The 144,179-nt window shown below is 39.1% G+C and overlaps 5 protein-coding genes across 12 annotated transcripts; 2 read left to right on the forward strand and 3 right to left on the reverse strand.

Annotated features, from left to right (window-relative positions):
* Window positions 1-27,678: 27,678 nt before the first annotated feature.
* LOC125102966 (butyrophilin-like protein 1) lies at window positions 27,679-36,627 on the reverse strand. Of its 4 annotated transcripts, none has more exons than XM_047734656.1 (10): window positions 36,387-36,626; window positions 35,746-35,881; window positions 33,325-33,675; window positions 32,460-32,741; window positions 32,119-32,319; window positions 31,576-31,596; window positions 31,460-31,486; window positions 31,252-31,278; window positions 29,164-29,190; window positions 27,679-28,498 (listed from the first exon to the last, which is right to left on the reverse strand). In XM_047734656.1, the coding sequence occupies exons 2-10, from the start codon at window positions 35,825-35,827 to the stop codon at window positions 27,975-27,977; spliced, it is 1,542 nt and encodes a 513-aa protein (XP_047590612.1). In that variant the 5' UTR covers window positions 35,828-35,881; window positions 36,387-36,626; the 3' UTR covers window positions 27,679-27,974. The 4 variants fall into 4 exon arrangements, with proteins under 4 accessions (XP_047590612.1, XP_047590611.1, XP_047590613.1 ...); XM_047734655.1 differs by having other exon boundaries at window positions 36,358-36,626; XM_047734657.1 differs by having other exon boundaries at window positions 36,471-36,617.
* Window positions 36,628-47,770: 11,143 nt separating this feature from the next.
* LOC125102965 (butyrophilin subfamily 1 member A1-like) lies at window positions 47,771-63,372 on the forward strand. Of its 3 annotated transcripts, none has more exons than XM_047734651.1 (10): window positions 47,771-48,051; window positions 48,968-49,096; window positions 49,654-50,001; window positions 58,801-59,082; window positions 59,200-59,367; window positions 59,705-59,725; window positions 59,803-59,847; window positions 60,664-60,690; window positions 60,900-60,926; window positions 62,379-63,372. In XM_047734651.1, the coding sequence occupies exons 2-10, from the start codon at window positions 49,018-49,020 to the stop codon at window positions 63,032-63,034; spliced, it is 1,653 nt and encodes a 550-aa protein (XP_047590607.1). In that variant the 5' UTR covers window positions 47,771-48,051; window positions 48,968-49,017; the 3' UTR covers window positions 63,035-63,372. The 3 variants fall into 3 exon arrangements, with proteins under 3 accessions (XP_047590607.1, XP_047590608.1, XP_047590609.1); XM_047734652.1 differs by having other exon boundaries at window positions 59,821-59,847; XM_047734653.1 differs by lacking the exon at window positions 59,705-59,725.
* Window positions 63,373-70,221: 6,849 nt separating this feature from the next.
* On the reverse strand, window positions 70,222-93,435 carry BTNL2 (butyrophilin like 2). Of its 3 annotated transcripts, XM_047734641.1 has the most exons (9): window positions 92,795-93,428; window positions 87,073-87,156; window positions 84,996-85,343; window positions 83,119-83,400; window positions 81,702-81,722; window positions 73,998-74,345; window positions 72,691-72,972; window positions 71,915-72,010; window positions 70,222-71,323 (listed from the first exon to the last, which is right to left on the reverse strand). In XM_047734641.1, the coding sequence occupies exons 2-9, from the start codon at window positions 87,149-87,151 to the stop codon at window positions 71,121-71,123; spliced, it is 1,659 nt and encodes a 552-aa protein (XP_047590597.1). In that variant the 5' UTR covers window positions 87,152-87,156; window positions 92,795-93,428; the 3' UTR covers window positions 70,222-71,120. The 3 variants fall into 3 exon arrangements, with proteins under 3 accessions (XP_047590597.1, XP_047590598.1, XP_047590599.1); XM_047734642.1 differs by lacking the exon at window positions 81,702-81,722 and having other exon boundaries at window positions 92,795-93,435; XM_047734643.1 differs by lacking the exon at window positions 87,073-87,156 and having other exon boundaries at window positions 92,795-93,427.
* LOC125102959 (protein SET-like) lies at window positions 88,573-90,385 on the reverse strand (the record flags this gene model as incomplete). The annotated part of the gene is made up of 1 exon (XM_047734644.1): window positions 88,573-90,385. A coding segment is annotated over one exon (915 nt), but the record flags the coding sequence as incomplete, so codon positions are not given.
* Window positions 93,436-116,271: 22,836 nt separating the features above from the next.
* LOC125103158 (HLA class II histocompatibility antigen, DR alpha chain) lies at window positions 116,272-124,209 on the forward strand. The gene is made up of 5 exons (XM_047735004.1): window positions 116,272-116,438; window positions 121,687-121,932; window positions 122,395-122,676; window positions 122,983-123,147; window positions 123,787-124,209. The coding sequence occupies exons 1-4, from the start codon at window positions 116,357-116,359 to the stop codon at window positions 123,135-123,137; spliced, it is 765 nt and encodes a 254-aa protein (XP_047590960.1). The 5' UTR covers window positions 116,272-116,356; the 3' UTR covers window positions 123,138-123,147; window positions 123,787-124,209.
* The last annotated feature ends 19,970 nt before the right edge of the window (window positions 124,210-144,179 follow it).

The following is a 144,179-nucleotide window of genomic DNA, read 5'->3' on the forward strand; positions in this document are numbered from 1 at the left end:
TGATAACCAACCTCCACAATGGCTCCCCATGTCTCTCAACCCACAGTAATCACACTCTTGTACAGTCCTCTCCCACATTTTATCAGAGTTGGTCTGGACATCACTATGATCAACTGAAACAGCAGAAGTGAAGGTATATCACTTCCAAGAACAGGCTATGGAAGACATTACAGCTCTGAACCCTTTCTTTCATTGCTTCCTCAGCTGCATGTCTTGAATATAATAGGTGGTTCCATGGAAATGTACATATGATGAGGAACTGAGGCCTGCAGTCAACAGTCATGTGAATGAACTCTCTTGCAAGTAGATCCACCAGCCCCTGTCAAGCCTTCAGATGACTACAGCTTTAGCCAAAAGCGTAACTGCAATCTTATGACAACCACAAGTCAAACTACCCAGTTAAACTGCTCCCCACTTCCTGACCTGAGAAATACTATGCAATTTGTTGTCCTAAGCTACTAAGTTTTGGGGTAATTTGTTCTATAGTAGTATAATTCACTGGGATGCTGTTGTAATCGCTGCAGATTAGTTACTCATTTACCACCATGGTCCAAGAAATACATTCAGGTCTCCAGAATTCATTCAGCAGTTTTTATTTAAATATAACAGCTTTTCATTTAATATTTCACTTTCTTTTGGGCTGATTACATTACATATTTGAAGATGCAGAATAACCTGCCTTGACCCTCAAAATTAGTTCCCATCTCCTCTGTTACAAGAATCTGGCTGCTGTTTCCAAAATACTGCTCATCGTGGCATTATCCTAGCTTGAAGTTTAATTGATACATCATAGACATTTACTCTATTATAGAGAACTAGTAATTTCCATGTGAAATTTTGCCCCCACAAATGCCAATTTTACTTCTTCTACCCAACGGCCCGAGAGCATAAGTCAATAATGGGGAAGAATTGAGAAGAAGAAACTGGGGATACCAAGTTCTTATAGGACTATTAAGTATTTCTGCCAAGTATCATTTATCCTGGTTACAAATGCCTTGGGCTTAGGTGCAGGATAATTTTGGACAGCACAATCATGTAAAGTGGCAATCAGAAGTATGGAAAATGTTTTAAGTCTCTTGAAAATACCTAAAAGAAAAAGGGAACTTTCTCTCTTTTCCCTCAAGGTCTCTTCTTAAACTATTGATGGGGAGAGAAAACTTGCCTGAAAGGAAGATCCTCACCAGTGTTATTTTGCAAGAACATTCACCCAAAGTCTAAAGCAGAGCTTATCTATGCTACTTCCCTCAGTCTTTCTTAGGCAGCGACAACTGGAGTTTTATCTTCTTCAGACTTTCTCAGCTGTCCAGCTTTATGGAAAGAAGCTTTATTTTCTCCCTCTTCCCCAGTCATATGGAAAGACTATGAATAATCCTAACAGAGGAAGTCCCTATTATATCCTATTATTCTTGAATTAGTATAATTCATAGCATCTCTTAACTGCTATGGATGAACGAAAAAGCAGGCAGAGGCAATGTGGTTGGGAAAAGAACTAAAGATTTCTTTTATATCATGATTATCAAAAGTACAAGATTAATCTCAAAGTCTGCTTAATAAAAATACAAAAAATTAAAAATTTTTAGTCAGCCAATAAGCCATATACCAATTCTCATTGTCCTTGCTTAGAAACATATATTCTAAGAGGCACAGCACAATAAAGACTGGTATCAAAGTTCATTTGGCTACTCAACTGGTTTGAAATATTAACCCACTTCTTGATCAGCAGGGCTCAAGTCCAACTTCCTGCTAGGTTTACCTAAACGACTTTATAAAAAAAGTACCATTATCAAGGTCCCACCTCACACTAATCAAGTAGAAATTTCTTGGAAGTGGGGGAGAAGAAGAGAAGGTAGGGTTATGAATCAGTAATTTAAAAGATATTTTCAAGTGATTATACTGTGCACCAAGGACTAAAATCCACAGGCCTAGGCTGACATCTCTATGTCTCCTATTCCTTATCTAGTAGCTCAGGCTGAGCCTTAAAGGCAGAGTGAGGTGGAAGGGAGTGTATTGCTCAAGGACCCTCTTACCTCACCCACCACAATGGAAAAGAAGGAAATATTTGAACTCCGTTCTTTTCACTCACAGTTTCACCCACAATTAACTGAATGGCTTTTTATCAATATCACTATCTTCAAGAGTGTAAAGATACTGAGTTGCCTCATAAATCTTTTGGATGTTAATAAAAATCATAAGGGTAATTAAAGTGTAACTGGCCTTGGGGTAAAGCTATGGTAGAATCCTTTGGTTCTATCTTGAATATGTTATTTCATTTTCTTTATCTTTTAAACACTCTGACTTCAAATAATATATTACACAAGAGTGATCTTTGAAATGAAATTGCAAGAATAAGAGATTGGTTTGGAAGAAATTGAAGGTCATTACTCTGTAATTACACCAAATAAAACTTATAGCCATCTTATAAACATAGAGAAGCCAGCTCAGATTTCCTTACGATGTGGAAAACAAGGGCAAAAGAAATATAGAAAAAGTTAAACTTTTTAATAACTTACAGCCAGCCCATTGACAAGTACTTGGGACAGGCAGGGTGATCTTCCTCCAAGAACCCAACTGCCTTAATGTTAATACTTTCCTAGAGGGAAAAAGAAAACTTTAGCTTGAAATTAGCCTGACCTCTAGGAAACTTTGCTTCCAAATTCCTTAGAGACTTATACTATGCCTAACCCCCTCCCAACTTGAAAGTGTATAATCAGCCACTCTTCACAACCACAGTGCAGCTCTTTCTGGCCATGGTTTCCATTCCTGTGCTTTAATAAAACCACTCTTTCTGCACCAAAGACATCTCAAGAATTCTTTCTTGACTGTTTGCTCCTGAACCCCAACTTTTACATCATTTATATCTGCTATATTAACTAGGTCTATTTAATATTTTTTCTGAGTTGTTCATAGATAAATCAGAGAATTGTGAGTTTTACCTATCATTCTAGCTTGTAAATTTATAAATTAATTGTAGGTAATCTTCCGGTCAGAACCCTCATTGTTTCTAACTTTGAATATTCTGTCAAGGTCAGTATACTAGGAGTATCTAGTTTTTTGTTTTTTTTTTTTTTTATAAACATATATTTTTATCCCCAGGGGTACAGGTCTGCGAATTGCCAGGTTTACACACTTCACAGCACTCACCATAGCACATACCCTCCCCAATATCCATAACCCCACCCCCCCTCTCCCAACCCCCCTCCCCCCACCAACCCTCAGTTTGTTTTGTGAGATTAAGAGTCACTTATGGTTTCTCTCCCTCCCAATCCCATCTTGTTTCATTTATTCTTCTCCTACCCCCTCAACCCCCCATGTTGCATCTCCTCTCCCTCATATCAGGGAGATCATATGATAGTTGTCTTTCTCCGATTGACTTATTTCGCTAAGCATGATACCCTCTAGTTCCATCCACGTCGTCGCAAATGGCAAGATTTCATTTCTTTTGATGGCTGCATAGTAGGAGTATCTAGTTTTTCATTTCAACTTATAATCTTTAGAAAAATCTTCTTATGATTTCAGATCTATTGATAACCATTTAAATTTCATCTCTACATACAAATTGTGGGATTTTAAAGACTGTGTTCTAAAATATAGGCTGCTGAACATTTTAGACAACCTTTTGGTGTCTATGAGATCACAAAGGCATTTCTAGTAAAGAAGGAGAAAGGAAGAAGAAGAAGAAGAGAAAAAGAAGAAATTCTATCTCCAGCCAGGCTGCTAGTGTCTTAGATGATGTAGGAAAGATGATGTTAAGGTCTGAAGCCTATGGCCAAGAAAGAATTCTTGAGATGTCTTTGGTAGAAATAGGTGGTTTTATTAAAGCATGGGGACAGGATCCATGGGCAGAAAGCGCTGCACCAGGGTCATGAGAAATGGCCCATTATATACATTCAAATTGGGAGGTGGTTAGGGATAGCTTAAGTCTCTAAGGAATTTTGGAAGCAAGGTTTCCAGGACCTTGAGCAGCCTAGCTATTGTTGGGAAAGTTCATTTATTACCATCTAATAAATCCTTAGTCATGAGACCCTTCAGATGTATGTCCTTGGGCCATATCTTTGGGATGTGATTGTCAATATGTATCTTGGGGTGTTTAGAGATAAAGGAAGTCTCCAAAGGAATTTTTATACATTAAAGTAGACTTACAGGATCCTTGGGGGTTAGGGGGAGGCAGTCAGGCTAGGATTGCTTTTTGCCCTTAGCAAAGTATTAATATTGAGGTAGATGAGACCCGAGAGGAATGTCACTCAGCCTGTTTCAAAGACTTGTCAGTGGGCTCTAGGTAGTAAGGAAATTTAATACTTTTTCTTCTGCCTTTGTTTCCCTTATCATTAGGTACCATTTTTAATCTTTAAAATAAATGGCTTGATTTTTATCCTTTGTGGGTTTTCCAAAATTATAATTTATAATTTGTAAGTTATTATAAATTATAATAAGAGGTTAACTTCTGCTGTTTTTTGTTTTGTTTTTAGTAGTCCACAATGAATGCTTGAGTTATGGGAGGGAGCAGTGCATAGATGGTCATAAAAGAAGTACCCTCAATAAAGAGGACTGCAATATAAGGAGATTTACATGGCAATGGACAAAAAAATATTTATCTTTTCTGAATCCTGACATTTAGAATTACTAGTGTCAGGACAGCTGCATACTCCATGTTTTAAACACTTTCTCTGTAGTGGTTAGTGAACTCTAGAGCTGAGCTAGTTAGCTTTTGAAGTCTAGATTTACCATTTTACAGTTTATACATTTTAAGTCTTGCTTTCATCACCTAGAAAATGGGAATGATATAAAATTTACAAGGTATTATAAGGATCTAATAAGATGCTTTACATGAAATTTAGTATAATGTAAATTGGGCACTATGAAAACACTTACTATTAGTTTTAATTTTGATTAGTAATCTCAAAGGAAACTGGTGTTAACCAGAAGGCCAGGCCCAAGATGGAGTCACTTGTCCCTAGGACAGCAGACCAAGACTTAATTGCAGTTTCAACTTGCCAGGAGTGAAATTTTAACCCAATCCATCTGTAATTTTCTCATCAGTACCAAGGTAATTTATAACAAAGACTCTCCATTTCCCAAAGGAAGATGAAGTAATTCACCTAGTAAGACCGCCAGCACTTATCCCTCTGAAGCAGGACCATGCCTGAAACAATTCCTTCTTTTCTTGTGCCTCTTCAGCATATTTCTTCCATTGATGTTTAACTATGACAAACTACTAACACAGTTTTGTAAGCAGTTGTCTGAGAACATATATAACTGCCATTTTTATAACTTTATAATCTGACACCATGGTCCACTAAAAAAGCCCTAGGATTAATTTATGGGCAACTAAATTATCTTTGGTTTTATCTTTGGTTCCTCCCTAACTTTATTATTAGTACAAAGGTTTTCAATTTTATAACTATGAATCCTTGGTTCACTTGTTTAGCTCTGAGTAAATGAATTAATGATTAACTTCATAAATCAACCAAGACATTCACACCAAAATATATATATATATATTTTATATATATATATAATATTAATATTAATTAATAATTTAATAATTAATTAATTATTAATAATTAATTAATAATTAATAATAATAATAAATTAATAATAAAATATATATATTATATATATATATATATATATTGCACAGTTAACTGTTGCTGGAGCAGAAGGTTAGGTGAAGACAAAGCATAAGCTGACACCCTGCAGCATTCTCCCACATTCCTAGGTGGGAAATGTGTGACATTCTTCCAGGAAGCTCCCAACTGTCTTAATGTTAATGCCATGCTAGAGGGAAAAACAACCTTAACTTGACAATGACAAGGGCTTGGTATCCTGTGACTCTTTAACATATGAAAATCCTTTTGAAAAATCTCTCTTTTCCTTACCTCCCTCTACTCCCAAGTATATAGTCAACCATCCCTCACAAGGGGTGAGCTTGGCAACAGCTCACCCAAGGCAGCAGCTCTTTCTGCCCACCTGTCTGGACCCTGTGCTTTAATAAAACCACCATTTTGCACCAAAGACATTTCAAGAATTCTGTCTTGGTCATCAGCTCCAGACCTCACCCCACTGCATGTCACCTATATTCCAAAACCTCATCATTACCATTTCTTTCTCTTAAACTGGCAAAAATGCTGTTCAAAGCAGTACATACTACATGATTCTAGAAATCTGACAACACAAACAGTATTTCAGGAATGAATGTGATTTTCACGAATAAATCTAGATGCAGAGATTGTAGTTTTAAAAAATCAAGAGGAAAGTGAAATATTGTACCCTAAAACTAACATAACACTGTATAGTGACTATACTGGAACAAAAATTTAGATAAATAAATAAATAAATAAATAAATAAGTGGTGGAATGCCCTTGCATATGGGATATGGGACACAGAATTGACTTCAGAGAATCTAGATTTATATGACATCACTGACAGCATTTGCTATAAGCAATGGAATAGGTTGCCTGAAAAAAGGAAAAGGAAAAGAAAATCCTTGTAGTTACCAAAAATAATTTCACACATATTAATTATTCAACAATAATAAATAATATCAGTATGTTAGAAATTTGTATTTTAAAATGATGAAAAATCTAATTGATGAATAAAAAATGAATTCAGTGTCTTCTGTGACAAAAACGAAATGCCTTCCAGAAATGGCATGATGATAGTGTTACAGGATTTTTTTCTCTGTCAGTGCCAGTGGTTCTTGATATCACCACATGGAAGAATGAAGAGGTAGACCAGAGGGGTGGGCAGCAAAGCAAGTTGTATTGAGTGATGGCAAAGTGATAGCACAAAGCTCCCAAGAAGGGAAGGGACCGGAAAAGGTTGCCACTGGAATTTCTAAGTCTAAAGGTATTTATGGGCTTGTTGGCAGATGTTTTAATCTGATTAACCCTTCCTGCACCTGTCATCCAATCAGGCTTTTGTCACATCGGAAAGAGTGGAGGGCTCCTTCCAGGGCAGTGTAAAATCCGTTAAGGGTGGTTTCCTCTTGTGGAGGGGTCGGGGTGGGAGGGGACAGCTTCTCCCTGCTTGCCTGCCTTCCAATTATCCTTCATCAACAGGACCACATTCTTGGCTCTGCCATACTTCAAATTGACTTCAAATTGAGGTAGATCCATCTTTAGGATGATCCGGAAGCAAATATCTTAAAATATTTAAGCACAACAAAAGATACAAAGCTTTCCATCTTGGCAGTCCAGAGATTCCCTCTAAATGGATCAACTTGGATAACATACATCTTGCCAAAACAATTATTGCAGCTGAAGAGATTTTATATATGAACTGGCTCAACCTTAATCATCTATTTAACTCAAAGTCTGGGGTTTGGAGACTTGCTCAAAATTCAAGTACAAAAAACATGAAGATATGGCTTCTCAAAAGAATTTTGGGGTTCTCAGTGAAGAGGAAAATTATCCAGAGGAGCCCCAGACCAGCCGGCCCCAGAAGATGGAAAATTACCAGTACTGTTATGCCCCAATAATGGGTCCGTGATTAAAGGAGCGAGACTGATACAAAGCGAAGGTCAAGCAAAGCTTTATTTCATGCCAAGCATCAAGAATCTAACCGAACATTCGGGGCCGCACCTCTTACAAGCGAGGGCTACCCTTCTCTGTTTCACAGTCTAGCTTTTAAGGGCAAAGGCCATGCGGTTGGGCCTGGCCACGCACAGGTGGCCAATGAGACTGTAACACACACAGGAAACTCCACAGTGATGCTAGGTGACCAATTGAGTTACAATTTACCCTGGTAGACATTTGAACCAGCCTATTACACCTTGATTGGGATTGGAGCCCAAAAGGCTCCCAAAGGGCGGGGCCCGTACTCCTAGGTAACCAAGGAGACACTATGCATCCCCCCCAAGGATTGGATGTCTCCACCTGGCCTGACCCACCTTTGTATCTGGGCTTTGTTACCTGAAGCTGGTTTCCTGGACTTATCTCCAAGTAAATCCCCTGGGGGAAGGGGAGCAGGGACAGTTTCTAAATATGTCCTTACAATACTAAAAGATAACCAGAATCCCCTCTGGGAGCAAGAGATAACCAGTCATTTCTGCTTCTCTAGACAGGCTTCCTGCCATGAGCTTCCTGCACTGCCGTCACTGCTGTTCCCACCTAAAGCAACACTGCCCCCCATCCCCCAGTCAGCTGACTACCAGCAGTCAGCACAACCCTTGGAACCTGACCCCCTGCACTGCCTTATAAGAGCTCTGTAACCCCGCTACCCAGTGATGAAGTTGTAGAATACAGGTAAGGTTTGGTGGGGTGAGGTCTGGAGCCGATGACCAAGAAAGAATTCTTGAGACATCTTTGGTGCAAAATGGTGGTTTATTAAAACACAGGGACAGGACCCATGGGCAGGAAGAGCTGCTGCCCTGGGTTGTGAGGGATGGCAGGTTATGTACCATCGGGGTGGGGGAAGTAAGGAAAAGGGAGGTTTCAATAGAAATTTCATATGCTAAAGAGGACCTACAAGATACCTGATACCAGAGGCCTTGCCATTGCCAATGTCATTTTGCCCTCTAGCTAGGTATTAACATTAAGATGGATGGGAGATTCCTAAAGAATGTCACATATGACCAACCCAGGAGTAGGGGTGGGGGTGGAGGTTGCAAGGTGTCAGCCTTTTGCTTTGTCCTCAGAGCAGTCTCCCCTGAATTCAGCTGCCTCTGTCTTTGTAACTCCCCGACACATTCCCCAACTCACCAGTGTTGATCCGAGTAGGTAGGGACAACTCTATGCCCCTGTTCAGCAGGAAGATGTTACAGAAGCAGAGACCTTCCACCTTCAACAACCTTAAAGATTTAAGGGTCAAAATTGTTCAAGGGGGAATGATGAGGGAACAGAAGACTGGCTGAGGACAAAACAAAGCTGACACCTTGCAACCTCCCTTCCACCCCCACTCCTGGGTGGGACATATGTGACATTCTTTAGGAATATCCCAGCTATCTTAATAGCTTGCTAAAAAGGGCAGAATGACCTTGGTGATGGCAAAGCCTCTGGTATCCCATATCTTGTAGGTCCTCTTTAGCATATGAAAGTTCTATTGAAACCTCCCTTTTCCTTATTTCCCCCACCCCATGGTATATAACCTGCCAGGCCTCACAACCCAGGGCAGCAGCTCTTTCTGCCCACAGGTCCTGTCCCCATGCTTTAATAAACCACCATTTTGCACCAAAGATGTCTCAAGAATTCTTTTTTTTTTATATGTGATAAAGTTTAATAGTTAAAAACCTTTGTATATACATGTACGAACAGAAAAAAAAATCACAAAAATCTTAATAATCATTACCTATAGGTGGTGAACTGAAAAATGTTTATTTTTAAATTATTTTTGTTGTTGCATTTTTATTTTAATTTATTTAATTTTTAACTTTTTATTTGTTTATTAACATATAATGTATTATTAGCCCCAGTGGTACAGGTCTGTGAATCGTCAAGTTTACACACTTCACAGCACTCACCATAGCACATACCTTCCCCAGTGTCCATAACCCAACCACCCTCTCCCTAACCCCCTCCCCACAGCAACCCTCAGTTTGTTTTGTAAGATTAAGAGCCTCTTATGGTTTGTCACTCTCCCAATCCCATCTTGTTTCATTTATTCTTTTCCTACCCCCTGAGCCCCCACATTGTCTCTCAACTTCCTCACATCAGGGAGATCATATGATAATTGTCTTTCTCAGATTGACTTATTTTGCTATGCATAAAACCCTCTAGTTCCATCTATGTCATTGCAAATAGCAAGATTTCATTTATTTTGATGGCTGCATAGTATTCCATTGTATATAGATGTAAGGGCCTATTTAGCCAGAGCGATTCCATCTTGGATTAAACAGTCATTTTGTTGTTTATGCAGTAAAACTTAAACTGTCCCTGCCCCCTTCCCCCAGGGGACTTACTTAAAAACAAGTCCCAAAAACCAGTCCCAGGTAACAAAGCCCAAATACAAGGGTGGGTCAGGCCAGGTGGAGACATCCAATCAGTCAGGGGGCGCATACTGTTACCTTTGTAACCCTAGTTACCAAGGAGTATGGGCCCCATCCTTTGGGCACCTTTTGGGTGCCAATTCTGACCAAGGTGACAGGCTAGTTCAAATATCTACTAGGGTAAATTGTAATTCAGTTGGTCACTTATGTGTGACCTTGCATGACTGTGCAGCTTTCTCTGTGTGTTACAATTTCATTGGCCACTTGTGTGTGGCCAGGTCCAACCACATGGCCTTTGCCCTTAAAATCTAGTCTGTAAAGCAGAGAGGGGTCGCCCTCTCTGTAAGAGGCATGGCCCCGAATGTTTGGTTTGATTCTTGATCCTTGGCACAAAATAAAGCTTTGCTTGACCTTCGCTTTGTATCAGTCTCGGTCCTTTAATCACGGGCCCATTATTGGGGGACCTTTCAATATATACCACTTCTTCTTTATTCATTCATTTGCTGATGGACATCAAGGTTCTTTCCATAGTTTGGCTATTGTGGACATTGTTGCTATAAACATTGGGTGCACGTTCCCCTTCAGATCACTACATTTGTATCTTTAGGGCAAATACCTAGTAGTGCAATTGCTGGGTCATAGGGTAGCTTAATTTTCAACTTTTTGAGGAAACTCCATGTTGTTTTCCAGCTTGCATTGCCACCAACAGTGTAGGATGGTTCCCCTTTCTCCGCATCCTCACCAACATCTGTCATTTCCTGACTTGTTAGTTTTAGCCATTCTGACTGGTGTGAGGTGATATCTCATTGTGGTTTTGATTTGTATTTCCCTGATGCCGAGTGATGTGGAGCACTTTTTCATGTGTCTGTTGGCCATCTGGATGTCTTCTTTGCAGAAATGCCTGTTCATGTCTTCTGCCCATTTCTTGATTGGATTATTTGTTCTTTGGGTGTTGAGTTTGCTAAGTTCTTTATAGATTTTGGATACTAACCCTTTATCTGATATGTCATTTGCAAATATCTTCTCCCATTCTGTCAGTTGTCTTTCGGTTTTATTGACTATATCCTTTGCTGTGCAAAAACTTTTGTTTTTTATGAAGTCCCAATAGTACATTTTTACCCTTGCTTCCCTTGCTTTTGGCGATGTTCCTAGGAAGATATTGCTACAGCTGAGGTCGAAGAGGTTGCTGCCTGTGTTCTCCTCAAGGATTTTGATGGATTCCTTTCTCACATTGAGGTCCTTCATCCATTTGAGTCTATTTTTGTGTGTGGTGTCAGGAAATGGTCCAGTTTCATTCTTCTGCATGTGGCTGTCCAATTTTTCCCAACTGCATTTGTTGAAGAGACTTTTTTTTTTTTTCCATTGGACATTCTTTCCTGCTTTGTTGAAGATTAGTTGACCATAGAGTTGAGGGTCTATTTCTGGGCTTTCTATTCTGTTCCATTGATCTATGTGTCTGTTTTCGTGCCAGTAGCATACTGTCTTGATGATGACAGCTTTGTAATAGAGCTTGAAGTCTGGAATTCTGATGCCACCAACTTTGGCTTTCTTTTTCAATATTCCTCTGGCTATTTGAGGTCTTTCCTGGTTCCATATAAATTTTAGGATTATTTGTTCCATTTCCTTGAGAGAAATGGATGGTATTTTGATAGGGATTGCAGTAAACGTGTAGATTGCTTTAGGTAGCATAGACATTTTCACAATATTTGTTCTTCCAATCCATGAGCATGGAATATTTTTCCATTTCTTTGTGTCTTCCTCAGTTTCTTTCATAAGTACCACACCTAAAACTCTTTTTCTGAAGATTTCCCTTCAGAAACCTTCTACAACTTTCCTTCGCAAACAACCATCTCATTTAGTAGGACAAAATTACCTTCTTTTACCTTCAACAAAATGCACTCCCATTCCTTATCTTTTTACATATCTCCTACTTTTCCACAGAGCTGTTTCCCTTATTTCCATCAGTCTTAGTTACAGAATTTTGTATTCTTAGAAACACCTTAATCTCTGGTCATTTAAGTATTAACCAATTGTGAACTATTACAACAGAATTCTTTTTTTTTTTAAAGATTTTATTTGTTTATTTGACAGAGAGATCACAAGTAGACAGAGAGGCAGGCAAAGAGAGAGAGAGAGAGAGAGAAGCAGGCTCCCCGCCGAGCAGAGAGCCTGATGCGGGACTCGATCCCAGGACCCTGAGATCATGACCTGAGCTGAAGGCAGCGGCTTAACCCACTGAGCCACCCAGGCGCCCACAACAGAATTCTTTAGATGGCAAATTTATGAAACAGTTAAGCACAAAACATGTTTACCAACAGATTTAAATATTATTTTCTTTGCTGTAAGAAGTCAAAAGTACAAACCTGTATCTAATAATTAATGACTTAACATTTTATCCTATTTTGAAAGACCTAGATTTCCAACAAATTTAATTCCATTTATCATCCAAGCAAAAATTTATGAACTTTCAGTTTACCAAAGAGTTTGAGAACTATATTAACAATTACCCATGAAAACTTTGAGACAATTAACCATCAGTTTAGTCATCTTTTTGCTAACAAATTGCAACAGAGGTAACACAAGGTTGACTTTCAGTAGACCTTGGTAGAATAAAAGTTTCACATTACTGCTGTAACTTCAAAGACATGTCTATCTTAATTAAACCAACAAAATTAACTTAGTTTAAATACTGACTTATGTTCCACGTGGGTCCACCTGATTTTCAGTGTTTACCTGAGACAGAGGTGGGGAAATCTGGAGTCGGGGGGGGGTGTTAGGTCCAGGGGGTGCTCTTCTTGCTCCTTGACAGTGAAGAGAGAAGGAGCCTCGGTGCATGGTCCAGAGGCCAGTAATGTAGGCCACACCCACATTGGTGCAGAAATAGGAGAAGAGGGAGACAGAAGAACAAAGTGCTGCCAGAAGGCAGGGAAAGGACTCCCCATTTTAGAGTTCATCAGCTCCAACAGAGGAGCAGACACCATGCTTTCCCACCAACAAATGGGGAGGGCTCAGGCAGTATACATCGGGCCAGAGGAGACAGGGAATTTCCCCGAAACAAAGGGAGTTTTGGTAGCTGCTTGGGAATATTCATTTAAGTCTCCATCCCGAGTTAGACTAACCCCAGTTTGCTCCAGTTATAGCCATTAACACGGGAATTGAGTATGGGAGAAGCCTACACATCTATTAGGAGGAACAGAGCGAGATAAAAGTCAGAGTCCCCTTTGCTAGGGATGGCCTGTGTATCCTCCAGCACCCTGGGTTTACTAGAAGAAGGCTTATTTATGTAATTATTATCTAATATGTCAGGATGGAGTTTACTAGCTAACTCATTCAGGCAAACACATTCTCAAAAGGCCCTTAGGTCGGGGTCCTGGTGTGGAACAATGAAGGCCTAGGTATGAGCAATGAAGGTATCCTAGGTCCATTTGCCCTGTTTCCTTCAGAGGAGATCTTACTGATAGATCTCACTGAGGCCGTGCAGTCCTTTCTTAAGTTTTGCAATCCAAATTATTTCCAGTGGGTTAAAAGGCACCCCAAGGTAGAGCCCTTGGGAACTGAAGAAGCCTACTGAGGCCATGCTCCCAGAAAAGTAAAGAAGGTCCATTACTAACTAAATCCCCTCTGATGCCTGGGTGGCATCCCATGCAGGATGTGTCAGAGGCTCCTGTGTGTCAAAAGCAACCAGAGGCGTCCCTCAAGACATTGCTATTGATCACATTCCTGCCTTCCCCAGGAAGGCATTCCTGCCATAAATGGCCCTGAAGGGGTGCCAGCGTCCCTCCTCTTACCCATCTCATCCTAGGTGCTGATGGGTGCCTGGTGAATTAACCAATATAGTGCCCTGCCAAGCCATTGTCTGTCCTGAAGATTGCATACAGTTTGCCATTTTGACCCATGGAAAATACAAGTTTTACAAGGGTAAATTACCCAATTTTATAGCTTTAAGTAGTTAAGGGAGACACTGACAAGAAACAGTAAAGACTGAAATCCATCATGGTCTATGTGACATTCCAACACATGTGGTCCTTAAAGCCAACTTCCCTAGGAAACAGTCCCAAGTTGCATTTTAATTCAATTCGGTACTGGTTTCAGCCAGCTCCCAGTGGAGTTCCTGCAGCCAGAAGTGGCTAGACCAAGAATGTGGAGAGGATCACATTATATCAATCAGGAGAAAACCTTTCACAGGAGTCTTAAGATTGGCAGCTGTCCTGGTGACTCAGATGGCTGTGTCATGCCCAAGACAGACAACTTTGTGTAAGAACAGGAATAAAGAGAGGGCATCAAGTTTCTGGGTCTTATTACCATTCTGGCCAGAGTACTGACTTCCAGGCAAAAGGCAAAAGTTCTCCTCCCTGTAGAGTAGCCACAGGCTAGAGGATTACAGCCTGAGCAATTGACATGCAAGTGTTCCAATAAGACCATACTCCTTGAAAAGCCCTTGAAATGAGACTAAAGGAAGAGGAGAGAAAGTACTCACCAATTTTGCACCAAAGCTCAGAGTTCAAATGTAAAGACTCACAGCCCCACGTTTGGGCACCAAATGATGAAGTTCTAGAATATAGGTGAGGTTCAGTGGGGTGAGGTCTGGAGTCAATGACCAAGAAAGAATTCCTGAGAAATCTTTGGTGAAAAATGGTGGTTTATTAAAGCACTGAGACAGGACCCATGGGCTGCTCTCAAGAATTATTTCTTGGCCATCAGCTCCGGATCTCACCCCACCAAACCTCACCTATATTCTAAAAATTCATCACCCAGGGTCCAGAATTTTGAGTGTGAGCTTGCCTGGGTCCAATGGTGTAAAATAAATCTGAGTTCTCCTACTTCTCTGAGTGTCGCTTGGTTTCTCACTGGTCTGATTTTTATTTTCCTCAGCATTAGGAGAAAAAATGGGAGAGAATGCTTGGTGTGCAAATACAACACATATTTATTCTAAGATATAGGAGTAGAAAATGCCAATTATGGAATGTCATTTACATTTTCCACATCACTGACTCACCATGACCCCTGGTTCCCAGGCATAAGTGACTTATTGAGGACACCTAAATCCTTGTCTTTGTTTTAAGAAGTTCCAGGATGCCTGAAAAGACATGTAAACCAGACCATAATTCATAATAAAAACGTTGAGCCCCAAGCAAAGGTGAGACTCTCTCTTCTTTCCTTTCTGAATCTTCCAGACACTCTGTATCTGCTCTATTCAATAAACTCTGCTCTCATTTTCTCTCAGTTCATATCTGATTCCTATCCTGTGCAAAGTCAAGGACACTTTTAGCCAGTTCTGCAGGAACCCCCTTTGGGTTCTTGTGATGTAGTCTTGGAATATAGGTGAGGTTGGGAACCAACAGCCAAGAAAGAATTCTTGAGACATCTTTGGTGCAAAAAGGTGATGTGATTTTATTAAAGAATGGTGAAAGGGCCTATGGGCAGAAGAACCTGCACTGGGGTTGTGAGGAGCAACTGATTATATACTGTGGTGTTGGGGAAGTTAAGGAAAAAGGGAGGTGTCCAAAAGGATTTTCATATGCTAAAGAAGAGCCTCAGGATACTGAAGGCCTTGCTATTATCAAGCTAAGTATGTTTTTCCCTCCAGAAAATCATTCACATTAAGATAGTTGTAAGTTTCCTGGAGGAATGTCACACATACCCCATCCAGGAGTGGGGAAAGAGGGGGAGATTGCACGGTATCAGTTTTTGCTGTCTTTATCTAGCTTTCTGCTCCCTCATCTCTTGGAGCCATTCTGTCTGCATCACTTCTGTCACAGATGGTTGTACTACCTATCTCTTTTCTCTTTTCCTTTTTCCTAGGCAAATATTAGAGCATCTTCTAGCACTCTGCTTTCAAATGCCTACTTTAAGATTTGTTATTAATAGCACCAAACTTAGGGCCCCTGGGTGGCTCAGTCAGTTAAACATCTGATTCTTAACTTTGGCTCAGGCCATGATCTCAAGGTCATCAGATCAAGCCTTGCATTGGGCTCTGCTCTGAGTGTGGAGTCTGCTTAAGATTCTCTCCCTCCCTCTCCATCTGCCCCTCCCCCAAATTTCTCTCTCTCTCAAATAAATAATTTTTTTTAAAAAGTATGAAATTTTTCCAGCATCAGTTTCCTTCCATTTTTCCAGGAATATATACTAATTATTATTGTGTATGTTTTACACATACACAGAGCATTTACTACTTATAGAAGACCTGTTTTATAGTGTTATATAACAATATTCAACCAAGTAAATTTGAAGATCTAATTAGCTCTATTAAACAATTCATGAATCAGGCAGCACCCTATCTAGCAACTAAAGAGGTGCTGTAAGGGGTTATACAAAATGTAAGATTTTTATAGAAGGAGCATATGATCAAGAAAGTTAATAGCAAAAGAAAAGGAGTATTCAGGAGAGGCCGCTTTCTAGGGCAAACAGCACAATTTATTTTAAATTATTGTGGGGGCACCTGGGTGGCTCAGGTAGTGTCTGACTTTTGATTTCTTCTCAGAATAAAGAGAAAAGCCTGGCATTGGACTCTGAGCTGAGCATGGAGCCTGCTTAAGATGCTCTCTCTCCCTCTCTCCCTCCCCACCACTTGTGTGCTATTTCTTTTCCTAACATAATTAATTAATTAGCTAATTAATTAATTGCATAACATATCCTCACATGACTACTGTAGTTGATTTTTTAACTAGTGCTTCTCAACAGCTTAAGACATGCTGGAAATAATTCCCTTACCGTTTCTTGATTTAGATATTGTTTTCAGAATCTTTTTTTATATACTCAGCCTGGTCTCAGACTTACTTGCAGTATAGTCTACAAACATGAGAAAGCAGCATCTATAAAAATATTATTAGCTTCAAACAGAATTGCTGGGAATTATATATATATATGTATGTATATATACATATATATATATTTAAGATTTTTTAAAATAATTAATTAAGAAAGAAAGAGAGAGAATGCAGGTAAGGGGAGGGGCAAAGGGAGAGAGAAAGCCAGATTTCAAGGAGACTCCAAGCTGACCACAGAGCCCAAAGCATGGCTCCATCTCAGATCATGACCTGAGCTGAAATAAGAGTTGAACGCTTAATGTGTTGACTGAGACACCCAGGCACCCTGTGAATTATACATTTTATCAGACTATTCACTCCTTCTGACTTTCCTCCACATATTCAGCCTGCAACCCACTCAATGTATTGGTCCAGTCCTTTTAAATAATTAACTAATTAATTAATTAATTTTTAAAAGTAATTTCTATACCCAACTTGGGGATCAAACTCATGACTCCAAGATCAAGAGTCCCGTGTTCTACTGACTGAAACAGCCAGATACCCTATATTTGTCCAGTCCTAACTCAGTTATACTAGTTACACTTTTTCTTCTTTATTGGTAAGGATATTAATATTGATATTATTGTACACACAAGTCTTTTCCCCTTTGTAAAATGATTATGCAAAAGTTGCTTTTTTTTTTCCAGGTTCAGTATTATAACTGCTGGGTCCCCTGAAGGAGACTATTCCTAATAACATAACAAATGGTGTATCTGTTCTTATACTTCAGCAGTCACTTAAGATCATGAGTTAATGTTTGTATATTATGTCTTTCTCCATCCTTTTAATTTTGACCTATTTGTGTTTTTTATTTTAAATATTTCTCTAGTGGGCAGCGTATATCTTGCTATTTTTTTTCTTAATCAACCCAATAACCTTCCTTTGCAATTGATATCATTGCTGATACAGTTCAAGTCTATCAACTGTTTATTTTCTATTTGTGCTACCTATACTATATTAACTTTTTCTTCTTTTTCTGTTTTAATTAGTTGATTACTTTTTAAGGATTCATTTTATTTCCTTTTTTGGCTTAGTAGCTATAATTTTGTTGTTATATTAGTGGTTGTTCACAGTTTATAGCGTTCACATTTATCTTACATTATTCTAACCTCAACTGCTCTTATATTACTTCATGTCCGTTAGGAGACTTACAGCAATGTATTTTCATGTGTTCCCTCCTGATCTTTGTTCTGTTGTTGTCATACATTACATTTTTTCTTCTGTTGTAAATCCCATGCTTCATTGTTACCATTTTTTTTTAAGGAGTGTCTTATTTTTTTAAATTTTTAAACAATAAAAAGAAATCATTCTATAATTACCTAGACAGATACAATTTCCAGTTCTTTTATTCCTTTGTATAGATACAAATTTACATTGGTTACCATTTTCCTTCTGACTTTGGGCCTTTTTTTTTTTATTTATTTTCAGCATAACAGTATTCATTGTTTTGGGACACACCCAGTGCTCCATGCAATCCATGCCCTCTCTAATACCCACCACCTGGTTCCCCCAACCTCCCACACCACCGCCCCGCCCCTTCAAACCCCTTAGATTGTTTTTCAGAGTCCATAGTCTCTCATGGATCACCTCCCCTTCCAACTTCCCCCAACTCCCTTCTCCTCTCTAACACCCCCTGTCCTCCATGCTATTTGTTTAGCTTCACAAATAAGTGAAACCATATGATAATTGACTCTCTCTGGTTGACTTATTTCACTCAGCATAATCTCTTCCAGTCCCATCCATGTTGCTACAAAAGTTGGGTATTCATCCTTTCTGATGGAGGCATAATACTCCATACTGTATATGGACCACATCTTCCTTATCCATTCGTCCATTGAAGGGCATCTTGGTTCTTTCCATAGTTTGGTGACTGTGGCCATTGCTGTTATGAACATTGGGGTACAGATGGCCCTTCTTTTCACTACATCTGTATCTTTGGGGTAAATACCCAGTAGTGCAATTGCAGGGTCATAGGGAATCTCTATTTTTAATTTCTTGAGGAATATCCACACTCTGCTCCAAAGTGGCTGCACCAACTTGCATTCCCACCAACAGTGTAAGAGGGTTCCCCTTTCTCCACATCCCCTCTAACACATGTTGTTTCCTGTCTTGCTAATTTTGGCCATTCTAACTGGTGTAAGGTGATATCTCAATGTGGTTTTAATTTGAATCTCCTTGATGGCTAGTGATGATGAACATTTTTTCATGTGTCTGCTAGCTATTTGTATGTCTTCATTGGAGAAGAGTCTGTTCATATCTTCTGCCCATTTTTTGATATGATTATCTGTTTCGTGTGTGTTGAGTTTGAGGATTCTTTTTAGATCCTGGATTTCAACCTTTTGTCTGTACTGTCATTTGCAACTATCTTCTCCCATTTCATGGGTTGCCTCTTTGTTTTCTTGACTGTTTCTTTTGCTGTGCAGAAGCTTTTGATTTTAATGAAGTCCCAAAAGTTTATTTTGGCTTTTGTTTCCTTTGCCTTTGGAGACATATCTTGAAAGAAGTTGCTGTGGCTGATATTGAAGAGGTTACTGCCTATGTTCTCTTCTAGAATTCTGATGGATTCCTGTCTCACGTTGAGGTCTTTTATCCATTTTGGGTTTATCTTTGTGTACAGTGTAAGACAATGGTTGAGTTTCATTCTTCTACATAAAGCTGTCCAGTTTTCCCAGCACCATTTATTGAAGAGACTTTCTTTTTTCCACTGTATATTTTTTCCTGTTTTGTCAAAGATTAACTGACCATAGAGTTGAGGGTCCATATCTGGGCTCTCTACTCTGTTCCACTGGTCTATGTGTCTGTTTTTATGCCAGTACCATGCTGTCTTGGTGATCACAGCTTTGTAGTAAAGCTTGAAATCAGGTAATGTGATGCCCCCAGTTTTATTTTTGTTTTTCAACATTTCCTTAGCGATTCGGGGTCTCTTCTGGTTCCATACAAATTTTTGGATTATTTGCTCCAGCTCTTTGAAAAATACCGGTGGAATTTTGATCGGAATGGCATTAAAGGTGTAGATTGCTCTAGGCAGTATAGACATTTTAACAATGTTTATTCTTCCAATTAAAGAGCATGGAATAGTCTTCCATCTTTTTGGGTCTTCTTCAACTTTTTTCATGAGTGTTCTGTAGTTCCTCGAGTAAAGATCCTTTACCTCTTTGGTTAGGTTTATTCCCAGGTGTCTTATGGTTCTTGGTCTATAGTAAATGGAATCGATTCTGTAATTTCCCTTTCTGTAATTTCATTGTTAGTGTATAAGAAAGCTACTGATTTCTGTACATTGACTTTGTATCCAGCCACGTTGCTGAATTGTTATATGAGTTCTAGTAGTTTGGGGGTGGAGTCTTTTGGGTTTTGCATATAAAGAGAATCATGTCATCTGCGAAGAGAGAGAGTTTGACTTCTTCATTTCCAATTTGGATGCCTTTTATTTCTCTTTGTTGTCTGATTGCTTTTGCTAGGACTTCTAATACTATGTTGAACAAGAGTGGTGAGAATGGGCATCCTTGTCGTGTTCCTGATCTCAACAGGAAGACTGCAAGCTTTTTCCCATTGAGGATGATATTTGCTGTAGGTCTTTCATAGATAGATTTTATGAAGTTCAGGAATGTTCCCTCTATCCCTATACTTTGAAGCATTTTAATCAGGAATGGATGCTGGATTTTGTCAAATGCTTTTTCTGCATCAATTGAGAGGTCCTTGTGGTTCTTCTCTCTTTTCTTATTGATTTGTTGTATCACATTGATTGATTTGTGAATGTTGAACCATCCTTGTAGCCCAGGAATGAATCCCACCTGGTCATGGTGGATAATCTTTTTAATGTGCTGTTGGATCCTGTTTGCTAGGATCTTCTTGAGAATCTTAGCATCCATATTCATCAATGATATTGGTCTGAAATTCTCCTTTTTGATAGGGTCTTTGCCTGCTTTGGGGATTAGGGTAATGCTGGCTTCATAGAAGGAGTCTGGAAGTTTTCCTTCTGCTTCGATTTTCTGAAACAGCTTCAGGAGAATAGGTGTTATTTCTTCTTTGAAAGTTTGGTAGAATTCCCCAGGGAATCCATCAGGTCCTGGGCTCTTGTTTTTTGGGAGATTTTTGATCACTGCTTCAATCTCGTTACTAGATATAGGTCTATTCAGGTTGTCAATTTCTTCCTGGTTCAATTTTGGGAGTTTATAGTTTTCCAGGAATGCATCCATTTCATCTAGGTTGCTTAGCTTATTGTCATATAACTGCTGATAATAACTTCTGATGATCGTTTCTACTTCCTTGGTGTTAGTTGTGATCTCTCCCTTTTCATTCATGATTTTATTAATTTAGGCTTTCTCTCTTTTCCTTTGGATTAGTGTGGCCAGTGGTTTATCAATCTTATTGATTCTTTCAAAAAACCAGCTTCTATGGAGCACTGGGTGTCGTACAAAAACAATGAATACTGTTATGCTGAAAATAAATTTTAAAAAATGATAAAAAAAAAAAACCAGCTTCTAGTTTCATTGATACATTCTACTGTATCTCTGGTTTCTACCTCATTGATCTCAGCTCTAATCTTGATTATTTCCCTTCTTATGTGTGGAGTTGCTTTGATTTGTTGTTGATTCTCCTGTTCTTTAAGGTGTAGAGACAGCTGGTGTATTCTGGATTTTTCTATTTTTTTGAGGAAGGCTTGGGTGACTAGGTGTTCCCCCCTTAGGGCCACCTTTGCTGTATCCCATAGGTGTTGGACCGAAGTGTCTTCATTCTCATTGGTTTCCCTGAATTGTTTCAGTTCTTCTTTGATCTGCTGATTGATCCAAGCATTCTTTGATGAGGCAGGGCCAGTGAGGCTCTTTTTTTATTTTTTAAAGATTTTATTTATTTATTTGACAGAAATCACAAGTAGGCAGAGAGGCAGGCAGAGAGAGTGAGGGAAGCAGGCTCCCTGCTGAGCAGAGAGCCCGATTCGGGGCTCGATCCCAGAACCCTGGGATCATGACCTGAGCCGAAGGCAGAGGCTTAACCCACTGAGCCACCCAGGTGCCCCTGATCCAAGCATTCTTAAGCAAGGTGGTCTTTAGCTTCCAGGTGTTTGAGTTCCTTCTGAACTTTTCTTTGTGATTGAGCTCCAGTTTCAAAGCATTGTGATCTGAGGATGTGCATGGAATAATCTCAGTCTTTTGGTATCAGTTGAGTCCTGATTTGTGACCTAGTATGTGGTCTATTCTGGAGAAGGTTCCATGTGCACTTGAGAAGAATGAGTATTCTGTTGTTTTAGGGTGGAATGTTATGTATATATCTATGAGGTCCATCTGATCCAATGTGTCATTCAATGCTCTTGTTTCTTTATTGATTTTCTGCTTCAATGATCTGTCTATTTCTGAGAGAGGCATGTTAAGATCTCCTACTATCAATGTATTCATATCAATATGATTCTATCTTGATTAACAGTTTTCTTATGTAATTGGCTTCTCCCATATTGGGGGCATGGATATTTACAATTGTTAGATCATCTTGGTGGATAGTCCCTTTAGGAATTACATAGTGTCATTCTGTATCTCTGACTACAGTCTTTAGTTTAATATCTAATTTATCTGATATGAGAATCACTACCCTGACCTTCTTTTGAGACCCATTGGCATGAAAGATGCTTCTCCATCCCTTCACTTTCAGTCTGGGTGTATCTTTAGGTTCAAAATGGGTCTCTTGTAGACAACATATGGATGGGTCCTGTCGTTTTATCCAATCTGCAACCCTGTGTCATTTTATGGGCGCATTTAGGCCATTCACATTAAGAGTGATTATTGATAGATATGTTTTTATTGACATCGTGTTACCTTTAAGGTCTTTCTTTCTGTAGATTGTCTCTATATTTCTCTTCAATGCTATTCTTAGGATTTTTCCTCTTTTATAGAACCCCCCTTAATATTTCCTGCAGTGTCGGCTTGGTGGTTGCCTAGTGTTTTAAGCCTTGCCGGTCTTGGAAACTCTTTATCTCTCCATCCATTTTGAATGTCAGTCTTGCTGGATAAAGTATTCTTGGCTGCATGTTCTTCTCATTTAGTGCCCTCGATATATCTTGCCAGCCCTTTCTGGCTTGCCAGGTCTCTGTGGACAGGTCTGACGTTATTCTGATGGGCTTTCCTCTGTAAGTAAGGAGCCTCTTTGTCCTAGCAGCTTTCAAGAGATTATATCTACAGTTATGATTCCTCAATTTGACTATCAGGTGCCTTGATGTTTTTTTGGAATCTATAATCTTGGATGGAGACCATTCGGCCTCTAGCACATGAACACTGGTTCCATTCATGAGACTGGGAAAATTTTCATGAAGAGCTTGTTCCACTATATCATCTAGACTTCTTTCTTTCTCCTCCCCTTCAGGGATGCCAATAATTCTGATGTTGGAAAGTTTCATGGCATCATTTATTTCCCTGATTCTGTTTTCGTGGTTTCTAAGCTGTTTGTTCCAGGCTTCCTCCTGATCCTTTCTCTCTGTTTGTCCTCCAGATCACTAATTCTATCTTCTATCCCAGTTACCCTAGCTTTGAGAGAATTTAGATTAGATTGGAACTCATTGAGAGCATTGTGAACCTCATCCCTGGTAGCTTTTAGCTCTGCCCTAACATTGTGAACATCATGTCTGGTCGCTTTCAGTTTGGCCCTAATCAATTCTGTTTGGTCATCCATGGCTTTCTCCAACCTAGCTATTGCCTGGATAATTGTTAGCCTGAATTCTCTTTCCGACATATTGTCTATGTTGATAGCCGTTAGCTCTGTTGCAGAAGGTCCATCCTCTGTATTTTTTTTCTGTTGGGCATTCCTCCTCCTAGTCATTTTGGTGAGAGATGGCTAATCAGATGTAGCTGGATGTATCGACTGTGGTGCAGTCAAGGTGCACCCTGGAACACTTCTGAGCAATCAGGATTCCCCACCCAAACAAGAGAAAAAATAAAAGAAAAAGAAAAAAAAAAGGAGAGAGAGAGAGACAGGAAAGAAAGGGAAGATAAAAGAGAAGGTTCAGCCCAAATGAGCCCCAAGGTAAGATTTATGAAGTATACAAACAAAAACAGACAAACAAAAAGACTGATAAAAGTATATGACAAGAGAAAAAAAAAAAAAAATATATATATATATATATATATATATATATATATATTTGATGAGGAAGAACCTCATCAAAAAGAACCCCAAGTGTAAGATTTATATACTATCAGGACAAACACAAAAACACAGAAACACTGGTGGAAGAAAAAGTTGGGAGAGTGGTTATAAATTCTCAGTGTGGGAGAGGAAGGTTGTTTTGATTCTTCCTGGATGTATCTTGATATCTTTGTTAAAGGACTCAACTTTCCTAAGATAAAGGGGGGTTAAAAATTGGTTTACCTATAGGGGTAGTATTAATTGGGGAAAGGGGATTACTTTGAAGTTTAACTGTATATGAATATTAGAAAATAAAAATAAAAAAGGAATAAACTAGACTAAACTAAACTAAAATTTAAAAAAAAGAAATTTAAAAAATAGAAATGCAAAAGAAAAACACAGGTGTATGTATCAAAAAGTTCAAGTTAGAAGGTTATTATTGAATTTGATGTAGTAGACAGCTCACTGTGATGGTAAATAGGTTAAAAAATTATCTATATAAAAAAATGAGACAGGGGCGCCTGGGTGGCTCAGCGGGTTGGGCCGCTGCCTTCAGCTCAGGTCATGGTCTCAGGGTCCTGGGATCGAGCCCCGCGTCAGGCTCTCTGCTCGGTGGGGAGCCTGCTTCTTCCTCTCTCTCTGCCTGTCTCTCTACCTACTTGTGATCTCTCTCTGTCAAATAAATAAATAAAATCTTTAAAAAAAAATGAGACAGAATAGTGGGAACAAATTAAAAATAAAAGTTGTCCTATGAAGTAGTGGCGGTTGTTCTCTTGTAGTCTTTTTTTTTTTTTTTTCCTTTCCTGGTTGGTTTTCTGGGGGAGGGGCCTGCCACGTGGGTTTTCAGTCAATGATGTTCTCTGAGCTAAGTCCCCCCCCAACCCCGAGGAAACTGGTTTTTTCAGGCTTTTGTTCTCTGGAGGTTTTTATGTTTGTTCACTTTTTTTTTTTTCTCTCCCCTTGACTGCTTTTGATGGTTTTGTAGGTTTAGAGGAAAGCAAACTGCACCCTGACCTCCCTCTCAGAGAGAAGCCTCAGTCTGCTCTTCTGTGGGTGTTGCAAAACCCATATGAATTCCCCCTTGGCTGCTGGCAGAGCAGGTTCCGAGTCGCGGTCCCTGGGGCATCTTCTGCCCTGTAGAGATCCAGACAAGTATAATTCTGATCTCAGGCTGATTTCATGGGTGATCGGAGTTCTTTGGTAGGTAATCAGCTCACTTTAGGGTACAGGTTGAAAAGGCGCCTCCTCCTACTTCCCCGCCATCTTGTATCCCCCCTCCCTTTTTTTTTTTTTTTTCCATTTCTTAAAGTGTGGGTCTCCTGGTGATGATTTTTGTTTTGCTTTGTTTTTTGTTTTTGTTTTTTTCTGCTTTTTTGTAGATGAAAATATCTTTATTTCACATTTGCTTTTGAAAATTTTTCACTGGGTATTAAATCTATTCTGGTATATTTATTCCAGTATTTTAGGTGTTCTTCCACTGTTTTCTCACTTGCACTGTTTACAGTGAGAAATATTCTGTCATCTTTATCTTTGTTCTTCAGTAGATATTTTAATTTTTTATTCTGGCTTCTTTAAACCTCTGGTTTTAAGTAATTTGATTTTCATGTGCTATGTGTTTTCTTAATTTTTGCACTTTGAATTCATTGAACTTTGCTATAGAATGAATATCTGTGTGCTGTTGAAATACATATGTTGAAACCTGATCTCCAAAGTGATGGTATTTGTTGTTTCTACATTGGGGAAATAATTAAAGACATTAGGGCAAGCCCTTATCAATGGAAGCAGTGCCCTTATAAAGGAGACCACACAGAACTCCATCACCCCTTCAGTCATGTGAAGACACAGTGCAAAAACAACTATCTACAAACCAGGAAACTAGCTCTCACTAGACATCGAAACTGAAGGCACCTTGATCTTAGACTTCTCAGCCTCCAGAATCATGAGAAATAAATTTATGTAGTTTATATACCACTAAATCTATGGTATTTTTAGAGCAATGCAAACAGACTAGGACAGCTTTTTTGATCTGGAGCTTATAATGATCAAATTTAGAGTATATTTTTGGTTCTTATTTTGTGAAAAAAAAATTTTTTTCTGTTCACCTTGCTCTTCTTTTCAAGGACTTCAATTGCCTTTCTACTGGGCTCTTTAAAGATTTCTCATAACTCACTAATACTTGATATTTTTAAAATACTTTTCTTTTTCTGTGTGTTTTATTTTGGATAGTTTCCATTTCTATGTCTTCAGGTTCACTGATCATTTATTTCTGAAATGGTTAATCTGCTGCTAACCATATCCAAGGCAATTTTTATCTAACACATTTTCATTTCCATGTAAAGAAGTTCAATTTGGGTCTTTTTTTTAAAAGTCTAGTGAACTTGGGGCTCCTGGGTGGCTCAGTGGGTTAAAGCCTCTGCCTTCAGCTCGGATCATGGTCCTGGGGTCCTGGGATCGGTCCCGCATCAGACCCCGCATCAGGCCCTCTACTCCGCAGGGAGCCTGCTTCCTCCACTCTCTCTGCCTGCCTCTTTGCCTACCTGTTATCTGTCTCTCTGTCAAATAATGAAATAAAATCTTAAAAAAAAAAGTTTAGTGAACTTTAGGAATATCTGGAATATAGTTACAACTTTTGCTTTAATACCCTTGTGTGTTAAATCTAACACCTGTATCAGTTCCATGTTAATTTCAATGTATTGATTTTTTGTTTATTATGGGAGTTGGATTTTCCTGCTTCTTTCCAAGCCTGATAATTTTTTATTAGATGTCAGACACTGTTCATTTTATCTGGTTGAGCTATGCTCTGGCATGAAGTTAGAAACTTGTAAATAATTTGATCTTGCGTTTAAGATTTGCTCATCAATATTGGATCAGTTTTTAGCCTAGGGCTCATTATTCCCTGCTGTTGGGGCAAGATTCTTCTGGGTATTCTATCCCATATCCACAGAATTTACCAGGTTTTTCAGTCTAGCTCATAGGAACACACTCTCTTCTTATCCCTGTTTAAACACTAAACACTAAGTACTGTCTTCTGTAGTCATCTCATTTGAATATAACAGATAGGTTTGATTAGAAGCAGAAGAAGGGCCTTTCCTTACCTCTGCTGGTAGATATAATTCCCTAAAATATAAAGTAGCCATTTCCCTTATTAATATCTTAAGCAAAGAAATAAAATGTCTCTTTCTTTTTTTAATTAGATAAATACCTCAAAATGCTCTTACCTTTTGGTTTTCCCAGACCTTATCATGTTAACATCATCACATTTGTTAGAATTGGATTCTGACTGATACTTCTTATTTTCTTTCCTTAAATTATACTTGCATTTAAGATATGGATTAGCATGTATTAAATTATAATTTATTTATTTTAAAACGTTTATTTATTTGTCAGAGAGAGAGAAAGAGAGCACAAGCTGGGGGAGCAGCAGATAGAGGAAGAAGCAGGCTCCCTGCTGAGTAAGGAGCTATGTAGGACAGGATCCCAGGACCCTGGAGTCATGACCTGAGTCAAAGACAGACATTTAACCAACTGAGCCACCCACGTGTCCCTCAAGCTACAATTTAACTTTTCTTCCTCAACATTAGAAAATAGCACTATTTTGTTGCTTTTATTTAGCGTTGCTATGAGAGAGGTGAAGAGGCTTATCTATTTTTTATTCCTCTGAATACTGCTTTAGCAGTGCCACTCAAAAGTGTTGGTCACAGACCAGTGAACTATATTAACTGTTTCTTACAGGTTCTTTATGAGACAAATACAGAACTAGAGTATTACAAACATTTTAGAGCAAATTGACAGAGTAATTTTAAGCATATTGAATCTAACAATAAGCTTATTACAGCTTGTAATTGTATCCATTTTTTTTAATTGACTTCATTTTTCCAGTAATTTATCCTGGAAAATTATCAGTCTGTGATATATTAGATATAAAACAAGAAACAGCATTTATAACAATAACAATTACAAACAAAAAATTTCGTCTCTGCAATTAAGAAACAGTGCTGGTCATGGGAACTCATGGAGCCTCAAGTCAAGAGGCCTCATAATCAGTGAACTTGAGGTCACACATCAGAACTGGCATTTGGGGATTTATAGAGAATAGGCTATTGTCTTCACTGTGTAAGTTCTTCCTCTAAGTCACTTAATATTGCTCATATGGGGAATGCTCCATGGATTTAATGTTGAAGTAAGGATAGAGTGATCCAGTGAAGCTTTCCTGGGTAAAGGAGAAGATGTGGGTACCTTGAGTCATGTCATAGAAAGAAATGTCTTTGTCTTCATAATCCAAAAAAATCACAATCTTTTGTGGATACTTTTCTATCTTGAGATCTTCTTTCAGGGAAATGTCTTGAGGGCCACAGATGAGAGCCCTGCATTTACATCCTTTCTTTTCTAAGACTCTGAATTTCTTTTTTTGTAGATCTGTGGATAATCCACTCTTGCCTGTGAGCTTCTCATAAATGCCTAGAGTCCACTCATCAGTGTCCTTAATATCCACTTCCCAGTAATGTCTTCCTGAGGTGAAGTCTTGCTGATTTAGTGTGATAAGGTTGCAGTCTCCTCTCTTATCACTAAGAGATAGATCCTGTGTTTCCTCTCTGAAGTTCTCTTTGCTCTCTGGGTCACAATTATTCTGATGGATTTCTTGATTTATCGTCACATTGGCTGTGGGGAAAGAAAAAGGAAGGGAAGGGCCAATATTACATATTTTAGAAGGCTGTTGTGCAGGTGAAACCTTAGAGAAACAGGATCAAATAGTGAAAGAACACTTGTGCTCTGGATGTGTGTGTGTGCTGGGGAAGATGGAGTTATGAGGTGCTCTCACCATGGGTTCAATGCTGCTTATCTCACCTTATCTTACCTATGCTATTATCAGTGTCTTGGCAGAATGCAGGAGTGAGCTGTGACTTGCAGTGTTTACTTGACAATAGTGTTCTTTCTTAATTATCTACAAATTAGAACTATGTTCTTTAATTAGTAATGGGCTCTATGTCAGCTGACCTCTTTACAAAGAGCAGCTAAGTTACTCTCATCATTTTGAGTACTTTTTACTCAGTTGGGGATTTCCTTCATAACCAAGTGGACCTCCCTCCCCCCCACCATAGGTGAGAAACCATGCCAATATATGAAGGTGTAAATACAACCAGAGTACCTAATCCTAGCAATAATTCTCAGTCCAGGCCAAAATTAATGATCTTCATGTACTTCCCTCTCTTTACCAGAATAGTGGTTCTTCTGTCTTTTCAAGTAGAAGATGATGTTAGGAAGGAAAATGGGATATCAAAGGGCAGGTTGGAAAGGGGTACAAAGATAAACAAAAAGCCACTCACCAGGCAGGAACTTTTCCTTCCTCCAGTCTGAAAAAGAGCAATACAAACTGAGACTACGATGGAAACACAACCACAGAATGAAAAGGAGGGTCACACTTCCTTTCCTGGCTCATTGCTGTCTCTTCTCAGCTCTCTTTCCCTCCTCCTCTGAGCCCCTTGAACTCTCAGTATCCAGAAATTACAAGACAAAGGGTGTACTTCCTCTGTGCTGTCTCAGATTAGAAATGATCCTCTTATTTGGCCCAATGCTGAGGAAGTAAGTCTGGAGAAGTCCTGGAGCATGGTCTAGTGTTCTAGGCACCTATGCTTTTAAGACCTTTGTGGCACTCCTCATTGAGGATGAAAACTATAAAATGTCCTTTTATTTTTACTTTATTTTATTTTATTGTTTTATTTCAGGGGTTTCCCAGGGCTATGGCCACATAAGAGTAGAGTTTAAGCTTTGGACCAAGGCTTTTAAACTGACCTTTTTAAATTTTAATGCTTGTAATCACATTTTTAATATTTTCCTCCAGAGACAGACTCTTCATGAGGAATAGAACTACATCTGCCTCTGCCTGGGGCCACTTCTCTTATGGCAGGTCTTGTGATTTTATTTAAGATTGGATATACTCTTAGTGTCTTGGGGCACGAGGCGATAAGAACTTATCCATAATTCTTGATGGTCTCTCACTTAGCTGCCCACTTCTAAGAAGGGTAGCACTCTATTTATATAATTGATGAATACATGAGTCAAGAGGGGCTTCTGTGATCTCTTCATCTTAGAGATAAGAAGGCTGAGTTCAAGAAAGCAAAAATGACTGAATTCCTCAGCTGTCATTGATAGAGTTGGAACAAAAACCTGTATGTCCTCATCCTTACTACACTTTGCTCTCTCCTCTAGAAGCAGCTCCTGAAAGAAAATCTTAGTAGAGTGTCACCTGCCTTTGGATCAGATTATGATCTTAGGGTCTTGGGATTGAACTCTATGTAGGGAATCCCTGGTTAGTGGAATGCCTGCTTCTTCTCTCCCTCCCCCTTGCTCATCCTCTCTCTTTCTCTCTCTCACACACAAATAAATAAATAAAATCTTTGAAGAGAAAAGAAAGAAAAGAGAAGGGAAAGAAAAGAAAGAAAAAATAGAAAAAGAAAAGAAAAAGGTAAAGAAAAGAAAAGAGAAAGAAAGAAAAGAAAAGAAAAAAAGAAAACACTCTTAGTAGAAACTGTTTATCCAACTTTAACCCTTGGGAGGAGCACCTTGACCCTGTCTTATCATAGTACTTATCAGGCTGTGTGCAGTTGCCTGGTTATTAGCTTAATTCCCCCAGTGGATTTCGGGGTCAGAGACCATGGATTATGCCACCAACATCTAGCACAATATCAGGCATATTAAAATTGCACAACTATATATTTAAGGAAATATCTAGCATGCTTTTGAGGTCTAACTCTGTATTGCACATGCACATACACAGTCTTAAACATATGTAGTACATGGACACAGATATTAGAAGATATAAAATAGCCAGTTCCCTCTACCACCAGATAAATAAATTTTTATATTGATATTAAAGTATTTTGAAAGACGGTTTTTCAAGCTTTTCAAACATAAACCTTGTTCCTGTGTATTGAACTTTACTTGGATTATTTCACATAGGTAAAAAAATTAAAATAATAATATATTTTTCCCAAATATAAAATATGTTAACTGCTCTTTTGAACTTTATTCACTGTATAGAAATGCTGCTATCATATAGGGTGTCCTTTATTCTTCCTAAATCCCACCAAAATTGCTCTTATTTCTGTCTCTTCATTCTCTATAGTGGATGGGTTAAAAATTCTTGTTGAGTCCTACTCTAGCCACGTGGAATTCACCAGTCAATAGTTATTTTTTCTTTATACTTAGCTGGCAAACAATTGAATATTTGACCTTCCTAATAAAAAAAAAAACTGTAGATCGATACCAAATAAATCTTCACAACTTTCAGGTCGGGGTGTGTGTGTGTGTGTGTGTGTGTGTGTGTGTGTGTGTGTGTGTGCACTTATGTCTCCACTTATTATACTTGGAATATTAGAGGCACATTGCAAGACCTAAGCCAGAAAGTTACCTACCAGGATACAGCCAGGCCTTCTTCCAATCTAAAACAGAAAAAATACAGTTAATATAAGGCAAGACATCCAAAGCCTCATTCTTCTCCCCACCCCTTATTTTTTTTCACAAGTCACTATTAAATCTTTCAGTCTTAACCTCTGAAGAGAGGAAGCTGAGAAAGTGTTGGACATCAAAACATTGAGGGGCATGGGAAACCCAGTCTCTTACCTGTAAGGTATAGTGCCTTTCGCTGTTCTGAAAGAAAAACATTCAGTGAGAGACCTACAACAGATGTGGAAAGGGGAGCAAATTCTACACAGGGCATGAGGAGAAGCAAGACTCACCAAGCTCTGCCTTGAGGTTCTCTGAAAGAAGAGATATAAAATCCATCAAATTGGGTTTTAGCTGCTCTTGATTTCATGGAGTAGCTGAGTGGATTCAATGTGGCCCACCATTAGTTGTCCCATAGTTAAGTAGGTGGGAAAGATTTGCAAACATACATGTGGACTCTAAATGATAAGTGCTAGGAAAAGTTACATGGGAAATGTCATAGGGTCACTGAGGAAGGAGTGCCCATGCTTTGTGGGAATTCAAGCTTTCTTAGGTGTTTCAGAAGCTAATTCTGGAAGGAAGAATAGGAGGAGAAGATGGGGAAAGACGTTTACACAAGGAGAAACAACACCACAGTTTGGGTACAGACCACTGCCCACAACTTTCCAAGTTTCCCCCATGGTTTCTTCTTTTCCATAAGACTCCACCTTTATGGAATTTTGGTTCTCCATGTTTTCCTTGAGGTCCTCTTTGACAACTTTTATTTCCCCACCCACCTTATACAACCTGCACCCACAGCTTCTCCATGAACCCTATTTGTCCTGTGGTCACAATACCTTTGGCCTTAAGTGCTGTTTCCTTTTCATTTCTCATCTGATCTCTTTCACGAGATTCTCTTTGCTTTTTCTTTACTTCTCTTTCTTTGGCTTGGTGTTTTCTCCAGCCAGTGTAGCTGATCCCAAGGAGAAAGAGCATCAGCACAGGGACTGTCCCAGCCAGGGCTGCCTTCCATGGGTCCATCCTGGGGAAGAAGGGCTCTGACACAGGCAAGTGAAGCATAGTGAGGACTAGCCTGGAGGCCATCCCGCCCTTCCTCCAAGGCTCCCTCAGCCCTCCTTCCTTCCTCCCTACCCTCACCACACACCCAACTCTGCTTTGGGGTTTGTGCCTCATTCACCAGGGAGGAAGATTGCTGATGCTTTCTCCTGTCCAGAGAGGGGATTTTGGATGGAACAGGTCATGTTGCCCAGAGAGCTATCTGTGACCACAAGAGATGCTTCCACACAGAAGAGCCCATCTTCATCCTGGGTCTGAAACTCAGAGAGGGACTGTAGATTCACTCCCATCATGTCACTCCACTGCACCCTGGGTTTTGGGAACCAGCCATCTGCAGAGCACAACACTCGGATCCCACCATCCTCAGGTCCCATCATACGAACATGAGGTGCAGAGCCCAACCCTGAAGAGAGAAGGCATGTGTTAAGGCCTGGAACCTTGGGGCTCAGGAGTCCCTGAGGCTGAAGGCCAAAATGCCCTCACTAGACTGATAAGTAAACTGAAGCTCAGAGGTCAATAAACCTCTCACAGTGAATGTTAGGGCAACCTGTGATTCAGTTTTGAAATCAGCTTGATGCCTTTGCACTATACTGAGACTAAGAGAGCTTGGAGTCATTTCAAGGAGAGGGAAAAAAAGGTACAATTGAAGTTAGAAAAGGAGTTTAAGCCTATAAATTGTCTTTCTCTACTGAGTGGATGAAAACGAATATCTGAGGGTGTTAGTACCTGTCTGAATTAATATAGTCAATTAATTTTCTGGGGCCTTTTAGGATACAAAAACATTCAGAAATATTGTCTTTTTTTGATGTTTAAAAGTGAATAGAGCATATAGTCTTAGCATCACTGTATACTTTAAGAAATTGACATTATGCAAGGTAAATTAGCATATCAATATATGGAAGATCATAAGAAATGCCAGGTTAGGAATCCAGACATCCTTTTTCTCTCTGCTTCACACCATGACACTTTGTGCCAAGTAAACATACCTATAACATGCAGCTCCACAATAGCCTCTTGGGAGCTCTGACCATCCATAAAATGACACCAGTACTGGCCATGATCAGAGGCACGAACATGTTGGATCAGCAGGGCTACACCTCCTTTGTTGATGGAGTCCCTCACGAACTCTGTCCTGCCACGGTATTCCAGCATTTGCTCCCCACCTTGTTCCTGTCCATTCTGGTACACAAACACAGCAGGGGAGAGTTGGTTTCGGTACCACCGAATGTGCATGTGGGCTGCACTCTGCTCAGGGGACAGCTGGCAGGGCAAAGTGGCATCTGCCCCTAGTAGAACCATGATGGGCTCAGCTGGTCCCTTCACAGAAAACCTAGACGCTGCATGAAAATCAAAGACAGATTGTGGAAATGAGTGAGGGAGGATGAAACAAAAGACCCATCTGCATTTCTTTCTTATTTGCGTTGTTTTATATGTCTTAAAATATATATCTCCATATAAACTTCTTCAACTATGTTCTCCAGAGGTAACAACTACCGATAGTTTGGCATTTGAAAAGACTGTTTTCTATGCATTTATAAATAGTATTTATTTGTAAGTTATGTAAAACCTACAAAAACTAAATAAGAGACTTATTTAGAATTAAATGTAGCAAAGTAACTTATTAAGCAATTATCCCTTCCTTTGGTAGGAGAGGAGTGAAGTTACTTCTCTCCACACTCATCCCTTTCTCTCGCAACACACTACTCCTAAAAGGGTAAGTAGCCATTTCTGATTAAAGATTTAGGTTCCTCTGTGTTGAGGGGTGAGGAAAAGGATTAACAGTGTTTTATATCAAAGTGAAATGTAGAATTTATAAGGTTAGGTTGCTTTTTAATTTTTTTTTAATAACTCTAAATCCTTAGAATCATAAAGAATAGTTTTTCATAAAAAGTATTTTCTTGAGAGGACTTAGAAGCCAGTGGTTCCAGGGCGTAAGAGCAGGGCAGTCTTTATCAGAGAAGATGGTTGTTTTCCTGGGTCAGAGAAGGAAGATGCTGCAAGTCAAAAATGGGGACTTTGCTTAGCTTTGCTAATCTCCTTTGTCAAGTCACTTAAACCATCTGTTTGCAACTTACTTTAGTATAGAAATCAATAACTAAAAAGTGACTGATGCCCCCTGGGCAAAACTTGCACTGGCAGAGGCCAAAGATATTGTGGCTCTTTTGAATGGTCAGAGCTTAAGGGCCCACAAATGTAGTGACCCTGGAGTGGGAAGAATTCAAAAAGGCAGGGACGTGAAGGGGCCCAGGAGTGTTGCATACAAATGGCGAGGCCACGTGGGCTTAAAGGAAAAATCCCATGGCCAGACTGTCCCAGAGAATGTGGATCAGGCAGTCCTGGGCAAGAAGCATGACACTGGCCATTAGGCTGGATGAAGGCTGTGGTGTCCCTTCTTTTCTATTTCTGTGTAAAACCCAGAGTACTCAACAGATACATGGTCTTAGTTAACTGATACATGGCTAATGGCTATACATGTTCTATGAGTCATTTAATTTAGGAAAAGGTATTTGACATTGCTTATATCCACAATGTTGTATAAAAGTTACTCTATTTCACATAAATAGAATCACTACATATCAATTTCTGTAATAAGAAACATCCAACCATTTTAGTACATATAATTTAGCTCTATCTATTGTTTTTGACACTGCCTATACCATTGTGTTTAAGCTTTTCCTGTATCAGGGTAATATTTATATTGCTTCCAATTTATTATTACTACAAACAGTCCCACAATAAGCATTTAATACATTATACATATACACATGGGAGAGATTTTCTTTATGATAAATTCTTGTGGAATTTCTGAGTCAACATGTGTGGAAATCAAACATTTTAGTACTCCCTGCCTAACTGACATCAAATTAAAGAGATTTTAATGAAAAATGTCATTATAGTAATCTCATAGCTGGTTTCTCTCCAAACCTTGAGTCTGAAAACTTTATCCTGAGAGCCCTTTCTATTTTATGAAAGAAGGACTCAAGTGCCAGAGGGGGGGAAAAATGATTTGTCAAAGATCATAACCAAGGATCCCAAATTTGTTGTACTCATACTTAGGTTTTCTTGGTAATGTGAACATTATAAAATGTATTTTCACTGATACTGTTTCACTGAAATTAAGCATGCTAAAATCACCCATAGTCAATAAAGATTTAGCTAAACATTGCAGCTATAGTTTTATAAAATCTACCCAAAGTAGTAAGGGTTGTATATATAAAGATCAGTCACATTCTTAGCCAGAAACTTCCAGTCTTCTGTTGGCACAAACACAGTTACCGTTCCCCCAAGTATAACTGCCTTTGAGAGGAGGTACAATGACAACTGATGAATGACCAAGATTTTTCATCATCTGAGAAGAGCCATTAAAAACAAGTGAATATATAAAGAGAAGGAGAGAGAACACTGACCTGCTGAGTACCATGTAGACACCTGGAGAAGGAGGAGAAGGAGGAGGAAACCAGCAGGAGAATAGTCTGGAGAAACCACCATCTTCTTCAGAACAGAAAGTGAAAGCACGAAATGTCACTCTGACAAGGAAGTAGTCTGTAAGAGAAGGTGGTGAGAAAGACACCAGAGTGAAAACTTTCAGGGAAAACAAAAAAAAAGCCACATTCAAAGATTTACTTTTATACAGTTTTTTGGCTGTGCTTCTTCACAGAGCGCCACCAACTCCAACCCTCCCCCAGTGGATTTTCCCTCTCTCTCTTCTTTCTGAAAACCATTTTCCCAGCAGGTGTAGAAAACCATAAACCACTCTCTTGTGTCCTGTGGGCTTTCTTGAAATTGAAAAGGAATTCATTTTGAGAAAGGAAAGCAGACACAAAATTAGACCACTCCTATTGGCCAATCTAGCTTCTTCCTTCTTGCCTTTGTTCATTGATTCATTCATACATTTACTTATTTATTTTTACTATAAACACTCTTGTGGCTTAACTCCAGCAAGAGAAGAGAGTTTTCTCACTATGTGACCAGAGCTCAAACCCTTTTGATTTTAGGACCCATAACTTCCACAGACACACCTCCACATCACCACACATTTCTCTCTCACCATCCAGATTGAGCCAGGAGGCTTCCTGGAACCTCTTTATTTCCTCAGTTAAACTACAAGTCCCAGCTCCAGAGACATGGGTACCTGGTTGTTCTCATGGTCAGAATCCAAAGGAGTGGCTGCAGGAGCTGGGAATAGTAGGTTTCTAACCCATCCCTGGACTGTAAAAATATTCTTAGGAGGGGGACAAACAGGGCTACCAGAAGACACTGACAAGTGAATGCCTCTCCTAGAATGAGTCCAGTAAGAAAGTTACAATCGGCCTGCAGCTCTTGCAGTTACTGTGAAAGTGGAGGTAATAAAAGTCATCTTGGGGGACTTTGGGCTGGGTACAGCTCTGGAATGATAGGAACCAAAGCGCACTTTGGTCAAAATTGCTCAGTGTAGCTTCCTCCTCCTACCTGCAAAGGGCTGAAATCACATAATTCAGAGAGGGAGAATCCGCTTTTTGTCTGATATTCAAGGATGTTGGTCATCCCAATGTTTAACTTACAAAGTTAAACCATTTAGAGAACAAGAACAAGAGATACAAGAAATTTCTCCTTCCACACCCTAACTGGCATTGGAAACTGTGCAGGAGAAAATAAGAGGTCAGAAATGGAGGGTTCTGTGCTATGAGAAGATTAGGGCTGTATTTCCAAAATCTTAGGGCTCCTAAAAGTAAAATGGGAATAATAACACAACAGTACAGTCCCAGACATAGAATGTGCTCAAAAGGGATTTCTTTCCACTTCAGATTTTTTCCAAGTCCAAGACATGTTTTTGCATTTCACACAAGGTTTACAGATAATTAAGGACACAAATAGCAATTGCATAAATATTAGCATATAAGTCACTAATAGTCTGGTCAAAGGGATACTAAAATCTTAAATAAATATTCTCTAGAGACAATGAGGTACATTTGACTTTTTAGAAATCATATTTATGAAAATATGATTTGCATACAATGGAATGTATTGTTTTGAAATGTACATTTCAATGAAGTTTACAAATGTTTATACTCACATAACCACCACCTCCCTCAAAATATGGACCATGTCTGTCTGCCTCTTGAAAATTTCCCTCATCTTCATTTTCAGTCAATTCATTCCAGGAAAAACAAACAGTATTCTGACATAAATCACAATAGCTTAATCTTGCCTATTCTGAAACTTCAAAAACAATAAAAAATAAATTATACAGTATGTGCACTTCTGTGTTTGGCTTCTTTGGATAAACAAAATGTTTTTTGAGATTCAACCATATTCTATTTATCAGTAAATTTTAAAATTTTCATTGCTGGATAATATAACATTGTTCAACTCTAATACAATATATTCTTCTGCAGTTCTCTTCATGGCTACCTCCCCACCTCACTCATGCCCTGCTGGCCCGCTCAAGCCCTCTCCCACCATGCTTGGCAGCCCTCCCTACTGAGGCCCTTTTGTTTCACTGGAGCTCTGACATCCACCTAATAGATTAGGTCTGAAGTATTTGGGAATGGGAGTGAACACTGAAACAGTAATGTAAGTGTTAAAGTTACCACTTGCCTCTTGTTTACTTTGAATTTTATGAATATGCTTGTGTGTATATTCTATTCTAAAGTGTAAATAGATTAACATACATTCCAACAGAGCTAGAAAAATAAATGTGAAAAATTGGCATAGATATCTTTCCCAATAATAGAGAATTGAGGAAAATCAGTTAATCTGTGGAGAGTATTTTAAGGGAATTACATCATAAGAGCATTCTTGTGTTTAAGGAGAAAGGTGAAGGGAGAGGGAAAAGGAGCTCTATAAGATATTATTGACTTCAAAAAGCAGTTTTAAAATAGCATAAACAGTATGGTCTTATATGCTTAAAAATATAACAGGTTAAACTTTAAAATCATAGAAAAATGATAGGGAACTTATATCTGAGTGATACAAATGGTGTTTCTATTTTTTTGATGTTGCTTATCTCAAATTATCATATTTCTCTCACATGAAAATGTAAGTAATATAAATATGAAGATTTTTTAATGCAAATGTGAAGCACAATAAGAAGGATTCATTTGTAGGAAATTCAGGACTAAAGAAATAATTCACATTCTTGGGAGTGGAAAGCTAACTTAAAATAATAACCAACTAGAAGGGTCACATACCAGAGTAGACACCTCTACAGGTCAAAATATTGGTCTAGAGCACTGGGTGTTGCATCAAAGTGTTGAATCACAAAATTGTACACCTGAAACTCATACTGCACTGTATGTTAACTAAGTGGACTGTAAATTAAAACTTAAAAAAATATATTGGGCTAGAAAAATGGGGTTACTGGGTGCTTCCAGAATATGATACTTTATTTTTTTTGGTTTTTTTTTAATTTTTTTATTTTTTCAGCATAACAGTATTCATTATTTTTGCACCACACCCAGTGCTCCATGCAATCCGTGCCCTCTACAATACCCACCACCTGGTGCCCTCAACCTCCCACCCCCCACCCCTTCAAAATTCTCAGATCGTTTTTCAGAGTCCATAGTCCTTCATGGTTCACCTACCCTTCCAATTTCCCTCAACTCCCTTCTCCTCTCCATCTCCCCTTGTCCTCCATGCTATTTGTTATGCTCCACAAATAAGTGAAACCATATGATAATTGACTCTCTCTGCTTGACTTATTTCACTCAGCATAATCTCTTCCAGTCCCGTCCATGGTGCTACAAAACTTGGGTATTCATCCTTTCTTTTTTCTTTTTTTTTTTTTTTACAGCTTTATAAACATATATTTTTATCCCCAGGGGTACAGGTCTGCAAATCGCCAGGTTTACACACGTCACAGCACTCACCATAGCACATACCCTCCCCAATATCCATAACCCCACCCCCCTCTCCCAACCCCCTCCCCCCATCAACCCTCAGTTTGTTTTGTGAGATTAAGAGTCACTTATGGTTTGTCTCCCTCCCAATCCCATCTTGTTTCATTTACTCTTCTCCTACCCCCTCAACCCCCCATGTTGCATCTCCTCTCCCTCATATCAGGGAGATCATATGATAGTTGTCTTTCTCCGATTGACTTATTTCGCTAAGCATGATACCCTCTAGTTCCATCCACGTCGTCGCAAATGGCAAGATTTCATTTCTTTTGATGGCTGCATAGTATTCCATTGTGTATATATACCACATCTTCTTTATCCATTCGTCTGTAGATGGACATCTAGGTTCTTTCCATAGTTTGGCTATTGTAGACATTGCTACTATAAACATTCAGGTGCACGTGCCCCTTCGGATCACTACGTTTGTATCTTTAGGGTAAATACCCAGCGGTGCAATTGCAGGGTCATAGGGTAGTTCTATTTTCAACATTTTGAAGAACCTCCATGCTGTTTTCCAGAGTGGTTGCACCAGCTTGCATTCCCACCAACAGTGTAGGAGGGTTCCCCTTTCTCCGCATCCTCGCCAGCATCTGTCATTTCCTGACTTGTTAATTTTAGCCATTCTGACTGGTGTGAGGTGATATCTCATGGTGGTTTTGATTTGTATTTCCCTGATGCCGAGTGATATGGAGCACTTTTTCATGTGTCTGTTGGCCATCTGGATGTCTTCTTTGCAGAAATGTCTGTTCATGTCCTCTGCCCATTTCTTGATTGGATTCTTTGTTCTTTGGGTGTTGAGTTTGCTAAGTTCTTTATAGATTTTGGACACTAGCCCTTTATCTGATATGTCATTTGCAAATATCTTCTCCCATTCTGTCAGTTGTCTTTTGGTTTTGTTAACTGTTTCCTTTGCTGTGCAAAAGCTTTTGATCTTGATAAAATCCCAAAAGTTCATTTTTGCCCTTGCTTCCCTTGCCTTTGGTGATGTTCCTAGGAAGATGTTGCTGCGGCTGACGTCAAAGAGGTTGCTGCCTGTGTTCTCCTCGAGGATTTTGATGGATTCCTTTCTCACATTGAGATCCTTCATCCATTTTGAGTCTATTTTCGTGTGTGGTGTAAGGAAATGATCCAATTTCATTTTTCTGCATGTGGCTTTCCAGTTTTCCCAACACCATTTATTGGAGAGGCTGTCTTTGTTCCATTGGACATTCTTTCCTGCTTTGTCGAAGATGAGTTGACCATAGAGTTGAGGGTCCATTTCTGGGCTCTCTATTCTGTTCCATTGATCTATGTGTCTGTTTTTGTGCCAGTGCCATGCTGTCTTGATGATGACAGCTTTGTAATAGAGCTTGAAGTCCGGAATTGTGATGCCACCAACTTTGGCTTTCTTTTTCAATATTCCTTTGGCTATTCGAGGTCTTTTCTGGTTCCATATATATTGTAGGATTATTTGTTCCATTTCTTTGAAAAAAATGGATGGTACTTTGATAGGAATTGCATTAAATGTGTAGATTGCTTTAGGTAGCATAGACATTTTCACAATATTTATTCTTCCAATCCAGGAGCATGGAACATTTTTCCATTTCTTTGTGTCTTCCTCAATTTCTTTCATGAGTACTTTATAGTTTTCTGTGTATAGATTCTTAGTCTCTTTGGTTAGGTTTATTCCTAGGTATCTTATAGTTTTGGGTGCAATTGTAAATGGGATGGACTCCTTAATTTCTCTTTCTTCTGTCTTGATGTTGGTGTAGAGAAATGCAACTGATTTCTGTGCATTGATTTTATATCCTGACACTTTACTGAATTCCTGTACAAGTTCTAGCAGTTTTGGAGTGGAGTCTTTTGGGTTTTCCACATAGAGTATCATATCATCTGCGAAGAGTGATAGTTTGACTTCTTCTTTGCCGATTTGGATGCCTTTAATTTCCTTTTGTTGTCTGATTGCTGAGGCTAGGACTTCTAGTACTATGTTGAATAGCAGTGGTGATAACGGACATCCCTGCCGTGTTCCTGACCTTAGCGGAAAAGCTTTCAGTTTTTCTCCATTGAGAATGATATTTGCGGTGGGTTTTTCATAGATGGCTTTGATAATATTGAGGTATGTGCCGTCTATCCCTACACTTTGAAGAGTTTTGATCAGGAAGGGATGCTGTACTTTGTCAAATGCTTTTTCAGCATCTATGGAGAGTATCATATGGTTCTTGTTCTTTCTTTTATTAATGTGTTGTATCACATTGATTGATTTGCGGATGTTGAACCAACCTTGCAGCTCTGGAATAAATCCCACTTGGTCGTGGTGAATAATCCTTTTAATGTACTGTTGAATCCTATTGGCTAGTATTTTGGCGAGAATTTTTGCATCTGTGTTCATCAAGGATATTGGTCTGTAGTTCTCTTTTTTGTTGGGATCCTTGTCTGGTTTTGGGATCAAGGTGATGCTGGCCTCATAAAATGAGTTTGGAAGTTTTCCTTCTATTTCTATTTTTTGGAACAGTTTCAGGAGAATAGGAATTAGTTCTTCTTTAAATGTTTGGTAGAATTCCCCCGGGAAGCCGTCTGGCCCTGGGCTTTTGTTTGTTTGGATATTTTTGATGACTGTTTCAATCTCCTTACTGGTTATGGGTCTGTTCAGGCTTTCTATTTCTTCCTGGTTCAGTTGTGGTAGTTTATATGTCTCTAGGAATGCATCCATTTCTTCCAGATTGTCAAATTTGTTGGCGTAGAGTTGCTCATAGTATGTTCTTATAATTGTCTGTATTTCTTTGGTGTTCGTTGTGATCTCTCCTCTTTCATTCATGATTTTATTTATTTGGGTCCTTTCTCTTTTCTTTTTGATAATTCTGTCCAGGGGTTTATCAATCTTATTAATTCTTTCTAAGAACCAGCTCCTAGTTTCGTTGATTTGTTCTATTGTTTTTTTGGTTTCTATTTCATTGATTTCTGCTCTGATCTTTATGATTTCTCTTCTCCTGCTGGGTTTAGGCTTTCTTTCTTGTTCTTTCTCCAGCTCCTTTAGGTGTAGGGTTAGGTTGTGTACCTGAGACCTTTCTTGTTTCTTGAGAAAGGCTTGTACCGCTATATATTTTCCTCTCAGGACTGCCTTTGTTGTGTCCCACAGATTCTGAACCGTTGTGTTTTCATTATCATTTGTTTCCATAAATTTTTTCAATTCTTCTTTAATTTCCTGGTTGACCCATTCATTCTTTAGAAGGATGCTGTTTAGTCTCCATGTATTTGGGTTCTTTCCAAATTTCCTCTTGTTATTGAGTTCTAGCTTTAGAGCATTGTGGTCTGAAAATATGCAGGGAATGATCCCAATCTTTTGATACCGGTTGAGACTTGATTTAGGACCAAGAATGTGATCTATTCTGGAGAATGTTCCATGTGCACTAGAGAAGAATGTGTATTCTGTTGCTTTGGGGGGAAATGTTCTGAATACATCTGTGATGTCCATCTGGTCCAGTGTGTCATTTAAGGCCTTGATTTCCTTGTTGATCTTTTGCTTGGATGATCTGTCCATTTCAGTGAGGGGAGTGTTAAAATCCCCTACTATTATTGTATTCTTGTCGATGTGTTTCTTTGATTTTGTTATTAATTGGTTTATATAGTTGGCTGCTCCCACGTTAGGGGCATAGATATTTAAAATTGTTAGATCTTCTTGTTGGACAGTTCCTTTGAGTATGATATAGTGTCCTTCCTCATCTCTTATTATAGTCTTTGGCTTAAAATCTAATTGATCTGATAGAAGGATTGCCACTCCTGCTTTCTTCTGATGTCCATTAGCATGGTAAATTCTTTTCCACCCCCTCACTTTAAACCTGGAGGTGTCTTCGGGTTTAAGATGAGTTTCTGGTAGGCAACATATAGATGGGTTTTGTTTTTTGATCCATTCTGATACCCTCTGTCTTTTGATTGGGGCATTTAGCCCATTAACATTCAGGGTAAGTATTGAGAGATATGAATTTAGTGCCATTGTATTGCCTGTAAGGTGACTGTTATTGTATATTGTCTCTGTTTCTTTCTGATCTACTACTTTTAGGGTCTCTCTTTGCTTAGAGGACCCCTTTCAATATTTCCTGTAGAGCTGGTTTGGTGTTTGCAAATTCTTTCAGTTTTTGTTTGTCCTGGAAGCTTTTAATCTCTCCTTCTATTTTCAATGATAGCCTAGCTGGATATAGTATTCTTGGCTGCATGTTTTTCTCATTTAGTACTCTGAATATATCATGCCAGCTCTTTCTGGCCTGCCAGGTCTCTGTGGATAAGTCTGCTGCCAATCTAATATTTTTACCATTGTACGTTACAGACTTCTTTTCCCGGGCTGCTTTCAGGATCTTTTCTTTGTCACTAAGACTTGTAAATTTTACTATTAGGTGACGGGGTGTGGACCTATTCTTATTGATTTTGAGGGGGGTTCTCTGAACCTCTTGAATTTTGATGCTTGTTCCCTTTGCCATATTGGGGAAATTCTCTCCAATAATTCTCTCCAACATACCTTCTGCTCCCCTCTCTGTTTCCTCTTCTTCTGGAATCCCAATTATTCTAATGTTGTTTCGTCTTATGGTGTCACTTATATCTCGAATTCTCCCCTCTTGGTCCAGTAGCTGTTTGTCCCTCTTTTGCTCAGCTTCTTTATTCTCTGTCATTTGGTCTTCTATATCGCTAATTCTTTCTTCTGCCTCATTTATCCTAGCAGTGAGAGCCTCCATTTTTGATTGCACCTCATTAATAGCTTTTTTGATTTCAACTTGGTTAGATTTTAGTTCTTTTATTTTCCAGAAAGGGCTTTTATATCTCCCGAGAGGGTTGCTTTAATATCTTCCATGCCTTTTTCAAGCCTGGCTAGAACCTTGAGAATCGTCATTCTGAACTCTATATCTGACATATTACCAATGTCTGTATTGATTAGGTCCCTAGCCTTTGGTACTGCCTCTTGTTCTTTTTTTTGTTGTGAATTTTTCCGCCTTGTCATTTTGTCCAGATAAGAGTTTATGAAGGAGCAAGTAAAATACTAAAAGGGTGGCAACAACCCCAGGAAAATATGCTTTAGCCAAATCAGAAGAGATCCCGAATCGTGAGGGGGGAGAAAGGGGATAAAAAGGGGTTCAAAAAGAAAAAAAAAAGAAACTATTTAAAAAAAGAAAGCCGATAAAGAAAAAATATAAAAAGAGGAAAAATATATATATATTAGATAAACTATTTAAAAAACGTTAAAAAAGAAAACGGTAAAAGTTAAAAAATTTAGCAGAAGAAGAGAAAAAGAAAAAAAAATTGAAAAAGAAAAAAAAAATTAAATTAACTGCAAGGCTAAAAAATCATGGGGAGAAAGCCATGAGTTCCGTGCTTTGCTTTCTTCTCCTTGGAATTCCGCCGCTCTCCTTGGTATTGAAACTGCACTCCTTGTAGGTGAACTTGGTCCTGGCTGGGTTTCCCTTTGATCTTCTGGGGGAGGGGCCTGTTGTAGTGATTCTCAAGCGTCTTTGCCCCAGGCGGAGTTGCACCGCCCTTACCCGGGGCCGTGCTGATTAATCCGTTCGGGTTTGCTTTCGGGAGCTTTTGTTCCCTGAGCGCTTTCCGTAGAGTTCCGGAGGACGGGAATGAAGATGGTGGCCTCCCGGTCTCCGGCCTGGAGGAGCCTAGAGCCTGGGGCCCCACTCCTCAGTGCGCCCTCAGAGAACAGCGCCCAATGACTCCTGTCACCCTGGCCTCTGGCCGCGCTCTGAGCTGACCGAACCTGCGACCGGTTCAAGGCAACCCCGAGCTGAGAGTCACTCCTCGGTTCTGTCTCTGTAGCCGGCTTCCCCGTTCTAATATCGGTAAGCTCTGCCCCACTCAGACACCCCCAATCCTTCTGCGACCCTGCGGGACCTGAGGCCGCGCTGACCCCGCCTGGGCTTCACCCCAGTTAAGCCTCTGGAGCGATATCCCTCAGTGGAACAGACTTTTAAAAGTCCTGATTTTGTGCTCCGTTGCTCCGCCGGGAGCCGGGAACCGGCCCCTCCCCCCGCGGTCTATCTTCCAGTCGCTTTGGATTCACTTCTCCGCCAGTCCTACCTTTCAGATAGTAGTTGATTTTCTGTTTCTAGAATTGCTGTTCTTCTTCTCTTCAATCTCCCGTTGGATTTGTAGGTGTTTGCAATCTTTAGATAAGCTATTTAGCTGATCTCCCGCTACCCGAAGTAGTCTCAGCCTGCTACTTCTCCGCCATCTTGACTCCTCCTCCCAGAATATGATACTTTAAATCAAAGAGATAAAATAAGTTTAATTAAGCATACTAGATCCAGAGCTTCAACAGTCATTTAACAGGTTTTCTGAACTGGGAAGCAGATTAGGGACCAGAATCACAAAAAGGACACTTCAGAAAGAGTTAAATTGATGGAGAAAAAATGCCATTTATATATAAAATTTTTTGAAGTTTTAGAACTACATACAAACAAACAAAAAAAAAAAGCCCAACGTGTCTACAGTCCTGAAAACCCATTATGTATAAAAGAAGAATAATCAGCTTCCATCACACATCTGTCACTTTGGATTCATTACTACAAATATAGCCTTTACATTCCTGAGTAAATAGCCTTTACTCAGAAATTTACTATTTACTCAGTAAATAGCCTTTACATTCCTGAGTAAATAGTCTTTACATTCCTTAGATTATTAGAATAATCTAAGTGATAAAATGAACATCTAAATGTAAGGACAAAAGGAAGAAATTTCTGGACAAAGAATCAGAAATTTCTGCCTCACAAAACTTGTCTTACGTAAAGAGTGAAGGTTGCAGGTTTTGAACACAGGGGCTTGGAGCAGGGAGAAGGTTTGGAGATACATTCCAAGTTCTGTTTATTCCACTTTGGGTAGCCACTGTTATTTAAGTTGGAGTAAGGGAAAGGGTAGGTTTGTTACATGTTTTCTGTTGAAGTTAGCTACCTAGGAATGGAAGAGCCATATGCTGTCTTTATCTGTTTCTCTTTTTCTGCTAACCTCTCCCAATAGAGTAGGTGCCTCAAGGGAGACTGTGGTCTTCCTGTGGCAGTGACTTATTTCATAAACTTAAATTCAAGTATCATTCACAAGCATGTCAAAACCCTGACTGCTTAGAAAATGTAAATCCAAATCTCTACTGAGATTAAATATTTGAACAAGTTTCAAAAAGAATACTTAAATAAGCAGATATTCTGGTGTTTGTTTATATAAGAACACCTGGGAAAGATCTGAAACTCCCAGCGCAGTGGAGAAAGGGACTCCATAAGTGTCACACCGGGTCATTTCTACTAATCCATCTTAACTGCCTGCAGTGGATTTATATTAATAAAAAATAAAGAGAAATTAGTGGATCTCACAAAGTCATAAAGATTTGGTATAGCATAGTCTATATAACTTAAAACTTCTATAACTTCATTTATATGTTCTATAACGGCTTTGTTCTCTTCTGACTATGACTACAAATTTCTTTTTTTGAGTTCCCAACTGATTTTGCTCTTTTAAAATCCAGTTGTATGTTATTAGCACCATGCAATACTTGAAAGTCCATGTTGTTAATGAATGTATCTATTTGAAAAGATATTTTTGCTTCTTTGAATGATTTCTCCCTGAATGTTTTTATTTTAAAATAATGGTGCAATATCTACAATTGTGTTAGAATATGTCTGGTTTGTAATAATTTATTTCCTGTTTTGCTATGTATCTTATAAACCATATATAGATGTTCAATCTTAGATATAGAATTTCAAAGATGTAGATTCAAGTTTTTAAAATTTTTCCAATCTCTAGTTCAGAATTTCTTTCTGTGATCCTAAGCAAGAAACAATTATTCTAGAATTCATGGAACTTGAAGGATCTTCAAAACTAAAATGAGTTAGGTAGGTAAGGGACAGACATCTCATCCTTATCACTTCCATTATTTATAGCATTGAAGGAAGATCAAAGTCTCAGAGAATCATTTGGGGAATTTTATACTATTTTTCTTTTATCCTGGTTGAGATGGATAAAATCCAGATATCAGTGGAGAAAATTTCTGTCTGCAAGAAGATTCAGAGAGTGTGACTGTGCCCAGGTCTTCTCAGTTTCCTGCCTAATGGAATGAGGGGTCCAACAGGAAGATGAAAATTCATCTTCAAAGCAGATATATTGTGGTGACTGAGCAAGACATTAAAATAAAAACATATAATATTTTAATAATAATAATATAATAAAAATTGCTAACAAGCTATACTTAAATTATAAGTTATTGACACTTTTCTAAATGCTTTAAATACATTCATGTACCCTTCACCCCAAACTTAGGATAGATACTATTATTGAACACACTGTCACATGAGGAAACTGAGGCACATGGAGGTTGTATAACTCATTCAAAATGATAAGCTATAAATAGCCTCATCAGGTCATCAAGTTCTAATATCTATGCTACTAACCTAGACAATATACTTCTCAGAAAGAAAGAAATCACTTGTTTTTGAACTCCTCTATACTTTGTAAGTATGTACTCATTAGATAGACTTATTATAAGTGACAGGTCAAAGTTTGTTTTTTTTTTTTTACCTTATTTTACTTTCGGTTTTGAGTGTGTCAGGGTGGCCAAAGGGAAGTGTACCGCTGAGGGATTCCGTGCAGGGGCCATCTTTTTCTCAGTTGTCTGAACTCCCATAAAAAAACCTGGCCCCATGATTTGTAAAGTCTGATATCTTCTTGGCATTTTGGAGAAACTCTCCTAGGAGAGACCTGTGGTCAGCCAAGAACAGGTAACTGAGAGGAATGGCAGAGAGTATTTATTCCTGGTGCCTGTGGCCATGAGTCTGAGAAGTTTCCAGATGCCTTCATCTCTGTAAGAAGAACATAAAAAATGTGAGTATTGTATTTTGTGGGTGATGGGCAAGAGAGAGAGAACTGAGAGATTTGGGCAAGTATCCTAGGGGTTGTCAGAGGACAGGCCAAGTTACAAATGCTCCTCCATCATATAGGAATGTGGGGAGGGGGTGGAATTCATTGAGGCCAAATTAATGTTTGTGCTAAACCCATCTCTTTCTGTGGTTGCTCATTGCCTCCTCTGGGTCTCTTTGTCCACTGGACAAGATGTTCTTGAGTTAGAAAAGAGATTAGAGAGATTGTGGACAGATTTTTCACTGCAGAACATGGTTGTTAAAATGAAGACTGTTGGGGCGCCTGGGTGGCTCAGTGGGTTAAGCCTCTGCCTTTGGCTCGGGTCATGATCTCAGGGTCCTGGGATCAAGCCCCACATCGGGCTCTCTGCTCAGTGGGGAGCCTGCTTCCCCCTCTCTCTCTGCCTGCTTGTGATCTCTCTCTCTGTCAAATAAATTAAATAATCTTTAAAAAAAAAAAAAAAAGGGGACGCCTGGGTGGCTCAGTGGGTTAAGCCGCTGCCTTCGGCTCAGGTCATGATCCCGGGGTCCTGGGATCGAGTCCCGCATCGGGCTCCTTGCCCAGCAGGGAGCCTGCTTCTCTCTCTGCCTCTGCCTGCTGCTCCCCCTGCTTGTGTTCTCCCTCTCTCTCTCTCTCTCTCTCTCTGACAAATGAATAAATAAAATCTTTAAAAAAAAAAAAAAAAGACGAAGACTGTTTCCTCAGGGAAGGGAAACAAAAGTTCTTTTTTGTGAGTGTTAAAGTCTTCTCTAATGTTCCCAGAGAGACATACTACAGTTGTTTGAGAGTTTCTGGAGGTAATTTCTTAGAATCACTGTGAACTGCCTTAGCTATCACGATTATTTTTACCTTATGGATTCCACTTTTGTCCTTAATTCAGCTACTTTCGGGACCTTACTGTGTGTCATACTGTTGTCTGCTCTGAGAAAGATGGTGGGTTCCCTGGACTTCTCTGAGCTAAGAGACCTCTTCTCTATCCTACTTCTCCAGGTGTCCATGTGGGGCTCAGGTAACAATATTTTTTTTTTATTTTATATGCTTAGATTGTTTTATTATCTGAACAGAAGGATTAAATTACTCCATCACTACTCAATATATACCTGGGTTAATTCTAAATCCTTTATTTCAATATAGTAATTTATCTGCCCATACATGAGGGTAATTAAATCATTATATGAATGAGAGAAAGAATCAGGTAGAATTATTTCACTAATTATTTTTTCTAATTCATTCAGACCTCTCCTTCATGAAGAATGCATTTTCTGATGGCCAAGACCTAATTAAAAACTCTGGTTTCATGATTTCCCAGCGCTCTTCCCTCCTTCTTCATAGAATTTATCACCATTGCAATTTTAAAAATCATTTGTTTAATAAGAGATTAGCCTGTTGACTGGGTAGAGATGCCCTTTTTTTTCACTGCCATCTTCAGTCTGAATGTTTGCTGCTGAGAACTGATATGTGAATAGCAGAATGTCTATGGGATTCTACTAGGCCAGTAATGATGCTGTGTTCCAAAATGCCCAGGCAGGTCATTGATATTCTTTTCATGGTGGCTCTATTCCACAGATTCATTCTTGGTCATTGGTCCATCAGAGCCAATTGTTGCCATGCTGGGTACAGACACAGTGCTGCCCTGCCGTGTGTCCCCGGCCATGAATGTGGAGAGCATGGAGCTGAGGTGGTTCCGCTCCCAGTTCTCAGAGGCTGTGTATGTGTATAAGGATGGAATGGAGCAGGCGGGAGAACAGCTGGTAGATTTCAAAGGGAGAGCAGAGTTGGTGAAAGATTACATCACCGAGGGAAGAGTCGCTGTGAGAATCTATGGTCTCCGGATCTCAGACAATGGAATATACAAGTGTTTTTTTCAAAAAGGCAGTGACTATGAAGAAGCCACTTTGGAGCTGAAGGTGATCGGTGAGTAATTATCTGAGACTACAGATCACTCTACGGGAATCTAAGTGTTCTGCATTTGATTTTGGTGGGTCGGGGGGATGATGAACAGAACACAGACAAAAAGGCAGATATTCTTGGAGCTGGTCAACATCTTAGACACTGGATTTAACCTGAAATTTTCTTAATCTTTTCATACATATATTGTGCTGTACTTTAAAATTTAATGACTTCCATAAATATCTACTATACAAATAGATCATTTATTTCCCTGGTTTGTGTATTTTCACACATTTTGAAGGAAGGCATCATGACTACCAAAATGTACCATTACTGGCAGAGACCAGAATCCCAGTTGGCTGCTCTGATGGACAGAGGTTCAGCTGGGAATGTCAGTGGTTGAGTCTTGAATGCACAGTTTGGAGGAAGTAACTGTGGGGATTGTGACAGGGTGGACTGGTATTGCAGAGAATTAAACTTGTCATCACAGGATTGAGGCTAGAAATTAATCGGTGTGCAGTGACTAAGTGAAGCAGGAGTAGCTTTTGAGGAATAAAAATCCTGAAGAGGGCGCCTGGGTGGCTCAGTGGGTTAAGCTGCTGCCTTCGGCTCAGGTCATGATCTCAGGGTCCTGGGATCGAGTCCCGCATCGGGCTCTCTGCTCAGCGAGAAGCCTGCTTCCCTCTCTCTCTCTCTGCCTGCCTCTCCATCTACTTGTGATCTCTCTCTGTCAAATAAATAAATAAAATCTTTAAAAAAAAAAAAATCCTGAAGAGAGGGCTTAGTGTGAAAAGCTGAGATGGACTGAGATTGGTCCACAGGATATTGAATTGACCACTGTAAATTTTATCATCATCAGTGCTGTTTCATTTTTAATTATAATAAAATTATAATTTATTGTATCAAACTCAAATAATTCAGAACAATATAAAATACAAATTGATAATCCTTCCTTTCCCTTCAATGTTCCTTTTTCTCCTCCAAAGTAACTATTAATACCAGATTGTTCTATGTTCTTTATCTCTTTTTTATATATTTATATAAAGATATCAATAATTATATATGATAATAAAATAAAATACATAATATAATTTGTAATTATAACATATATTTATATAGCAGACCTTAATCTCTGTTCCTAAATTAGTCTTTAAGATGTTTACATTAACTTGTTTAAAAACAATATTGAAACTTTGAGCCCTCAGCCAATCATGCTAGTATAAAGTTTTGTCTTAGTTCTTACTGGAGCTTCTGTCCCTCTTTCCCTCGAGTAATAATTACACAAAGGTCCTGTGTGGCCCAAAGCATTCAGAGGAGAGTTCCAGTCTTGGGCCCTCCCTTGTTAGTGCTAGGATACCCATCATCTCAGGTTTCGTTACATCTCTCCCCTTGACTCCAGTGATTAAGTCACAGATATTATTAAAGAATTTTTTAAAAGATTTTATTTATTTACTTAGAAAGAGAGGGCAGAGGGAAAAAGAGAATCTCAAGCAGACTCTCTGCTGAGGACAGAGCTACATGCAGATCTCCTCATGGAGCTTGATCTCATGAACTGAGACCACGACCTAAGCTGAAATCAAGAATCTTATGCTTAACTGACTGAGCCATTTAGTGATCCTATTAAAGACTCTTGATGCAACACTATAAGAAACACCTAAAGATCTCTCTTTGTTAGGTTTTGGGAAACGTCCCAATCATTCTATCAAGGTTTCCTTCATTGACATTCTTTTTCCCACCTATATTACACAATTGCTCTCACTAATTTGTGTACTCAACAATGTAGCTAAAGAGTCTTATTCATGCAGTCCTACTTTAAGCCATATATTTCTGAAGCTGAAATATTACAATCAGAATCAGAGAGGGGAAAGTTTAGAGGAAAACTCAAGCAATAGTTAATTCAGCACAGTTAACAACACATTAAAATGTCAAGTAATTTTCTGCTCCATATACACAAATATATATATATATATATATATATATATATATATATATATATATATATATGCCATATATACCGTATACACATACACTTAGCCATTCCCTACCCCATCCCCTCTGGTAACCATCAGGTTGTTCTCCATAATTAAAAGACTATTTCTTTCTCTCTCTCTCCTTTTTTTCCTACTTTGCTCCTTTGTTTTGTTTCTTAAATTCCACATGTGAGTAAAATCATATGGTATTTTTCTTTCTCTGACTTATTTTGCTTAGCAGTATACTCTCTAGGTCCACCCATGTCATTGCAAGTGGCAAGATTTCATTGTTTTATTTTTTTATGGCTGAATTATATTCCATTATATATATACTACTTCTTTATCCACTTATCAGTTGATGGATACTTGGGCTTCTTCCATAATTTGGTCTGCTATCATGGGGGCCTTGACTGGCTTACAGGTGCCCATGTGGTGAAAAGGGGCAGAATCCCAGGAGGGACAGTATGGTCTGAGGATTCCCTGGGTCACAGGAAGAATGGATGGCACCAAGATCAAGATGCTGTGCTGTTCCCAGGCATAGGATCTGGGAATCCAGTGGAGAGTAGCAGGTCCTCGTGCCAGATTTCTGCTATGAACTGCAAATCACCAGGCTGTTGTCTGACCGCTTTCCTGGGATAGGCCAGCAAGCCTAGTGAAAACCTCCCCTAGAGAAACAACATGTGTCCCCATCTGGCAGTCTCTGAAATTTAGAGTTTGCAAACTCTGAGGCACACCTGAGATAAAAAGGCTCAAACACAGGTAGGGTGAATCCAGGGTTCAGAGGGAAACTGAGGACACAAATAGGGTGATTGATTGCTCTTCTCTGAAGGTTCACTGAAGAGTAGGGGTCCAAACTTTCAGCCCTGAGGCTAGAGAGCAGGTTACAGCCATTTTCATATGCCCAACAGTGCTGAAAGACTTCAGGGAGCAAAATAGCACCACTAATTGGAGGCTGGAGCTGTGTACACCAAGCTCTACCCTCTTCCACCCTGGAAACGCATTTCTACTAAAACAAGTTATCCTGAGAATCAACGCAGCTGGTCCATCCCCCAGAAGACCAGCACAAATAACTAGTCACACCAAGTTTATTGATCACAGACTGCTACAAAGTTTCAGCTCTAGGGGAAATAAGATCTAATTTCTGTTTCACTTTCATTCTTTACTTTGAAATTATTTTTTCACTTATTTTTTTACATTTTCCAATTTATTTTTTATTTTTTTAATTTTAATATATATATAGTTTACATTTATCTAATTTAATGTATTCTACATTGTTATTATTATTATTATTATTATTATTTATTTTGGGATCTAGATTCTTTTAGCAAGTAGACCAAAATACACCCAGGATCTAGTCTTGTTTTTATTTGGTTTTCTTGTTTTTTATTTTTGTTTTTCTTGTTGTTGGTGGTGTGTGTGTGTGTGTGTGTGTGTGTGTTTTCTTTCTCTTTGATTTTTGTTTTTTGTTGTTGGTGTTCTTTTTTCTTTCTTCTTTTCTTTTCTGAACAAAATGATGAGAGAGAGGACTTCATCCCAAAAGAAAGAACATGTGACAGAACTCACAACCAGGGATTTAATTAATACAGATATAAGTAAGGTGTCTGAACTAGAATTTAAAACAATTATAAGGATACCAGCTGGGCTCAAAAAAGCATAGAAGAAACTATGTAAACAAGACATCTGATAAATGGTTGGTATCCAAAATCTACAAAGAACTTATCAAACTAAACCCTCAAAAAACAGAGATCCAGTTAAGAAATGGGCAGAAGACACTTTTCCAAAGAAGACATCCAGAGGGCCAACAGACACATTGAAGGATGCTCAACATCACCCATCATCGGGGATATATAAAATAAAACCACAATGAGATACCATTTTAAACCTGTCAGGAGGGCTAACATTAACAACACAAGAAACAACAGGTGTTGGTGAGGATATGGAGAAAGGGGAGAGAGGATCTGAAGCAGGCTCCACTCCCAGTGCAGGGTTTGATCTCATGATCCTCAGATCATGACCAGAGCCAAAATCAAGAGCTGGACGCTTACCCCACTGAGCCACCCAGGCGCCCCTGCTCTAATCTTCATTATTGCCCTCCTTTTACTGACTTTAGGCTTCAGTTGTTGTTCTTTTATCTAGTTCCTTAATGTGAATGGTTATTTCTTGTTTATTTGGTAATTATTATATGTAATTATAATTATATGTAATTATATGTAATTATATATAATCTTATTATATGGTAATATCTTGTTTATTTGAGATTTTTCTTGCTTCACGAGGTAGGCCAGTATTGGTATACACTTACCTCTTAGTACAGCTTTTGCTGCAACCCACAGGTTTTAAACCACTGTGTTTTCATTTTCATTTGTTTCCATGTGTGTTTTTATTCTTTGATTTGATTTCTTGGTTGACCCATTCATTGGCTAGTAGCATGTTGTTTAACCTCCATGGATTTGTGGTCTTTCCAGACTTTGTGTGTATGTGTGTGTGTGTGTGTGTGTGTGATTTACTTCATGTTTCATAGCATTGTGATCAGAAAAATCACATTGAGGCCTGATCTGTGACCTATATGTGATCTATTCTGAAGAATGTTCCATATGCACTTAAAAAGAATGTTTATTCTGTTGTTTTAGAATAAAATGTTCTGAATATATCTGTAAAGTCCATCTGGACCTGTGTATCGATCAAAGCCATTGTTTCCTTGTTGATTTTCTGTTTAAATAATCTGTCCCCTACTATTATTATATTATTATCAATTAGTTCCTTCATGTTGGTTATTGTCTTATATATTTGAGTGCTCCCATTTTGGGTGCATAGATATTTACAATTGTTAGACCTTCTGATCAGATTTTCCCTTTTAATATGATATAGTGCTCTTCTTTATCTCTTGTTATAGTCTTTATTTTAAAGTCTAGTTTGTCCCACGTAAATATTGCTACTCGGGCTTTCTTTTGACATCCAACTGCATGTTAAATGTGTCTCCATTCTGTCACTTTCAATTTATAGGATTGAAAGAACTAATGAAATTCAGCCATTCTTGTTTTCTAAGTTGATGGCTTTGGAGAAATGTTCTCCTTGTGTGTTGTCCTGTGTGCTCCTCCCTCTCTCTTGCCATTCTCCATAACTACGGCTCCCTTCCCGTCATAGCACCCATAATCCCTTTCTCCCCTAAACCACATCTCCCACCTCCTACATTTTTCTATGTGGCTCTTCTCTCCCTTTAGTTATGGAGTTTGTTCCATACATCTTCAGGTCAATTTGGGGGACATTTAGGGTGATTTGATAGTTATATAATTGTGTTCATGGGATGAGGTGAGCCTAGGGTCCTCCTATTCCTCTGCTATCTTCTTTCCAATGGAGGTTTGTACCTCTTAATCTCCTTTACTTATTTCTTCCATCCCACACTCCCTTCCCCTCTGGCAACTGCCAGTTTGTTTCCTATATTTATGAATTTGTTTTTGGTGTTTTGTTTGTTTGTTCATTTGTTTTATTTTTAGTTTCTACATATAAGTGAAATCATGTGATCGTGATTTCATGATCATGATCATGATTATAGAAATTCAGAAGTATTACATAGTCTGATCTGTCAACATTATCTATGTCTTTTTAGTTTTTTAGTGCTCTTAGATGTACACCTTTATACCAACATCAAAAAAATATATATATTTCAGGGGCGCCTGGGTGTCTCAGTGGGTTAAAGCCTCTGCCTTCGGCTCAGGTCATGGTCTCAGGGTCCTGGGATCGAGCCCCACGTCGGGCTCTCTGATCGGCAGGGAGCCTGCTTCCTCCTCTCTCTCTCTGCCTGCCTCTCTGCCTACTTGTGATCTCTATCTGTCAAATAAATAAATAAAATCTTAAAAAAAAAATATTTCACCTTCCTTCCTCCTAATATCTTTTCTGTAAAATATATTGAAATATAACATACACAGAGAATTTACTGCCGATTTTAAATGCCACATAATGAATATTCACAAAGTGAACACACCTGAGAAATCAGCACTCAAATCAAGAAACAGCTTAATTAGAATCCAGGAAAATCCATTTTTTTTCCTTTCAGTTATGATTTTCTCAGGAGTAATCACTATTATGATTTCTAATCTCACAGATTACTTTTTATATGTTTATGAATTTCACATATGTGGATGGACTCTTTTGTCTGTTTTTATTTTGCTTGTTTTTTGCTTTTGTGAGATTTTTCTATGTGGTTAAATGCATATGGTTGTAGTTCATTCCTATCTCTGTTCTATTGCTTTGCTTTTTACATTTATATTTTTTAATCTATATGAGTATTATTTTGGTATTAGAGTTTATAGAATGCTTAAAATATTTGTTCCTAATTATATCAGTTATTTCTATACTATTAGCAAATGATGTAGAAAATCTGTACCAATTTACAAATGCATATTTTCCATAAACTCATAACACCAGGGCAAATTATAAATACTTTGCGCTTATAATGACAATATCATAGTGTTTCTATTTCTAAACCTTATTCTCTGCCCAAATTTCTTAATTGTAAAGTTTTTATTCATTTTTGCATGTGTTAGGCCTATCTTAAATTAATACTTTTTATTTTATTTTTCCAACAAGATATCTGTAGACTTATTTTATCCATCTTCTTTATGTATCACTTTAATAAGAAGAATCCAAATCCATTAGGTCTTGAAGGAAAGAGTGACAAACTCTTCTGAGCCTTGTTACTGTGATCCCACTCTAGTATCTCCTTTTTTAATTTATTTTTTCAGTGTTTCAAGATTCATTGTTTATGCACCATACCCAGTGCTCCATGCAATATGTGCCCTCCTTAATACCCACCACTCTAGTATCTTCTGGGTAGGAAGTCAAAGTTTTTCTGTTCCAAAACTAACCTCACGTACATCATGTCATTTTTTTTCAGTACCTTTCCTATATCTGTTCATTGGCTGATGTACATAAATCCAATCTTTAGAAGCACTTGATTGATTATATATCTGCACTTATCTTCTGTTAGTTAAACTTTGCTTACCTAGTACAGCTGCTTCTATGCCCAGGAATTGGCATTTCTTTCTGTTCTTTTTTCTCTCTCTCTCTCTCTTTTTTTTTGAAGAATTATTTATTCATTTGTCAGAGAGAGACAGACCACAAACACAGGCAGCAGTAGGCAGAGGAAGAATCAAGATCGCCATTGAACAAGGAGTGTAATGTGGGACTTGATCCCAGACCCTGGGATTATGATCTGAGCTGAAGGCTGACACTGACTGAGCCACCCAGGTGTCCTGTTCCTCTTTCTCAACATAGGTATAGTTTTTGTTTATTTCAGCTTAGAGCTTCATTGGTTATATTCTTCCAGGAGACACAAGATCTATTTTTGTCTGTTAGTATTTTCTTCTTAGGCCTTGACTGTTGCATTTTGCTCATGACCAGTTTCTTTTTTTCCTCTTTGATGTCTTCTGTTTTCTATTTCCTCTTAACTTCTTTTTTTTATTAAGCTTTTTATTTTAATTCAAGTGTAGTTAACATACATTAGTTTCAGGTGTACAATATTGTGACTCAACAATTCTATACATTATTCAGTGTGCATCATGGTAATCTTCATCTATTTCACCCCCCCACCCCACCCCCCAACACACACAACCTCTGGTAACTATCAGTTTGTGTTCTATAGTTGAGTCTGTTTTGTTTATGACCAGTTTTACTCACTTCTATTAATTTCCTTTGTTCAGGACAGTTGGCAGCTCTCTCAAACAATTCTGAAAATTGTCTTTCAGATTGCTTTCTGTTTTTTAGAAGTGTGGCCTTCCCAGGCAGGTCAGGATTTGGTAGTAAAAATTATTAGCTGCATTATTTTTAGCCAAAAAAGATAAGATCTCTGAGGTTTCTAATATATTTCCTATATCTGAGGAATCAGAGTAGGACTGAGCTAGGTGTAAGAGGATCCATACCATGAATATTAAATTTTAAAAGGATAAAATAATATATAGCCTTAGAAGCCAGAATAGCCATTATTCTCAAAGAGACAATGGATTTTTCTAACATTCTGGTAAGGTAATGTTTTAATATAAGTGCTGGTGATATGGATCCCCTAGTGGGCCCATGTACAAAGTTAAAGAGGAGAGGTGGTAGAGAGAAAAGAAATAAATGAGAGTGGAAAAGTTAAAAAAATAAAAATAGATCAACTCCTTCATGGAATAAGGCAACCTTCATCTTTTAGATATTCTCCACTCAGGAGAAGAAAGAAAATTTGGAAACATTACAAAATGATATTGTTTAAAGAAGTCACTACAGGAAGAATCAATTTAATCAAAGATAGCCTTCTTTAAGACTTCAATAAGTGAAACAGAGAGATATAGGATAGATATAGAAGTATTGGTGTTTTTCTTGTTTTTTCTTTTTTTTTTTTTCAGATTTTACTTATTTATGTGACAGACAGAGATCACAAGTAGGCAGAGAAGCAGGCAGAGAGAGAGGAGGAAGCAGGCTCCCTGCTGAGCAGAGAGCTGGATGAAGGGCTCAATCCCAAAACCCGGGGATCATGACCTGAGCCGAAGGCAGAGGCTTTAACCCACTGAGCCACCCAGGCACTCCTGGTGTTTTTCTGAAAGAACTTAACATTTGTAAAATTTACTCTGCTCTTTTCCTTCTATGGCCAATTGCAGAGCAGATGTGGTAGACATCAGTAGTCCTAGTATCAGCTTCAAATTTCTTGAGATTTAGCCACAATTACCCATTTTTTCATGAGAGAAGAAAAGAAACCCTACCCTCTCTTCCCACCAAGAATGATGGTGCTTTGTCCATGTCCCCACATTGGTGTTATTGTGTAAAATTAAGGACTCTGGATCAAAGGTGTCTAGGTCTCAAATGACTTTCTCCTCTCCAGGCCTGGGTTCTGGTCCTCGTGTTTTTATGGTAGGTCCAGAAGATAAAGGAATAAAGCTGACATGCACAGGCAAGGGGTGGTTTCCCCAACCTGAGGTACAATGGACAGATGCAAGAGGAGAGAAGATACCATCTCTCTCTGAGGATGAGAACCAAGACGATGATGGGTTGTTTCAAATAGAGGCATCTCTCATTGTGAGAGACAGTTCAAAGACAGAAGTGTCTTGTTCCATGAAGAACCCCTTCTTTGGACAAGAGCAGGTGGAAACCATTTCTATTCCAGGTCAGTGTTGCTCATTTGGGGGACAGGACAGTTGTGAGGAGGGGATATTTAGGAATTGGGATGGGATAGGATTGCTTGGTAATGTTTTTAATTAGGTTTTGGGGGTTTCTGTATCAGAATCTTTCTTCCCTAGGACCTCTCCTTGGAAGGGAGCATTTGCTGTGACTTTCCTCTTACTTGGGATTTTCCTCAGTGCTGTTGTGTTTTTGGCCTTGAAAGAACGACAGGAGAAGAAAAGAGTACAGGAAGTTCAGAAGGAAAAAGAGAAAGAAAGTGAAGCCAAAGGTAAAACTGTGAATCAGGCTAGGTGGAATCTGTGAACTTATGGGCTTCTAGCTGAGCATATGGATGGAATCTGTTGGAACAGAGAGACATGAGTGCATTTAGTTAGAACCTCACAACCTCCAGTAAGACATGGAGTCAAGAGCCTTTATGAGAAAAATATAATAGAGTCCAATGGAGAGAGAAAATTCATTGGTATAAACATGGAGTTAGAAAAAATGGTTGTAGTAATTCTCAGGGTGAATTTCTTGATCTAGGTATGTGGAAGTGCATTCAGGATCTGGGCTTAGGTAATATAGTCTAGAAAATAAACCTTAGACCTGTTATCTTTCCTTTTTAGAGCTTCTTAAAAAAGAACTTGGTAAGTGTTCCGTTTTTCTTTGTTGTAATAGATGAAATAGAGTCCTTCCTCCATGCTATGTACTTTGTATCTCACAGGTTGTTGTTCCATTTCAGACAGAAGGAAGCAGTTATATCAACGAGGTGAGTAATATCAATGTTATAGTTGGACCAAGCATCTTGTCTGTCCCTCTGTTCTGATCATCTCCTGTTCACCTTGTTAGTGAGGGAGGGCTTCTCCACCCTAAATAGGATAAGATATTTAGACACATGACACCCACCACTGGACATATGAGCTTGACAGCAGTTTATTAATCACCTATACTCACATCCTGGGGGAGGAGGACAACATAAGCCATGCAGGATCACATGTTGCACTTGGGAACAGAGTGAACCAGCAGGGGCTGAGGAAGGCAAGCTCTTTAGTAACCATAAGATGAGGTGCTACTGGTTTCTATGGAAGTATGTGATTGGCTTTTTTTGAGTGATTTTGCAGGCTGATAGGGAGCTGAAGGCCATTAGGTTGAGGACCAGGTGGGGTTCAGCTGGCTCAACTGGTAGGAAAATTAGTTGAGTGTGGAGTTTCTTCTACTGGGTGGAGGCATATCTGGTGAGAGCAGGGGTGCTTACAGGTATTTAGAGACCTTTGAAGCTCAAAGTCATCAGACAGCACATGAAATTTTAGGTTTTACAGTACACTTCTCCTCTCCCAAAAAAATCAGAACCTCATATTTTATCACAATATGTTAGTGGGATGTGGGAAATATGAGAAATAAAAGAGGAGATCAAAGAAGGCAAATACCCTAGAATTGTCATTGAAGCGATGAACACAGAAATATAGCACTATCATAAAACTTCATGTGGTTGATTTCACGCGAATTTCACATGGTTGCAGCAATTTAATACTCTGGAGTGAAGGTCTTGTGAATGGGAAAATCTAATTCTTTTGTTTTATTTCAGACTGGAGAAAAGCAAAATTGTATGCTGGTGAGTAACTCATGTTGTCTTGGGACTTCAGGTATCCCAAAATTTCATGAGGCATTTCAAGAGCATTTTTCAGAGATGTGGTATATTCCAGAAATTTTATTTTGAATGTGGGAGTCCAAAAGAATAAAGGAATAAGGGTTAAGCATCCCACTGGTTGAGAAGACATGTTCTTTATGTATTTTCCCATATGATTTTTTTTTTCTTTTTAGACTGGAGAAAGGAACAATTCAAAGCAGGTGAGCGACTTTATTATTTTATCCCACATAATCTCTTACACAAATGAGAAACTCTTACATTTATATAAACTCCCAGTAAAACCTGGTTGGTTATTCATTTCATGACTTTCAGTTCAGACTCAATCTCATGCTGAACTCTGAACAGATTTTTTACTTTTCTGATATCATTCATTCATCCAGCATTAATTTATAGCACTATTTATTCAATGCCAAATAAATAAAGCAGATCTGATCTCTGACTTCATGGAGAAGTATATGTACAAATTGTGATGAAGTTTATGAAGGAATAATAAATTTCCATGAGAAAAAAAGATGGTATATTTAAGGATTTTCCCCGAGGAACTGATTTTTAATCTGAGACTTAAGTGATATGGTAGATTTATTCATGGGAATAACAGTGCAAGAGCAACTTGGTCAGAAGGAAGTCTGTTACACTGGCCTGAAGCAGAGGAGCTTGTTGTATCTCAGTGTAAGTGGAAAACCATCTTAGAATCTTTCCAGAATTATTAGTTGATTATCAGTTTCTAGTGCAAACTGGTTTACTCTGAATATCCCTGCATCCACGAATTTTTCCTAGTCAATTTAATTCTCCAAAAACTAAAGTACATTCTACTATCCCCACATACAAATTCTTATGAAAAAAATTCTAACTGTTGAAAATATTTTATTTGAGAAGAAACAAATTAATTACTGCAGGTATTAGTACTATTGCTGCTATTACTGCTGGTATTAGTGTTACTATAACTATTGGAAGCTTAAAGAATTTACCAAGTGTTCATTATGGGCAAAACATAGTTGTAAGTTCTCTACACATTATCTTGTTTATTTCTCACAACAGTCCTATGCTGAAGTATCATAATTGCATATATTATTATGAAGGTAAATTAAGGACAAGAGAAGCAAAGTAGCTTCAAGATCACACTTACTAAGGATAAATTAATTATAAAAATTCATAACTGTCTGACTACAAAGTCTACAATTTCAACCATTAGAAATCTAATAAAAATACATGAGAAGTAGGTGACTTAATAATTACATAATAAATTATATCAAATGAAAATTATACCAAAGAAGCTTAATGAAAGTAGATACACGGTGATTGGACTCTGACAGGGCTTTCTTATTATGTCAAGCATTAGAGAGCAGCTAGAGGGACCCCATCTTGAAATACCTGACTCTGGGGATCTTCAAACCAGGCAGACAGCCCTCTAGGTTAGATAGTTTCAACCCATCTGGAACAAATGGTTACTCAAGGTCATCCAGCCTTGGCTTTCTATGATATATACACATATCTCCTGAGGAAGGACACAGAACAAACCATAAATTGTCTTACCTCCTCTTCTGTGGCTCTCCCTCTTATTTTCCTTCATTCTCTTTTCCCTGTATTTGCATTTTTCCTAAGGCCAATTGGTCTTCACTGTGGAATGACCTATTTCCCCCCTATACCTGCAGTTGCTGTTACTCTGGATCAAGACAATGCTCATAAAAGTCTCATCATATCTGAGAATAGAAAACAAGTTTCTTCAAAGGGAAATGTTCCTCAGGACGGTGATGCCTCAGTATACCAAGGACAAGAGGAATCTGAAGCTGTCTTCAGTGTTCTGGGCCAGAATTCCTTTGAAACAGGGAGATATTACTGGGAGGTAGAAGTCAATATTGGGACAGAAGCTGTACCTGAAACTAAATGGGCTGTGGGTGTTTGTTTAAATTCAGTAACAAGAAAGGGGTGGTTTGTAGAAAGTCCAGAGAAGGGTTTCTGGGTGTTAGCATACAAGGAAGGAGAATTCAAGGTTCCCATCACCTCAGAGTCACTGTCACCAAGACAGCATCATCAAAGGATAGGAGTTTTCTTGGACCAGGAAGACGGAGATTTGTCATTTTACAACATGCTTGATGGGTCTCACATCTTTTCTTTTATTGGAGTCACCTTACATAAGACCCTGCATCCTTATTTTAGCCTTCAGGGTGCTGGCACATCTGTGACCATCTGCTCAACTTCAGATGACACTGAAAATTGTCCTGATTCTTCTCCAAATACCTCTGTAACTCATTTAAGGAGTGGTGACATGGGTGTCCCCCAAGAAGCTAACCGTCTATTACCTGCATAAAGTGAAGTGTCAGCACCTCTGCTGCTTTTGCTCAGGCTTCTTATTGGTATGTTCTCCAAGAAAGCTGTTCTTGTGTGGAGAGTAGGTCAGCTTCACTAGGTGTGATTTCAGCCCCTTTCAGAGAGGCAAAGGCAGAAAGAGAAATGGGACTACTGAAAAATAATTGGGGGAATTTCCTCTTGTGTTATTTTTGGGGAAATACAGTGTCTTTTTGAGCAGCAACAATTTGTCATAAGAAAATTCCAAAAAAATGCATGGCCTCTCTTCTGTTCTGGTACTGTGTATTGAAGTAAATATTTTTAAAACTACATTAAAAAGAAAAATCTCTCTTCCTGTTATTTTTGTTATCAAATATGAAGGAGCGGTGGCGTTTGAAGGGAAGGCGTTTGAAGGGAAGATATTTAATATCTTATCTACAGATAAGATATTAAATATCCACAGTTGAGTGGATCCTTAATGCATATTACTACTATTGTAGATACACAAATTTGTTCAAGCCTCGTGAAAGTTAATAGTTTGGCTTGCCCTTTCTTCAGGTTCATGTCCACTGACCTTGAAACCTGGAGTTTGCCATGCAGTGGGGAGGACTGATGTAGAGCTATAAACCATTTGAGCAGGAGCCCAACGCTTCTGTGATGAAAGACACACACACACACACACACACACTTTTTTTTTTTTTAACAAATTCTCACTGGTTAGCAAGTCTTGAATTGTGTCATATGGGAATATGTGAATGAAAAAAGAATTGATGTTGCACTTTACGCTTTCAGAGAAAAATTTTCAAATAAGAATGAAGAAACATCTGGAGGCTTCATGGAGAAAGGCACTGCTAACACTGGCATATTTTTTTTTCCTATTCTGATCATCTTCTTACCACTATTGAGGGTTTCTTTGCCTTTAGTGCAACTAAGGCTTCAATAAGCTTATGTCTTCAAGATATAAAATATGAGTCTCTCCTGTTAAATGAGCCCCCTCTTCCTAGAGATAGAAGAATCCACTTAGATTTTCCACACTATTAACCAATTTTTAAACCGTAAGTCCCATTAACCACCTCTCTTGGAAGATATATCTTCTTAGCAAAATTTCACTGACACACTAAGAGGTAAAACCAGTACTGGAACCAGGAAGAATGAAGCCAGAGCCCAGAATATTAACATTACTGACAGTAAAGAGAATACTTATATCAAAAGCAAGCAAAAATTAAGGGAGGAGAGAGGTAAATGAATGGTAGACAAATGTTAATAGCTATAATCAAATGGACATGGTAGATGAGAAGGGATTTCTGGACATGAGAACCCTTTACATGGAGATAACCACAAAATAGGAACAAAGGGGACTGGAACTATGATATAGAACAGGAAGGATAATGGGTTCAGTTAGGGATATGTTACTTTTTTACATACTCAGAGCAATCAGCATGAGATTTCCAAATGAGTTTTTAAGCATCTCACCTGAAGAAACTAAATTCATATTTTGTTCTACAATGGGATTCCTTCCACTGTCACTTCTCCACTCATTTTTTTTTTAGAAAAGTCAGCATAAAGCACTTTTATTGCAATCAAAAAACTCAAAATCCTTATGTAGTGTCAGGTGGTGGAGGTGGGGTACACAGCAATAATTTTCTCTCACCAATTCACTATACAGGACAGCAGAGGGGTGAGAGAGGGAGGAAAAGCCAGGAAACTGAGCTCAGCATGGGGAGCTGAACGTCAAAACCAGGTGATGCTGAAGCTGTGATGACCAGCATCATTTCCTCAAGACAATACCCTAGGGTTTGTCATGATGGCTGGACTTTTCATTGGGTGTTTATGAACAGCACGTTCAATTTAAGCTTTTGATTAAGTTCCTAAAACTTGGGAAGTGGAACTTGGATAGCTATGAGATTACAAAAGTCCTGGAAAACCATTAGAAAAACGACAGGATGGAAAACAATAATAATAATAATAATAATAATAATAATAATAATAAAACTAGGCCACAAAGAAGTCTTCAGCGATCACTGCTGGTCTGGGGACAGATACCTGTAGTGTCTGACATCACAGTGAGAATAATCTGCTTTCATTAGGCAGAGAGTTTAAGGTGAGGCTAGGGCTGGGCAGTGGATGCAAAGGTTCTTCTTCTCCCCACTTCAGTTTCAGGTAGGGCTTATAATTTGACCCAAGGACATCTCTCAACTTGGAGAGTAATTCAGCCCTCAACAGAACCTCAAATCTGCTATAGCTTTCAGTGCAACAGCAAAAATGTTTAATTTGTAATAGATGAAAATTTCATCCAAAAAAATAATAACAAAATAAAGATTCTTGCATTCCCTCCCACACTAATCAAACCATGGGGCACCTGGGTGGCTCAGTCGGTAAAGTGTCTGCCTTAGGTTCAGGTCATGATCTCAGGGTCCTGGGATCAAGCCCCATCCACATCAGGCTCCCTCCTAAGAGGTGAGTCTGCTTCTCCCTCTCTCTCTGCCCCTCCTCACTGTTTGTGTGTGCACTCTCTCTCTCAAGTAAATAAAATCTTTAAAAAATTTTTAAAAATAAAGTTAACCCATTACTTGTGCTATTTATACTTTACTAATACTTAAGTATTAGATGGATTTAGATCTAGAAATCTAGATCCAAAAGACTGAAACTGAACCTTTACCCCAAAACAAAAACAAAATAAAATGAGTAACTTGAGATTTATGGCATATAATTTAAGCCAACACACATAGAAGGAGAGAAGGAAAGAGCAAAGTTGAGTTCCAGAACACATTCATGGGTCATGTTTATACAAGAGTATAGTGGAAAGTCAGGAAAAGTGCCATAGGATTCACATGTGCATCTTGGCGTACCAGATCCTTCCATGACACACCTAAGAATGGGGAGCTCAGGGAGGAGGCCATTCCTGTTATTCCAGTTTCAGAAGCTCTGAGTCAAAGAGGAGAGTGTCATTTGGATGATGACTGGATGCCCAGTGGCACCACACCAAAAATGTAGTCTGGAGAGATAGTCAGTTTGGCTTTCTGATCCATATTCTTGTGGACAACCCCTTCTTCTCAGAAGAGCTTGTTTCTGTCCCTGAGATAATCAAGTTTCTTTCCATCTTCAAGTATCCCCAGATAGTGCACCTTGTAGGTCTGACCACACTTGGGGAAAGTGAATCCAACTCCAGGGAGATGGTCTCCCCTGCACTCCCATGACAGCTACTATGACAAATGCTAGTCAGCCAGGCTGATCAACAGGTGACCTGGGGGCGGTTCTCTGGCTTTCAAACATTGTTGTTTTAAGTAAGCTCAATGCTGAGTATTGGCTTGAAGTCAGGACTCAGAGATCAAGAGTGGCATGCTCCGCCAACTGAGCCAGCAAGCTGCTGCTGCTCCTCCACTTATTTTAATGGATTTTGTCCTTTTAAACTTAGAGATTCAGGATCAAAGGCCAGAGGTGGGCAATGAAAGAAAATGTGAAGGGTGATGTTCTATTGGAATCACAGTTGTAGAAATGTCAGGGATAATATCATACATCAAATCTTCATCTCTAAGGTTGGGCAAATCCACAAGCAATGAAGGGTCTCCAAGTAGCCCATAGTTCCTGACAAAGTAGTGACCTTGAATTCACCATCTGACACCATCAATTAAATATTTGTTGCCAGACTGTTCTGGCAATCCCATTCTGAGTAGACTTTATGAGGGAATGATAAGACATTCAAAAAACAAAGAGACTTTACTAGAATAAAGAACTATCTTAAGGCAGGAATTATGCCTTACTAAGCATTTTATCACTACAGCCCAGCAAAGTGTATTCTACAGATAAGATATTAAATATCCTATTTATGAATCTATTCCTCTACTTCATAATATTCCTAATATATGACACTTTTCTACTTTGTGAGGACACACAAAAAAAGGAAAAACATCACCCTAATGGAATTTAAAGTCTACTGACAATAAGGAAAAAGTCCTGCAGAGGGGATAAAAAATTTGGTTTCTGATTTCCTCTGGTCCTCTCCCTTAAACTGAGATCTGTCAAATCCATACATCTCTTCTGAGAATCACCATGCTTTGCATGACTACGACCAGCTCCAAGTACATCAGGAGTGACAGGGAACTGGATCCTTGATGGGGCAATCCAGTCACTCATCCATCAGCTACAGCGACTGCATCAGTGATTGCGGTGTCTTAATCAAGCCACCAATCATTCTCTTTCCCCATGGTTTTTCAAACTGGCATTGGAGCTGAGAAAATAAATTAAACCCCAATTTGGTGAGCTAAAGAAAAACATGTTTCTTAATACATCGTGAAAGAATTTAACTGATAAAAAACACATTTTCATGAGATCTTCTAAGGGAAAACCTATAAATTATATATTAGGCCTGCACAAGCAGATAAAAATAACAAGCAAAAAATTAGACTGATCAGAGAGGAAGAAAAAAAAAGGAGGGGGATAGCTAACCTTCCGAGTTTATTAAATAAAATATTTTTAATTGCATTAAGTCAAAATAGAGTAAAATAAAACATATTTTAAGGCAAAACCAGAATATCTACTAATAAATTTGACTTCAAAATTATAAAGGGTATATTAAGTATCAAAAATAGAAAACATTTGTCAAACCCAACAGGATGTACAACACAAAAAATGAACCCTAATGTGGACCCCATATAGAGATTGTATTTGAAAATAATGCATCATTATTGGTTCATCTGTTGTAACAAATGTAATAAACCAATGCAAAGTGTTAATAGGAAATTATGGGGAGAGAGAGGAGGGACATGGGAATGCTCTGGATTTTTCACTCAATTTTACATGAATCTAACACAGCTCTTAAAAAAATTGTCAATTAAAAAAAAGAATGAAGTATTGGTACATTCTATAACATGGATGAACCCTAAAAATACTATATTAAGTAAAAAAAAAAAAAAGCCAGATACTAAAAACCCCATATGTTTTGTGACATATGGAATGAAATATATGAAATATCTAGCATAGGAAAATTCATAGAGACAGAAAATAGATTAGTGATTGCCAGGAGCTGGGGGAAAGAAAAAAAAAATGAGTAGTGACTGATTAATAGTATGGAGTTTTCTTCCAGAGTAATAATCTAGAACTGCATGCTGATGATGTTTGGACAATATTGTGAAGGTATAAATACCACTTAATTGTATACTTTAAGATGGCTAAAATACCCATTTTTTAACTTGATTATCTGTTTTTTTTGTTTCTTGGTTTTTGGGGGTGGGGACACTGGGAGGGTGTTGTTCATCATTAGCCATCAGGGAAATTCAAATCAAAACCACATCGAGATACCACCTTATACCAGTCAGAATGGCAAAAATTAACAAAGCAAGAAACAACAAACGTTGGAGAGGATGTGGACAAAGGGGAACCTTCTTAAACTGTTGGTGGGAATCCAAGTTGGTGTAGCCACTTTGGAAAACAGTGTGGAGATTCCTCAAAAAATTAAAAATAGAGCTACCATATGACCCAGCAATTGCACTACTGGGTATTTACCCTAAAGATACAGATGCAGTGAAAAAAAGGGCCACATGCACCCCAAGGTTCATAACAGCAATGCCCACAATAGTCAAACTGTGGAAAGAGCTGAGATGCTCTTCAACAGATGAATGGATAAAGATGAGGGCCATATATACAATGGAATATTAATTACTCAACCATCAGAAAGGATGAATACCCAAATTTGCATCAACATGGATTGGACTGGAGGAGATTATGCTGAGTGAAATAAGTCAAGCAGAGAAAATCAATTATCATATGGTTTCACTTACTTGTGGAACATAAGAAATAACATGGAGGACATTAGGAGAAGGGAAGGAAAAATAATTGGGGTAAATCATGGGGAGAGATGAACCGTGAGAGACTGTGGACTCTGAGAAACTGAGAGTTTTAGAGGGGAGTGGGGTGGGGGGATGGGTGAGCCTGGTGGTAGATATTAAGGAGGGCATGTATTGCATGGAGCACTGGGTGTTACACATAAACAATGAATCTTGCAACACTACATCAAAAACTAATGATGTATGGTGACTAACATAACACAATTAAAAAAACAACATAAATAAATAAATAAATGGCTATAATAATGAGTTTTACACATTATGTTTAAAAATTTAAAAACTAAGCAAAATAAATATGTAAATACTAGTGGGAAAATAGTACTTAGTTTCAAACATAAACATATGAGTCTTTAAAAAAGAAAAAAATACTAGGAGCCAAAAGAGACACTCCAGGATGTGATATATGAGTGACTATGATGGCTGCCGTCCTAGAAAGTAGCAGATTGTCATTAGTAGGTATTCCTCATTCTCATTCAAAATACTTCAAGACTTTTTCCAAGTCTTTCTTTTCCCATATTCTTTCTTCTTCCACTTATAGTTTCTCTTAATTAGTTATAGCTTTAAAATATTTTTACCATGGGGCGCCTGGGTGGCTCAGTGGATTAAGCCTTTGCCTTCAGCTCAGGTCATGATCCCAGGGTCCTGGGATCGAGCCCCGCATCAGGTTCTCTGCTCGGTGGGGAGCCTGCTTCCCACCCCCTCTGCCTGCCTCTCTGCCTACTTGTGATCTCTGTCTGTCAGGTAAATAAATAAAATCTTTAAAATATATATATTTTTTTACCATATGTTGTATTTATTGCTTCTTTTTATTTATTTTGTAATTATTGATTTTAATGTACTTTTTTGTTTTAAAAATAAAATTGACATCTTCATATATACAATATAAGTTATTTTTTCTCTTTTTTCCAGTTTTATTGTGAAACAATTGACATATATAATCACTATGTAAATTTAAGGTATACAGCATGATGGTTCAATTTGTATATATTGTGAATTGATTACCACAATCGATTTAGTTAACATCTATCATCTCATATAGATACAATGTAAAGAAATTAATTTTATTCTGGGACCAGAATTTCTTTTTCTTTAAATTTTTTCATATGAGTGAAGTCAACACACAATGTTACATTAGTTTCAGGTGTGCAACGTGGTGATTTGACAAGTCTATAGGTTATGTAGTGCTCACAAGAGTAGCTACCATCTGTTACCATACAACATTATTACAATGTTATTGATTATATTCCCTATGCTGTACTTTTATTCTCATGATTTATTCATTCCATAACGTGAAACCTTCACCCTTTCACCCATTTTGCCCATACCCCTACCCTCTCCCTTCTGGCAACCATCAATTTGTTCTCTGTACTTATAGGTCTGATTCTGGTTTTTGTTTGTTTATTCATTTGTTTTGCTTGTAGGTTCCACATATAAATGAGATCATATGGTATTTGTCTTGGAATAGAATTTCCAAAATTTTTTCTACTCTAAATACCCACTTTCTTAAAAAGGACTGGAATAGGAATTCCACATTTCGTATGATATTCAAGATTATATCTCAGTAATCAGATTTCATTCTTCTATTCAGCTGTATTTTCTTTTACTCTTTAACTGTATTTCTTATTTCCTCAGCCCCACTTGGAAGATTATCACCTTCATGAAGAAACTTATAAATAAACTTCCTTGCATTTCCTTCTCTATGCCTAATTTCATTTCCCATTGGATTTTCTTTGGTCTCACATATCAGGTTGTGATCAGTGGCAGGATAATAGAGAACTTGGGATAAGAGTTCTCTGAAGGGATCAGCCTCCAGATCAAATTTGAAGCCAGAGTGACATTAAGGCATCTTGATTTGGTAGCTGGATGATAGTGTGAGCCCCTTCAAGCAGCTGGGTAAAGAAGACTCAGAGTTGGAATATAATCTTTGTTTCCAGAATCCAAAGTTGTTTTTTTCCTTGTAGGTGTTGTAAAATCTCCTGGGTGTAGGAAAGATATCAGGAGAACCCACATTAAAGAATGAAGAAGGCATAAAGATTTTCAGAGAAGAAAAGTATAGATAGAGCGCTTGTTGGTCATATTATAAGGAGAGGTGTCGGAGGCTAGTCAAGGAAGATTTTGACCCTTTCTGGAGTCATCATTAGGGAAAGGAGGCTTGGAGGAAATGTAGTGGCCCAGTACTGGCTTCTATAGCAACTCATTGTCTGAACACATTCTCAGGTGACAGAGGGATGACTCCCTCCCTCCCTATATTGCTCTTGGCAACACCTAGGACCTATACTGTCTTGTCCCCGACCTCCATTTCTCAGCATCATATCCCTCATATGAGCCCCTCCTGGCCTGGTCCTTTGAGCAAGCTGTTGAACCACCATCAGATGTATGGCTGTACAAATGTTCATGGTTCACATGCTTGTATCCCTCAGAAAGGATAAGTCCTGGGTGAGCTGTATTTGGATCCAATGTCACATTTGCTATAGAGAAAAAAATAAATTCTGATCATAACCAATGTGTGGAGCATTTTAAAATATAAATTCCATGATATCAACATCCAAACAGGCAAACCAAAGTTTTTGGTGGACATAAGAAATTTGAAGTGAAGGGAGTTTATAGGGCACACAAAACAATCTATTGACACATAGAAGTCCTTCATCCACAGAGCAAGAACCACCAATAAGCAAGTCACCATATTTTTAAAGATCTTAGTGAAATGTTCATGCCAATAGAATCTCAATCAGGTCTCAGCTCTCAGCTGAGAAAGGATGGATGGCTCTGCTACCTTTTTCTTCTTCCCCTTTAAGTAGAGAACTTGGGAATGTTCACAGGAGGAACAAATTTCTGTATTTTAATCCTTTTGCTCCTTTTATCACTATAAGTTCTGGTATCATTCAACACAGATCCTCCATTACATGAATGTAAGCCATGGAATCTCATGTTTCATTAATGACTGAATGTTCACTGCATGCCTCCCCCATGTGACTGCTAAAAAAAAAAGGCTAGGGAAGATGCACAGCAAGGCTCCCCCTACAAAGGATGCTCCATACCTGACTATTGACCTGACTTACCTTTTTTACAGCTCTTCCTTTTGACCAGGCCTACAGTTGTAGCAAGAAGTAATACCAAAATAAGCACTGTCTTCCATGAAAAACTCATCATGGACTCTAAAACGGAAAACCCAGAATCCCATTAAATCATGAAACTGGGAAAATTCCAAGATCATTCTTTTTATCTAAGCAGCTCTTGAGTTAGAGAGGACAGTGAGAAGTGGGTCTCTTAAGGAAGAAGCTGATCTGTTCCTCTCTACTCTGCAGAAGCTGAGGGGAGACCCAAAGTTTATGCTAACTTTATTGTTTGCTCCTGTCAGAAACACACACACACACACACACACACACACACACACACACACACACATTTCTTTCTTGTCTCTTTTCCAATTTTATCACTGCCATCACTGAAATAACAAGGGTAGGAAAAGGATAAAATTATTTAATCCACAGGCATGAAGATGGTGTTAAGGAAAACTAGTTTCGAATCACAAAGACAATCCACAATAAGGAAAAAAAAAAAAGTGATACTGGTTTCACATCAGAAGAAGAGAGTTTGTCCTTGCAGTGATGGTAGAGTCAAGTCTTAGAAGTTAGTGTATATGCAACAATATAACCTTAGGGCTTTAGTCAAGGGATGTCAGTAGGATCTCCAGGTATCCTGAAGTGATAGCAGGTGATTTTATAAGAAAGAAGAAAATAAAAATTTAAAAATAATAGAGTGATAAAATAAGTAATTTTTGGTTTACCTTCATATGTATTTCCCAAAGTTGAGAGGAACACATGGAGTCACCAACCTGAGAGAGAAAAAGTTGCCATTTTTTCCTCGTCAAGAAGGGGGTTGCGAATGGAACAAGTTATGTTCACAATAGAGCTGTTCGTGACCAATAGAGATGTCTCCACATGGAACAGTCCATGGCTGCCTTTAGTCAGAACCTCTGAAAATGATGGTATTATCTTTCCTTCCATGTCCTTCCATTGCACATGGGGCTCTGGGAACCACCCTTCTGAACGGCATATCAGTTCTATTTCTCCATCCTTCTGTTCCTTTACAGTGATGAGTGGGGAAGATCCCAGACCTGGAGAATAGAGATCAAGAAACAAAACCTAGAGCATCTGCAAGTGGTTATATCGTCAGTAACTTCACTGAGAGGAAAGATGGGAAAGGCGTGGCTGAGAGAACAATGTTTATAGTGGAATTATACTCCATCTAGGGATGAGAGAGACTAGCTGGAATGGCTTCTAGTTTTGTTATGTTAGGCTTATTTTTATTTTTTGTATTCCTAAAGTCATCCTCAGTTAAAGTCACAGGAACGATAAATTTTAAATCCAATCTTTTCTCTTCTGTATCTGAAAACAAAATAGCTTTGACCAAGATATGAATCACATGGACAGGATTAAAGAAAGTGAGTAAAAGAATATCCTCAAATATCAGCATTTTATAAACATGTTCATCCAGTGGCAGAAAATAATAGAGTATATTTAATTTCTCAATATGTACCCCTGTGGATATTTTATGATTATGTTTATGATTTAAGACCCAAAGTCAATGGGAGAAACAAACCAATTATCCAAGATGTTGGCCTGTGCCTTCAATGGCGTTTGCTGACCTTGAAAAATCAATTCTTACTCACAAATATAAACAGTGGGAAATTATGATGCAAGGAATGATTTTGTCTTTCTTCTTCCATCCTGCCAGTTCTGCTGATGCTTATTACTTTTTCTTTTATATGGATACAGTTTAGTCTTCAAATAACTGTATTCCCAGTAACTATACATTGTTCAGAATTTTAAGAACACTCTATGAAACCATGAGCTTTGTGTATAGTTGTGGAGTAAAATTCTCAAATTTCACTAAATGTGTGGTCATTTTACAGAGATCATGGGAAGTATACAGTTTTTACACCCAGAGAATTATATCTGGTCCATTTGAGTTTGTGAACTTTAAGTATGTACTGCAGTTCTTATCCATCAGAGGGCTGAGTATAAATTTGACAAGTGAATGGACATTCCAAAAATTTCAGGTCCCTGGGAAAATTTCCAGGAACTAGAATGTTAAAGCAGTAGGAACAGAGGTTGAATCCAAAACATCTGGAACCCTTACCTACTATCTTCAGATCCAAACTGGCCTCCTGATACACACCATCTTTTTCAAAAAGACACCGGTACTGTCCATTATCTGATGTTGTAGCATTGTGTATCTGCAGGGTCAGTCTCCCTTCATCAATGGCGTCACTCACCAACAATGTCCTCCCTCTATATTCTGCCATCTGCTCTTCAGTCACATGTTCCCCATCCACATATGTGTAAACAGCAGGATAACGGCATGATTGGACCCATCTCACCTCCATGCTCTGTGCATTAGTCTTGGGGGACAGGTAACAGGTTAATTGTATGTCTTCTCCCACTCTGACAAGAATGGGCTGGGACGGTCCAATCACTTTTAAGGAAGCTGTGAAACAATAGACAAAACACAATGAAAGACAAAAAATGGAGCAAATAGTGTCATCAGTAGGAAAATCTCCAGTGGGTTTAGAACCCATGGGCATCTCAGGGGAGCTGTGAGGCACAAGGTCATCCTTTAGAGAGGGGGAGGTTTGGTGGAATCAGGATAGTGCTTGTCCCTGGAAAAAAAGAACAATTAATGGAACCCACACCCGTCTCAACCTATTTTATTCAGATTATAACTCAAAAAATAATTTTGTAATAAATACTCCTGGAATAAAAATATTTTGTCATTCCATATATGTATGACCTCCTTAAACTACTTCACAATTTGTGTATGCCTTCAGTTTCTTAAACTGTGAAATAAATATATCACAATCAAAATCCTAAGATTGCTCTGACTATGCACTGTGAGTGGAGGCATGCTGACTATGAAACTTGAGGACACTGAAGCCAATCCCTTTGCCTTGATAATGATAAGGGATAAAAATGAGTTTCAGGTGTATTTTTTAGTAATGAAATGTGAAGAAAGGGTTTGATTTTTATAACACCTTATAAGTCAGATCCAACGACCATATTTTAGTTCTGTGAGGTCCAACATATGTGGAGCTCTAAACACCCACCAGGTTCAATATCCTCAGATTATTTTAAGAAACGTTATAAGACCAAGAATTGGGGAGGTTGGCAAAATGCAAAACACACCAAAAAATGGATACACAAAAAGTCTAATTCTCCCATTGTGAAAAATTGGAGATTTTATCTGATGGCTTTCCTGGACACAAGCTATGTTTCACTGCCAGTTCATCAGGCTCTAGCCATGCCAGTTTTTCTCTGTTCTAAATTGAGAATCATCCTTTCCTATCAAATGGCAAAAATACTTTCACATAGGTTATGGTCATTTATAATAGAAATAAAGGCATAAATTTGTATATTGTTGGATGAGAGTCAATGATCAAAGGCAAAAATGTCATTATGTAATTAGCTAAAATCTGCTAGGTATTTCTTTAGAAAGGAAACTTACTATCAATCAACATGATCCTAATTTTTAGATTATTACCTCCTATTCTAGCTAAAATTTGACTCCCAATTATCTCTAGCATTTTGTTTGCTTTATCCTTCAATTTTACCTAAAATAATATCTCCAGTACTTATGTATCTGTTAAAATATGAAGACAAAAGTAGGAGTCAATGCAACCTCCCCTCAGAACAATGTATTACTTAAAATATAACCCCTGGGAAATTTTACTAGTTACCAAGCACATTTAGATACAGCCTTAAGAAAAACAGATACTGCAACAGGCCTCTGGGGGAGAGGACAATATATGGCCCTGAAGCTGAGCAGCTGGGGATGCCCTGCTTGCTCAGGGCGGAACCGTCGCCTGCTTCATGGAAGCCAAGTAGCTGGGAATGCCCAGCCCACTCAGGGCTGAATGCCACCTGCTTCATTTTTCCCTTATCTCCCCTTTCTCCCCAGAGAGCACCTGTGGCTACTTAGATAAGGCCTTTGAATGTGCTTGTTCAACTATAAACTTTATACTACTGGTGCAGACATATTCTGCCCTCCTTCTTGTTTATCTACATGACATATGACTAACGTTTGACCTTCATCGACTCTTCTGTTGGTTACTGTTTCTATTTAATAAAAGCGAGACTGAGGAGTTGCTCGGGGCAGCAGTCTTTTCGACGGTTGTCCCCTGCTCCCAATCTCTTGCAGCTGACTTGTTTGTGCCTAATTCTTCTCCTGTTCGCCGACTGGAAGCGGCAAGTCAGAAAAAATGAACTAGGGATTTGTCTGCTGCTATTTCTTCTTCCATGTATTTTACAGTAAATCACTTAATAAAACAGACAATTTCCTTATTTCCATTACCCATATGAGTAGGTGTGTGATAGATATATGAAACCCCTGTTATTCCAGAATCCAAGTAAAAAATAAAGTTGAAAGTACAGGGAAAAAATCATGCAGCCCAATCTGTTAATAAGTGATATTCTTCTAGAATACAAGCTCCTTGAGATAAGCTCTGCATAATCCCCTTTCTTTATATACTTTTATATACACTGTGTGCCTTCTACACAATTTGGGCCCACATTTATTGTTTTGTTATATTTTTGGTGTATTATAGGTACGTTACTGAAATGGCTTCTGAATATTCACCAAAAATTAAATCTTCTCTGGATTGGGTAGTTTACTGAATAATACACCAATTCCTTAAAACATAATAATCTCATCATCATGTCATATAATCCTTTTTCAATCAGCATATTCAATTTAGTGGGCTATCTCATTTCCTCAATATGTTATATTTTTATATTATATAATATAATATTAATTATATCATATCATATTCTCACTCTTAGAGCTTGACACTAAATCAGAGATTAAATTCAACATACTCATTTTGAAGATGAGGAAAATAGAGACAATGATTTACAATGCTTTACAAAAATCTCACATAAGTAATTAAGAACTTGCACTCTTAAGTCAGATGAGAGGACAAATAATCACAACTTCTCAGTGGTTTCCTACAAATCACATATGTCTACAAAATTGTTGCCAGCTATAAAATGAGGATAAATCTATTAACTTTTATAATTATTGTAATAAAAAGAAATAATCTCTGTAAAGCATTTAGCATCAAACTTTGCATATAATTTTTTTAAAAACTACTCATTTTTATTTTTTTATTTTTCTGTTTATTTTTGCAACTTCAGAATGCTTTTTTAAATATTATTAACATATAATGTATTATTTGTGTGAATCATCAGTCTTATACAATTCACAGCACTCACCATAGCACATACCCTCTCCAATGTCCATCACCCAGTCCTATCTCTTCTCCCTCTCCCAGAAGCCCTTAGTTTGTTTCCTGAGATTGAGAGTCTCTTATAGTTTGTGTCCCTCCACAGTCACATCTTGTTTCATTTTTCCCTTCCTTACCCCATAAACCCCTGCCCTGCCTCTCAAATTCCTCATATCAGAGAGATCATATGATAATTGTCTTTCTCTGATTGACTTATTTCACTTAGCTTAATACCCTCTAGTTCCTCACTGAAAATGGCAAGATTTTGGTTTTTTTGATGCCTGCATAGTATTCTATTATATCTGGTATATATATATTCCATTAGATGTGGTATACATACCACATCTTCTTTATCCATTCATCTGTTGATGAACATTTAGGTTCTTTCCATAGTTTGGTTATTGTGCATATTGCTGCTATAAACATTCAGATGCATGAAAACTAGTCATTACTTTTATAAGATTATTTGATGAGGGGGGGATGGTAGAGGTTGGGCTAAATGAGTGATGGGTATTAAAGAGGGCACTTGTTGTGATGAGCACTGGGTGTTGTATGTAAGTGATGAATCACTGAATTCTACTCCAGAAATCAATATTGCACTGTATGTTAACTAACTAAAATTTAAATTATTAAAAAAAAAAAAAAAGATTATTTGCCAGAGTGGGAACTGGAATTCCAGGCAACAAGCTCAGTTTGCCAGCAGCCAACTGCAGTGGGTCCTTGTCTCTGAGTTCTAATTCATGAGGAAAATATAGAGGTAGCTGTGAAACTTCTGGTATCCTCAATCAACAGCCCTCAAATCTCCTAGGGGTGCAGACCTCTAAACGCCACCTAACAGGGAGCCAGGCAGAGCTCCATATTTTTATCACGTTTTACTGTGGGCCCAGAAGGTCAGCACAACTAAGAATAGCACAACACCAGATTGCATTCTGTGCACTGGATCTCCAATGGACATGTCAACATGGTTCAAATAACTCAGAGGAGTGACTATCACCTAAAGTCTTCCTAAAGATGATATTTACTGTGGGTTTTTCATAGATGGCTTCTATGCTATTGAGGTATGTACTTTCTATCCCTACACTGTGATGAAGGTTTTTTGTTGTTGTTATTGTTTTAAGATTTTATTTATTTGTTTGACAAAGAGAGACACAGTGAGAATGAGAACACAAGCAGGGAGAGTAGGAAAGGGAAAAGTAGGCTTCCCGCTAAACATGGATCCCAAGGTAGGCCTTGATCCCAGGACTCTGGGATCATCACCCTGAGCCAAAGGCAGACGCTTAACAACTGAGCCACCCAGATGCCCCTGTGAAGAGTTTTAATCAAGAAAGGATGCTATATTTTGTCAAATGCTTTTTTTGCACCTACTGAGGATCATATAGTTCTTGTCCTTTCCTTTATTATGTAGTGTATCACATTGATTAATTTACAGATGTCGAACCAACCTTGTAGCCCAGGAATAAATCTCACTTGGTTGTGGTCAATAATCCTTTTAATGGACTGTTGGATCCTATTGGCTAGGATTTTGGTGAGAATTTTTGCATCCACATTTATCAGGGATATTGGTCTGTAATTCTCCTTTTTGTTGGACAGCTTTTGTACAACAAAGGAAACACTCAACAAAACCAAAAAACAGCCAACAGAATGAGAGAAGATATTTGCAAATGACATATCAGATAAAAGGCTGGTATCCAAAATCTATAAAGAACTTCTCAAACTCAACACCCAAAGAACAAATAATCCAGTCAAGAAATGGGCAGAAGATATGAACAGACATTTCTGCAAAGAAGACATCTAAATGGCCAACAGACCCATGAAAAAGTGTTCAACATCACTCAGTTTCAGGAAAATACAAATCAAAACCACAATGAGATAGCACCTCACACCAGTCAGAATGGCTAAAATTAACAAGCCAGGAAATGACAAGATGTTGGCCAGGATCTAGAGAAAGGGGAACCCTCCTACACTGTTGGTGGGAATGCAAATGGGTATGGCCGCTCTGGAAAACAGTATGGATGCTCCTCAAAGAGTTGAAAATAGAGCTACTCTACGACCCAGCAGTTACCCTGCTAGGTATTTACCCCAAAGATGCAAATGTAGTGATCTGAATGGCACCTGCTCCCCAATGTTTATAGCAGCAAAGTCTACAATAGCCAAACTATGGAAAGAGCCCAGATGTCCATCAACAGATGAATGGATAAAGAAGATGTTGTAATGTACATACAATGGAACGTTATGCAGCCATCAAAAAATTTGAAATCTTGCAATTTTTAACAATGTGGGTGGAACTAGAGGGTGTTATGCTAAGTGAAATAAGTCAATGAGGGAAAGACAATTATATGATCTCACTGACATGTGGAATTTGAGAAACAAGGCAGAAGATCATAGGGGAAGAGAGGAAAAAAATGAAACAAGATGAAACCAGAGAGGTAGACAAACCATATGAGACTCTTAATCTCAGGAAACAAAGTGAGGGTTGCTGAAATGGAGTGGGGTGAAAGATGGAGTGGCTGGGTGATGGACATTGAGGAGGGTATGTGTTGTGATGAGCACTGTGAATTGTGTAAGAGTGATGAATCACAGACCTGTACCCTTGAAACAAATAGCACATTGTATGTTAATAATTTTTAAAAGTAGGGGAAACATTTTGCATGAAAAACAAAACAAAAAATAAAGGGATTTTAAAAGTAAAAAAATAATAATAAATAAATAAAAATTTAAAAATACAAAGTCTTCCCGAGGGACAGAGACATGTGTCAACCTGCCCAAAACACTGGATTGACTTTCTGACATGTAACTAATAAGTTCTGCCGGTTAAGGTTTGCAACTGCCCCTCAGAACAATGTATTACTTAAAATATAACCCCCGGGAAATTTTACTAGTTACCAAGCACATTTAGATACAGCCTTAAGAATAACAGATTCTGCAACAGGCCTCTGCGGGAGAGGACGATATATGGCCTTGAAGCTGAGCAGCTGGGGATGCCTAGCTTCCTCAGCGCGGAACGCCACCTGCTTCTTTTTTCCCTTATCTCCCCTTTCTCCCCAGAGAGCACCTGTGGCTATTTAGATAAGGCCTTTGAATGTGCTTGTTCAACTATAAACTTTATACTACTTGTACAGACATACTCTGCCCTCCTTCTTGTTTATCTACATGACATTGACCAACGTTTGACCTTCATCGACTCTTCTGTTGGTTACTGTTTCTATCTAATAAAAGTGAGACTGTGGAGTTGCTCAGGGCAGCAGTCTTTTCGACGGTTGTCCCCTGCTCCCAATCTCTTGCAGCTGACTTGTTTGTGCATAATTCTTTTCCCGTTCACCGACTGGAAGCGGCAAAGGTTTCTGTCTGATCATAAGCAGATGCTGCGCAGGCAGAAGGGAATCTGACTTGGAAGGTATGGTTTATAGGGTATAGGCCTCCTCAGCTTATGGATTTACCTTTGACCTTCCTGAGGCTGTTCCCTTTATCTTTATGGCCTGATGGGGTTGAAAGTGTCACACTAGACCCTGGCTAGACTAGACTAGATTGGGGTATGTTTTCCACTCTGATTTTCCTCAAAAATTCCTACACAGGCTGAAAAGTATGCTCAGTCTCACCTAATCTGCAATAGGCAGGTGTACACACACATTCCTGTAACCAGTGTCTTGAGGGTGAGAAGGATATTGATGGAAAATGAATGATGCAAGGTCATATGCACCTGGGCAGGGAGCAGGCTGGTTATCATGGGCTGGGAGAAGAGGTCACAGAAAAGAGGAAGATGGTAAGGGAGTAAAGGAAAAACTCAAAGTGGCTCAAATATCAGTTGGTTACTTTTTAAACCATTTATCTATATCTTAGGTACAATAAAATAATACTATAGTTCAACTGTTAATAGAAGGAAGGAAGGAAGGAAGGAAGGAAGGAAGGGAAAGGAAGAAAGAAAAAGAAGAAAGAAAGAAAGAAAGAAAGAAAGAAAGAAAGAAAGAAAGAAAGAAAGAAAGAAAGAAAGAAAAAGAAGAAAAACAGGAAAATGGTTGATCGACCCAGACAGTATCCCAGGCTACATCTGGGAAAGTAATGGCTCCTGCCCAGTGGTGATGCGGTTAGGATCCACTGGCATGAGGAGAAGGTGCAGAAACCACAGCAAGGCCAGAGGGTTGAGATGATGGGTGGTGACCTCCAGTTACCATGATACTGTCTTCATGCTGGAAAGATTTTAAAGAGGCCTCCAGAGACCCACCATCTGTCCTATACCATCTCTTACACACAAAGGCAGCACTCTTTTCTCCAGCCAGATAGAGCAGAGATTGTCTTCACCCCTCACAGGCATCCATCTGAGGTTCAGTGGGATCCCTGTGAACACTTAAAGTCATAGGCTACACAGTGCGAACGTGCCTGAAGGAGGCTATGCTTAGCCAGTCCCCTCTAGTACTAACTGAACTTGAGACTTGGTAAAGTCATGCCTCTGTTTCTCATCTGGATTATGAATTGTCATGTTAGCTCCCACTGGCTTTGTCCAGGGATTACCAATTCCCTTTGGGGCAAGCAGTATCTCTTTTATACTAGTGCATCCAATGTCTACTTACCTAGCTCACTCTGGAGTTTCTCTGGAAAAAGAAAAAGAATAATATATTAAGGAATTTGATCTAAAGAAAATGAGAGAAAATATTTAAAAAGAAAAGAAAGCTCTATATGTTATTAAAAACTCAATTCATCACCAGGCTATGGGTACTAAGGAGGGCATGTATAGCATGGAGCACTGTGTGTTATACAGAAAAAAATGAATCATGGAACACTATATCAAGAACTAATGATGTACTGTATGGTGACTAATATAATAAAAATAAATAAACAAACAAACAAATAAATAAATAAATCTCAATTCATAAAAAAGAAATTAAATACAGAAAAATATTCCTTCCTGTAGATCACCCAGTGATCCAACTGTTTTTCCTTTTGTTTGCACAACAAAAAGTCTCCCAGTTCTTTACCTCATGATAGCTTATTTATGCTGATATTTAACATACTGATATTTAACATCTTGTAAAAATTATATATATTCTTCTTATAAGTGCATTGTAAGTATAAAAATATATGGACATAGGCAATTATCAACTATAATCCCAAACTGAGAGGTAAAACATATATAAAGCATTTATAATATGCATTCAGACATATGTTACATAATATGTATTCATACTATATAATATATATTCAGCTCCTTTTAGCATTCACATGTAACATTTACTTTAAATTCTTTCATATATCAATTTATATAAGAATACCTATATTCTTATATCTAAATATAGAAGGTGTCCCAAAAATCTTAGTACAATTTTAAGTTATTTAAAGCCATTATTCTTTACATGATTGGAAATGTTTATAGATAGATAAATATATAGGTAGGTGGGTAGATAGATGTAATCTTCATAAAATAGCCCATCATAAGGATTTTTTCAGCCATTAAAATAATTTAGAGATATCATTTTTCATCAATGCTATAATTTATAGTCATATTAGGTACTTAACACTCACTCCACTGTTGTATTGTGCCCTTTTTTTACTGTTGTTTTATTACTATTTATAAATGAGGCTATAATTAAGATGCTATTATATAAATAGTTGTCTCCATCTCTGATTATCTTCACAATGCAGGTTGCTAGAAGCAACTGGCACAATGTGGTATAGGACAACATTTTCATTGAAAGAATATAGTTTCATTTTCTTTATCATGTGATGCATACTTGTGAGTAAAGAAAATTAGTACAGAAAGAATTAAAGGTGTAACTTGAAAATAACTGGAATACCATTAACAACAGCTACTTAATCAAAATATAGTATATATTTCCAGACATAAATAGTTTATACTTTTTAATACATAGGACTAAATTTTAGATATTTTCCTTAATAAAAAAACATTAGGTGCTATGGAACAGTCCTTTGAACCTTTCCTGTTAATCACATCGCGTATTAGCATATTGGTCCTAGAAGCAGAGCTCTGACCTGAAATGGAGATGACAGAGCTCTTCTCCTCATTGAGGATGGGGTTGCGGATGAAGCAGGACACAGTTTGCACAGAATCATTCCTGACCACAAGAGTGGCTTCCACATAGAACAGGCCATTGGCATCTTGGATGAAATGCTCAGAGACAGCCAGCAACTTCTCTCCTGTGATATCTGTCCAATAAACCTGGGGCTCTGGGAACCAGCCTTTTGCAGTGCACACAAGCTGGACTCCACTTTCCACAACTCCCCCCACGTGGATGTAAGGGGCAGACCCCAGACCTGTGGAGGGAAGACACATCCCTAAGGCCTGGATCCCATGGAGGCACAAACCATAGAAACCAAGATCCCAGTGACATTGCATGTAGGAAGAAGGCAGAATTTCGTGGGTTCAAAGTCCTCTTCCCCTTCAAATTGGAGTTCATACACATTTTGCTTGTTCCTCATTCTGGATCTTTAAACTTTAGCATATGAGCAGTATTTTTCTTCAGATCCAGACAGGAGGAAAATAAGAGAAAGGGACATAGTGACATTTTGCTTATGTCACTAGTGCTGCCAACAAAGATGTGTTATAATTTATTCATTGAGCTTCCCCAGGCCACAAACTCTGTCTGACAATTTAGATGGTATCTAGACTCTGATTAATTAAAAAGTTTAATATAAGCCATAAATCATCTCCAGGAACTACTCTTCACATTCTTTCTGTTGGTGGTTGTGACCTTGGGGGAGCAAGTAGATAACCTGGGTATATAGAATGAAGAGCTCTGGTTTCTAAACATTCCTTACAGTCAATGGGAAAATGTTTTTGAGAAATCCTAGTTTTATGTAGTCATGAAATTCTTTCTTCAACCAACACTGCTCTCAAACCAAAACAAAGGGACTCTGTTTCCCATAGATGATAATTCTCTATCATTTGGTGGAGAAAGAGACTCACTCCCTTCACCTACAGCCTTAGAAAACGTGTGACTTATTTTCAAAGGTTCCAGATAGTAAACAGCTGCCTTCCTCTCTCCATATCTCAGAAATACATAGATTCTTTCATCCATCTTCGATTACCTATAACATAATAATAATAATCATAGTCATGGGTGTTAAGAAAAAATGATGTTAGGAAACAGCCTTAGTGTGAGTCAGAGATGGTGACATCTCCAGAGAACTATGTCCCTGAGAAGGTAAGTGGATTTGCCTGATTTTGTCTTTGGCATATGGGGGGAGTTATTCTTGCCAGGGAAATAGATGATAATTTACTTTCCAGATACATGTTTTTTCCCTAGGACAGATCCCCTTTTCTCAACTGTTCCTCACTTTGTCACTACAAAAGCATCAGGCAAATCCCTGTCATTCACAAATGCATCTGGAGTCCCCACATCATTGAACACTAATATTTAATAATCTCCATAAAAGCACAGTTCTTATCCTCTTTCTTCCTAGCACTAGCTTTCTAACTGGAGGCACTCCACAAAGAAACAAAATTTTCATATTTACTTATTGCATGTTGGAGGTGGGTAGAGGACAATGCATTCCACTGAGATATGGCTGCTGGGCAGTCGGCTAGACACAGTGATTGGCTTGTTGTATCACACCAGCCTGATACACCAGCCTCATTTGTGCCTCAATGAAATTGTTAATGACCAGATGTCATGGATTGCAATTAGTGGTCACGAATAGTCAAAACTGGGTAAGTTAAATTTGAAAAGATTTTTTAAGTGAGCTTGCTTTGAAGACTTCAGGTTTACTTGCCTTCGGATGAGTCAGGATAGAGGACCAGCATTTAGGAACTGCCTTGAGGATTAGAAAGGAATTTTTCAACTGGTGATAGGCTTACCACGAATTAATATACTTCTCTCTCCAAGACTCTGATATTCCAAAATATTCACCTGCTACTTGAAGCAGCAAGCTTGTTTCTCCACAGTAGTTATTCTCTTGGAAACGGCACCAGTATTGCCCATTATCAGATGGTTGGATGTTGTTTATCTTCAGAGTCACATTTCCCTCATGATTGCCATCGTTTATCCACTCTACCCGGCCTCTGTACTTTTCCATCTGCATCTCAGTCACATCAGCTCCATCCCAGTGTGCAAACACAGGTGTGCTGGGCTCCGAGGAGTACCATATCACTTTCATGTGCATTGTGGTCCTCTTGGGGAGGAGCTGACAGGTTAGTAGGGCATCTTCCCCAATCCTGGCTAAGATAGGATATGTAGGACCAATCACTCTCCAGGTATCTACAAAACAGAGTGAAAAAGAAGAACCAGGAAATGCCAATTAGAAGACTAATATACTTGTTTTGGGATGTCCAGTCTATCAAAATGGAGGCACCTGGAGGAGGGAAGGCTTTATTTTTAATAATTTAGAGAAATCTGACATGATGGTTTGCACATTTGGCTGTTCAAAAGAGAATTCTGTGTACTGAAAATAAGATGCAATTCAAAAATTTGAGTGTTAGTGCTAAATCTATCACCACTGTGTGATTTGGGGGGCAAACTCATTATTTTCAATGAGATTTGAGATTTGGAATCTCAAGTTCTTCATCTTTAAGATACTAAAGCCACCATTAATGGGTTGTTTTTATTCTCAAATAAGTTAATGTGTAAGTTGATTTTTTACACTGGGCACTTTGTTAGTGACTTGTTTTGTATTTTATAGTAATTCATTTTATAGTTAGTGATCCCATTTTAAATTCTTAGTGACTGATTTCATAATCATTTTTCCTAAAATTTAGGTAATAAATTAATTCATTAGATTTTTCAGCTTTTCAGGATTTCTCTGGTTCAAGGTAAGCAACCGGGATTACTTTTTAACTTTAAAATATTTTTGGTCTGGAGTGGGCAAGACTCCAATAACTGGAGCTTTGTATGTACAATGCACTTCTGTGCAAGAACATTTTGTGGTGGATTAAGGGCAGTGGTGTGTCTAAAGAGTCTGAGACTTTTAATCAAATTTTGAATCACATTTGACCTCTTGTCATTTTCTGCAAATCAAAGGGATATTTAATAATTCCACATGTTATTATGTTTAATAATCTCATAAGTCATATATATTACATTCTTCCTTATCCTAAAATGCTCCAGGGCCATTTGTACTTTCTCTGTCACATCCAATCATCCCAAGAAGGAAGAAACCTCAACTTGCTCACTTGCTGATGAATATCAAATAGATGCCAATCAAAAGCTCACTGCAGAGCTTAAGTGTAGATCTGCTCACATTCTTCATTTATGGAATCCAAATATGAAGACATTCCATCTGGCTGACTTCTTTTACAGGTTAGGAAATTGAATTATACAGAGGTCAGGACAGCTGCACATCACGTCACATAGTTTCTACAGCCCTTGGTCTGGAGCCTGAGCCTTCTGGCACCCTGTCCAATGTTTTTTGTTGTTTTGTTTTGTTTTGTTTTGTTTTGTTTTGTTTTCCACTTTTGTATGCTGTATTCTCCTCGGGACTTTGGAATTTCCCCCTGACACTGAATTTTCATATCCCTTTTTAAGGTGCAATTCAGCCACTGAGATTTCCAAATCCATTTATTGGAAATCTTCTAATTTCTTAGTTTCCAAGTATTTTTATGATGTTTAATTTGTGGTAAGAAACAACCATTTTTCTTGCACCCAAAGTGCTGTCCTGTGTGGAAGCAGAAAAATGGATAAATAACTTCATGTGTTCCAGGTACTTCTTCCTGGGCAGCCTCATTTAATCCTAAAGCCTGTCCTAGACTTTAAGACATAGGTATGTTGTTATTATCATAAAGATGAGACAACTATAAGGCAGAAGGCACTCAAGTAGCTTTTCAAAGGTAAGCCAGCTGGAAGTGGAGGACCCTTTCTGGAACACAGATGCATTGGTTCCTGGTCCCCAGTTCTACTATTGTCCTAGTGCTATTGATTTAGAGTTCTGCCTGTGGACTCTATCACTGAGACATTAGGTGTACAGTAAAGGGGAGAAGGAAGGGCACCCTACCTGGCTCCCTTATGGTGAGCAGTACAAAGAAGAAAGAGGCAACTGCACCAGACACACTGTATCCTGGAAAATCCAGCATTCTCCCTGCAAGCAATACAAAAGAAAAATATGAGTACACCCAACAGATACTGTAATGGAGCAAGTCGCTCTGTGGTTTCCAACAGGTACATAGTTACAAGAAGGAATCAACATCAACCCCTCCACAATCAAACAAGGAAATGGCCTTGGCTCAATTTCTCCACAGTTTCTCTGATCATTTCTGACCCCTTACCTCATGTGTTGTACTTTAAGCTATTTTTTTTTTTTTAGGCCTGAGGGAAGATTTCTGAATGAAATGAAAAGTCCTCTTGAGTTAAAGGAACAATAATATTCTTTTATTTTTAAAAATCTCCTAAGGTCCATTAATTCAGAGCATGCAGAAATTTTATAGTAGTATTCAAATATTATTTCTTGCCCTCCTCCCAGCCCCTCCTGCAAATTTCTTCATCACCACATTCTCCTAGGTGTACAGGAAAGAGCAGGAAGGTTCTGCATCCTCACTCTTCAGACAGGAAGCCATCGCAAGTGCCTTGGGAGAACCCAAAGCCCAGGGCACACCTTGGAAAGTGAATGGAAGAGTGGTGGAAATGGTGCTACAGGAAGAGACCACCAAGGAAACCACCCTGAATTGCCTTTCAGTGTCATTTTGAAACACAAAGGGTTGAGTAAAAGAAATAGCCCAACTACAGAGATCGGCAAACCCAACATGCCCATTATACCAGCATTATACCATTATAAAAATGCTTCCAGGGGCGCCTGGGTGGCTCCGTGGGTTAAAGCCTCTGCCTTCAGCTCGGGTCGTGATCCCAGGGTCCTGGGATGGAGCCCTGCATCTGGCTCTCTGCTCTGCTTCCCTTCCTCTCTCTGCCTGCCTTTCTGCCTACTTGTGATCTCTATCAAATAAATAAATAAATAAAAATGCTTCCACACAGCTAAAAAGTTTTAAAACTACCAGAACAAAAATCAAATGTGAGCTTTAGTTTTGAAAACTGAAAAATTCTGGGGCGCCTAGGTGGCACAGTGGGTTAAAGCCTCTGCCTTCGGCTCTGGTCATGATCCCAGGGTCCTGGGATCGAGGCCCGCATCAGGCTCTCTGCTCCGCAGGGAGCCTGCTTCCTCCTCTCTCTCTCTGCCTGCCTCTCTGCCTACTTGTGACCTCTGTCTGTCAAATAAATAAATAAAATCTTAAAAAAAAAAAGAAATGAAAACTGAAAAATTCAGAGTGAAAGAAGCCTAAGACTCATTCCATCTAATGTGTCCAGCTTCTTACTGCTTCCCACCAACTAGAAGAACCTGTTTGGGAGCAATGATAAGCTGGTGATTGCTTCTTTTTCCCCAGAAACTAATACCAGTAAGATTCTATAGGGTAGGGGGAAGCAACAGTCACTGAAATACAGATTATAAACCAAATGGTTCAGGAGATGACTTATATTCTATTATAACTGCTTTTTTGTGTGTGTGTGTGTACACATTTAGTTTTATTGTAACAAAGCAACTTGTACACTTTTAACGTTTAAAACTGAGCATCATCTTTCCTTTCCAGTGAAACAAAAAGAAAATTTAAAAATAAACAGGAACAAAATTACAATAGAGAATGTCAATTCCAAATAAGATCCTACAAGTTCTGCTGATTCTCCCATCGAGTGGCAGGGCTCAAGTCATCATTAGGAGAGAGTTTTATTTTAAAAGTGTCATCTTAAACTGCAAGGATGTCCGTTAAACATCACAATTAAACATGCCAAAGGAGAAGCCATGTTGTCAAAATGCCCACTTAACCCACCCAAACATCTCAAACCCACCCTTTGCTGACCTTCTATAACCCCATTTTTTTAAGTTTTTTTTTTTCTTTTTTTTAAACAAGAGAAAGTAGACAGGTACATGTTGGTAAATGCTAACTGTCCATATTCACATAGAGACACAGTGTAATCTCTGAGCCCAATATACAGAGAAAGGAGGAAAAAAGCTAGAATTCTATGCACTACTACACAGGGGACTAGCACCCTCCAGCTTCCAGCAGAGCTAAGGGAGCAGAAGGTTTTTCTTTTTTCCCACAGAGCACGGTGGTGTTGATTCCATAAAGTTTTTGTTTTTGTTGAGACAGGAAGGGACAAAAATGAATTTGGAACAAAAAGGGGTAGAGATTCTTTTCCCACTGTATTCTGCTCAAGGTATTTCCCCCCAAAATAAGCTGAGAACCATGGTATAAAGGGAGAGAAAAAGGAGACTTCAAAAAACAGGGCGAATGAGCACGAGAGGAGAAAAGAAAAAGAAAAAGGAAAAAAAAAAAAAAAAGACAGCAACTTGCTCCCAGGGACTGAAGAAAATTAAAAAAGGAAGGTTGGAATCCATCAGTGTTCCATTAGTCATCTTCTCCTTCATCCTCCTCTCCTTCCTCCCCCTCGTCATCATCTTCATCTTCTTCACCTTCATCCTCATCTCCTTCTTCATCAGTATCTTCCAATCCTTCTTCTTCTTCATCATCATCATCATCCTCTTCTCCTTCCCCTTCTTCATCATCCATATCAGGAACCAAGTAGTACTGTAATGGATTTGGCCAAATATCATCTTTGATGACCTCTCCTAACTCATCTGCACCTGCATCAGAATGGTCAGTAAACCAGGTGAAGAAGCTCTCTGGTTCCTCATGCTGTCTCTTCCTGCTGGCTTTATTCTGTGTTTGACTTGAACGTTTCGTCAAATCCTTTCCAGATTTCCATTTGATTTCAGTGGACTTTGAAGATGGATCACCACTCTCATTCAGATGAAATTCTTTGGAGAGAACTTTATTTTCGAAGTAAGGGTTTTCATCAAAATAAAAATCTATTCTGTAACCTGATTTAATATCTTCAAATTCTGTCACTTCAACTCTTGTCAAATAATGCAGCGCCTCTTCATCCTCCTCCCCAAGCAGTGCAGACACTTGTGGATGGTTGACAAATGTTGTTACCCAAAAATTGGGGATTTTGGCGATCAATTCCGACCTCTTCTGAAAAAATGGTTGGCGGAGTTTGTTATATTTCTGTTCTACTTTCAAAATCTCCTCACTGGCTTGTTCATTAAGTCTGTCTATTTCATTTTGTACTTCATCAATATGTTCAATTGCTTCTTGCTGTTCTTTTTCTGAGGTCTCGTCGGCCCCGTCGTGGTTGGAGTTGAGCTCCTTTTTACTGACTTTGGCCGCCGGCGCCGACGTGGTGCTGCTCCGCGGTCGGGGGCGGGGGGAGCGGGGAGGGGGAGAGAAGGGAAGGCGAAGGGGGCGGGCAGCGGCTTCCCCTCACGCCACACGCGCGGGCGCTCGCTGGGTCCGGCCGCCTCCTCCCGGCGCTCGCTCGCTCGCTCTCCCTCCCCCTGGCTCGCGCGCGCTGCCCTCGCGGCCTGATGGGGAGGGAGGGGCTGGGGCGGCGTGCCGGGCCCCGGCCCGGGCTCCTGCTTACGGAGGGGAGGCGGCGGCGGGCGGGCCGGCGGCTCGGCTCCCTCACTCACGCTCCGCGGTCCTGCTCGCTGCTCGCTCTCCCCCTATTATAACTGCTTTTTAAAATGATGCATACTTTCATCTAAAATGCCCTAGGAAAATGATACAAACCCAGTCACAACACGTAGATATACATGAGACTCAAAAATCAATATGAAAATGGGGCTGAGCATTAACAGCATCGACAATCCACAGCTCACCAATGGAGACGTATCAGTCACTTCCCTTCTGAATGAAGAAGGTTGCAGATGCCTCCTCTTGTGAAAAGCAGAAACATTTTGTTTGAACCAGTAAGAGCAAATAACAAGCGGTAAAACCCATGCCAAGCAGCATCCTTCAGTCCTGTGAACTAAAAGGACTCACATTTGCTGTAAACAGTTTAGAGATACGTGTTCCTTTAGGTCTTTCATTTTAAAGCAGAGGGAGAACCTTCAAATGCAACTAGAAAAAAATTGCTCAAATTAATGAAGCTTTTGAAGAAAGTTGTGAAAATGCATATTAACCCTCTCTGGTGCTCAGAGAAATTCGTGAGCTAGTATAAACAGGGAGAATAACTGCCTTAGACTAGGGTTCTGAAAGGAGAAAGGGAGAATCTTGCCCCTGGGGGATATTTGGCAATGTCTGCAGAAATTTTCGGTGGTCACAATTGGGGAAAGGGGACATCCGATGAGTTGCTACACATCCTACAATTCACAGGAGAGCCTCTAGAGCAAAGAATTATCCAGCTTAAAGTGTCATTAATGCCAAGGGAAAACACTACCATAGACCATCTGCTGTCAGTATGCAGAAAATGCTTGGCAGATTTTTACTAAATAAACAACTGAACTTACATTGCAAACTTGAAAACAGTTTCATTATCAGATCTTTGACATCCCTGTTTTACCATTTGAACATAGGCCTAGACTCTTCTGAAACTGCCATTGCTACTAAATATGGTAAACTTTGGTATCGTCAAGAGATGTGACCTCATATATATATGCACTATCGAATATTCAAAAACCCACATTTCATTTAATCTTCTGGATAAAATGTACGTCTTAAGATGGGATGATAAATGAGTGATAAGTGGTGATTTGTGTTGCGGTATTAGGTGAATAACAATTCTGAATTCCAAGGTCTATGCATGCACTGTTAAAATTCACAGCAAAGAAAAATTACAAATTACTCGTGGATGGAACTAGAGGGTATTATGCTTAGCGAAATAAGTCAATCAGAGAAAGACCATTGTCATATGATCTCCCTGATATTAAAGTTGAGAGGCGATGTGGGAGATTTGGGTGGGGGGTAGGAAAGGAATAAATGAAACAAGATGGGATCTGGAGGGAGACAAACCGTAATAGACTCTTAATCTCACAAAACTGCGGGTTGCTGGGGGGAGGGGGGAGGGAGAAGGGGGTGGGGTTATGGACATTGGGGAGGGTATGTGCTATGGTGAGTGCTGTGAAGTGTGTGCACCTGGCGATTCACAGACCTGTACCCCCGGGGGCTAATAATATATTATATGTCAATTTAAAAAATTACAAATTACTATATTTCACAGGTCATTAGAGGTGTTTTGTTTTGTTTTATTTTCAGTAAAAACCCTCCAATGTTAAATTCTCAAAATGCCAAGTGACCACAGTAATTAACTGGTGAGAATAAATTTATTCAGGTCACAAAGTTTGAAGTTGATAAATCTATATTAATTTAAAAAAACAGATATAACTGATCATAGGTTAACACATTTTTATAGACAGAAAGCAACATAAACTAAAAATTCTAGGATACAAGGTAACTTTGTGTTTACTTCTGGGACCCCAAGAATCTCACTCTGTTTTCTTGAACCTCTCCTGTCTCTCTTCTCTGACAGAAACACTCATCTCTAACATTTTTTCAGCTGCATCATCACCACATGACAGACTAGCGAGCCCCAGAGACACAAGCACAACATCACGCATGACAAACGAGTAACGTGATCCTGCTGCTCTGCGCTGTAATCTAGGACTCTCACCCGGCCCATTGCACAGCAATACTATGAGGATCACATAAGCTATGGTAGACCTTGAAAAACATGGAGTAGGGTACGAGTATCAGAGGCAAGTGGAAGGCATTATGACAAGTGGCAGAGTTTCCCTGTGGATGCCAACTGTCCACATGCCCCACCTCCTCATCTTAGTCGACTCCCCTAACTTCCCTGGTCATCCTCCACCAGGGACTCATCAAGCCACTCACGTGTCTCCTTTCTCCTTCAGCATAAAACTGGGGGCTGCTGGGTCTTCTTCTCAGTGGGTCTCAGGTGTACCCTTCATGCACACAGCAGGTGTCCAAAGGCAGGTCAGAGTCCTGGGGTGCTGACTGGAGTGAGAACTGTGGGACAGCCCGACAGTATGAGATAGCCCCCTGGGGCCCCCAGCTTTGGGTGAAGGGAGATTGTGCTGCTTCACCCAAACTGAAGGGACAGCCTAGTCCTGGAGGCCCACCCTAAACATGAGATTCCAGTCGGAATAGCACACTCACCACCCACCAGCTGTAATCTTCAGAAAAGTGAAACTCCGAGAAGTGGACTTTGATTGGGCTTAGTTATGAATAATCTTCAGGCTTGCAGACAAACTTGTGACATTAGCACTCCTCACCAACCTCAGAAAGCCAGGGCACTACTGCTGGGCTCCATTTGACACCCAGTTTGTGCCATCTCCAGTCAGGTCCTCACAGAGCACCTGGTACTTGAGATCTGTCCTCACCTTTCTCTCCACCTCTTACACATCAAGGGTCCCCTCCATCTACTGTCAAGTTTGCATCTGAATGCTGTTTGCTTGCTCAGAGTTGGAAGCAAGATTGAAAAGCAAATGCCCCATCCCTAGTTTTACTAGTGAGAAAACAGAGGCCAGAGAAAAGGATTACCCTCCCAGCATCATGGCACCCAGCCAAGGTTTCATATGTGCAAGTTAATTGCTCTTTTTATCTTGGTTCTTTATCCCCCTTTGCTGACTTAGATATCGACTCTCAGATACTATGGAAATTTAATATGCTTCTTAACAAACTGGGCACAAAAATTATAATGATTAAGGCTATAGGCACTTTTTTTGGGGGGGTGTTCTTGTTTAGGTTAGATTTACCCTTAAATTCTCCTTAAGTCAATTTTCTTGAATCAGAGAGCACATCCCCCTGAGGTTCTGCAGAGATACTCTCAGGGATTCAAGAGTTCTTCAGAATAATTTAAAATTTAATGTTAGAGGGCCTGGGAGTCTCTGTCGGTTAAGTGTCTGCTTTCAACTCAGGTCATGATCCCAGAGTCTTGGGATTGAGTCCAGAGTCAAGCTTCCTGCTCAGCAGGGAGTCTGCTTCTCTCTCTCTGCCCCTTTCCCCACTCTGGCTCTCTCTCTCTGTCTCTCTCAAATAAATAAAATCTTAAAAAATAATAAAATAAAATTTAATTTAGATGTCCATTTCAATATAAAATATAAGCATTTGTGATATTATGATGTGATATGGCTTCAGCTGATTTTTTTTTTCCCTAAAGTGTCTTCCCCCCCCTGTTATGATAAGCCCATTATTGGGCACCTAACTTGAAATTGCTATTCTTGATGTAAGATTTTTTACCCTTTATCCTTCAACGTAGACAAAGACCCTTCCCACTGTGGAGAAAAAGGACTTTGTCTCTTTACACTTTCTCTCTCTCAATTAGGTAGATGGGAGAAGTGCCCCACTTTACCTCTGGTTCCCAGAATGGCTGCAGTGCCACACACTTCCCTTTCCCATAATAACATGGAAGCAGCAAAGGAAAGGCACCCAAGGCAAGAAGACATGGGCTTTATAAGGTTCAAATATGGAGGGAAAGTTTGCTAATTAGAACGATGGTGTGGAATGATACGGCAAGAAGGGAGTGATGTTGTGAAAAAAAATAGCCATCACCAGTGTGGGATGGACAATGACCACCAGGACGCAAGATGTGACCAAGATGTATGGCGTCATGGTGGAAATACGAGGACAGCCGTCCATACCAACCCTGAATCATCTCTACCTCAGGACTTAGAAATAATCCTAGGCAGAGGGCTATTTCTAAATTATTAATTGTTGTGAATGCCACTGAGCTTCCCCAGCAGTTACTAGCTTAATTCCTCTTCTGTAAGACATTACAGTGCTTGCTATAAAAATTGGAATCAATAATAGGAAACTACAGAATTATTTTTACACCCAAATTTGTGGTGTGAAAATATTCTACCCATTGCAGATATTCTGCATCACCTCAATTATAAAACATGTTGGGATTCCCCTGGGAGTCTTTAATACCCATTTTCGCATTTTGTTTGTGGTCAATCACAGTAGTAGCAAATGTCCACTTAAGGAAGCTCTTTTTAATTTTTGTACATCTCTTCTCAAAAAGCCCTTACATCTACTTTCTCAAGGGTCTTCTATTTTGGAAATAAGAACTTTGTCCTGAATTATGCTATGAATTACAGATGTCCATTTTTTTGTAGGGACATGTTGACATGTGGGGGGAAAAAAGGCAGGAAACACTGAGAAGACAAGGCAGAACAAGGATCTCAGAGAAGGCAGGGGGAGAACAGAAGGGAAGGCAAGTCATGCATCTACATGGTCACCAGAGGGCAGCAGAGATATGCTCTCCATTCCACCTTCGCAGGCTTTTCTTCAAGACATTATTCACTCAAACGTTTCCTCCTTCAAATGCTGCTGTCATGTGGGACCCACATTAATGACTTCCTCAGCCAGTATGACAAAAGGAACCCTGAGATTATGATGTCTGAGATTGCATATATTTATAATTTTGCTATAAATTTGGATAAGTTTTATTTTGGATAAGTCTATTTCTGGGGCTTCAATTTCCTTAGCTTTAAGATAAGAATAAGGATAATATATGCGCTCCTCATATTAAAACATTTCTAAAAGGGTAGTGTGAGAATATAATCATGACACAAAATTCCTATTTAGGTATAGATTTTATTATTGGGAGTGGCATTGTGGAAAGAAGGGAAAATAAGACAACAGAGGAGTTAAGAAATGACAAGAAAACAGTAATGCAAGAGAAGTACGGAGCCTTGTTAAAAATTTGGAGAAATTTAGGTGATGGCCTGATAGAAATCTTTTTTGAGAATTGTCAGTTCAATTCACCAGAAAGATAATATTTATTTCATGGCGTCCCATAACAATGGGTCTTATAACTGTAGAGTTCTCTCAGGGAAAAGAAAGAAAAATGATCAATTCTCATATCCTGGTGATACGGCAATATGTCATTTCATAGTCTTCTTGGTTTGTTTTCTGACAGGAGGAGAGACACCACTGGCAGAGCCCTGAGATCCCACCCAGATGCTGGGTTCCCTGAGGGAGCACTAAGGAGAACTGAGGGAGGGCTGCTGCTGGGAATTGGAAGATGGCTTCTCTTCACAAGTACCACCGCAGTTCAGTGCACACTCACTGCAATTCAGTGCACACTTTGGGAAGGGGATCATGCCCTTCTCTTTGTCCCTCCTCCACCACCTTTATACTTGGAACAGCAACAGACAAGAAAGCCTGACTCTCATTGTTGCTATTTAGAAGTCTGAGGCTTTGAAATACTGTTTAAAAATATTTCTTATATTTGTTCCTCTTGCAAGTGTATTTTTTCTGACACAGGATAGAAGATAGTTGGCTTTGAGAAAGGGAATGATTCCCTCACTTTAAAGTAATATTTGAGGTTTAAATGATGAGTTCAGGCTGCCCATTATAGGATCAGCAAGGACAGAGGTCAAATTAGGGTTAGGGTTGGGGTTAGGGTGCAGGAGAATGACTGAATCCAGTCAACAACCCTGACCTCTGGGCAGCTTACACCCCAAAGCACTGTGTTCCAAGATATAAAGAGCCTGAAGATCAACTCAAGCCCTGCTGGGATAGAAAAAAGTTCTTTTGTGTTCATGACTATATTGGAGACCCTCTGTGATATCTCCAGGCCACCAAGATGGGGGTGATCTGAGAATAAACTCTTGGGAAAGAGCTATGAGGTCTCCTTGTTGTGTATATCTCCTCCTCCTACTTACCTTACCCAGTGTCACCTTGGCCTCATCAGGGGACACAATGGACATGGAACTGGGCTTCCCCTCCTGAGACCTCCACGGCTTAAGACTGTGACAATGTGGGGCGCCTGGGTGGCTCAGTGGGTTAAGCCTCTGCCTTAGGCTCGGGTCATGATCTCAGGGTTCTGGGATTGAGCCACACATAGGGCTCTCTACTCCGCAGGAAGCCTGCTTCCTCCTCTCTCTCTGCCTGCCTTTCTACTTACTTGTGATCTCTATCTGTCAAATAAATTTTTAAAAATAAATAAATAAATAAATAAAAAGACTGTGACAATGTTCCTTCAGATCAAAGGGAAGCACAGCATTGCCATCTGGCCAAGGAAGACAAAGAGTCAGTGACAAAATGACATCCTATGGACTGAGGAAGCATTAAGAGAGGAATGAAGATTGTGATTTCTAAAGTTCATGCCAGAAGAATAGGGTAACTGCAGTGTCCTCAAGGACACTCCTCCAGACTTAGCTTTCTTAGCAAAATCTCCCCACATTATAGATTTGTTACTAGAAATCAGTAGAATTCTTTCTAAATTTTTTATTTAAATTCAGTTTAATTAACATATAGTGTATTATAAGTTTCAGAGGTATAATTTAGTGACTCATCGGTTGCATATGACACCCAGTGCTCATCACATCACATGTTCTCCTTAACGCCCAGTTACCCCATCCTCCCACTCACCTGCCCTCTGGCAACCCTCAATTTGTTTCCTAGAGTTAAGAGTCTCTTATAGTCTGTCTCCCTCTCTGACTTCATCTTTTTTTTTTCTTCCCTTCCCCTATGTTCATCTGTTTCATTTCTAAAATTCCACATATGAGTGAAATCACATGGTATTTGTCTTTCTCTGACTGACTTATTTCACTTAGCATAATACCCTCTAGTACCATCCATGTTGCTGTAAGTGGCAAAGTTTCATTCTTTATGATGGCTGAGTAATATTCTACTGCGTGTGTGTGTGTGTGTGTGTGTGTGTGTGTGAGTGTGAGTGTATCACATCTTCTTAATCCATCCATCTGTCAACGGACATATTTTATGATGTTGAGACCTGTTCCCTTTATCCTTACATGCTGGAGGATTTTTATTTAAAAATGATTGCAGATTTTGTCACATGCTTGTTCTGCATCTATTGAGAGGATTACATGGTTCTTGTCTTTTCTTTTGTTAATGTGGTGTATCATACTGATTGATTTGCAAATGTTGATTATTGCTACAGCCCAAGAATAAATCCCACTTGGCTGTCGTGGATCATCCTTTTTTTTTTTTTTTTTTTTTGATATTTTTTTTAACTTATTTGACAGAGAGCACAAATGGGGAGCCGCAGGCAGAAGGAAAGGGGGAAGCAGGTTCCCCACTGATCCTGCACTGATCCCGATGCAGGGCTCATTCTCTGGACTATGGGATCATGACCTGAGCCAAAGACAGACGCTTAACTCACTGAGCCACACAAATGCCTCAATAATCCCTCTAATGTACAGTTGGATCCTACTGGCTAGTATCTTACTAGAATTTTGGCACCCATGTTCATCAGGGATATTGGTCTGTATTTCTCCTTTTAAGTGGGATCTTTGGTTTTGGAATCAAGGTAATACTGGCTTCATAGAAACAGTTTGGAAATTTTCCTTCTATTTTTATTTTTTGGAAAAGATTCAGAAGACTAGGTATTAATTCTTCTTTAATGTTTGGTAAAATTCCCCTAGGAAGCCAACCAACCCTGAACTCTTGTTTGTTGGGAGATTTTTGATTACTGATTCAATTTCTTTTCTGGTTATGGGTCTGTTAAGCTTTTCTATTTCTCCCTGTTTCAGTTTTGGTAGTTTATATGTCTCTAAGAATGCATCCATTTCTTCCAGATTGCCTAAATTTGTTGGCATATAATACTCATAATATTCTCTTAATGATTGTATTTTGTCAGTGTTGGTTGTGATCTCTCCTCTTTCATTCATGATTACATTTATCTGGGTCATTTATTTTTGATAAGTCTGGGTAAGTCTTCATCAATTTTATTCTTTCAAAGAATCAGCTCCTACTTTCATTGATCTGTTTTTGTTTTTTAATTTCTATAGTCACTGACTTCTGCTCTAATCTTTATTATTTCTCTTCTTCAGCTGGGATTAGGCTTTATTTGCTGTTCTCTTCCTAGCTCCTTCAGGTGTACATTTAGCTTGTATATTTGAGACCTTTCTTGTTTCTTGAGAAAGGCCTGTATTGCTATATGCATCCCTCTTAGGACGGCCTTTGCTGCATCCCAAAGGTTTTGAACTGTCATGTTTTCATCTTCATTTGAGGAGTAAGTAGAATTTCTCAAAAAGGCAATAGAACTTCTGCATAGTGGTACTTAAAAGACATTTAGGGATGGGGGACTGAGTTATATCCTTGTTCTGACAGACCTACAGTCTGAAAAGAAGTACTGTCCCATCCATCACTGCTCAGAATCCAAAACATCTCTGACAAACCAATTCCTCTCAAATTTAAAAAATTTTATATACTTTTAAGTTAAAATTTTACTTCTAATTTTACTTTTATGAAAAAGTGGCAGAACTCTTTTAAAAAAATCACTAATATCAACCATGATTTTTTGAAAATGGCAAAATTAAAATAAATGGATTCCACTGTGGGTTTTAGCCTGTAGGAGTCAGGTCCTGAGAAGAGATACAAGTATGGATGAAATTCACACCAGTCAACTACCAAAGCAGCACAATGATGCCTCACTTGGGGAATTAGGAAAATCATGAATGTGTGTTAATGCCTTTCCACCCCTTCCTGCACCCAGAGAATGCATCCCCAGAGATAGCGAGGCATGTCCTCCACTGGAAAGAGGAGAACCTTCTGAAGACTGAGAGAAAGAGGGCTAAGAAAAGCACATCAACCTACCAAATCCCTCGAATTTGCACCCTCTTGCCCTGCCAAACTTCCTAGGTTTCTGCACTCTACCCTCTACGCCACGCCCAAGCGGGCTATTGCAGTTCCTCATATGACCAGTAGATGACGAGCTTGCCAAGAACATGCACTAGGTTTCAAGTAGGCACAATGACTTCAAAGTGATGGAGAGGAACAAAGTTGTGTCCTAAAATGTCCCAGATCTTCACTTCCAAACTCTTATTTTCATATATTGTGAGGAATGGGGCAAGTATAGGAGAATTGCTGCTGTCTAATATGCTTCAGTCTCAGCAGAATTGGCAACCTGGAGATGAGGATGAGGATCAGGAAGAAACATCTAGATTAGCAGAGATTAACAATGGACAGAAATCCAAGAATGGTTGGAGAAATTAGGCAGCTCTCCACAGTAATATATATTTTGCTCCAGTGCCCAGTCAGACTTTCTTTCTGGAACCAGTTCTAGCTTCTGACTTCTGTTGCAGCTTCTGCTGCTCCAATTACCAGTAGCTGCACAGCCCAGCCCAAAGTCTTCTATTTGAAGATCTCTCTGCTTCCCCTCCCTTCCTTTATTGGTTACTTTAACAGCTGCACTATGCTGAATTGTGGGGCTACATTTGCTCAGCCAGTCACTTGTAATGGGCATCCGGACTGTTTTCAGTCTTTTCCTGTTACACATAATTTTGCATGAATAGCTCCACGTACACCTTGGGCAGCTTTCACTGTGGTAGGCTGAGAAGCAATAAAACAAAATAAGGAAGAAGTATTGCAGAAACTTTCGTCAAGAAAATACTGGAGCCCCCTCAAACCCTAGCATGCACCCTAGCACATTGGAGACAATCTTAGAGCCATTTTTTTATGGATTTATAGACTGACTTTCTGCACCAGTATTGCTCCAACTTGCCAAAGCCCTTCACCTTAATGTTGCTGAGCATGTGGGTAGTGCCACCTTCCTTCTCAGATTTTCAAGGGTGAGAGATGCTTCTAGAACTTGAATACTATCCAAAGAACAGGATTCTCTCTCAGGGAAACTCACCATAAAATACCAAATTCTTCACAAAAGAAAAAAAAAAGAATATATGTCTGAGTCTCCTATCTCTTCTCCAGTGTCTCTTGCATTGTGGTACTGGACCTCTGGTAAGGATGGGGCCACTGGCAACCTTATCACCTACCCTCCATCCTCATTTCACCACCAGTCACTGCACATTCATCCTGGTTGAAACCTTATCTTTACACCTTCACTAGGTGGGAGCCAGCATAAAGCAGACACTCTGACTCTGTGCAGTTTGATTAAGGACCTGATTTTCACCATCGGCTTTCCCTTTTGGTCTCCAGACACAGATACAAAGCTCTGCATAAAAGCAGGTATGGGTTTCTAGCTGCTGGCCGTGACCATCCATTGCTTTGCTGTCTCATCCATTGCAAAACACGGTGTTGTAGCTGGATGTGTTGACTTATTTTACCACACATGACATCAGTCTCACAGAAGCCTAACAGAAAGTCTGCCTAAATGAGACAGGAAAAGGAGTGTCTGGCGCACATGGGGACAGTGTTATCATCCGGTGCCTGATTGTTCAATGATGCACTCGTTGTTTAATGAGTACACTTCTGCATGATCCACGTGTCACATGATGCGAGCAGAAATAAATTGAACACATCTCCACCATTCATGTGAGGTCACCATCAGGGACTCCTGATGCTACTGAAGATCCTCTCAAGACTAGACCTTCTGAATGATGGACAACATGTGCCCAAAGGGATAAGATGTTAACCCTTCTCTCACTTTTTCATAGAAGACTCACTGCTCTCTATATCCTTACCTCTTTCCCCAGAATCTCAGGAATAGCCACAGAGCCCAAGTGAGGATCAAGCCATGTAAGACGTGGGGGTCCCTTTTGCCAATGTCTTGCTAGCTGAAGTCCAGAGGACCCTTTAGGGAAACTCATAGCTTTGTACTGGGATAAGAGGCTGCAGGAGCACATCTCCCTGGCACTGGGCATAAAACATTACAGACAAGATAGCACCAGAGGAGCAGGTGTTATGAGCACTTACAGAGTAAAGATAATCAATGTTTCTTCAATCCACATATATTGAAAACCTAAATTACCCATCCAGTCAGGAGCAAAACAAAGTAGCAGGATTTCTTGATTCCAAAAGTAACATTTATAGGCAGTAGGAGTGACTTTCAGCAAAGAAATAAAATTTATAAGACAGTTTAAAGACTAGAAATATCACCCTAAGGCCATTACATGGATTTTTAACAACTAATTCTCTTTCTCTCTCTCTCTCTCTCTCTCTCTTTCCATGTTTTCTGTAATAGAGATTGGGATAAGTCAGAAGAAACACAAATATTAAATGACATATGGAAGTTAAACCCATCGATTGTTGGACTTAATTATGAACATACGGGGGAACTAGCCACCCCCAAATTTACTGTCACTTTGATGAATCACCAAATGGTGGTGATAAGGAGACTTGGCTTTGGTTACGATCTTACTATGGGAAAATGAGGAAAAAGTGATCAAAGTAAGAGGGACATTAGTATACTCTTTATTTATGTAAATGTGGAAACAGACACTTTAGGGAGCCTTTTAATGACACTGAAAATCTAGATAGTGAGACCAGAAGCCATTTGGAAGGCATGACAGAGCCAATCCAGTCACAGAAAGCACAGGGGAAGTTTAGAGCTGGAGACATAGACTTGGGTGTCTTCAAGTGACACACAGATGTCACAGCACTTGCAACCCTTCTACTAAAGGGGAGCAAGGAACTTTCTTATACTACTGGCCTCAGATGTTATTGATTTTCCTTTACTAGTATCTGCAGGGAGGCTGAAATCACTGAAGGTTGGCAGGATGGGGAGTTACAGCTTAAACAAAAGCTAATTCCCTGTCCAGACAAAGTCATGTCCCTCCAGCTGACAAGACCATCATAGCTCTGGGGCCCCCGGGCTCCAGGCCGTGAACCGCTATATCTTAGACCCTGAGTGTAGTTCCCTGCACGTATGGATACTCTGAGAGGTGACCTGCTTCTGGAACTGAGACCTGTCCAGTAAGCATCTCATAATGCCTAAGTCTAGGAACAAATACTAGAAAAAAGGTTTCCGTTAGGAATAAATGGTGACAGAAAATGACATTGTCTCTTGAGGCAGTAAACAGAGGTTGGTAAGCCCTGCACTAAATCAGGTATTTTTGCTCTAGAAATATGGGAGTAACATGGTCATTTCTGAGACCTCCTCCAATTCCCCTTTAATCGAAACACTTGTAACTTGTTTAAAATCAGCCCTTTTAGCCCATTTAGCTGAAGTTTTCTGTTGTTTCATACTACTACATGTCTCCACCACTCCCCCTCTCTTTCCTGTTCCTTCTGATACTAAGGCTATTTAAGGATGGTCTCTCTTCCATTGGTCTAAGAGCTTTACTTCTCAGTCTGTACTATCCATTGTTGGACCATTTCAATTCTCTGGCCAGGATAAAGATGGGGTAGGGAAGAAGATTCTGTGGGGATCCCCAAATGTGACTCCGATGGTGGTCTGTGCCCACGATTGGTGCCATCCCCAGGCTGCCATGCATGAATCCATGACAAGAGTCATCAGCTGAATTTGAGCCCTGCCTAGAAAGTGAGCTGTAAACTTTCCTTGTCTGTAGATAAATTTCCATTCCATGTTGACAAACAAATTTGTGTGGTTGAGTTTTAATTATCATTAACAAAAACTCATCCTGTGTGAATTATGTCATACACAATATTTTCCACCTGCTAATTATTTGTAGGTAATGAATTAAAGAGATGGAGATTTTAGGAAAAGCAGGTTATGGAATAAAGAGATCACTGGCCTCTAGAGGGAATATTTATTTTTTATAGCAAGTTGTTTTGGATTTAGGCTGGATGCTTCCCTTTTTCTTTCCACACTGAATCAATGGGTGAGTGCAGCTCTCTCAGTTTCTAAGCGTCATGTACATTCCCCCTGCCTTCTGAAATCGTTATCTAGACAAGACCTTTAATTTAAAAAATGAAGCAAGTATAGAAAAGAATGTGTAGAATAAAAGAAAGAAGAGAAGTAGAGAGAAGGGAAGGAAAGGAGGAAGGGAGGAAGGAAGGGAGGAAAAGAAGAAGGAAAGGAGGAAGGAAGGAAGGGAAAGGAAAGAGGGAGAAGAGAGGAAGGAAGGGGTGAGGGAGGGAAGGAAGGAAGAAAGGAAGGGGGAAGGGAGGAGAAATGAGGAAGGGAGGAAAAGTAAAAGGAATCAGAAAGAAAGGGAATGGGGAATAAAATAAAACAATTCTCATGTTTAATGATTTTCAAAAAATTCTTATAATGGTGCCTATTTTCACACATAATATGAAATTATACCAATTCCTTGTAAACTCCTACTCCTATGACATCAAAAATATCATTCATATCTGCTCATCAGATGAATGTGTCCTTTACCCTTTATTGTCTGATCATCTGCCATCTTCAACATCCTAGCTATCCTATCAAGGGTGGATTGTGCAGTATGACCCTATTGTAATAAAGAATCCAAGGACACAAACCCCTACCGAATTTGTTGGAGATCATGATTATACAGATTTATTGGCCCAGATGATGGTCCAGTGCCAGCCATGAGGCTAAGGCCACTGGGTTTGCCTCACTATTCAGGTTTAAAAGGCTAGTTAATTAAACGAAATTCATTGGAATTTTTGTAGAAGATTGAAATTATAGTTCCAGGACCCACTAGTGGAACTGTGTGGTTCTCAGAGAGGAAAACAAGCACCTAGTGCATGCCAGCCACATTAGAAAGTGAACTTCGTATAAGAACCTTGGTGTTTAGCAGCTGCTCTCAGCAGAGGTGGGCCAGGTCCCTAGGGTTCGTTAGAGGAAGAGGTAAAGGAGCTCTTGCTCCAAAGGAGATATGCCTCGACCTCATTCAGTATCCACACTGATCACCCTGAAGGAGGCCTCCACAAGCTACTCAAGTGCAAGGACACTTTTTGGCCATGGGGTTATTACTCTTATTGTGTAGAGCAGGATAGTAAGATTGCTAGTAGACCCCTTGGGCCTCATGCTTTCTCGGGGATATGCTGTAGCAAATCCAGCCAGAGATACAATTGCACCACAGGGTGGCTGAGCTCAAGGCACTCCTGGGGCTGGTTAGAAGGGTTTCAGCCAGTGTGCCACTGGCCATGAATTCTGACCCTTAAGAGTTCACCTCCTTCTACATTAAATGGTACCAAAAGGAGTGATGCTCAAATGAGTCACATTGTCCTTAAACCGGTCTCAAAATATATCCCAAGAAGAAAGGCTCTCCCAATGTGACCAAATTAGACCCATCTGGCCAATAGGTTTGTGCTCTAAAAGTTCTTACTATAATTTTAATGGGTGCCATCTGGATTGTGAAGCTAGCATCCATAAATGTCCCTATCATTAGCATATCAATGTGTCCAGAATCTATAAGCATTATTAATGGAGTCCCAACAAAGCTTGGTCATAGACACTGCATATTTCTCTGCAAGGTGCGCCCTGGTGATCTGGTGGAGCTCACTGAGACTGCTCACCTAGCAGTAGAGCCCATCCTTGTAGTTCCACCCTGAGCCAAGCCTCTAGCACACATACTCAGATTTAAACACCAGCCAGACACCCATACTCTTCATGGATCTCTTCTTGGGAAAGCCACATCCCCAGGTTGGCTTCCACCACCCCCAAGCACACCAACTCCACAGACAACACCAGCCCAGCCTGAAAGCATATTGTTGGAGATAATTTTACCTCAGATGGTGACACCACAACCCAAGAGAATAACAAGGAAGACAATGTGTCCCAACTTCCTGGGACATTGGGATTTTTTCCTCAGGTTGTTTCAGATTGTCTCTGCACCAGGAGGGAAATGACTGTATTGATTGTCAGCCTGGAGCCTGATTTGCAAACATGCCTCCAAATGATTGACACTAAGGACCCTATAGTGTACTGTGGGGGTTTTTTTCTTTTTTTTTTTTTTAAGATTTTATTTATTTGACAGAGAGAGACATGGCTAGAGAGGGAGAACAAGCAGCTAGAGTAGGAAAGGAAGAAGCAGGCTTCCCGCTGAGCAGAGAGCCGGATGCGGGGCTCAATCCCAGGACCCTGGGATCATGACCTGAGCCAAAGGCAGACGATCAACGGCTGAGCCCCCCAGGTGACTCTGATGTTTTTTTCTTGAAAGAGCTAAGCCCAGGGCGCCTGGGTGGCTCAGTGGGTTAAGCCTCTGCCTACGGCTCAGGTAATGATCTCAGGGTCCTGAGGGGAACGAGTCCCACATCCAGCTCTCTGCTCCGCAGGGAGCCTGCATCCCTCTCACTCTCTCTGCCTGCCTCTCTGCCTACTTGTGATCTCTCTCTGTCAAATAAATAAAAATCTTTAAAAAAAAAAAAAAAAAAGGAAAAAAGAAAGAGCTAAGCCCTTGCCTCAGAAAGCTAACCTTTAGTAAGATGCCTGTAAACTGTAGATCCCCCGTCATCTGCCTTCTGCCTGGCAGGACTAGACAGCGTTTCACCTTTATGGCAATGAAGCCAAACAATGTATTCTAAACTACACTATTTACATAAGTACTTCCTCACCACACCCCTAGCTTGATTTGCTCAATTCCATAATTGGTGACCTCTCCATGCTGTTTTCACTGTTCAATGTACCAGATTACAGCTTTGTTTTCCTCCTAACACTTCAACCTACTCTATTCCCCTTTTTGTTCCCACCACCAGCAGCAGCACCTTCTCCAGACCTGAAATTACCAGCTGCACTTCTCTCTACATCTTGTCCATAAGCCCCTCCCCATTTTCTAACACAACCTTGCCCCACACCACAACCAACCTGACAAATAGATTCATAGATACCCCAAGATAGCCGCCCAGGCTTTGCAAGTAGAATGATGCTAGGGCTGTCACCACACAGGGACTGACCTACAGCCACACATCATCCGGCAGCTCTTCCTAGTGATCAGCGCCTTGTGCTAATTCCCTCCAGCACCATGAGTCTCATTTGGACTAGACAAACCCCTAACCTGGACCCCAAACAGGGCAACTTGTGCTCTGCTTAACAAGTATTAACATGACCGATTTCATATGGTTTCACTTATTTGTGGAGCATAACAAATAGCATGGAGGACAAGGGGAGATGGAGAGGAGAAGGGAGTTGAGGGAAATTGGAAGGAGAGGTGAACCATGAGAGACTATGGACTCTGAAAAACGATCTGAGAATTTTGAAGGGGTGGAGGGTGGGAGGTTGGGGGCACCAGGTGGTGGGTATTGTAGAGGGCACGGATTGCATGGAGCACTGGGTGTGGTGCAAAAATAATGAATACTGTTATGCTGAAAAAATTAAAAAATTAAAAAGAAAAAAAAAAAAAAACATGACCGATTTCATGACAGTCCATTTTCTCTCTTGCTCCGATTGGGTAATTTCTGTTGTTCAGTCTTTGAACTCACTGGACTCTCTTATCTTCATCCGGCTGTTTAACCCATCCAGTGAGATTTTCATTTTCATTTTTTTTAAGATTTTATTTATTTATTTAAGAGAAGGAGAGAGTGAGAGAGCATGAGAGGGGAGAAGGTCAGAGGGAGAAGCGGACTGCCTGCAGAGCTGAGAGCCCAATACAAGACTCAATCCTGGGACTTGATTCTGGGACCCCAGGATCATGACCCAAGCCAAAGGCAGTTGCTCAACCAACTGAGTCACCCAGGCACCCAAGATTTTCATTTTCAATCATTATTTTAAGTTCAAAATTTTTCATTTGGTCTTTGTATCTTCTAGTTCTTTGCTTGATTTTCTAGTTTTTCCACTTTTTAAAAGCTTGCTTATAATTATGCATCCAAACATTTTTATGATGATAGCTTTAAAATCTTTGTAAAATAATTCTGACATGCATGTCATCTCAGCATTGCTGTGAGTTGATTGTCTTTTCCTATTTTTGTTAGGATTTTTCTGGTTCTTGACGTGACAAATGCTTTTTTAGCATGTCTTGGACATTTTGTTATTATGTTAAGAGACTCTGAATCTTATTTAGATCTCATTTTACCCTCATTCCCCAGATACCAGGCCAGGAGGAGAAGATAACCACCTCATTACATGCAGATGGGTGTGAAATTCCACGTTCTCCATCTGGCTCCACTGATTCCTGAGGTGTAAGGAATGACTTGTGACATCACAGTTGGGATAAAAATTCAGGCTCCCCATGAGGCCTCTGCTTCTGCTACCCAGGCTGGTGGATGAGGGTCATCTTGTCACTGTCCCCACACAGCTTCCACTGACACAAGGACAGTAGGAGTACTGCATTGCAGTTGGTAGTGGTAAAAGTCCAAGATTTCCACTTGACTTCTTGTGACAATACCCTGGAGAAGGCAAGGGCTGCCTCATCAACACTGGGTTGGGTAGAAGTCTAGGCCTCCTGTAGAGACTTCACTAATGCCACAGTGTGGAGGTGGTCCATTATTGATAGGCAGTGGTAAAAGTCCTAGATTCCAAGTAGGTTTCCCCTGGCACAATTCCAATGGGTAAGGTCAGGATGGGTGGTAGTCTAGGCTCCCCACTCAGCCTTTGCTACCTGAAATCGGAGGGTGGGACACAGATTTTTCTGTAGTAGAGTAGTGTGGTTATTGCCTGCATGTTCTGCTTTAGGCTGCCCTTTCCTATATGTGGGGGGGTGGGGGGAGAAAAATCATTTCCTTAGGATATCTTTGTCTGTTGGTATTGCCTATTGGTGTTTCTTAGTTTCCACATTCTCCAGCATCTGCTTCTGAATATATTAGGCAAAAAGAAAATCCAAGGAACTCACCATATGTCATTCCTTAGTCCCAAGGACTACAGCTAATCTGCCTTCTTCTCTCCACCTTTTGGAGTCTCCTTTTGCTCGTCTTTAGCTGTACTTAATAAAAAGAATAGGTAGAATTGTATCTACTCCGTCTTGTGCTAAAACCAGAAATCTCTCACCATAAAATTTTGACATCTTTCATTTTTTCTCCAGCCATAAGTAAATGTAGTTGTTCAGAAAATGTTGGTAAAGTCATGCTTTTCCCATTAAAAAACGGTACACAACCCATCAACATGAGGCATAAACACAGCACCATATACCAAGGGATAAATAAATATGCTAAAAAAAATTCCCCCTGGGGGCGCCTGGGTGGCTCAGTGGGTTAAGCCTCTGCTTTCGGCTCAGGTCGTGATCTCAGGGTCCTGGGATCAAGCCCCACATCGGGCTCTCTGCTCAGCAGGGAGCCTGCTTCCTCCTCTCTCTCTGCCTGCCTCTCTGCCTACTTCTGATCTCTCTCTAAAAAAAAAAAAAAAAATTCCCCCAAACTCTCTAGAGTGCCAGACTGATGTATCACACACAGACTAGATGAGCTGAGTTGTTGGACATCACAATGCAAGGCAATTTAGAACAGACCTAAATAAACTTTTTAGGGCTGGAATGAACTAAGCACCAACCTGGGGAAGAAAAAAGGTAACATTAGAAACAGTCCAACCTCCATGAGATAACGCACTTCACAAAAGCAAAAGACATCCAGTAAGCAGCTACCATTTTCAGAAAAATAGCGCAGTGACTTGCAATGCTAAGAGAGAAACTAGTGATAAAGAAGAAGGCATCCTACTATTAAAATGGCCACAGAAAAGAAGAGTAGATCCATAGTTTTCCTCCCAGTAATTTTTTTTAAAGAATTTATTTATTCATTTGACAGACAGAGATCACAAGTAGGCAGAGAGGCAGGCAGAGACAGAGGGGGAAGCAGGCTCCCTGCTGAGCAGAGAGCCTGATGCGAGGCTTGATCCCAAGACCCTGAGATCATGACTTGAGCTGAAGGCAGAGGCTTTAACCCACTGAGCCACCCAGGTGGCCCCCAGTCACTTCTATAAAACTTATTTTGATCACCCAGCCAGATAGGAGCTCTCCTTCCTTTGCTATTCTGTAAGATTTCTTTCTTTTTTGGGGGGGAGGGTTGCTTTTTTTAAACTATATTAATTCAATTAATTAACATTTAATGAATTTGGTTTCAGAGGTACAGGTCTGTGATTTACCAGTCTTTTTTTTTTTTAAAGATTTTATTTATCCATTCGACAGACAGAGATCACAAGCAGACAGAGAGGCAGGCAGAGAGAGAGAGAGGGAAGCAGGCTCCCCGCTGAGCAGAGAGCCCGATGCGGGACTCGATCCCAGGACCCTGAGATCATGACCTGAGCCGAAGGCAGTGGCTTAACCCTCTGAGCCACCCAGGCGCCCCTGTGATTTACCAGTCTTATATAATACCCGGTGCTCATTACATCGCATGCCTTCCTTAATGTTCATCAACCAGTTACCCCATCTTCCCACCCCCTTCCCTTCCAGCAACCCTCAGTTTGTTTCCTATGGTTAAGAGTCTCTTACAGTTTGTCTCCCTCTCTGGTTCCTTCTTGTTTTATTTTTTCCCTCTTCCTCTGTGATCTTTCCCCTTGTTTCTTAACTTCCACACATCAGTGAGGTCATTGTCTTTCTCTGATTGACTTACTTCACTTAGCATAATACCCTCTAGTTCCATCCACATCATTGCAAATGGCAAGATTTCATTTTGACATCTTTTAAAACATACGTTAAAATTCTACACACTTATCCTTAGATAAATATGTTATGTTTATTTAATGTAAATTGTTGGTTAACAAAAAGAAAGCTAATCTAAAACAGCAGATATGAGATTAATTATGTCAAAGTTGTGAAAATATGCATATTTCAAAATATCATAGGAAACTATATTTATTTATAAGATAACATCATTTGTATATTATATATATACATTTTCATGGATATCATAAAAATATGAGTCTCTGTCTTGTTTATTTTGAAAAACACACAAACAATATGGAATATGCTGCTTTCAAATAATTTGAAGAATGAAACAATGTCTAAAAAAGAAAAAAATAACTGTAAATCACTTTGGTTCTTCTGGGTAAATGCTCAACATTCTTTCTACTTCTCCATGACACATTTAACCTGAGGTTAATTTTCTAGCTATTTTCTGGAAATCTCATAAAGAATCAGTGTCACACACACACACACATATATGGACAAAAATAAAAGAAATAAACTCAAAACTCTCATATATCAAGACCCAGGGGATCTTCTTACATTGAATATTCAGATCACCTGATAACCCTCGGTCATACTTGGCCCTCAGATTCACTCAGTAGGATGACAGACAGGAATCAAAGCACGCCAAGGGGGGAGCAGCAGATGTTTCTCTTGGGTAGGAGATATTCTTGAGAAAGTCCAAAATGCAGTCCAGGTGCTGGTCTCTGCCCACCCATCCACAAGTGACAGTTTAGAGTTTACACCTATGGGAGTGGATTCTGCCCTGGCTTAGCACCCTATCTCCCTTGGAGCCAGTCCCTCTGATAGCACCTCCATGGGCATAACTTTCCATCCCCCTGCAGGGGCACGCCCAATACAACAGTCACTGCATTCAGTGATGCTCAGACTCTGGGTTCCCACCATTCATTGCAGTTCAGCAAGAATTCCAAGGCAAGATACAATTTACCAAGCAAAGGCCCTTTTTACCACAGGCAATTTTGTCTATAAATCCAGCTGACACTGATCCTTCATCAGATTTCCAGAAAATAGCTAGAAAATTAGCTGAAGGTAAAATTTGTCATGGAGAAGTAGAAAGAGTGTTGAGTATTTACCCAGAAGAATCAAAGTGATTTACAGTTGGTTTTTTTTCTTTTTTAGACATTGTTTCATTCTTCAAATTATTTGAAAGCAGTATATTCCATATTGTTTGTGTGCTTTTCAAAAAAAAAAAAAAACAAGACAGAGATTCACAGGGGAAGGGAAGGAAAAACGAAACAAGACAAAACCAGAGAGGGAGAGAAACCACAGGAGACTCTTAATCTCAGGAAACAGAGGGTTGCTGGAGGGGAGGGGTTTTGGAGTGAGGTAGTGACTGGGAGCTGGACATTGGGGAGGGTATGTGCTATGGTGAGTGCTGTGAATTGTGTAAGACTGATGAATCACAGACCTGTACGCCTGAAACAAATAATATATGCTAATTTAAAAAATAAATTAAAATAAATATATAAATTAAATAAATAAATGATGAAATTTTTTAAAAGCATGGTGATAATTAGTATAAACAGACTTTAAATTTTTAAAGTTGCATTTAAGCAATTAAGTTGCATTTAATTAGGTCAACACACCTGGGTATTTTTGAATATGTACATGAGGAATAAAAGTTAAAGCATCCAGAATTATTATCTTTGACCTTTCATAAGCTGCCTGAATACTCAAATGCTAATATGAAGAAATATATGCCATTGGCCACAAGAGAGAAGCCTGGTGCCACTTTCACCGTGGCTTAGAAAAACCAGGGAAAGATGTTTCCTGAGAACCTTTGAAATATTCACCTATAAGTACAGTGTACAAGAGAAAAGAACCCCCACAACAAGACTGTGTTGGGGGGTTGAAGTGGTTTCAGTGTTTTGAATAGACTTGTTCTTGGTGCCACACGTTACTTGCTACACAATTAGAGACTCAATTTATTTTTTGCACATTTAATTTTTATCTTTAATTAATCCTTTTTTAGGAGATGTATCACTGAAGAATGTGTACTTTGGATCCATCCAAACCCAGGGTGCAATAGCACTGTGCCTACTTCCTAAGTGGGACCTTGAGCAAAAGACTAGATTTCTTTAAAACTCGGGTTTCTCAGAATAAATTAGAAATATAATTATTATCTAGCAAATAAAACAGTAAGATTTAATATAGCTATTATTAGTACTATTTTCAATTGGTGAGGAAGAGTGCACCAAAAAGAATTCCAGTAAAATTATGAACAATCCTCTGGCCTATTTCTGTCCTTTCTTTTCTCCTTAAAAATTTCAAAGTTAAAAAAAACCCTCAGAAATCTAAAATACAAGTTATTCTCTATCATTACTCTAAGTTTTTCTAACACCTTATTCAGCATTAACCACTTCTCATGTATTAATCCTAACTCTTAAAATGATCTGTTCTTGAGATGCCGTTTATCCACTCGTGCTATCCCCCACCCTATTGTGTTCACTAACATTTCCCCTCACGCTCCGTGCTGGACCCATGGCGCATCCAGGGCTAATAAGGGCCACCTCCTTCTTATTTCTATTTTTGTGTAAAAATTTTTCTTTTCATTCACAACACGTAGACTTGAAGCTTTAACTAGTTGTTTTGTTGTTGTTGTTTGTTTGTTTTGGTTTAGCTTGTTTGTTTTTTGTCATTTTCTACCACTTTCCCCTAAACCAGTAGGTCAGGGGTCTAATGATTCATTCTTCATATTTCCTTTTTTTTTTTTTAAGATTTTATTTATTTATTTGGCAAAGAGAGATTGCGCACAAGCACCGGGAGCAGCAGGCAGAGGGAAAAGCAGGCTTCCTGCTGGCAGGGAGCCCGATGGGGGCACTATCCCAGGACCCTGGGATCATGACCTGAACTGAAGGCAGAAGTTTAACTCACTGAGCCACCCAAGGGCCCCTCATTCTTCATATTTCTTAACTTCTCACCTTCATACTCTGCTTCTTAAATTCTGAGTGTTTTGCATGTTTAGAACCTAACTCCTTGGCTATGATTGCTGACCAAACTCATCAGTAAAATATCTTCAATTACTAGTTGTTCAAAAATTATATAAATGTGACTGATCAAAAATGCAGACTTTTCCAGCTCTCCTCACCTCCAAACAGATGCATACAATATAGGTGTATGCATGCAACCACATCATCTGTGTTCTATAAAATCATTCAGACCTAGATGAGATTCTGCACTTTAGACCTCATGCAATAGAGTATAATATTACTATATTATGCTCTATTGTATTATATATATAATATATATTATATATACTCTATTACCATTTCTTGACTCTGTCTTACATGTCTTGACTCTGTCTCCCTATTTCTGGAAGAATAGCTGAAAAGAGGATTCACAGGTGAGAGCAGGCACATTTTCAGAAGATGAAAACTTTGCATTGCAAAACAGCATTTGCATTGCAAATGGAATGTCCTGTATTTGTGCTGGATTTGGAGCCCCAAAGATGATATGTGGAGTTAGAAGTGACCCTGAAAACAAGTCTCCAGTATGTGTAAAAATACAGGAACTGGTGCTGAGTGAGTGAGTCAAACCATTAATTGGCCAGATGGGGACAGCTATTGGAAGCAACAGCTCTTGGCCTTCTGTGGTGATTTTCCAACCTGATCTATTCCTTCACAATGTCTCAGTTATTGAATTCAGCTTGTGCCTTTTAAAACAGACAAAAAACTTGGGGAGTTATAAAACAGCCTGACTATAGTTGCTCAGATCATAACAATGGAACCTGTGGTCGGCTAACAGGAAAATATTCTGAAATGTAGATTCCAAATTACCAACTTCCCCCTGCCCCAACACACATACATACATACATGCACACTTGTGGCTTTAGGTTCCATGTGAAAGCTATCTCATTTCCAAGGCTTAACCTATCACCCATAAATACCCCTCTGGTTCTAGGTTTGGTACTGTGGGAGGAGCAAGAGTGAGGTATACATATTTGCATTTAATAATTTCAAAAATTCCCATTAGCTTTTATGTCTTGTCTCCACCACAGGGAATAGAGTCTAAGAGTATTACATTCCCCAGATTCTCTTGCTCAGGATCCGGACGTGGCCTACACACTACCAGTGAAAGTATTATGAGATTTGGGAGGTGGCAGGTAGGCTGAAGCCATCTCATGCAGTGGACATAAGGGTGTCACAGAAAGGACTCTTGGCAGCAGCCTTGGGTTGCCAACACAGTCCTTTCCCTGGGGCTCTAGAGGAGCTGTGATGTCGGTAGTGCCTTCCTACAGACTCCTGACCTCTTGGAGTTAAGGTTCTGCACTCACCTGTGCTCCTCCAGCTTTCTAACACTTTAAAGGTATAATTCCCTGTAATATAGACAGATTGTAGTAAAGAATTCTGCTTAGAGGTCTATAGGACCTTCTATTCTCAGACTAAACTCTGACTAAGGCAGTGGCTCCTCACCATTTGATGTCAATGAGAAGACCTCACTCAGGTGCCCTCAGAAATCCCCTCAGATGTAGGAAGCTAGAGTATAGGAACAGGAGACCACGAGCAGTGTCTGGATAGGAACTTCTCTCCTGTCACAGGGAAAGGGAAATGAAAGTATTTTCTAAAGATTCCCAAATTTGGTAATCTCATGAGGAGAACCAATCAGTGTTTTAAAACTAAGCCATATCATAAGTTGCTGAGCAACACCTTGGGTTGAAGGTGCTGTTATGACAAGTAAAATATTCTTCTGTAAAATGTCTCTGAGTTTACCATATATTCAATGAGCCACTTATAAGAACCAAGCAGTATAGTAACAAGCAAAGGGCAAGCATAGAGAAATTATACTTGTTTTTTCCTATGAAAGAGGAGACGGCAAGCCTAAATCATAGGACCAGACTCTCAGCAGGAAGTGTTACTGTAGAACTCTCATCTGCCCCACACTTTGTCTCTAAGAAGTGTATTCCTTAACAATTTTAGGGCAAAACTGTGCTGCGTGGGTCTCTTCCAAGTGATCTAGAAGTCAGTGTCAGAGAATCTTCAAAGCTCTTAGAGGTGATCAGATAATCGGTAATGTGTAGAGTTTTTTTCCCCTCATGATTTGTGAGGGGAGCTGTGGAGCAGGATAAGATCTCAGCAAAAGAGCACAGAAAATCCACCCTGAGCATATGTGTCGTGACTGATATTAAACAGTGAACTCATCATCTCATGGGCTGCCTCGCTGCCAGGTCTCTCTTCATTGGAAGTATTCAGATTCCAGGCCTGTCTACGTTCCTTTCTACTGCACTGTACCTTCAGAAACATGAGGGTCAGAGTATCTTAACTTTCAGTTTTCTCAATGGTGAACATTAGAATAAATTCTTAGGATTGAAACTTCAATAATTAATGACATGAAAGCTTTCATAACGTTGTGACATGAGGAAGGTTATGAGAAAGCCCTCCTGCAGGTTATTATCTTAACCTTCCCAGTAAAGTGAGCTCTGCCCAATTTAGTCCACCCTATTCATCGATCTGAGTCCTCAGATAAGGGTCCCCAGCAGTCTCCCCCAATCTCTGGTCATTTTTAAGATGGTAGGGATTGTAGTCCACTGTTTCCAGTAAACACTACCGATGGCATCTCTACCATCTTTCTCCAGCTTTAGGAGTGTTGGCATTCAGAGTTTCTCCTCTATTGTTCTCTCAATATAGCACAGTGCCAGGGATGCCCAGCTCTTGGGCTGATTCGGCCATCTGGGAGTCTAGGACACTGGAAGACAAACCTAGAGTGTTAAGAATTTTCTGGCACGAAACTCTGTCATCTGCTGCTGCCAAGAATAAGACATTCTCCATAGCATGACAATTTAACTTTTCTTTAGATGATTTGTTGTCCCTTAAATAAACTCCTCAGTTGTCACATTACAAGGGCATAATTGGTCACTAACTGTCATGTAGGGTGTTTCTATTGATTTTATTCTCACTAATGTGCTTCAAGTACATCCCTTTCTAGAACCTGGATTGGAATCAAACAGTCCGTGGGTGAATGTTATTTTCAAAAACTTGATTTTTTGCTGTTTCTGTTTGGTTGTGTGTGATTTATTTTTGTTTTAATTCATTCATTGATTGATTAAGAACTTTACTTATTTATCTAATGTATGAAGTGTTTCCTTTACTGACCCTTTACAAGAGCTCTTCCCTTAGCAACAGATGTGTCATCTCAAAACTTTTTCTGATTGGCTTCAGCTGAACCTATTTGAATTTTGATCAATCAGGCCCTACCATACCCTATATTCTCTTTTCTTTTATTCTTGTCAGTTCTACCCTACTCTTAAGCTCTTCTGAGCCCCAACAAATCTCCAAAGAAGAAAATGGCCACAAATGGAGTCCCAGTACTAGGATTTTTCATCATGACTTTACTGATGGGTCCCCAAGAATCATGGACTATCAAAGGTAAGTCCTGAGCAAAGCAAAACTTGGGATATAATCTATGAGAGTATTGGAGAAATAAACTGTAAATATTTGCAAGACAGTCTTTGGAGTGAAGGAAAATTGTGGCAGGCATCATGTAGTCTAAATCTGAAAGTATTTTTTAAAATGTAGTTTGGAGGATTTCTGCTCTTTTCATAAATTGAAGTCAGTCACGTTTAGTTAAGAGGGGAAAATGGTATTGATTAATACCATTGACTTTGAGAAAAGTTAACTTAAAGTAGAAATGTTTTCTGAGAGGCATTAACAGCTATTTTCTGTGCTTTAATTTCTTTTTCTGGAAAATTTGTAAATTTTGAAATCTCACATCATTTTGTGGGAATTCAATGAGAAAAAATTTGAGAAGCCCTTGCAACTAGTTCTTAGCCAAATATATGGTAGTTATTTTTTGGCAAGTGAATCCTGTCAACATATTTTAAGCACAGACATTGTATTGAAGATCTCCAGAAAGGGAAATTACCAAAAGCAACATTCTACCCAACAGAGGGCAAGGGCAGGTATGTTGATACCAATTGCATTTAATTTACTTCCTCTTGGGAGAATATCTCCTTCACCACTTCAGTGAATCTATGATCTATGGTCACTGCTACTTAGTGATTTTCTCAAAAAAATAGAACTGTGAGTGAGGATGGAGATTCTATTATTATTCTCTGCTATCTTCAGAGCAACTGTTTATTGCTGTGAAGATATATTGTGAAAAAGTATCTTTACCTAGACCAAACTGAACCCCACAAAGTTGTCAGGTACACTGAAAATAGGTATGTAATAATCCAGTTCCAAAACCCATGATAGCAATTGTAGGTTTCTGTTGCCTAGAAAAAGCCACAAATGGGAACGCATACCTGAAAAAATAGAGGCTCTTCTCTTAGGGTGGAAGGGGAAGCGAGAGATGGCTCTGTTCCTTAAATACAAAGCAGTTTTGAACATAAAATGCTGATTATAAGCCTGGTGATATACTAAGAAATTACTTACCTCATCTCATTTAATTCTTTTTAAGAGACAGCATGAATGCACAAGCAGGGTGGGGAGGGGCAAGGAAAGGAGAGAGGTAATGAGGCAGGCTACACACTCAGGGTGGAGACTAACTTGGGGCTTGATCTCAGTACGCTGAGATTATGAACTTAGCTGAAATCAAGAGTTGGACATTTAACTGACTGAGCCACACAGGTAGCCCTCATTTAATTCTAAAGATAAATCCAAGGTAGAAGGAAAACCATGAAAGGATATAATAGGAAATATAACAATATAACAGGAAAACAATATAAGAAGATAAAATAATAAATTCAAGAACACAAGATAAGTAAATAAATACCTAAATAAGAATTAAAGATTTAAGTAAATCCAGAGCTCAGAACCCAGACTTTAAAACAGTGTTTCCCTCCTCTTAATATTACAGTGCTCTGTTCATGTCCTCTGCCCATTTCTTGATTGGATTATTTGTTCTTTGGGTGTTGAGTTTGCTAAGTTCTTTATAGATTTTGGACACTAGCCCTTTATCAGATATGTCATTTGCAAATATCTTCTCCCATTCTGTCAGTTGTCTTTTGGTTTTGTTCACTGTTTCCTTTGCTGTGCAAAAGCTTTTGATCTTGATAAAATCCCAAAAGTTCATTTTTGCCCTTGCTTCCCTTGCCTTTGGTGATGTTCCTAGGAAGATGTTGCTGCGGCTGACGTCGAAGAGGTTGCTGCCTGTGTTCTCCTCGAGGATTTTGATGGATTCCTTTCTCACATTGAGATCCTTCATCCATTTTGAGTCTATTTTCGTGTGTGGTGTAAGGAAATGATCCAATTTCATTTTTCTGCATGTGGCTGTCCAATTTTCCCAAAACCATTTATTGAAGAGGCTGTCTTTGTTCCATTGGACATTCTTTCCTGCTTTGTCGAAGATGAGTTGACCATAGAGTTGAGAGTCCATTTCTGGGCTCTCTATTCTGTTCCATTGATCTATGTGTCTGTTTTTGTGCCAGTACCATGCTGTCTTGATAATGACAGCTTTGTAATAGAGCTTGAAGTCCGGAATTGTGATGCCACCAACTTTGGCTTTCTTTTTCAATATTCCTTTGGCTATTCGAGGTCTTTTCTGGTTCCATATAAATTTTAGGATTATTTGTTCCATTTCTTTGAAAAAAATGCATGGTACTTTGATAGGAATTGCATTAAATGTGTAGATTGCTTTAGGTAGCATAGACATTTTCACAATATTTATTCTTCCAATCCAGGAGCATGGAACATTTTTCCATTTCTTTGTGTCTTCCTCAATTTCTTTCATGAGTACTTTATAGTTTTCTGTGTATAGATTCTTAGTCTCTTTGGTTAGGTTTATTCCTAGGTATCTTAGAGTTTTGGGTGCAATTGTAAATGGGATGGATCCTTAATTTCTCTTTCTTCTGTCTTGTTGTTGGTGTAGAGAAATGCAACTGATTTCTGTGCATTGATTTTATATCCTGACACTTTACTGAATTCCTGTACAAGTTCTAGCAGTTTTGGAGTGGAGTCTTTTGGGTTTTCCACATAGAGTATCATATCATCTGCGAAGAGTGATAGTTTGACTTCTTCTTTGCCGATTTGGATGCCTTTAATTTCCTTTTGTTGTCTGATTGCTGAGGCTAGGACTTCTAGTACTATGTTGAATAGCAGTGGTGATAACGGACATCCCTGCCGTGTTCCTGACCTTAGCGGAAAAGCTTTCAGTTTTTCTCCATTGAGAATGATATTTGTGGTGGGTTTTTCATAGATGGCTTTGATAATATTGAGGTATGTGCCGTCTATCCCTACACTTTGAAGAGTTTTGATCAGGAAGGGATGCTGTACTTTGTCAAATGCTTTTTCAGCATCTATGGAGAGTATCATATGGTTCTTGTTCTTTCTTTTATTAATGTGTTGTATCACATTGATTGATTTGCGGATGTTGAACCAACCTTGCAGCCCTGGAATAAATCCCACTTGGTCGTGGTGAATAATCCTTTTAATGTACTGTTGAATCCTATTGGCTAGTATTTTGGCGAGAATTTTTGCATCTGTGTTCATCAAGGATATTGGTCTGTAGTTCTCTTTTTTGTTGGGATCCTTGTCTGGTTTTGGGATCAAGGTGATGCTGGCCTCATAAAATGAGTTTGGAAGTTTTCCTTCTATTTCTATTTTTTGGAACAGTTTCAGGAGAATAAGAATTAGTTCTTCTTTAAATGTTTGGTAGAATTCCCCCGGGAAGCCGTCTGGCCCTGGGCTTTTGTTTGTTTGGAGATTTTTGATGACTGTTTCAATCTCCTTACTGGTTATGGGTCTGTTCAGGCTTTCTATTTCTTCCTGGTTCAGTTGTGGTAGTTTATATGTCTCTAGGAATGCATCCATTTCTTCCAGATTGTCAAATTTGTTGGCGTAGAGTTGCTCATAGTATGTTCTTATAATTGTCTGTATTTCTTTGGTGTTCGTTGTGATCTCTCCTCTTTCATTCATGATTTTATTTATTTGGGTCCTTTCTCTTTTCTTTTTGATAAGTCTGGCCACGGGTTTATCAATCTTATTAATTCTTTCAAAGAACCAGCTCCTAGTTTCGTTGATTTGTTCTGCAAAGAAGACATCCAGATGGCCAACAGACACATGAAAAAGTGCTCCATATCACTCGGCATCAGGGAAATACAAATCAAAACCACCATGAGATATCACCTCACACCAGTCAGAATGGCTAAAATTAACAAGTCAGGAAATGACAGATGCTGGCGAGGATGCGGAGAAAGGGGAACCCTCCTACATTGTTGGTGGGAATGCAAGCTGGTGCAACCACTCTGGAAAACAGCATGGAGGTTCCTCAAAATGTTGAAAATAGAACTACCCTATGACCCAGCAATTGCACTGCTGGGTATTTACCCTAAAGATACAAACGTAGTGATCCGAAGGGGCACATGCACCCGAATGTTTATAGCAGCAATGTCTACAATAGCCAAACTATGGAAAGAACCTAGATGTCCATTTACAGACGAATGGATAAAGAAGATGTGGTATATATACACAATGGAATACTATGCAGCCATCAAAAGAAATGAAATCTTGCCATTTGCGATGACGTGGATGGAACTAGAGGGTATCATGCTTAGCGAAATAAGTCAATCGGAGAAAGACAACTATCATATGATCTCCCTGATATGAGGGAGAGGAGATGCAACATGGGGGGTTGAGGGGGTAGGAGAAGAGTAAATGAAACAAGATGGGATTGGGAGGGAGACAAACCATAAATGACTCTTAATCTCACTAAACAAACTGAGGGTTGATGGGGGGAGGGGGTTGGGAGAGGGGTGGGGTTATTGATATTGGGGAGGGTATGTGCTATGGTGAGTGCTGTGAAGTGTGTAAACCTGGCGATTCGCAGACCTGTACCCCTGGGGATAAAAATATATGTTTATAAAGCTGTAAAAAAAAAAAAAGAAAGAAAGGATGAAATCCAAGTTTTGTAGCAACATGGACGGGACTGGAAGAGATTATGCTGAGTGAAATAAGTCAAGCAGAGAGAGTCAATTATCATATGGTTTCACTTATTTGTGGAGCATAACAAATGCATGGAGGACAAGGGGAGATGGAGAGGAGAAGGGAGTTGAGGGAAATTGGAAGGGGAGAACCATGAGAGACTATGGACTCTGAAAAACGATCTGAGAATTTTGAAGGGGTGGGTGGTGGGAGGTTGGCGGCACCAGGTGGTGGGTATTGTAGAGGGCACAGATTGCATGGAGCACTGGGTGTGGTGCAAAAATAATGAATACTGTTATGCTGAAAAAATAAAAAAATTAAAAAAAAATATTACAGTGCTCTGAGAGATGCCCTAGAATTCTTGTTTAACTGTATTTAATATCTGGGAAAATACAGTGAATGAGCAATACTCTTTTAGGAGCTGCTGCTGGATTTCCAAAGAGGGAAGCATTTCTCAGCTAGTAACATGAAACGTAACAACAGCTTCAAAAGACTCTGGGATTTTTCAGACCCCATTTCCTTCAGTCCACCCTAACTCCACCCCATTACTTCCCCCCTCCGCCCCAGCTCTGTTCAACATGGATATCCTGCACCTGAGCCTCGTTTTCCAGCTTATCCCTGCTCTCCATCACTCTTCCACTCCATATGGGCAATCCCCTTCCACTTCCCCTACCTACATGTTTGTCTCACATCCTGGGTTCTTCTTCCTCTCCCTTCCTGGTTTTCATCCTAACTCTCCTTCTGGCCTTTTCAGAGGACCATGTGATCATCCAGGCTGAGTTCTGTCTGAAACCTGACCAATCAGGCGAGTTTATGTTTGACTTCGATGGCGATGAGATTTTCCACGTGGATATGGAAAAGAAGGAGACAGTGTGGCGGCTGGAAGAGTTTGGACGCTTTGCCAGCTTTGAGGCGCAGGGTGCCTTGGCCAACATAGCTGTGGACAAAGCTAACCTGGACATCATGATAAAGCGCTCCAACCACACCGCAAACACCAACGGTACCTCCTGCACTCCTAGACTAGGGAATCCTAACTTGGAAATAGATGCTTCAGCTGGTTGTGTTACGTTATTATAACTGACTTCTCCTCCCAGGGGCCTAGCCTCTCCATAAGCAAGTGCCTACTTGTCATGTCGCACACTCAAGAACTTTACATGGGTTTGTTCCTTTCCTGATGGGCTCACATCTTGTCCCTGCCACCAACAGTCACTCACAGAGTCATTGCCCCTAATAGATGCTGGGAGAACCAGGAATGAAATGATCTCCAGTTCCTAAAATATCCTTCTATCTCTAATACCATAACAGTGGTTCCAGTTCATGCGAGAGAGCATCAGAGATAGGCCTCTGAGACCATGGATGGCGCAGATTCTCAGGGCAGAGTTTCCACTGCTTTTTCTGCTTCAGTGGGAGGGAGAGGGGCTAACCTAAGCAGGGAAGGCTAATTGTTGTCCTCTGTCCCCAGTACCTCCAGAGGTGACTGTGCTCTCAAACAGTCCTGTGGAACTGGGAAAGCCCAACACCCTCATCTGCTTCATCGACAAGTTCTCCCCACCAGTGATCAATGTCACGTGGCTTCGAAATGGAAACCCTGTCACCACAGGAGTGTCCGAGACAGTCTTCCTGCCTAGGGAAGACCACCTTTTCCGCAAATTCCACTATCTCCCCTTCCTGCCCTCAGCCAATGATGTCTATGACTGCAAGGTGGAGCACTGGGGTTTGGAGGAGCCTCTTCTCAAGCACTGGGGTATGGACCGTTCTTCGTTCTCCTTTCTTTTATGATTTCCTCCTGTGACGCATGGGTCTGATGCTTTAGGACCCAGAGTCCCCTAACTTGTCCATAACAATTGCTATAACTTCTATTCCTTGTCTTCTCCCATTATTCAGCTCTCCTGCTTTTTAATCTGTGTTCCCCTAAGACATCATTCTGTCTTCCTCTTATTTAATTGATGAATGACTATTCTTTTGACTATGTACTCTACATTTGGTTCTAAGTGCTACTCCATACCACAGTCATTACTTCCATACTATGGTCTGTATTATTTTTCCCCAGAGTTTGAACCACCAACCCCTCTCCCAGAGACAACCGAGAATGTGGTGTGTGCCCTGGGCTTGGTTGTGGGTTTGGTGGGTATTATTGTCGGGACCATCTTCATCATCAAGGGCATGCGCAAGGCCAATGCTGGTGAACGCCGAGGGCCTCTGTGAAGCACTACAGGTGGGTTTGATGTGGTCAGAGGAAAACATGGATGGAATTACCCAAAGGAAGGAAACAGAGTGGGAAGAAGGATGTGTGATATCCTTAAAGGAAAGTGATAGTAAGATCATGACTCTTGATTTATCTTTGCTAGGGCAGAATCAGACATTGGAGTCATCTGGTATCCCAAAGCTTTTAGGTCCCATATTCTTTCCCATACATATGAACTTACACCACAACTTCAGTCTTGGAAATTATTTCCACTACCTAAGGTCATTGCTTCACATCAGACTATTGAATCAGATGATCTACAAAAGATGTGGGCACTTCCCGGTTTGTAATTCCAGAGGCAGCCCTTCAATTACAAAATATTACCAGAATTTGACTCACTTGGGTTTAGGGCAGATTCAGTGCATGAAATGAAAAATTCCTTGAAGGTCAAGTCCTGTTTTTGCTTCTCCAATCTGAAAAGTGGCTAGAACTTCTAAGAGAAGGTTAAGTCATGGTCTGCTCATTCATACTCACATGGAGAGTAGGGGATGCAATTCATGTGGAAAGGTTGTATTTTCTAGGCAGAGGTCAGATGAATATTTAGAGACTTTTCCCAAGTCTTAAAATAATCATCTTAACTCTTTAGTATCTATGTGTTTCCCACTACAGGCAATGATGTTTCCTAGAGAGAACATCAAAGAAGAAATCTGTGCATCAATAGCTTTGTAAAGCTGGCAATATTCCAACCATTTACCTCGCTGAAGACAACCATTCTTCTACATTGTCCAGACTGTTAGCTATTCTAAAAATAATGATGCCTTCCTTCTCTGTCCAGATTCTGATATCTAGTTATTCCTTGTTTGTTGCCACTTCTTGGGTCTGTTTGCTACCATTTTCTACCATCATTTTAATATCACCAGGTAATGCTTCTGGAATAGACCACCCCACCCCTCCCCATAGGATCCTGTCTCTGCTATGGAACCTTGTGAATGTTCAATACAGACATCCCTTCTACACTTATTGCTTGGGTTTCTTCGAACTGTGATTGTGATATTTTGAAAACAATAAACTATTTGATGGGTCTGAGATGAAGTTTTGGTGTCTAAGCCAGTTCTTCACAGGGACTAAGGCATATATGTGATTCTTTCACCCTGAAATGTGTGAATGTTGAATGTATGTAATAAGTTCAGTAAGCAATCAGAAATATCTAGGTTCGGGGCACCTGGAGGGGCTCAGTCAGTTAAATGTTTGACTCCTGATTTTGGTTCAGGTCATGATCTCAGCATAGTGAGATCAAGCCCCATGCAGATTCTGCACTCAGATCTGAGTCTGCTTGAAATTTTCTCCCTCTACCCTCCCCTGCTCATGCTTTCTAAATAATAAATAAATAAATAAATAAATAAATAATAAATATCCCCCCCCAAAAAAAGAAATACCTATGTTCATTAAGGCCATGCCTCATTCAGAGCATCTGCAAGTAATCGAATTGTTATGGTCCAGCCCCCCTTTGGAAAACCCTAAAACCCTAGAGTAGAGTTTGTTTTTTGAGAGAGCTCTACTTAGGAATGGTTTCAGAATCTGGTTTTGGTTCTTGCCCCTCAAGTCAATGATATATCTGGATATTTGATAGAATGAATGACAAAGCCCGGTGTTTAGCCTAAAATTTTGAATGAAACCAATAATGGGGAACAAATGGGAGTGGAGAGGGGAGCAGAAGAGAGGAGAATTCATATATGTTACAGGATTTACATATCAGTGGCACCCACTCCAGGTTTATTGAAAAATAAGATTGGACACTGTGGATCATCATTACCCATTTTATTAACATGGTCTTTGATACCTTTTCATTAACAGAAGAATGGTCTGACTTATTCCTGAAATAACCTTGAACTGAATGTGTATCCCTGAGAAGAAAAATCAAGTAAAAAGTGGGACGTTGGGTGGAATATAACATTAAAATTGAATGAAAAAATGTTTGCAACATAGTGGGCTGTTGTCCATTTTTCTGTGAAACTATTACTTGATATTTATTTTTAACTGATTACCAGAGCTTAACCCAAACCTTGAAGATCAATTATCCTGACAGTTTTGTAGAATGGCCAATAAAGGCTGTTGAATGGGCGTCAAATTGGGCTTCATCTTATTCTACATTTACTACTGTGTATTCGGTGATACCTAATTTAACTCTACTACCTGATTCCTTTCATGAAAATACTGATGGTAGTTTTTACTGCACTGAATTATTATAAGAATTAAAGGACAAATGCAAGAAGAGTAATTAAGTACCATGCTTAGAGAACAAAAATATTTATAAATTTCATTATTTTTTCTCAAAATTTTTACTCCTGGATAATAAAAAAATCTCAGAAAGGCACAAACCAAAGCAAGAGGACTATGAAGGATAACAGAATATGTCATCCCAAAGTATACCATTCTGGCATAAGGATTGTTTTGAGTGGATAAGGTGGTCTCAGGTAATAAAATTGCTGTAGATCACTTGGTGGCCAAAGAAGGAGTCTATGCCATACCAAATACCTCCTGCTGCTCCTGGATCCACACTGGCTGATATTATAGAGACTCAAATACAAGAAATTAACAAACAAACCTTTTGGCTCAAACACACTAATAAGAATTGGTCTGGTTCATGGGAGTCCTGACTAAGAAGCATACTTCTGCCCCCAGTATTCTCCTGATAGTGTTCACTCAAGGGTCTCAAACCCTCACAGCCATTAGCAGTATAGCAGATGGTCTCACTGAACTTGGAGAGGTAAAGATGACATGAACAGTGAGGTGCAAACACCTTTTTTTTTTTTTCCTTACTGAGCATATATACAATATTTAATAAAATATTAGCAAATTAAACCTACAGTACATAGAAAAGAATAGTAAGTACATCATGACAAAATAGGCTTTATGCCATGAGTGCAATATTGGTTCAACATATGAAAATCTAATATAGTTTGACATATTAAGAATATAAAGATGAAGCCTGATGATTCACAGACCTGTACCCCGAGGGCAAATAATACATTATATGTCAACAAAAATAATTCTAAAAATATATATAAAGATGAAAAACAATATAGTTATGCCAATACAGGCAGAAAGTGAATTTCTCAAAATTCATTTTTTTTTTTAAGATTTTATTTATTTATTTGACAGAGAGAGATCACAAGCAGGCAGAGAGGCAGGCAGAGAGAGAGGAGGAAGCAGCCTCCCTGCTGAGCAGAGAGCCCGATGCGGGGCTCGATCCCAGGACCCTGAGATCATGACCTGAGCCGAAGTCAGCAGCTTAACCCACTGAGCCACCCAGGCGCCCCTCAAAATTCATTTTTAAAAGAACAACCAGGGGTGCCTGGGTGGCTCAGTGGATTAAAGCCTCTGCCTTCTGCTCAGGTCATGATCCCATGGTCCTGGGATTGAGCCCCACATCGGGCTCTCTGCTCAGCAGGGAGCCTGCTTCCCTCCTCTCTCTCTCTGCCTGCCTCTCTGTCTACTTATGAGCTCTCTGTGTCAAATAAATAAATAAAATCTTTAAAAAAAAAAAAAAAGAACAACCAGTGGGACACCTGGGTGGCTTAGTCATTAGGTGTCTGCCTTCGGCTTAGGTCGTGATCCCAGGGTCCTGGAATCAAGCCCTGCATCGGGCTCCCTGTTCAGCGGGAAGCCTGCTTCTCCCTTTCCCACTCTCCCGGCTTGCGTTCCCTCTCTCACTGCCTCTCTCTCTCTGTCAAATAAATAAATAAAACCTTTTAAAAAATAAAAATAAAAGAACTACCAGCAACCAAAAGTAGAAGGTGACTTCCTCACTCTAATAAAGACATCTGTGTCAGTTTATTTCTAGATTTTCTAATCTGTTCCATTGGTCTATATATCAGGAAGTATTTTGCCTCCCATTATGTTCTTCTTAAGGTTGTTCTGCCTATTTAGGTTCATTGTGATTTCTATGAAAAACCCACAGCAAATATCATTATCAATGGGGAAAAGCTGGAGATTCCCTTAAGATCAGTAACAAGACAGGGATGCCCACTCTCACCACAACTGTTCAACATAGTACTAGAAGTCCTAACCTCAGCAATCAGACAAGGAAAAGAAATAAAAGGCATCCAAATTGGCAAAGAAGAAATCAAACCCTCCCTCTTCACAGATGACATGATAGTTTATGTGGAGAACCTAAAAGACTCCACCCCCAAATTACTGGAACTCATACAGCAGTTCGCTATGGGTTTGTCATAGATGGCTTTTATGATATTAAGGTATGTACCCTATCCCTACCCTGTGAAGAGTTTTAATCAAGAAAGGATGTTGCACTTTGTCAAATGCTTTTTCTGCGTCTGTTGAGAGGATCATATGGTCCTCGTCCTGTCTTTTATTAAATGTTGTGTATCACAATGATTGATTTGCAGATTTTGAACCAACCTTGCAGCCTAGGAATAAATCCCACTTGGTTGTGGTGAATAACTCTTTTAATGTACTGTTGGATCCTACTGACTACTATGTTGGTGGGAATTTTTGCATCCATGTTCATCAGTGATATCGGTCTGTAATTCTGCTTTTTGGTGGGGTCTTTGTCTGGTTTGGGGATCAAGGTAATGCTGGCTTCACAAAACGAATTTGGAAGTTCTCCTTCCATTTCTATATTTTGAAACCATTTCAGAAGAAATATTAATTCTTCTTCAAATGTTTGGTAGAATTTCCCTGGAAAGCCATCTGGCTCTGGGATCTTTTTGTTGGGAGATTTTTTTAAAATTGTTTTTTATAAACATATAGTGTATTATTAGCCCCAGGGGTACAGGTCTGTGAATCACCAGGTTTACACACTCCACAGCACTCACCATAGCACATACCCTCCCCAATGTCCATAACCCCATCACCCTCTCCCTACACCCCTTCCCCCGTCCCCCCTCAGTTTGTTTTGTGATATTAAGAGTCTCTTTTGGTTTGTCTCCCTCCTGATCCCATCTTATTTCATTTATTCTTCTCCTACCCCCCTAGCCACCCCCACCAAATGCATCTCCACTTCCTCATATCAGGGAGATCATATGATAGTTGTCTTTCTCCGATTGACTTATTTCGCTAAGCATAATACCCTCTAGTTCAATCCACATCATCGCAAATGGCAAGATTTCATTTCTTTTGATGGCTGCATAGTATTTCATTGTATATATATACCACATCTTCTTTATCCATTCATCTGTTGATGGACATCTAGGTTCTTTCCATAGTCTGGCTATTGTAGACATTGCTGCTATAAACATTCAAGTGCACGTGCCCCTTCAGATCATTACGTTTGTATCTTTAGGTTTCCTCAAAAAGTTGAAAATAGAGCTACCTTATGACCCAGCAATTGCACTACTGGGTATTTGCCCTAAAGATGTTGGGACATTTTTCATTACTGATTCAATTTCCTTGATGGTTATGAGTCTGTTCAGGTTATCTATTTCTATTTCAGTTTTTACAGTCTATATATCTTTAGGAATACATCCATTTCTTCTAGATTGTCTAATTTGTTGGCATATAGTTTCTCATAATTGTTTGTATTTCTTCAGTGTTGTTTGTGATTTCTCCTCTTTCATTCATGATTTTATTTATTTGAGCCCTTTCTCTTTTCTTTTTGATAAGTCCAGCCAGGGGTTTATCAATCTTATTAATTCTTCCAATGAAAAACTCCTTGTTTCATTGATCTGTCCTACTGTTCTTTTGGTTTCTATTTAATTGATTTCTGCTTTATTTATTATTTATTATTTCTCTTCTCTTGCTGGGTTTATGCTTTCTTTGCTGTTCTTTCTCCAGCACCTTTAGGTGTAGGGTTAGGTTGTGTATTTGAGACTTTTCTTGTCTCTTAAGAAAGGCTTGTGTTGTTATATACTTTACTCCCAGAACCCTTTTGTTGCATCCCAAAGATTTTGAACAGTTGTGTTTTCATTTTCACTTGTTTCCATGATTTTTTTAATTCTTTTTTAATTTCCTGGTTGACCCCATTCATTCTAAAGTAGGATGCTCTTCAGCCTCCATGTATTTGAGTTTTTTCCAACTTTCCTCTTGTGATTGAGTTCCAGTTTCAAAGCACTGTGGTCCAAAAATATGCAGAGAATGATCCCAATCTTTTGGTACCAGTTGAGACCCAATTTGTGACCCAGGATGTGATCTATTCTGGAGAATGTTTCATGTGAAATAGAAAAGAATATGTATTCTGTTGCTTTGGGATGGAATGTTCTAAATATATTTGTGATGTCCATGTGTTCCAGTGTGTCATTTAAGATTTTTTTTTTTTATTTGACAGATCACAAGTAGGCAGAGAGGCAGGCAGAAAGAGACAGGAGGAGGAGGTAAGCTCCCTACTGAGCAGAGAGCCCAATGTGGGACTCGATCTCAGGACCCTGAGATCATGACCTGAGCCAAAGGCAGAGGCTTTAACCACTGAACCACCCAGGCGCCCCCCAGTGTGTCATTTAAAGCACTTATTTTCTTGGTGATCTTTTGCTTAAGTATCTGTCCATTTCTGTGAGGGGGGTGTTACCTTCACTAAATCTGGAGGTGTCTTTGGGTCTAAGATGAGTCTCTTGCAGACAGCATGTTGGTCTTATTTTTTAAATCCAATCTCACACACTGTGTCTTTTGATTGGGGCATTTAGCCCATTTACATTCAGAGTAACTATTGAAAGATATGAATTTATTGTCATTGTATTGTCTGTAAGGTGACTATTACTCTATATTGTCTCTGTTTCTTTCCAGTCTATGTTACTTTTGGACTCTCTCTTTCCTTAGAGGACCCCTTTTCCTGGTTCGGTGATTGCAAATTCTTTTAGCTTCTGTTTATCTTAGAAGGTTTTTATGATTCCTATTTTCAATGACAGCTTAGCTGGATAAAGTATTCTTGGCTATATATTTTTCTCAATTAGTACCCTGACAATATCATGTCAGTCCTTTCTGGCCTGCCAGATTCCTGTGGATAGGTCTACTTCCCACCTAATGTTTCTACCCTTATACATTACGTACCTCTTGTCCTGAGCTGCTTTCAGGGTTTTCTCTTAGTCTCTGAGATTTGTAAGTTTTACTATTAGATGTAGGAGTGTTGACCTAATTTTATTGATTTTGAGGGGATTCTCTGTAACTCTTGGATTTTGATTGTGTTTCCTTCCCCAAATTAAGGAAGTTCTCCACTATAATTTGCTCCAAAATACTTTCTGCCCCTCTCTCTCTTTCCTCTTTTTCTGGGATCCCAATTATTCTAATATTGTTTTGCTTTATGGTATTACGTACTTCTTGAGTTCTCCCCTTATAATCCAGTAGTTGTTTATCTCTCTTTTTCTCAACTTCCTTATTCTCCATCATTTGGTCTTCTATATCACTAATTCTCTCTTCTGCCTAATTCATCCTAGAAGTTAGAACCTCCATTTTTTATTACACCTCATTAGTAGCCTTTTTGATTTTGACTGTTATATTTTAGTTATCCAGAAAGGGATTCTCTAGTGTCTTCTATGCTTTTCTCAAGCCCATCTAATATGTTTATAATCCTTATTCTGAACTCTAGTTCTGACATCTTACTAATGTCTGTATTGACTATGTCCCTGGCAGTCAATACTGCCTCCTGTTCTTTTTTTTTTTTTTTTTTTTTTTGAGGTGAGTTTTTCCATCTTGTTGTTCTGTCCAGAGAAGAATAGATGAACAAGAGAACAAAATACTAAAAGGGCAACCATGACCCCAGAGAAAGATACACTAAACAAATCAGAAGAGACCCAAAACTTGGCGGGGGGGCAGGGCAGAATATGGCAGGCAGAATATGTTCAGGCTGGTGAATAGAATAGAGCCGATTTTGGCTGTATTTTGTTTTGTTAGAAGAAACTGTATCCCAAAAATTTTAAAGAAAGAAAAACTTATACATATACAAAAATAAGGTTAAATACAATAAATGGATGAAAATTAAAATTATTTCTAAAGAGGAATTAATAAGAAAAGAAGTTGGTTGAAAAAAGGAAAATTTTTTAAAAATGAAAATTTTAAAAATTAAAGTTGAAAAACTAAAGAATCATGGGGGAAAAAGCCATGAATTCTATGTTCTGTATTCCCTTAGCACTGGTGTTTTGCAGTTCTCATTGATCAGTAAACTTGGTCTTGGCTGGATGTTCTTGCTGGTCTTCTGGAAGGAGGGGCTTGTTGGTGTTACAGATGCTCATTAAACTGAGATGAAGGATTGGCAAACACAGAATTTCAACAAGGAGTTAGAAGATATAAGAAAGTACCAAATAGGGGCACCTGGGAGGATCAATTATATAACCTTCAGCCTTCAGCTCAATTGTGATCCCAGGATCCTGGGATCAAGCTCTGCATTGGGCTCCCTGCTCAGTGGAAAGTCTGTTTCCCCCTCTTCCTCTGCCTTTCACCTTGATCATGCTCTCTCTCTCTTTCCCTCTCTTTCTGTCTCTCTCTCTGATAAATAAATAAGAATCTTAAAAAAAAAAGAGGTAGCAAATAGAATCTTTTTGTGCTCAGCATATTTTTGGGATTCATCCACATTTTCACATCAATCGTTTGTCCTATTTCATGAGGTAGCTATACCAGTTTGTTTAATGATTCACTTATTGAGAAAATTAAGGCTATTCATGGTTTTTAATTATTACAAGTAAAGTTACTATAAACATTTACATATAGAGTTTTGTATGAATGTAAACATTCACTTTTCTTCTGTAAGTGCCCAGTACTGCAGTCTCTGGATCATGTGCTAAGTATTCATTTTGGTTTTGTTTTGGTGTGTTTTTTTTTTTTTTTTAGGTTTTTGTTGTTGTTGTTTAGGGCTTTTTTTTTTTTTTTTTCAAATTTTTATTTAAAATCCAGTTAGTTAACATATAGTATATTAGTTTCAAGTGTACAAATTTATTGATTCAACACTTACATACAACATCCATTGCTCATCACAAGAAGCATATCCCTTAATCCCCACTATGTATTTCACACATTCCCCTCTCACCCACCTTTTTTCTGGTAACCATCAGTTTGTTCTCTATAGTTAAGAATCTGTTTCTTGGTTTGCCTCTTTCTTTTTTTTTTCCCTATGCTTATCTGTTTTGTTTCTTAAATACCACATAAGAGTAAAATCATATGGTATTTGTCTTTCTGTGATTAATTTATTTCACCTAACAAAATACTCTCTAGTTATTCACATCATTGCAATGTGGAAGATTTAATTCTTTTTTGTCTGAAATATATATATTTCACTTCTCTCTAATCTGTTCATCAGTTGAGGGAAATTTGAGATGTTTTCATGATTGGGCTATCGTAGATAATGCTGTTCTAAACATTCCCTTCAAATCAGTATTTCTGTATCCTTTGAGGAAATGCTTAGTTGTGAAATTGCTGGATTGCAAGATAGTTTTATTTTTAACTTTTTGAGGGCCCTCCATACTGTTTTCCATACTGGCTGCACCAGTTTGCATTCCCACCAGCAGTGTAGGAGTGCTTCCCTTCCTCCATATCCTTGCCAACACCTGTTGTTCCTTGTGTTGTTGACTTCAGCCATTCTGACAGGTTTTGAGGTGATATCCAATTGTAGTTTAGATTTGTATTTCCTGATGATGAATGATGCGGAGCATGTTTTCATATGTCAGTTGGCCATGTGTTTGTCTCCTTTGGAAAAATGTCTATTCATGTCTTCGGCCCATTTTTTAATTGGATTATTTGGGTTTTAGGTGTTGAGTTTTGTATTTCTTTACAAATGTTGTGTACTAACCCTTTATTAGATATGTCATTTGCAAATATCTTCTCTCATTCCATAGGTTGTTTTCTGTTTTGTTAAAAAGGCAACATTCCATTTAAAACAAACAGGCAATCTATAGAGTAGTTATACAGTTTTGAATTCCTACAAGAGACTTTGTTTCACCACATCGTTACCAGTATTTTGTATTTTCACGATTTTTTAACTGTTTAAATAGGTATAGTGATTGTGTACTGTGGTCTTAATTTGCAATTCCCTAATATTTGTGATATGAACAGCTTTTCACATGTTTTCTTGTCATTCATATATCCTCTGCAATAATATTCTGTCCCTTGGTCCATATGTCCATCTCTCTGCCAATACCACACAGGTTTACTCGGTTACTATAGCTATAGGATAATAGTTATATAATCTATGACTTGTAAAAAAATGTGGTAAAATATTCCTTTATAAACAAATATTAACCTTTTTCCCCCAACCTGATTTCTCCAGAATTTGGAAACTCTCAGTGACTATTCTTAATTTCATAGCAATTATATTTATTTGCAGAGGCTCCATAAGAACTTATTTGCTTTGTAACAGAACACCAGAAAACATTGCTCATATCACTACAACATTGATTAAAATGTCATATTTAAGAAAGACATACACAAACTCAGATATGACCAGACAGCTTTGAGGAACTAAGGTTGACTTTGGACTCAGTGAGGCCCCTTGAAAAAATCACCTTCCAGAGTTCGCTTTAGTCTTAACAGGTATGTAAGGAAGGTCATTGCCTAGCTGCTCAGGGAATTGGGATATTTGAGGGACCTGCAGAAGAGAGGAACTCACTCAAATCTATAGGTATTGCAGGTGAATCTGATGGTAAGTATTTGGCTTGACTCTTAGGGTCAAAAGGCTATTGAAATGTCAACCTGAAATTCCTTGAAATTCCTTGTGAAAAGTTCTGGCAATGCAGATTTACAAAAAGCTTATATGACCAGTCACTATTCTTACTGTACTTAATGTAAATAGGACATGTTTGTTATAACTGAACTTATTTTACATAAAAATTCATTTTAATTTGGCTACCTTTTATGGAAATGAGGGTGATTTTAGTGAGAAAAAACTGTTTCAGTAATATACTTTCATGGGTCTTAAATTCTAGGTTTTTTAAAAAGATTTTATTTGTTTACTCAAAAGAGAGAAAGACAGTGAGAGAGGGAATATAAGCAGGGGGAGCGGGAGAGGGAGAAGCAGGCTTCCTGCAAAGCAGAGAGCCCAATGCAGGGCTCAGTCCCAAGACTCTGAGATCATGACCCAAGTGGAAGGCAGACACCTAAAAACTGAGCCACTAAGGCACCTCAAATTCTAGTTCTGATGAATTGTCTTTGAGAGTTTGCTGTTTATCTATACAACTGGGTTGGATCCTGAATTCTTCTGGTTTCCTGAATAATGGATAATTTTCCAACTGATATAGGGCTAACTTTGAAAGCCCACCTGCAGGACTACTTCCTCAAATGAGACAACTGTGTATCTGAACTGATCTAATTTACCTTGTTATAAAATGTAGAATAAGATGTTAAGACTATACATGAGAATTCCAAAATAATGGCTCTAGGAAGGATGGCGGCTGTGTTGGTACTAGGGAATATCTGCAACTTGGTGCAAGGCAAAGCACTTTCTTTCCAGAAATCCTGATCTATGCCCTTTTTCAACAGGAAGTAGCTAGAGTGATCATTGTCCTATCCCTCAAGAAAGAACAGTGAGAAGAGAGTAGGGATTTGAAGCCAGAGTCCATCTTGTCAGTTGAAATAGAAGAATGAAAACTAAAAGTCGTATCCCCCCTCAGGCATGGCTAAGAGGCCAGGAAATATATAGACCTAGGCTCAAGGGGTAGGAATGCTTGCTTATCATTCAAAGGGACCTGTAAAACAAATAGTTCACCAGCACTATGCTAGAGATTAATCATTCGATGTAACCCCCTTAACTTAAAATAAAGAATATATTAAAGACTTTCTCATCAGCTAGTTTCCTCCAGAGATGGTTTCCACATGTAAGAGAGGTAATTTGACTCCTTCTGACCACATCAAGAGCAGTAAAAACATTAACAAAATGAACATCTAACAAACAACACGTCATAGCTGGGCACAGTGGATACGGGTATTGTCAGGAGGCTAGAGGCATTTCCAGTGTTGGAAATGAGAAGGACTCATTTTGCATTTGCCACAAGACCTCCCACATGGTAAGACTTTAGTTCATTGGAAACTGGCTCACAATGCCCTCCCTCCCACCCCTGGTAGCTTGGTATCCTAATCCATTGGGACCAAGGGCTCACATCCAGTTCTGACTTTGATCTCTGAATTTATATTTGTCAGAACCCAACATGCACACAAGTAACTGCCTCTGGACCTCTGATACTTGGTACTGAGATGTGATGATTATTATGGGTCCCACTCCAATGCCCATGTATAATAGAGACACAGTCTCTGATAATAACACGGACAAAATATCAGCTATTATCCCCCCAGGAAATGTACCTAAGCCAGGATATTGGCTCATGGGGACAAAACAACTACTGTGTTGTTGCCACATGAAGATTTGCCATATGCATTGTCTTTAAAACATTTGTCTTATTGTCCCTGGCCTCACTGCTAATGTCCCTCCCTGTTCCCTCAGGAAGCATCTGCCTGTCATAGGTCACCAGTGATGCTAAAATTCACAATTGTTCCAACTGCCAGGTCTGTGGAATAATGAACGTAATGTCTCATAAACAAAAGGTTATTAATCATTTAGAGAAGATCTCTTTTACCGATGCCCTCAGTACATGGCTTATGTCTTCTCCAGTTTGCTGGGAAACTATAGTTTTAAGTATTTTATTTTGTCCTATACCAATTTCATGTTGCTATTTATATTGATTCTGGGATATAAGGATGCAAGTCACTTCCTAATATCTGGTTCTAGGGCAGTCATGGAAAAATGGCATGTAAGAGATTGTCCAGGTTGGGGCACCTGGGTGGCTCAGTGGGTTAAAGCCGCTGCCTTCGGCTCAGGTCATGATCTCAGGTCCTGGGTTCGAGCCCCACATCGGGCTTTCTGCTCAGCAGGGAGCCTGCTTCCTCCTCTCTCTCTGCCTGCCTCTCTGCTTACTTGTGATTTCTCTCTGTCAAATAAATAAATAAAATCTTTAAAAAAAAAAAAAAAAGAGATTGTCCAGGCTATAAAACTGCTGGGGGAGGAGGGCAGGAGTGCTGACGGTACTGATCCTTCTTTGGCCTGCTATCCTGTCCACGTCGTCTTAACAACTCCTTCAGGGCTCCACATCCCAGGCCCCTTGGAGGTTAATGTATATTCCTTGGAACTGTGGGCCATGAGCAGAATGCAGGGAGGCTTATTCCAGTCTTCCATATATCTGTTTAGATAACTGTTGGAAATAACAGCTCCCCCTCTTGCACACATGGTATCACAAGGTCTGTTAAATATTGACTGTTAGTTAACTTTATTAAGCCATTTGATCTCACTACAATGCCCTCCTGCATATTCTGTCCCACCTATAAAATCTGTATACTAAGTTCCAGACCTTGGAAAGACTGGCTGCCTAACTGTCTGTATCACCATCTGCCCAATCCTCCCTGCCTGTAAAGTACCCTAAATAAAATGCTATAAACTGTATGGAATTGCTTGCTTTTTTTTTTTTTCAATCTCAAAGTGCCTTCACACTTTGCAGAATATTTCACAGTCTCTCCACCCTCTAACATTCCTGAAATTGTTAGTTTGTGTCATCTCTCCTTTCCTTCTCAGTCTTCCTAGAAGTTTGTCAATTCCATCAATCTTTTCAAGGAACAAGCTTTATGTGTCATTGATTTTTTTCCTATTGTTTTCTTTTTCCAATTTTGTTCATTCCTGCCATATATATTATTTCATTTCTTCATTTCTTCAGCTTGCTTTAGGTTATTTTACAGCTACTTTTTCTACATTATTGAAGTGGGAACATAGATTATGCATTTAATACCATATATTTTTTTTTAAAGATTTTATTTATTTATTTGTCAGAGAGAGAGAGGGAGAGAGAGCAAGCACAGGCAGACAGAATGGCAGGCAGAGGCAGAGGGAGAAGCAGGCTCCCTGATGAGCAAGGAGCCCGATGTGGGACTCGATCCCAGGACGCTGGGATCATGACCTGAGCTGAAGGCAGCTGCCTAACCAACTGAGCCACCCAGGCGTCCCCATATATTTTTTTCTGATTATTGCTTTAATTATGTGTCACAAATTTAGGTATATTTTTAAGATGTGTTGTTGTGTTTTCACTTTCATTTGGTTCAATATATTTTGCATTTTCCTTAAGATATTCTTTCTGACCCAGAAGTATGTTTTTCAAGTGTTAGGAGTTGTGCTGGTTATCTTTCTACTACTGATTTTTTTTTTTCTTTTTCACTCTCCACACCCAGAGTGGAGCCCAACATGGGTTTTGAACTCACAACCCTGAGATCAAGACCTGAGCTGAGATCAAGACTCTGATGTTTAAGTGACTGAGACACACAGGCACCCCACTATTATCAATTTTTAGCTTAATTCCCTTGTATCCAAAGAACACAATCTGTGGGATTTCAGTCCTCTAGCATTTGTTGAAGTTCTTTATATGGCCCATGAAACCATCTATCTTCTCAAAGATTCCATGGACACTTAAAAAGAAAGTGTAATCTCTTCTTGTTTGGTGGAATGGTCTATAAGTGTCAAATAGATCATGTTGGTTGATGGTGTTGAGTTCTATAGTCTTGCTGAATTTCAGTCTAGTGGTTTCATTAACTGTTCAGAGAAGACTATGAAAGCCTTCAAGTATATTTGCATATATGTATATTTCTTCTTTCAGTTCTATCAGTTTTTGTTTCACCTCCTTTGCAGCTCTATTTTTTAGTGCATATATTTTTCAAATTGCTTTGTCTTCTTGGAAGATTATCACTATGATTATTACATATTGTCTCTCTGAATCCCTGACCATATATTTTGTTGTGTTTTTTTTTTTTGTATTTTCCATATTATTTTCTTTCTTTCTTTTTATCATGTCATATTAGTCACCATATAGTACATCATTAGCTTTTAATGCAGTGTTCCAAGATTCATTGTTTACATATAACACCCAGTGCTCCATGCAATACATGCCATCCTTAATATCCATCACCAGGCCAACAAATCCCCCACACGCTCTCCCAAAACCCTGTTTGTTTTTCGGAGTCTACCACCTCTCATGGTTTGTCTCCCCCTCTGATTTCCCCCCCTTCATGTTTCCCTTTCTTCTCCTAATGTCCTCCATGTTATTCCTTATGTTCCACAAGTAAGTGAAACCATATGATAATTGACTTTCTCTGCTTGACTTATTTCACTCAGCATAATCTCTTCCAGTCCCAACTATGCTGATGCAAAAGTTGGCCATATACTTTGATTGGAGTCCTAATTTAACTCATACAGCCATCTCTACTGTTTTATCAATTGTTTTCTTTTTGTTTTTTTTTAAGATTTTATTTATTATTTAATTTGACAGAGAAAAAGACAGTGAGAGAGGGAATACAAGCAGTGGAAGTGGAAGAGAGAAGCAGGCTTCCCACCAAACAGGGAGCCCGATGCGAGGTTCTATCCCAGGACCCTGGGATCATGACCTGAGGTGAAGGCAGATGTTTAATGACTGAGCCACCCAGGTGCCCTAAGAACCCTATATTTAATAAAGAAAATAAGTCCATTATGCAAAACTTTTCCGCAATTGAACCCCAAGTTTAGCTCTCCAGTAAATTCTTCAAAATATTTAAGAAAGAAACCACCCTAATTTATACTTCTAATTTATATTTCTGTGAGACCAGGATAACCTTTATATGAAAATCTGGCAAGGGCATTGTAACCAAGAGAAATACACAGACTCATCACTCTTATAAAGACAAATGCAAAATTCTTAAGAAAAAATTATCAAATTGAATCCAGTGATATTCAAAAAGCACAATTGCGGGCGCCTGGGTGGCTCAGTGGGTTAAGCCGCTGCCTTCGGCTCAGGTCATGATCTCAGGGTCCTGGGATCGAGGCCCGCATTGGGCTCTCTGCTCAGCAGGGAGCCTGCTTCCCTCTCTCTCTCTCTGCCTGCCTCTCCGTCTACTTGTGATCTCTCTCTGTCAAATAAATAAATAAAATCTTTAAAAAAAAAAAAAAAAAGCACAATTGCAACTGCCCCTCAGAACAATGTATTACTTAAAATATGACCCCTGGGAGATTTTACTAGTTACCAAGCACATTTAGATACTGCCTTAAGAAAAACACATACTGGCAACAGGACTTTGGGGGAGAGGATGATAGACGGCCTTGAAGCTGAGCAGCTGGGGATGCCAGCTTGCTCAGGTTCATTTTTCCATTATCTCCCCTTTCTCCTCCCAAAAAGCGCCTGTGGCTAATTGGATAAGTCCTTTGAATGTGTTTGTTTAACTATAAACTTTGCCCTGTTCTTGTTTATTTACAAGGCATTTGACTAATGTTTGACCTTCATCTGCTCTTCTGTTGGTCATTGTTTCTAGCTAATAAAAGCGAGACTGAGGAGTTACTCTGGGCAACAGTCTTTTCGACTGTTGTCCCCTGCTCCCATTCTCTCTCTTTTTTTTTTAAGATTTTATTTATTTGACAAAAAGATCACAAATAGGCAGGCAGGGGCGGGGGAAGCAGGATCCCTGCTGAGCAGAGAGCCCAACGCGGGGCTTGATCCCAAGACCCTGAAATCATGACCTGAGCTGCCGGCAGAGGCTTAAACCGCTGAGCCACCCAGGTGCCCCCATGATCCCATTCTCTTGCAGCTGACTTGTTTGTGCCTCATTCTTCTCCCGTTCGCCTGGAAGCGGCACACAGTACATGATGGCTATGTGGATTTTACTCCAGGACTGCAGGATTGTTTTAAAATTTGAGAATTAATTAATGCAATTTATCACATTAAGTTAAAGAAGGAGACAAAAAAATACGACCATCTGGATAGAATCATAAAATGTCATCTGACAGGATTCAAATCCTATACCTAATTTTTCTATATCTAGATTTTTAAAATTCTATTAAAAGGGAATTTTCTTGGGGCACCTGGGTGGCTCAGTGGGCTAAGGCCTCTGCCTTCGGCTTGGGTCATGATCCTGGGGTCCTGGGATGAGCCCCACATCAGGCTCTCTGCTCAGCAGGGAGCCTGCTTCCTCCTCTCTCTCTCTGCCTGCCTCTCTGTCTACATAAATAAAATCTTTAAAAAAAAAAAGGGCGGGGGGAATTTTCTTGATCTAAGAAAGAATAGCTACCTACTACACAGATCAGACTTATTTTACCACCCCCAACTTCCCACCTTTGGTGACCACCCTCTCTTCTCTGTATTGGTGAGATTGGCTTTTTCTATTTTGGGTTTTTTTTTTTAATCTTTTGGTTCAACATATAGATGAGATCACTCTAATTTGCCTTTCTCTGTGCGACATATTTCACTTCCTATAATGTTTTCAAGGTCCATTCATGTTGTCACAAATGACAAAACTTCATTCTTTCTTATGGCTGAATAATATTTGTTGATGTATGTATACTATATTTGTTTCTGTTCATCCCTTGATGGACACTTAGGTTATTTCCATATCTTCACTATTATAAATAATGTTGCAATAAATAGGGGGATGCAAGTATATTTTCAAGTTAGTGATTTAATTTGCTTTGGTTAAGTACCCAGAAGTGGAATTGCTGGGTCATAGGTCTTTTTAAAATATTTATGAGAAAATTCCACACTCTTTTCCATAGTGGCTCCAGTAACTTACATTCACACCAACAGTGCACAAGGTTTCATTTTCTCCACATCCATGCCAATGACCTCTGTTATTTCTGTTCTTTTTGATAAAAGCCATTCAACAAGTGTGAAGTGATATCTCTTGTGGATTTGATTTGCTTTTTCCTGATGATTAATGACATTGAGCATCTTTGCTTGTGCCTGTTGGCCATCTGTTGTCTTCTTTGGGAAAGCGTCTATTCAGACACTTTGCCCAATTTTTTATTAGATTGGGTTTTTTGTTTTGTTGTTGTTGTTTGGTTTTGTTCTGTTGCTATTAAGTTGAATAAGTTGGTTCTTTATGTATTTTGGATATTAACCCTTCACCAGATATATGATTTGTAAATATTTTCTCCCATTTCATAGGTTGCCTTTTCATTTTATTGATAGTTTCTTTTGCTGTGCAAAAGCTTTTTAATGTAATTCAACTTTTCAGTTTTATTTGTGGTCTTTGCCTTTGGTGTCCAATCCAAAATATCATCACCAGGATAGATGTCGGGGAGCTGACGCTTATGTTTTCTTCCAGGAATTATATGGTTACAGATCTCACATTTAAATCTTTAATCCATTTGGGTTAATTTTTTGTAATGTAAGATAATGATCTATTTTCATTTATTTGAATGTTGCTGTACAGTTTCCCAGCATCATTTTTTGAAAAGACTGTTCATTCCCCCATTGTATATGCTTGAAGTGCTCTATTTTAAACTAAACCTCAACTCTTCAATCTAATTCTGGACTCTGCTGTACTGGCATATTTAATCAATAAGAAATCAATTCCTATAAGATTGCCTATAAAAATTGATATATAACAGGTTTTAGCATTTTATCAAACTTAACATACATTAATTGTCCTTGGAAATTTTCTGAGAAATATATTTTTCCTTATAAAATTAAGTATCAGCATGTTAACTTCTAAGAACAAACAAATAATCCTCTTGCTTAGCTGTTGTCTTTAATTGTAATTGGGTTTATAGCTGCCATGTAGTACTCCACATTAAAAAAGAAAGAAAGAAAGAAAGAAACCCTCAGAACCTTGAACTGATGCTGCCCCTCAACAATCTAGCATCTTTCATGGGGAGATAACAAAAAATACGAACACTCTAATAGTACCAGATACTATAGTATCCTCATCTAAAATTGTTCCCCTCTACCCCATCTAACATTTCTTTCTTCCTAAACAAGATTATTTGCTCCCATCTTTCCAGTCCATAAGGTGAGGCAGGCCCAACCCACAAAGGGTGGAGCATGGTTTGTCTGAGAATACCACGGTAATCCCATGGTCCTCCTAATGTGTGGGGAAGTAGATCTACTGGGAATACTTGAAGATGTTTAGTTCCCTCTTATAAAAGCATATGAGGAGAAACAGTTCCTTTTCCTACCTTTGGAAATTGTAAGAGAAAATGAATCCTGAAGCTGCTCCAGGCAGGCAGCCTACTACCATTTCCAGAACACTGACGTGTGGTGTATGATAGAGAAATGAGATACAAAGTCCCACGATCACTGGCGACATCACTGACCTGATGACTTGACCAGTTCTGGAGATGAGCTACACTGGGTCTGTCTGCCATGTGAGACAAGGAGTTAAAGAAAAATAAAGCAAATTAGATTGGTTTTTCTCCACTAGCAACAGAAAGCATCTCCACTGAAATATTCTTGCCATGCATTTTAATCCTACATTATAATGTCAGACCACAGATCTAAGATAAATGAGACAACACACTTCTTCATCTTGGACAACACAACAAAAGTCAAATTGCAATCCTGAGGTCAAACAGGGTTTGATTAAACCATATAAATATTGACTACATGAATGTTAGCTTATAAAATTCCTGCAGAATGATAATCCGTTTCACAAAAATAATGCATAATACAACTAAAATATACATAAGATAAACTTTGAATTGGCTTGCTTGATAATTATGTCTGTCTCTGATAGTGGAGAATTGTGTTGAAATCACTATTACCCCAAAATGAACTTCTGAATCTACTGTCTACTCTTTGGTTTTGATTTACATTTCAAAGTGACTCTTTAGACAGAATATGATAGCAGAACTCATCATCTCCTTAACCAATTTAGGTGCATTCCTCTGAAACCTTTCCAACTCATACCATGGAAGTCTAAGGAATTTAGAATTATGTATTGATTTACAATTATAGTTCCACAGTGTTTTATCAAAGGGCCAATTTGGTTTACATTCTAGTTTGTCTCCCACCATATAATTTTTGTCATATTTGTTCCATCATTGCAGTTTGGTTTTAGTTTTTAATGTACTGTGTTTATAAACTTTTTATTTAAAGTTTTTATTATATAAAATATTTGAAATTTCCTCAAATTAAAATTATTAAAGAAGACATATCCCGAAAAGTCCAGCCTTCATCTCTGTTTCCTTCAACTTATTCATTCATTTTGCCCAAGACACAACCACTTTTTCTAAAAAAAAATACTTCCATTGTCATATATGGAGAATTATGTAGATTAGAGATAATGATAGATGTGATTATATAAAATGAGTTGATATAGCTATATATTCCTATTCTCTTCCTCTATCTTATTAAACAAAGTATTGTGTGTTGTATAAACTTTCCTGTACCTATAAAAATGCTTTTTAAAGATTATTTTATAGCAGTGTATTATTTTTCCTTCAACTACATAGTATTTCATTGTTTGTATGGACATCAGAGATTCATAACTTCCCTTTTCTTTCCTAGCACTGCTTCTGATTTCTACTAAGATAAGCTCTCTCTGGGATGTTCCTGTAGACAGTAATCTGGAAGGGTCAGAAATGCATGTTTTCCCCTAGAGTCATGACTTTGTCCAGATGATCTGAGACTTACTTATGGGGAAGGTTGGATCCCTAGCCAAAGTGTCAACATACCACCGAGTTTATCTGAGGGACAGAAAAAGATGGAAGTATAGCTAGAGCTTACCATCAGTATAATGAAAGGGGTTTATATATAATGAAAGTTTTACTTTCCTATAAGAAATCTGGGAAAGGAGCACCTGGCTGGCGTGGTCAATGGGATATAAAACTCCTGATCTCTAGGTTATGACTTTATACCCCACATTGGGCATGGAGTATACTTAAAAAATAAAATGGAATTCAAATATTAAAAATGAAATTAAAAAATCAAAGATAAAGAGACAAAAGAATGTGATTACAAAAATTCTGAGGGCATCATATCCTTAAAACTTACTTGCATTTCTGGGACAGCTGGGTGGCTCAAGCATTTAACTGAGTCATCTGCCTTTGGCTCAGGTCATGATCCCAGGGTCGTGGGACTGAGTCCTACATCAGGCTCCCTACTCAGCAGGGAGCCTGCTTCCCCTCTGCCTGCCACTCCCCCTGCGAGTGCCTTCTCTCTCTCTCTAACAAATAAAAAGATAAAAAACATCTTTTAAAAAAACTAACTTGCATTTCTCATATTTTTTGTTCCCTTTCCTTATCCCATGGTGCAAAGGGACTTGTGTGTTTGTGTTTGAGAACACAGACATGTAGGACATCATATCGATCATTAAGGGCTTCCTCCTACATCCAAAAACATGTTTAATTACAGAATGCA

Source organism: Lutra lutra, chromosome 6 (genome assembly GCF_902655055.1).
Source record: "Lutra lutra chromosome 6, mLutLut1.2, whole genome shotgun sequence".
Classification (NCBI taxonomy): Eukaryota; Metazoa; Chordata; class Mammalia; order Carnivora; family Mustelidae; genus Lutra; species Lutra lutra.

Bases quoted from the DNA above. Each gene is read 5' to 3' on its own strand.
- LOC125103158 (XM_047735004.1), top strand. From the start codon at position 116,357: ATGGCCACAAATGGAGTCCCAGTACTAGGATTTTTCATCATGACTTTA. The intron at 121,933-122,394 runs GTACCTCCTGCA...CTCTGTCCCCAG, and splicing joins CCACACCGCAAACACCAACG to TACCTCCAGAGGTGACTGTG. The intron at 122,677-122,982 runs GTATGGACCGTT...ATTTTTCCCCAG, and splicing joins GCCTCTTCTCAAGCACTGGG to AGTTTGAACCACCAACCCCT.
- LOC125102965 (XM_047734651.1), top strand. From the start codon at position 49,018: ATGGTGGGTTCCCTGGACTTCTCTGAGCTAAGAGACCTCTTCTCTATC. The intron at 49,097-49,653 runs GTAACAATATTT...TCTATTCCACAG, and splicing joins GGTGTCCATGTGGGGCTCAG to ATTCATTCTTGGTCATTGGT. The intron at 59,368-59,704 runs GTAAAACTGTGA...TTTCCTTTTTAG, and splicing joins GAAAGAAAGTGAAGCCAAAG to AGCTTCTTAAAAAAGAACTT.
- BTNL2 (XM_047734641.1), bottom strand. From the start codon at position 87,151: ATGCTGGATTTTCCAGGATACAGTGTGTCTGGTGCAGTTGCCTCTTTC. The intron at 74,346-81,701 runs GTAAGTAGACAT...ATTGTTTCACAG, and splicing joins GAAACTCCAGAGTGAGCTAG to CTTCCTTAAAAGTGATTGGA. The intron at 72,011-72,690 runs GTTGGTGACTCC...TTTCCGTTTTAG, and splicing joins GGCAACTTTTTCTCTCTCAG to AGTCCATGATGAGTTTTTCA.
- LOC125102966 (XM_047734656.1), bottom strand. From the start codon at position 35,827: ATGGTGGTTTCTCCAGACTATTCTCCTGCTGGTTTCCTCCTCCTTCTC. The intron at 33,676-35,745 runs GTCAGTGTTCTC...ATTTTCATGCAG, and splicing joins GTCTACATGGTACTCAGCAG to CGTCTAGGTTTTCTGTGAAG. The intron at 31,597-32,118 runs GTATTGTGACCA...CTCTTCTTTCAG, and splicing joins AACAGCACTTAAGGCCAAAG to AGAACCTCAAGGCAGAGCTT.